This window comes from Squalius cephalus (genome assembly GCF_949319135.1).
Source record: "Squalius cephalus genome assembly, chromosome: 5".
NCBI classification, from domain to species: domain Eukaryota; kingdom Metazoa; phylum Chordata; class Actinopteri; order Cypriniformes; family Leuciscidae; genus Squalius; species Squalius cephalus.
This window is the reverse complement of record NC_137126.1, coordinates 44555582-44699760: the sequence shown is the minus strand read 5'-3', so window position 1 is coordinate 44699760 and position 144179 is coordinate 44555582. Positions and strand designations below refer to the sequence as shown.

Sequence of the window (144179 nt, the reverse complement as noted above, 5' to 3'; positions counted from 1 at the left end):
ACAAAATCAGAGAACACATTTTGTGTGACACACTGTAAAAATGTATTAAAAAACATGTTACCTTAGAATATAAAATCTAACATATATGATGAAATGTAATTTCTATTAAATTAAATTGTTTACAGTATATTTATAGTATATACACTGCATGGCCCCCAAAAAAGTGTCTGTTTGGATTTAAATAGGCAAATGCTTAAGAGTCTGTGATTGGATCATTATTGCAGTGATTGTTTGGTAACAGTTCTTCTAACCCTAATTAATGGAGTGTGTAGCTTTTCATTTCTGGAATATGATATACTGTATATATATATATATATATATATACACAGTGTCATTTAAATGATATGATATGATGCCTGAAACAAACAAGTTCTGGCTCAATTATTATTATTTTTGACCTTAAATATAAAAATAAGAGTGCAGTTTTTTTTTACAGAGTACCACATTTACTATTATTTTAATATTAGAAAAACTGACCTCATTTTGCATGACTATTATGATCTGGTCATTTCCCCTTATTTCATTTTTATCCAAATTAAGGTATGATGCATAACATTGACGAAACATGGTATTTCCTCTTAAAACTCACTCATGATGTAATCTTTTACAACGTTTTATTAAAAACACATTCTAAAAAGGTAATTCAGTTGTTACTTTAAGGAGCTAAAATATTTATGCCTGATCTGGACCCTTTAAATCACATTCAATAACCTAATGAAGCTAGAGTAGTTAAGTAATATTAATAATTTATAATTATTATTTTTTATATATAATAATTTGATGAAACACATCTGAATATGCTCATGAAATGAAAGTGAAGAACAACACAAAGCATTATTGTGATGATTGTAACTTTATTCAATATATGAACATTATGGTACCCATACATTTTCATCTTTATACTGCCCATAAATGATCTTATATTCATAGTGTACAATGATTATCTCTAAGACTTTAATAATAAACTCAAAATTGTAGAGTAGTTATAGCAAAGTATTTCTGTTCTAATATTTCAATCAAATCAGTTTTTTTTAAAGAGTCATATCAGCATAAGTGTTCATGCATTTAAACGTGCAATGTACAACACACGTGTGTCATATAAATCACATTTCTTGTTTGAGTATTGTACTTTCAGAGGTGGCACAGAGGAATAACTCTATTTTGAACCAAGTTTGTGAGACCACAGCTCATTAGAACTAATAATATTACAAGAAGACAATGAAAAAAAGTAAAGAATTGAAGATGCAAATGTCAGTTTATTTTCACAAGACAATAGGAAATAAATAAGTCAATAACAATAAATAAATATCATTAAATAAATATCTACAGCAAATAGTTCTTCATATAACATAAAATGATCAATGTGAGATTCAAGTATTTCTGCGAGCGGCAGCATTCAGCAACACAAATGTTCATCGTGACACTTTCATTAGTTTAAACATATAACAGGTCTACTTGTGAGGCTACAAGGTAAATCTATACACTTTCAAGTGAAACATTTTCAAGTAAATCTAAATGAGCCATTCAAGTTTCATTCCATTAAAAGTTTCAAGTCCATCGAATGTCTTCTCAGATTGTGTTTTTCATCACACTGTGAGGTCCAGCTGGACCAGATGAGTTCTCCAGGCACCACCAGGAACCACGGGAGCCTATTTCTCTTCTCCGAGAAGTTTCAAAGTCATTGACTTGTCTTGGTTAGTCCACAAACTTGATTCTGAGTTCATTCAGTTCTCTGTGCCGAGTCTATGATACACAGGGTAGAGAAGGGCCACCACGTATCCATTCCTCCGGCTCTGCTGGTAGAGAGTGGTGAAGTCTTCCTCCAAGCTTGAGCTTGGGCATGTAGTGTTCAGGAGCCAAGAGCTTTCCTTCTTCTCCTCTTCCTTGCTGCAGGACTGGCTGAAGTCCTCAGGAAACTTGCCCATCATCTGTCTGGCTTGCTCCTCAGCAGACTGGAAAGGGAGGACATTGTACGCTGTGGCATCGGTGAAGGTTGGTGCTTCACTCTGCATCGTCTCAACGGATCCCTCCTCCGTGTAGATCTGCAGGAACACCACCAGGCACAGGGCGATCAGCCAGCGCTTGGCTGGGCTCTTCTCGGCCGGTGGAAGATATTTGCGCACTTTGGAGGGATACATGACGCGGGTGTTTCTCTTGCGCGGGCGTTGCGGAGCTCCGCGGGGATTGAACGCGTGCCGCTGAGGCTCCGGGATCCGATCGAAAGTGAAGATCTCCGGCTCGGTGTTGCGCGGCTCCATCGGTCCGAAGCCGAACTGTTGCCGCGGCGGGAAGAAAGCGTTTGTCGGTAATGAGAGGACCATGCTGTCTGATCTGGAGAACATTGTTAGATCAGGTCAGTTCCAGTAGGCTATATTCGTTGCTTGCTCTGTGTCTCTGGTTCTCAAAAGTGACTTCTCTAACTTCAGCGTGAGGTTTTTATATATTTTGCTTTTAAGAGACGCCCATAGAAATGGCCACACCCTTCACTCGAGTCGGAAAATACATTTTGACTAAAAAATCCCACGTTTTACCTTAAGATGAGCTCAGCATATGACAGCAGCTAATATACTCGGGGGAGCCAAGTAGCCTATGCTTGACCTCAGATAGTTCAGTAAAAAAAAAAAAAAAAAAAAAAGATATAAAAAACAAACAAGATGCACTTTTCAAAGTGAATTTTAAATTTAAAACAAAAATCATAAAACAAAAAATATTTTATTTATTTATTTAGCTATTTAAAACCTTATTCTTTAAATGTGTGAGCCTATACGTCAATGAGTAGACTGTGGACTTTTAATATTTATTTATTAACGTCAGTTAAACTATGGAATGTTGAGGCGCGCTACATTTCTTTCATTACCATGCTCAGACAAGCCAGTTTTTTAAAGGATAGCCTATAAGTAGGATATCTAAATATAAGTGATTTAAAAATAATTACATGTTTGTAATGTTCTCTCGGTCAACACTTACTTGCTATCAACACTTTTACTTGCTCAACATTTTTTTTTTCTTTTTTTTTCAGGTCAACACTTTTACTTGCTATTAACCTATTTATTTATTGAGTGAAAATTCCATTTGCACTTCTAATCGAACCTTTAAAGTTTCTGAGATGTTTAAAACCCCCAGTTGAACTCTATACCTTCAAATGGCCTTGGTATTTTTTAATTTACCGGTAGGTTGATGCCTTACGTGGGTGGTGGGAGTGGGGTTTGGTATTAACCTATTACCATATATAATTATATGGGTACCTATGGCAGTGACACATTGTGGGATTTCTCAAGACTTAAAAAGAAATTTTTGGTCAAACACATATACTGGCAGCATAGTTTAGTTGGCAGCTTACGTGGGTGGTGGGAGTTTGGTGGGGGGTGGGGGGGCAATTTCTCTTCAAATGAAAAAATTGGTATAGGTGTATCCCATATATATAGGCCTACCCGCATATAATAGGTGAAAAACAGAATGAGACAGATTCTTTCTAATAGCTCTTGCCGTACTTTAATGTCATACACCGATCGGTCTGCACAGCACAGCTTCAAGTCAAACACACCTAAAGGCAGCACAACTAAAGCTGGTTGGTTTCATGACAGTGACAGCATGGCGAATAAGCAGCCGTGAAGTACCAAGAGGCTTTTCCGAGTAGCTAATTTCAGCCTTAATTTCCTCTTCTTTCATTTTTTTTCTGTACAGTTACAACACCCAGACTTTTAAGCCCCATAAAGAATATCAAAATGAGTTTTAATACGAAAACATGTTAATCATAGAAGAGGTGTATTAAATTAATTTGCTCAAATTGCATTTTTTTAATGACTTAATAGAGCATCACATCATTCAGCCTTATATTAACAGCTGACTTAATATGAACAATTGTGATGTCAAAATATTTCAAATGATTTATCTATTTAATTTTGCATTAATGTATTTAATTCAACATAAAATAAATGCAATTTTATTTAATCATTAAATTTACAGGATTAATTAGTGTTTTTGCAGTCGTAGATGATGGTTGTAATAATTTCTTGATGTAATTACCTTTCATTCAGTAAACTGATATAAAAGCAGCATGTCCAAAAGCATATCAACATATTCAGAAAAACACAGGCAGAAAGAAACAACTCGTATTGTATTAATAACAGCGGCTTTTCACATAAACCTTAAGTTCACATAAAAATTAAGTATGTTACCAGAAAATACAATTTTAGTCTTTCTGATTTAAAAGTTCACGTTTAAATTGATCACCCATCAATCTAAATTCTGTCATCATTTACTCACCGTTAAGTTATTCTAAAAATTCTTCAAAATATCTTCTTTTGTGTTCAACAGAACAAAGACATGTACACAGGTTTAAAATAACATGAGGGTGAGTAAACAATGCCAAAATGTTTATTTTTGATTGAACTATCCCTTAAAGTCAGTGTGTCACTTGCTGTTTCTTTGCAGTTATTTGAGGAATTCAGCAGTTTCTGAGTGAAAATTATTTAAAAGTAAATTGTACAACAGTTATTTTCAATGTAGAATCACATTTATTGACTCAAGAATGCTGAAGCATGTATTTACTCACTTCCTCTGAAAATTATAATTGGTGCATGGTGTTCTTGGAATATTTGCCTCAACTTGAAGTAGATGCATAATTTTACAGTAAGTTGTTTGATGTGATGAGTCAATACTTCAACACTCAAAACTAAGAGTTTAGCAAATCCAGTTTTTGATTAAACTTGGTTAGACTCATTTCTGATATACACTATTGAGTCTCATTTCCAATGTACCTATTACAGCAGTGACACATTGTGGCATTTCTCAAGACTTAAAAAGAAATCTTTAGTCAAGAACTTCCATTCGGGATCTCAGGAAAACCGAGCTAGCCCATAGTCCAGACATGCAGTTTTTTTTATTTGTTTTAACTTGCAGCTGATGGCTAGTTGGTTGGTGTACGGGTCACTTGAGATGCACTACAACATCTAAATGGCGTGAACTTTTAGGAGGAATCCTTGTGGAAGAGGTCGTTACCGCAAAAGGGCTAATTCTCCCGTGTGTCTGTCATCAGCTTCTTCGTGATATGAACGAGCGCTTCCGTCCAATCAAAGGGCAGCACCTTCATTTCTCACCCTCTGTGGTTTCTGGGTTTTCTCGGTGAGCACGAGCGGAGGAATGTCTGCTGCGGGTGAAGCCTCAGGTCTGGAATCCCTGCCTCAGGCCTGGCATGTTTACTTTAGGAAGGGCTGCATGGGCTTTGCGTCACCTTGCTAAAATTAACGCTCAAACACTCACAGGTATGAGAGTGAATGCTCTCGTGGGTGTGAATTTGGAGCAGTATGACTTATGGTTTCAGTGGTGTGGAGCAATGCAGCTTGGTATGTGGTGACATTAACATTGTACTTGCTTCTTCAAGCTAAACGTGTCTGATCTTAAAACATGCATTTCGTTATTAAAGTAGATTAGTGCAATTCTGTTATCGCTAAACAGGAGGTCAGCAGCATTACGGCTGCATCAGTCACTGTGAACCAATGCAGACTCATCTGGAGCTCTCATGGATGGAGTTTATAGAATCTACAGTATCATATATTTTTTTTTGTGCTGTCGTATTGATATAGTTTACTCTTTTTTAGCAAGTAAAAGGCCTAAAATGTCCCCCTTCAGGTCATCGTAAGAAAAGTAAACGTAAGAATATTTTTTATGGTTAGTAATATGAACACTTGCTGTAATGAAGCACTTAGATTTACTTGATTAGCCATGCTAAAATATGAGAAGCAAATACGATAGCCTACATGAGGAACATTTATTTCGTATACTCTCTCAATCATCATTGTTTTGCTTCACACAGTAAAAACTACAGCTTTGATCATAAAACTAAGCATTTAAATATCATATTAATAAGATATATATAGAGTGACAACTGATATTTATGTGCATTTTATGTAGCCTAAATAGTCTATACTGTTTTTGTAAGATTTTAACATTAGAGTACTGTGTTTTTTCCTCCTCGAGTCTGAGCTTCATAAATCTGAGCCACAAAAGCCTGATGTATCAAATATGATACTCAACAAAAACACATATGCAAACTTTCATATGTCAGGCTTTAAAAGGGTTAATCTGGTCTGACTGTAGAGTGTAGATTCTCAGTAATAGAAGGGAACAGTTCTCATGACCGTGTTTGACTGAGCTTGTGTTTTTGCAATGGCAACAGATGCAACTTGACAGGCAGAACAGCGTGCATCAGAGTTCTTGGTTTGTTAGCGAGATGTGGGTCATTGTTCTCGGATAATTCTCATTATAGTGTTTCATTCATGCCTAGTGTCTACGTGCTGATTATCATGACAGTTTACCGTCATTTAACAGCAGTGCCGCTCATTAAAGACAGGGGGTGCACTGTTTCACTTTCATCTACAGACAGTACTTGTATTTACAGTGTACCTCAACTATATTTGACATTTAGTCTGCAAGGCTTTTATTGATTTGGCAGAGGATTTTATGCAAGCAGACATAAAGGGATAGTTCACCCAAAAATGAAAATTACCTCATGATTTACTCACCCTCAAGTCATCCCAGGTGTATATGACATTCTTCTTTCAGACGAATACAATCAGAGTTATATAAAAAAAAATGTCCTGGCTCTTCCAAGCTTTATAATGGCAGTGAATGGGCTTTTCTGTTTTGAAGTCCATAAAAGTGCATCTATCCATCATAAAATTGCATTTATCCATCACAAAAAGTGCTCCAGGGGGGGGGGGGGGGGAGTGAAGCGTTTGTGTAAATATTCATATTTACAGTTTTTCTTGATTGCTTGCACTATAACCAGGCTTTTGAACTAAATTTTCAAAATTATCAAAAAGCACACCCATTTCCCTGAACTATAAACATGAGTCAGATTTGTTGAACTGTCACTGCAAAACTCTACACACAAATCCCTTCATTTCTCATTGCCTACACCATGTTGTCATTTAGAAAGCACTAGCATTCAATGTTGCTCACTCAAGTCAGCACAGCTTCAGCTCAGCTAGACACAATTACCCAAGTGGAAACACTACGTGTCAAAATTGATCACACACCAATCAGAACCTTCAATAGATAGATGAAAGGGCCAGAGTCAGTTCATTGGGTTTTAGAACAAAGGATTCAGAAAGACATGAAGGAGGAGTAGATGGGAGTGGAGGAAGAGGTGAAGGAAGAGGATGAGGAAGGTGGGAACAGGCATGCAAGAAGATTTTACCCCTGCTGTCTGGCTAGGGCCAATATAGCCTGTGATGCTGACAGGATTTTTTGTTTATTTGTTTGTTTGGTGTATTGTACTGTACTGTACATTAAGGAATAAAAAATGTGCCAATGTATCCATTGGTTGTGTCTTTTGTGTTCATCACGTGACAAGGTTTGTGAGGGGGGGAACCACAAGCAACATAACTTACCAGTTTTGGAAATGTTGTTTTGAATTTATTGCACCAGTTTGTGTTGTAGTGTGTGTGTTTGTGAGGACTGAGGGCAAAGTTTAGTTTTTTCAGCAAGAGTGAATGGTTTTGAGTGTTGAGCTTCATTCTGATCTGAAAATAGGATGTTTGAGGAATTGGGTGAGACGTTATGGATTTGTGTTTACTGTTTTGAGAATACATAGTTTCAAGAAATGTGTTTAAGCAATCGAGACAAAAACTGTAACACGTTACAAAGCAAAATTCTAGCTTCCGGCCAAGCGGCCATACCGAGTGCAACTTACGCAACTTGTGACGTCGGAAGTAACGTAGTGCGTCATGACATAGCATAAATATTAGCATTACTCGCATAAGTTGCGCTTAGACTTCGAATCCATATGTTCGTTTGGCTGGAAGCTAGTTATTTTACTTTATAAAGTTTTAAATATGGATATTATTCTTACACAAACGCCTCGCTTTGCTTCAGAAGGCCTTTATTAACCCCCCGGAGCCGTGTGGAACACTTTTATGATGGATAGATGCACTTTAGATGCACTTTTATGATGGATAGATGCACTTTTATGATGGATAGATGCACCTTTATGATGGATAGATGCACTTTTATGATGGATAGATGCACCTTTATGATGGATAGATGCACTTTAGATGCACTTTTATGATGGATAGTGAGTAAATCATGGGCTAATTAGAATTTTTGGGTGAACTATCCCTTTAAAGTGCATTCATTTTATTAGTGCGTTGCATGGAAATAGTTTAATTCCAGTCGAATAGTTTCAAGTTTAATCTCCCAAAAAACATTATATGAGAAAACTAAAATGCTAAACTTAGATTAAAAGTGCTAAAGAGCACACAATGAAATGTTTCGTAAGCCTTAATTAGAATCGCATGTATTTATAGTTTGGAATGCTTCCTCTTGTGTGGGAATAACAATGCCTGACCTTTTCTAAACAATTCAATTGTTAAAATAGGTGTGAGAGACTGACACACACAGCGTCATGTGGATTAAGGCAGTGCGTCTAATGTTTCTGAAGAATTGAAGCGGTCTAAATATTTAAAGGGTTAGTTTAAACCCTTGAAACGCTATGCAATTAACCATCAGCTCAAGTCTGCAATATAAGACGAGGGTGGATCAAGCACTTACGTATTTAGCAAACACTTCTATTCAAAGTTGCTCACAGTGCTTTCAAGGCATTCATTTGTGTGTTTTGTCTGGGAGTCAAACCTGCGATCTTCGTGTTGCAAATGTAAAACTCTACCAGTTGAGTTACAAAGTCACTTTCAACTCCATTCAAACTCTGTTTTCAAAAATACTGTCAGTTCATTTATAAACTTCTAAATAATAAAGTGTATACTATTGCGTAACCCTCTGCTCATGGTTGGTCTGTCTTGAAAGCTTTATCACTAAAAATCAATTTCTCTGTAAGGAAATGAATGATTATTTCTGGAAGACTGTTGCATTCTGTAGAAAACAACCATCTTTCATAGACCAAATGACTAACTGTGTAATTAGAAATTACTGCAATGACAGGCAATGGAATCATTGATGATGATGATGGTGGTGGTGGTGATGAAGTGAATATAAGACATATGCGGATGTAATGCATCACAACTGCTCTCTAAATGAGAGATGTGAAAACTTCATAAGAAAGCATGAAGTCATTGCAGGTCAGGGTATCTTCCTCTAGGCTATAATATAAAACACACGTACACATTTAAATCGTCACCCTCAGCAGGTGTTACTGTTTGTCGCTGTATTTTAGACAGGTGTTCTTGGTTCACGGTGTTTTCACAGTGATGTAATTCTGACTGATGGGTTTCAGGGAGTGAAATGTGGGACTAGAGAATGATTAGACTTTTTAATTTAATTTAATTAACATTATTTTAGTATTACTTATAGTATTACAGGTTTTATTTGATATTATTTGATATTTAGTCACATTTTAGTAAAACATTTTTTTTTACAAATTATTATTATATTTTTTTTTGTGTGTTTGTTTATTTATGTACAATTAATTTTAGTGCTTCTACTTAAACTTATTTCAGTTAGTTGCCAAGACATTAAGTTATTTATATTTTATTTCAGTTCATTTCAATTAACAAAAAGGTTAAATAGTTATAGTTTTAGTTAATAATAATAACACGGTAAAAAAAACAATATATATAAGTTATATATATATATATATATATATATATATATATATATAAATTAAAATGCATTTAAAGATTATTTAATATAAAAATGTAAATATATTTACATATTTTTCTATGTAAAATGATTTGTATTATTATTGTGCTTACTGCATATGTATACGACAGTAAGAGATTTCATGGAGAATTGTGTGAGACTTGTTCGAGCTGTGCAGATTCACACAGACAGACAGTGGTCTCATCATTATGACACAGTGACAGTCATCATCAACAGAGAAGTCATAATGAATTAGCTCAGATATAGGAGGGGCAGGTAGAACTAACGAGGAACTTGTCATTAAAATACAAATGTCTTTCATATCAGATGCCAAAGGGAGGTTAGATCATGCGTGTTTGTGGAAGATAGAGAGATTACGTTTTTCAGAATATGTGTATACGTGCGCGGGGGTGTCTGTTTATTTCTGATGAGATGATGAGTGACACAACTGTATGAATCTTTAGCTGCTAGCTATAGTGCAGTCGGTGTTGTGATAGCCTACTATAATAGCAATGCTGGTTGTGGGCTGGAGTCCAAAGCTCTTGGTTTTTTGAAAATGTAAAGGCCTTGATTTCAATTGGATGATTTGTATAAAAGTGTGGTAAAAATAAAACTGTCAATACCATTATGAACATGTCTTCTCAATATGTTCTTTTTGTAATAGCCTAGATGTTTTTGACTTTCTTTTATTTACTGTATGGCTTTGTGTGGATGGATGGATGGATGGATGGATGGATGACTGATAGATAGATAGATAGATAGACAGATAGATAGATAGATGGATGACTTATAGATGGATAAATAGATGGATGGATGGATGGATGACTGATAGATAGATAGATGGATGACTTATAGATGGATAAATAGATAGATGGATGGATGGATGACTGATAGATAGATAGATGGAGGACTTATAGATGGATAAATAGATGGACAGATGGATGGATGACTGATAGATAGATAGATGGATGACTTATAGATGGATAAATAGATGGATGGATGGATCGATGACTGATAGATAGATAGATGGATGACTTATAGATGATAAATAGATGGATGGATGGATGACTGATAGATAGATAGATGGATGACTTATAGATGGATAAATAGATAGATGGATGGATGGATGACTGATAGATAGATAGATAGATAGATAGATAGATAGATAGATAGATAGATAGATAGATAGATAGATAGATGGATGACTTATAGATGGATAAATAGATGGATGGATGGATGGATGGATGGATGGATGGATGACTGACTGATAGATAGATAGATAGATGGATGACTTATAGATGGATAAACAGATAAATGGATGGATGGATGACTGATAGATAGATAGATGGATGACTTATAGATGGATAAATAGATGGACGGATGGATCGATGACTGATAGATAGATAGATGGATGACTTATAGATGGATAAATAGATGGATGGATGGATGGATGGATGACTGATAGATAGATAGATGGATGACTTATAGATGGATAAATAGATAGATATATGGATGTATGGATGGTTAGATGTTAGATAGATAGATGGATAGATGGATGGATGACTGACAGATAGATTTTATAGACTTTCTTGTGGATCTCTTATATTATTCTACCTTTTTTCCTTCCAGAAATGCGCATCAGAATTTCTTGTTTAATTTGAAGATTAATTGTTAGAATTTCTTGTTTAATTTGAAGATTAACTGTTAATTGTTAGAATTTCTTGTTTAATTTGAAGATTGATTATTTTTGCTCTACATGAAAACTACATGATGTTACATGGAACAATAAGTTAATGAAAACTAAAATTTTAATTGAAACGGAACTGAAATCCATCTTTTTCATTCATCATTTTCTGTTTTACAAGCTCATTTAGTTCCAACTGCTTAATCAAATTAGATTATACACACATACAGCCTTTCATGGACTAATATTTCCATCCAGAAATGTGTTCACTTGAAAATTATTTAAGCACTCACAAAGAAAACATTCACAAAGAAATATATATTTTACATCTTTATTTGATTAATGAAGTATATTGATGTCTTTGGAGGGATTATACAGTAGTTTTAAACAAAGACTCAACACATCCAGACAGCGCACTGACATTTTACATCATCATACAGTACAATCATTTATTTCCCCTTTTTAAATGCGTATGAATATCCCCCGGAAACTTGATCAATCGCACACGTATAACACATAGTATATTTTACCGTCAATGACAGAAGCATTCCCAGACACACACACACACGGCTGAGTCTCAGGTCTGTAGAGCGTTTAGCGCAGTGTGTGAGGTTGTTTCTCACTCTGTGAATCATCACTTTCCCCTACGCTGAAGTGACGTAAGTGCATATCAGGTTTCATCAGGTCTCGACCCCAGTGCAGCGTTTGGATGGCCACGTTTCATAAGTGCGGGAAGTCCAGTCCAGCTTAGACGAGTAACGCTGCCTGTTCCTGCAGGCGGACCCCCTCTGTCCCCCAACCACAGATGGAAAAGCTCACTCAGCTTTAGAATAGACTAATCCCTGCAGCCCAGCGCACAGGAAGCACAGCTCAGCATGTGTGTTTGCATTCACGTTCGGCTGTTGCATTTGGCACCAGTCTCAGAAACAGCTCCTCATTTCCCAACACAAGTTGCATGACTGTTCAATGCCCCAACACTGAGCCACGTCTACCTCTGAAGTTCCCTCGTGCGAGAAGGGCTTCTCCTCAAGCGTGCAGGGATCATCCTGGGCCTGCGGTCGGTCTGGGACGCCCTGAGTGTCACTCAGCCCTTCCTCCATGTAGATCTGAAGGAAGAGCAGAGCAGAAAGCAAGATCAGCCAACGTCTGGCAGGGTCTGACTCCTCTTTTGGCATGATCTTCCTCAGTCCTGGAGGGTAGAGGACCCGTCGAGCACGGGGTCTTCGGGGTTTTGGGGAGATTGAAGGCGACGTTGATGCCTTTTCTCCATCTCCAAACCTTTCCACACCAGGATGTTTTGAGGACGCAGAGCACATCTTTGGAGTCAAAATGCGTTCTTGTTTTTTTGTCTTCTTGACTCTTCTCTCAGTCTCCTTTTGCTTTGAGGCTTTTTCAGTAAACCAGTGTTTTTTCCCCACTTGCTACTGTCTATTCTTTCTCCTACGCTTATTTCATTTCTCCTTTTATAGATGCACTTCGGATGGGTGTAACCTGCACACCTGAGATTCTGGGCCCGCCTTGTGTGCGGTTCATTAGTTTCTTGGGCTATTTTTAGAGGTGCACATGTCTGTTTACCCTCACGACCTCCCCTCCACCTTTGACAAGGGATGCCCTAATGCTCCATGACATGCCTAGCATACTTGCTTACTCATTTTTTGTTTAATCTATTGCAACATGCAGATGACTATTTAAACATGTTGGTTCACATGCTGATTAATATCACAATATCACAACATTTTTGTGGCTTTTCAAATTAGTGTGTTTTCAAGTTCGCCTTGGCTTGTTACCCTAGGGGGACAAACGCAGTCTATACACACTGTCTGTGCAAAATTCAAACTTTATAATGGAAGTTAGAGTCTTTGTCTTGCTTTTTGAATGATTATAAAGCAAGTTGAGTTCTGTGCTGGAACAAAATGTGCAAAAGCCAGGCGGGGTCCAGTACATCATGCTTAGGTGTTCATAAATGGGTTTGGTTTAATTAAAATTTCAAGCAGTGTCCTACAGTGTGGCATATGCTATAAACTATATAGCTGCATTTATTTGTTCAAAAATACATGCAGTAAAAAAAAAATAATAATAATAATAATAATAATATTGTGAAATATTATTACAATTTAAAATAACTGTTTTCTATGTGAACATATTTTAAAATGTAATTTATTCCTGTGATTACTCCATCATTACTCCAGTCTTCAGTGTCACATGATCCTTCAGAAATCATTCTAACATGCTGATTTAATGCTCATTTCTTTCTTACTATTATTCTATTATTTGAAATAGAAATCTTTTGTTACAATTTCAAAGTTTTACTGTCACTTTTGATGAATAAAAGTATTAATTTCTTTTTTTTTTATTAATTTGTTTAACAGTATTTTACTTTTATATTAAACTTTTGAACAGTAGTGCATTTAATTCCAATAATTCTGTTCAAAACACTATTTTTAACGTCTGGTGACGTTAAAATGATGCATGAGAAGAAATAGTATCCACATGTGCTGCTGTTGCTATTTTGAGTGATAAATATACATTTATCAGAAAATGCTACTTAAAGTTCTCAGTGATAATGTTACAAGCCTCTAAATGGTAGTGAGCAGCCTGAGGCACAACGAAAGCAGACAGAAAATCCTGGGCGTTTCTGAGATCTCATGGAGACACCTGAAGCAGAATGTCTTTTCTTTCCACACAGGTTTCTTTTGGATGCTCATTTGTTTCTCTGTTGCCAAGAAACTTTGACAATTCACTTATATCTTAATCGTTGCTAATATTACATTTACATTTAGTCATTTAGCAGACGCTTTTGTCCAAAGCGACTTACAATTTAGGACTAAATTAAGTCATCGTGAAGAGACAAAAAAATGCAAGAAGTGCTCAAAATACGAAGTTCGGGCATTGCTCAGAGAAGCATAAGCCCGATAGAGGAGGATTAAAGGAAAAGGAAAGATTTTTTATAAAAAAAAATTCATTCAACACAATTAAACACAATATTAAACACAATTTACCCTTCGCAGGGAGTTTGATTGACAGGCAATCTGACCAATCATCATCCGCCACACTGTAAACCCTAACGCTCAAAATAATTAATTGGTTTGAGTAGGACAAACTTAAATTAAACGAATTAGTTCAGTCAAATTAACTTTTATGAGTATTTAGCACTTTCTTTTTCTTTCAAGTTCACAGAACTGATATATTTTAAGTAAACTGAACTGTTTCATTGTTTTGAGTTTTATGAAATAATTTATTTTAATTTAGACGAACTTAAGTTTAACTGAAACGGCTGGGATGTCTATTTCCCAGCATGCTTTGCCGATGGCACTCGAAAGGGAGAGTAAATGCTAAAATTAAGTGTAATATAATGTTTTTTTGTTTTTTTTGTGTAAGATTAATGTTGAGAGATTTAGTAGTGATTAATGTTTTGTTATGCTAATATAGAAGAATTTCTGTTAATGTTGGCTTTAGGATAGTGACCATCATGGTGACAAGTGGTGCATGCAGCTTGATTTGAGAGCAAATAATCCCTTTATATTGTTGCGCTCATACAGCAAGTGCTTCTGTATAACATACTATTGCTAATATGTTAGCAAATTAGTATGTTAGCAGATTAGCTTTTTAAAGCTATAAGTTTATACTAATAAAAGTGTTCACATTGAGATTACATAAAAGTTTTAACTTAACTGTATGAATTAATGTGTTCTTAACTTGAAATGTTTAAGTACAAAATAAAAATCTGCTAGTTCTGCTTACTTAAACTTTGAATTTCAGAACGTAAAAAAATTGAGGCAATTGATTGCCTTAAATGTTTTGAGTTCTGCCAACTTATTCGGGTTTACAGTGCATCCGCAGAATCCGCCATTTTTGTCGGACAAAGCAGTCAGGAGAGTTAGTAGATTAACGTTGGTGGATTTGAAAAACGGAGTGTACTGACGTCTTTCTGCGGTTAAAACAACATTCCTTCTTATGTTCTTTCATGTTTATTTGATGCTATAAATTAACTAGAAGGAAGAGATGATCGGTTCACGAACAGTTTTAAAGGGGTGGTTGATTATGATTTCACTTTTTTGTGACATCACCAACCCTAAAATTTACATAAACCCCGCCCCCTGAACACGATTTATAGATTATCAAAACAGAATATGCTAATCAATGACTAGAAGAGAACTACACAAGCTAGATAAATTCATCAATTAACCATTCAGAAACGTTCTGTTGCTTCTACATGTCACTTCTTCTTGAGTATCGCCATCTTTCTGAATCCGGTTTGAACATAAAATTGAAATTTTCAGTGCATGTCTGTGTGAGTGCAAACTGTTGAAGCTCTGCCCTCTGTGCCGGGAGCAGCAGCTCATTTGCATTTAAAGGAACAGACACAAAACAGTGCGTTTTTGCTCACCCTCAAAAATTGACAATTTTAACATGCTATATAAAAATATCTGTGGGGTATTTTGAGCTAAAACTTCACATACACACTCTGGGGACATCAGAGACTTATTTTACATCTTGTGAAAAGGGCATTATACCACCCCTTTAAGTGATACTCTACACAGCGATCTGTCACGACACATTAAAGAGCCACAAAATGGTATTTATTGTTTCAATTTATTAAAAAAATTACCAAATTTGAAAGTTGAGACTTTGTTTGTCAGTGTCCTCTCTGCTCCGCGATGTATTTTTCACTGCGTGAGAACATGATGTGTGGCGTGAGAGCGGCGTGGCTTGTCGTACATAGCAACAGTAACTAAAGGGGGCGGGTCTTTGTGAACGGTCAATTAGAAAAATAAATAAATCACAGACTCCTACACAAAAGCTTGCAGATCACATTGTGTGGTAGAGTCACTGTCTGATAATAGACTCTTTGAACTTTACAACTGTCCTTACAATTATCACTCCCACACATACAAAACTATCCAAAATGTGCCATTAGTGTTTACCAGGATGTAATTTCTGGGTGAATGATGGGGTCACACTAGCTTTTAGATGATGTCGTAGTTGTGAATGATTTCCACTTCTTGACCGGCTGTTTGTGGAGGCGTGTTTATATAGCAGCGGCCGCATCACTCTCAAATGAACTTACACATAGGTCATGTACAAACTCTTAAGTCCCTTAGAGATGGATATACCAAACTACCCAACCTCAAAATCGATATTAAACAGTCTACAGTTATGAAATGGGTTCCCGTACTTGGCCTTCACATGTCACTCTCACACATGATTAATTTTTATGCACTAATTTAATGATCTTGGTCTAACAGAATGAAATTAAGGGTACACAAGATGTTCAATTCGTCTTTGAGAGATACAAGTCCTTCACAGTGGCCAGAGGTCAGGTCACTATGTGATGCTGGAGGAGGAAAACGTTTTCTGACTTTCTCCTCCAAAATACCCCAAAGTGGCTCAAAAATCTTTAGATCTGGTGACTGTGCAGGCCTTGGGAGATGTTCAACTTCACTTTCATGTTCATCAAACCATTCTGTCATAAGTGTTGCTGTGTGTATTGGTACATTATCATGCTGATACACGGCACCACCTTCAGGGTACAATGTTTAAAACATTAGGAGCACATGGTCCTTCAGAATGCTTCGGTAGTCCATCAAGCACAGTCGGGAATGTCATGATATTACAGCTCAAACATCACTGATCCACCGTCGTGTCTCACTCTGAGCATCAACAGTCCGGGAGTTCAGACTCTTTGGGGGATTCTCCACACCGTAACTTCCACAGATGTGGGAAAGACAGTGAACGTGGATACATCAGAGAACGATGCATGTTTAACATTGTCGACAGCCCAAGATTTATTGGCACCAATGAAACCAAAGGTTTGGCTATAGCATCCTGACCATGAATATGGACTCTGTGGAGTTGAGCAGCTGTGGTTTTTTGGATACAATCCGGGTTAGTACCTGGACATCCCTTTCAGACAGGACAGCTTCCTCATGCGTCGACAGTTACTTCTGTTGGATGCGGTTCGTCCTATGTGGAGATATGCCGACATTATGGATACCAGAGCTCTCGATACACCACAAAGACTTGCTGTTGTAAACTCGTGCTCGATCGGCCCAAAGTCCGGCATCCGACCAGCGCGGAAGGTCTCTACGTGTTACTGTCTTTTCTCGAGGCAAAGTATTTTTTGATTAAATGCATTACATTTGAATATGTATTCTCTCGTTATTTCATCTGACTCCATAAATGAAAAGGTTTTAAAGATATCTGCATCATTAAATGTGAGCGAATGTTTGACTATTCTTTTTAACTCTTTAATGAAAATAATGTCAAAGTCAGTTAGAATAATCAAATGTAACAATTTATTATGTCAGATAAATGTATCATGCCAATTTCATAATCAATTCAAAGATAATCGATACAAAACATCAAATGCTCTGGAATAAAGAGAAGAGATGCGAACCCAACATTATACATGAAGCTGAGAGTCTTACTCTCAGCCTCACGGGCTAATCTGAAATACAAAAAGGCCCAGAGCCCTTTGAGCCCATTCCATTATATAGACAGAACCTCTTTCACATGGAAACATGTGCTAGCATTTGCATTCAGAGGTTACACCTTTTGGGGGTATGAGACCATTTGTCAGGAGACCAGTTATCTCTAAACCTATTAAAAACCTTATTACCTTTTGTTTTACTTATTTGGAAATGAGACATTTGTACCAGTCGCACTGAGACATTTCAAATGATACTAAATATGTATAAAGTCATGAGATAATCATTCACATTAAACTATATATTTTCTTGGGTGAATTCAGGTGATCTGAGTATGAGAGAGAGGGGGTGAGGGATGAGGGAATGAAATGTAGATTAAGATGACTCGGAGGTGAGACTTTTGTCTCAAATGATGAGTTCAACTGGTAATTTCCAGCAAGATCCTGTCTTCTCAGGGTCTGGTCGCTCCTTAACCAGACTGTCCGGCATTTTCTAATTTCTCAAGTCTTACACTGTCCTGGTCACAGATGAGCCAGCGAGACGAGCACCAACAATTTGTCCTTTTCTGAACTGATATATCTCCCATTATGTTGTGTACAGCTGTGCTATTGCTCTGATGTTAATCTTCACACTCTACTCTTACTGATGGATTGTAAAATCAGTGATGACTGGCCACCAGGCCGCATATATACAGAAGTGAAACCTTCATACTACACTGGCCAGTGTTTCAGTTTCATCGTCCAATTAATTATATATATATACATATATATATTTAAAACACATATTCAGAATGTACTTCTTAAGCTCAAAGTGCAGTACCTGCTGCCGTGTCAAGAAGCTGGTTATGCTACATGGTCTTATAAACAGCCTGCTGTATATAAACAGAATGAGCTTGGTTCAAGATGATCAATCACAAAACATACTAGATGTTTACATATTCTTTGAACAAGTAAGTGGTGCTAGCCCAGGCAAAAATCCACTGCTGTGGGGTTGTTTGTGGTTGTCAAGACATTGCTTCACGGTTGCTAAGGTGTTCTTAGTGTTTTTTTGTGTGTTGCAAAGCGGTTCTCGGTGGTTGCTGCATGGCCCAACTTAAAAGAGCCCATCCCTGCGTCTCTATATGATATTCAGGTTGCTAAATATGGCTTAGTACACTCAAAATTTCCAAAAGGGGGTTTTCGCAGCGATGCTATAGAAGAAACATTTTTTGGTATTAAGAACCTTTTGTGGAATGGAAAGTTTCCATCGATGTTAAAGGTCCTTCATGGAACCATCAATGTTTTTAAGAGTGAATGTGTTTTTTTTTAAACCTGTTTTATAGTCTGGCAGATGAAAATCAAATCCAATTCACAAATCATTTATTTTCTTGCACATACAGTGCAGGATGAGTTACAAAATGAAAACTTTGTTGAAATCACTAACGGTTAGTGACTAACCCCATGTATAACCAATTATAATAGTGACGCTTGCCTTAGTAAAATGATAGAGTTCATTTTAAGTGTATGCCAGGAAACTGATTGAATTTCTACACCGGAGGTCAAATTTATGTTAGAAAGCCTGTGATTTATGTCACTCTGAGTGAAACTCTGGCTTCAAAAATCAGGAGTCCTATTTCATTTTTTTCTTTTTTTCGGAGGAGTGTGTTTTCGGTTCCTGATTTAATAGGAAGTTTTGTCAGTTTTTATCTGGGTTGCTTCACTCCGTTTTCCTGTTTCCAGTGATGCAATCTACAATTTTAAACAACTTTGTTTTTAAAATCAATTTAATAAAGCAGTAAATGTGCAAATCTGTTCTATAATGCACATAAAGGCCACCGTAGAGGAGCAGTGGAAAGTTCTGGTGCGTTGAAAGATCGTGTTGCAGTAAAACTGCTGCCAGCTATGCAAAGTTAGTCTGGCGTTGGGCTGAACCACAAAACGGAGGAATGTACTGACCTTGGTCTCCACCTTCCTTCGGAAATTAACTCTTTGTTCACAACAGCTGCAAGCAACACTGAGATCAGACACAAAATCAAACCTCCATGCTTGACACAAAGGACAAAAATGTTTTTTTTTTGTTGCATACTCTAAGTTCTCTAAATTGTTTGTGGCGCTGCTGTACCACATTACTGAATTGGTAGTTTGTGTGAGACATGTAAATTGGACTCCTCCAGCACCTCCAGTGCCCTTTTCCACCCTTGTAACTATTTTGAATTACACTGATTTACCAGAAAGTTCAAAGCACATAATTAAACTGTCTGTAAATGAAGCTGTCAAGGTTATGCATGTCTCAACTGATATTATCAAAGTTCCCCATGCCACGTGCGTTATTTTCAAAAAGAAAGTGTGGAGTGAAAAAATGTGAAAGTAATTGGAGCAGAATTAGAGCATTAAAATTGCTTAAAAGGGGAACCATAATTTCAATCAAACAGATTGAACAGATTCAAAATGATTAATGTAAAAACAAACGTACAGTAAAAATAAAATTTATAATTATCAAGGTATTTTTTAATACTGTTGAAAATATAAATAAAATATTGAATCATTTTTCAGATTTTTCAATACACCAGAATATTTAACTAAATATTTATAACAAAACATTTTAATACATAAAAAAAAAAAAAAAAAAAAAAAAAAACGCCACGTGGAGACTTGGCACAAATTAATCTTTCGAAGAGTTAGGAACCAATTTATTGAGTCACACAGACTGAACTGACAGAATCATGCTACGAACTGTAGATGTGTTTAAAACTGCTGTAGCACTTTAAAAAAAAACTCATGTTAGTTTTGCACAGATTTTAACCCTGGGTTAAGAAAAGTCTTCCTTTTCTAGAGCAAATATCTAAACATTTGAAATCAAGATACGTGTACTTGAGAAGCAAAATTAGGTCTTGTTTTCTACATAAAATGTATCAAAATGAAGTGAGTTTTTGCTTAAAGCAAGAAAAAATAACTGTCAGTGGGGTCAGCAAAATAATCTTGTTTTGCAGCGCAAAATCCTTGTTTCGCAAATCCTTTGCTACTACAGTCAACATATTTCATGGCATTTTCTCCAAATGGAAGGCATTTCACTTGGAAAGTGTGTGCATGTGTGGTGATCGCGTGACACTTTTCGGCCGTGTCTCAATGTGATTAAAAGTGAATTTTGTTATGTTCAGCATTCTCAGACAGAAGGCTGTAGGCAGGTATGGGGTGTGTAATTGGGATTCAAAATTATTTGTGGTGGTAACCAGGCTTCTGTCTCACACACATAAACACACAAGGGTGAAATCAAGATCAACCTGCCAATCACAGCAAAGGAAACAAACCCAAACATCAATCAAGTGAAAACAGCAGTGCAAACCATCAAACACAAATATCAAAATTTTGACCACAAGACAATTAACAGAGACAATTGATGCATTTATAGCATTTGTGTGTATATATATATATATATATATATATATATATATATATATATATATATTCAAACACAAAGAGATATATATATATATAGCCTATGAAGTATTTATGAGGTAAAACACTCCTCCCTTAAGGTTTTTAGCGAAGCATACAGACAGTAAGTCTGTTAAGTTTGTTGTCCTGTTGTCCTGTTGTCCTAAGACTTAACATAAGACATAGTGTGATAGAAACACTTACTTGTTCGATGTGAAGTTATATCCAATCTTTCAACTTGGCGACGTAATGCTACAGCTGCTAAATTGCTAAACTTTTAGCAAAAAAATATGCACAAGTTTACCTGAAAGCGATGTGACGTAATTATCCGTAAAGCACTGTTTACATTGAACAAACTGCACCCACAGGAATTACATCAGTAACATGTGACCAGAAGTTCATCCGCCGAGAAAAGTAGTGCCACCTCACAAGGATTTATACGAAAGCCCCAAAGGCCATGCACTATGATTTTTTTCTTAAAGAGGTAGTTGATGATGTATGGGGCTTGTAAAAAGCAATTGCTTTTTAAGGACTACAACAAACGGCTGGTAGAGACTACACGAGCTTCCTCCCGGGTTAGTGACATCACTAACCCTAAAATTTACATAAACCCCTCCCCCTGAACATGATTACTAGATTATCATGACAGAATATGCTAATCAATGACTAGAAGATAACTACACATCAGCTACATAAATTCATTAACTAACCATTCAGAAATGTCCTGTTGCTTCTACATGTTGTCACTTCTTTAGTCTCTCCATCATTGTCTGACTCCAGTTTGAACATAAAAGGCTAAAAGATTTTGAAATTTTCAGTGCATGACTGTGTGAGGTTAGCCTGGAAATCCAGACCTAAATCTGAAAGATTAATGGTCTGGCATCGACTAATGAAAATCTTCCAGCTCGAGGGGCGCCACCAAGCATGCAGTTGAAAATCTCACTGCACACAATTGGATAACACTACGACCAATCACAACAAGCCCCATACGCTTAGCTACCAGTGGAGCTAACTGGTAGATTAGACTCTTGCCGTATCCGGTCGGCAAAACAGCAAAAACGCCCTTCCTGCAAAGGAACGATTCGAGCGGCGTCTTCTGTTCCTCTTTTAGATAAAAAGCCAAGTCTAACTCGTTCATTGTAGCGGCCAAAGCCGTTTCAAACAACTGGTGTTCATCCATAGCCATCTTGCAATGTTTACTAATGACTTTGCCATCACAGCGCTGTCGTCATCTGTTTAGCTCGCCTCTGGCCCGCCTATATCAGATAACCCAATGTGATTGGTGCATCTCGGATACAAGGGCATATTTAATGAGCATCGTTACTCGACGCCAGAGTAAACTCGCTGAGCAAATTTAACTTGTGCTCTCGTGAGAACTCTGGATTTCCAGGGTAGTGTGAGGTAAAAGGACACAAGCTTTTGAAGCTCCGCCCTCTCTGCCGAGGAGCAGCAGCTCATTTGCATTTAAAGGGACAGACACAAAAATGTTTTTGCTCACCCTCAAAAAGGGACAATTTTAACATGCTATATAAAAATATCTGTGGGGTATTTTGAGCTAAAACTTCACATACACACTCTGGGGACAACAGAGACTTATTTTACATCTTGTGAAAAGGGCATTAGACCACCCATTTAATTTTGTCGTAATCTCAACGTCATCTCAATTTAATGTTTTCACAAGAAAAACAAACTATGTTGTTAATCATTTCTCTGTTCATATGATCTTGAGGGTCTATGGCAATCAACATTGTGACACAAATATATTATTGAACATTCTTTTAAGATACTTTTATTCAACCAAGCAGCCAGAAAAATTCCTTACATATTTATGTTACATTTTTTTGGAGAAATACTTCACAGAGACACATAATTTGAATAAAAAAAAAAAAGTTTTATTTGTCACTACAGCTTCCCCCCCCCCCAAATTCATTGAAGAACAGAAAGTCCAAAAGAACAGTATTTATTTGATATAGAAGTCTTTTGTAACATTAATATCTTTACTGTCACTTTTTTAATGCATCCTTGCTGAATAAAAAAATATTCATTTCTTTATTGTCCTTAAACTTTTGAATGCTAGTGTATTTGAAATGTAAGTTTGGCAAGTTGTTCTTTAGATTTCTTTGCGTAACTGAAAATAGCTGAATAGTGCACATTTTCAAACAGAACTCACACAGATCTCTCAAAGCAGGTTAACTTTTCCCACTACTTGTTTGCATCCAGTTTTTGCATACTGTCTTCCAGCCGCTCTGTGATAGGCCAGTTCATCCGCCAGCCTATCTACATGACTGAGTTCGGGGTAAAACCCTTCCAGGGTCATTTCCTCTAGAAAGCATTGTATGATGTGCTCCCGCTCCAGCAGGGAAAGAGGTATAAGCTCGACTACTGACTCCGTCCATAGAGGATGGACAAGAGACAAGGCCTGTCGGAGTGGTTTATGGGCTCCGGCGGTGGAGGCGTTTTGAAGAATGTGAGCTGAGATCTCTCTTTGCCCCAGACTGCTGAGGAAAATGTAAACCACGTTGAGAAACTCATTCGTCTGATCTGACTGAAGAAACGTCTGCAAGATGTCCAGCAGCAGAGGTGGCATTAGTTCTACCTCATCCAGAATGAAGAAGGGAATCTGCTCCTCTTCCTCGGCTCGAGTCACTACCTCAGTTATACGGCGAGCCAGTGCGGAGGCGCAGTTCTGCGCTGCTTCCTGTAGGGGGCAGTGGTGCTTGGATAAATAATGCACCACTAGATTGTCTTCAACCACGGAGCGGAAGTGCCGTACCAGTAGGCGGCCCAGGTGGCTCTTCCCGACGCCAGACGCCCCGTGCAAAGACAGGACGAGGGGTTGCTGGTGGGCATAAGTGGACAGGTAATCGTTCAGATGGTCCATTAGCTCCTCTAGCGCCTCCGACTGGCCAAACACCTCCCTGTGCAACGTCCTCTCCAAACCCTCAAGATCGTACTTCACAACATGGTCGTCCAGATTCTCAATGGCATTGTAGACCTGGGAGAACAGGAACTAATTTTAAAAAAAGAACTGGAAGGCACCTTTAATAAAGCTTTGGTTATACTTTATTTTGACGATCCACTTTAGAAATTCTACTGACTATGAGTAACTTTGCAACTACATGTCAACTGACTCTCATTAGAGTATCAGTACTCTCAGCACTCTCAGTGCTGGGCTCCATTTGGTGTAAAACCTGTGCCAAATCCAATGAGTGTGTGTTTTTCAATTCTGGCACAAAAGAAATGGCACCCAAGGGAAAGAACAGGAAGAATTACCTGGACGAAGACGATTACGCTAAAGAGCACTAGGAAAGGTTTAGCTCGGCTGCGCTCTTTCTTTGGCTTGAACATCAGAGTGTCATTAGGGAACATCACGCGGGACTTCCTTCGCTTGGACTTTCTGGTTTGGGGGCTCTTAGGATGCAAACTCCCATCAGAGACAACTGAGTTAGTTGACCTGACTGAATTAGATCTCTTGAGGTACTTTTTCTTGATTCGCATCATGGCTTTCAGCTGTGGGGAGATCATAGACGCGCATTGCCCACCTCCCTTCTCCTCATCTCCTCTCGCCTTTTCCACTTGAACATCCATGGAAACCCCTTCACAGTCCACCACCAGTCTGGAATACTGAGAGAAACAAACATAAAGACCATGTTACAGTTAAATATTTGTATTAATTCACTTGGTAAATGCTTTAATCCAAATCTTACAGTGCCTTTTTTGTTGATCCTGGAACAACATTCCAATCAACCAATCAGATTTGAGGGACACATTTACAGTTTATGCTAAGTTTAGGCTTTCAACCAGGGTTAGGTGCTGAGTTAGTGTTATTCACTTATCATTTCTCTTTGATTTTAGGGATAACTTATGGGTAGGGTTAGGTTTAGGGGTAGGGATAGGACTACATTTTCAGACAGGAGTGTTGTTTCAGGATCAATAAAATATGTTGAAGCAGGAACATGATTTACTTGGCAGAATCACAGAGACCGTGTTTCTTATAGCCACAAGTTCATGCAGTTCTGCTACAGGTCGAGGTAGTTAGCGTGACTGGTTTTGAACAGTCTTACATTTAGCTGTATCTTGGCAAACGCATGATAATTAGAGGTAATTAAGATTGAGAGGCTAAATAAGAGGCTGGAGTTGGCAGCAATAGAGATGTGTGTGTGTGTGTGTGTGTGTGTGCGTGTGTGTGTGTGTGTGTGTGTGTGTGTGTATAGAGTGGATGTAAATTGAAAAGCATAAATTGTAAAGACATATTGATTCTAAAGAGAATTCGACCCCAAATCAACCTACAGTAACTGCTTTTTTAAAAGTTTAAATAGCAGCTAAAAAATGGATTTCACAATTCAAGGCTTTTCAAAGTATATCAGAAAGTTCTGATATTAAATTATGTTCATTTTAAAAGCACATTTCTGATACAGGCTATAAGTAAGGGATAATCCACAACTGGCTATGCATTAAACGAATTTAATGCACGACATGGAGGCAAAGAACCGCTCAACATGAAGCCATGGTCATTTGCCAGCATTGAATTTGAAATACAGTCACAGAGATAAAGTGTGGTAAGATTACATTTATTAGAATGAATAAATTGCGGAATTTAAAACGGCTGAGATTTAAATTCTCGAAGAAAATAACCTTTTACAGGTGAGAATGTGTTGGTTTGTGTTTTTGTATCTATTAACTCAGTATTACACATTTTTCCATGGTACTTTTTATTGTTGTGTTAGCTGACACCTTCGTCTTGTTGTACTGTGTTAGTTTAGCAAAATCATCTGCTGAAGTCTATAGACCTTATGCGCCAGAGAAACGAGGGCGCCGCCATCTTTAGAATATTGTCTTTGAACTTCTGTTTTTGCGGTCGCTCTGTATATTTCTATGGCATTGCTGTCCAGGAGTAATTAGCTTTTGAAGTGGATTTACTTAATGTAAAGTTAACGAAAGTTATCATGAGGACTGTAATGTTTAAAGCAGATGACTAAACAAATGTCAGTCGACCGGGAAGATTTTAAAATGAGCCGTTCATTAATAAACACGCAAAATCGCTGTGAAAATACAGACCGGAAGTCAAAAGACAAGGCAGGGCTACATAAGGTCTATTTCATATAGCTATAGATATTCATACATGCGTCTAATTATGAATGTTCACAGATTGGCTTTGACAGTTCCAATATGGCGGACAGCTTACGTATAGCGGCCCACAGAAACAGCTGCTACTGAGGCATCTATGTGTATATACTGTATCTATCTATAACTATGACCTGATTGTACCTGCACAGTTTTGGCGCAGTGCCATCTAGTGGTCAGGAGATATGAAAAATGGTTATTTGTGCTCATAACTTCTGAACGGTTTAACCAAAAATCGCGAATCTGGTCTCTTAAGATTTGATTCCCAATTTTCCTATATCGGCCATTTTAGACAATGGCCATTTTGAATTTTGTTGTAAAATGCTATATTTTATAAACGCATTGGCGCATCGTTACAAAATTCGGTAAATGTCATCGGCACCATGCCCTGAAGGTACTTAAAAAGTACTGATGCACTGAAGAATTGTAATGAAATTTCAAAAAATGCTTGTTAACACACTAGGTAAGGAAGTGGGTGCCATCATTGTATCCTTCTTTCTTTGTCTTGTTGCGTTAGGTTGTTTATTGGGAATGATTTTCTTTGATTTCGCCCCGCTCAGGTTCCTACTACCTGTGATCGGCATTTGTTCTTTTTCAGCGTAGCAATGGCCTAAATCTACTCAGAACCTCTTGGCAATTGCATATCAAAGCACTGGAAATCACCTACAACACATAATGTAATGGTGGCATCTTTTGCATGAGCAACACCACTCACATTTTGAAAATGTAATCATGAAATAATCTACAGTACATAGTTTCTATTTACGCAAGATACATGCATTCAGGGGAAGTCCACATCCATTTATCTCTAAAGTTTTAATCATAGTGCTCTCATGTGTATTATCCTGGGGTCATCATCCTAAGCTCCACATGTCCGGGCAGAGAAAGAGAGAGTTTTACAAAAAACACACAAACAGGAAGTTGATGTATAACACACTAGCATCTACGCTCAGATGCATGTGCTATCCATACAGGCAAAAACATTGTTTTTTCATGCACTGCTCAATTAAAGTACCCCTATTATGCTATTTTAAAGGTTCCTAATTTTGTTTTGTAGGTCTCCTAAAATAGGTTTACATGCATCCAAGGTCAAAAAGCTTCAGCATCACCTTTTTATCACAGTGCCTAAAAAAGTTCGATAAAGGATTGCACTGATTGGTCAGATGTCCCAGTCTGTTGTGACTGGTCTACCGCTTACAACGTGTGTCGGAAACGAATCGCTCATTAGCATATCTAAATTTCATTTCCAGAGCTTCATCAGCCCTTGATACACAGTGAAACGAACAGTAAAGATGGCGTCGGTTTTATCAGATCAATTCGAGCGCAAGTCCTCATCCTTTGGAAGTGCAGCAAAGTGGATTAGCTTTTGTAGCGCAGAAAACAGCATTTTCTCAATGTCGACAACAAGAACCAAACTCTTCCAGGCCTCAGCTACATCCACAGTGATTGAGGGCGGGTCAAAGTAGACGTTGTACGCGGGCAGCCAATGAAGACCTTAGGCTGGAATTATGCTAATTTGTTACAAACCTACATAGATTTGTGCAGGAAGTAAGACTGGCATTACCAACGACTCGTTTTAGGCTGTTCAGAATCAGTTCTTTCTTTTGGGAGACAATAACTTTCCCCAAGTTTGGGTCCAAGACTAAAATGCATGTTTGAGCTGTTTTAACTAAAAGCAACTAAATTATGTCAGTGCCATTGTTTTGTCTCAATATTCACACCAGTAATGTTTTTTTTTCTAAGGCACGTTTATAAAAGCTAAATGTCCTAATTGAACCTAATGTGAAACCGGGCCTTTATTTATTGTAAACTTTGATTTTTCAAACTTTGCAGACATTTTACATTCACAAACAGCTATATTACACAATACATGAAAGGTAATATGCAAAAAAAGGCAAAATGACAGATTTACTCCTATCTATATTCTGAAGGTTTTTACCGAAGGGTTTGTTCATACATGTATATAATTTGCCTGGTTTTACACAACAGTTTATTCCTAAAAACATGGTGATATTTTTTTTCTTCCTGGTTGTTGACAGGGTTTTCTGATATGTGATAAAAAGAGAGACCAGTAATCCCTTCTACAATACAATATAATATGATACTACTTTATTAAACCCAAAAAGTAAATTATGGTGTTACAGAAGTAGAAACTCAAACACAAACAAACCGATAAAATAATATAAAAATCATCTACAAGCATAGCACATCTAAATCTACACTTCTGCAAAAGCCTTTGACTTAAGGAAGTTGGCACAATGAAACAGGTTTTTTTAACCTGGCTTCATTCAAGGTTTAGATTTCTTTTCTGGAAATGTATGCAAATTAGAGCATATTTGATTAGACACTGCCTCATTTGTATACTTCATACACTTTTTTTTTTTTTTTGGGAATTCTTAATGAAATCAATGAGGAAGTATGCTGTATATTTTGTTTTACCCTATTCACCTGGGATGTCTGCCATAAATATAAATGCCACCTGATATTTTGTTATCTAATGCAATGGCATTCAGACATTTAAAGGGATAGTTCTCCAAAAAATGAAAATTCTGTCATCATTTACTCATGTTGTTCCAAACCTGTATCTGTTTCTTTCTTCTGTTAAACACAAAAGAAGATATTCTGAAAAATGTTGGTAATCAAACAGTTGACGAAACCCATTGACTTCCATAGTATTTTTTCTGAATACCAAAATATCTTCTTTTGTGTTCAACAGAAGAAAGAAACTCATACAGGTTTGGTACAACATGAGGGTGAGTAAATGATGACAGAATTTTCACTTTTGGGTGAACTATCCCTTTAAGTGCAACTTGAGAGTTCAAATACTCTGAAGCCATTATAGATGCATATATGAAAACAAAACTGTATATTTCCATCTTTCAGGGGATGGCTGGAGAATGGTGTTTGTTTGCACACAGCTCTGTGAGGGCAGTTATGCAAACTTCACCATGCAAATGGTTCTGTTGCACAGAAGCACTAATGTAAAAAATGAATATGGAGACAGAAAATGATCTAGAAATGGAGGAGATTACAAAAACATGTTATGGTTCTCTTTTTTTAGTCAACAGCAGGGTCAGATGCCTAAACTTGCCTGATTGTTTGGATATGAAACACAATGTGGGCCTTTACCTTTCATGGATGAGTCTGATATCACCTGCAACGATACCACTGTGATAAAGAGAAAAACATAACAGTCTATGATTGACAGACCAAAAATAAATAAAAATCGTAGAAAACAGAAAACAGACCTTCAAAGCTGCATGAGGCGTCTGCTTGCTTCCTTCTCCTTGAGCGTTGGTTCTTGTCCTCAAAGATGACGATTTTGACGATGATGATTGATATGAAGTAGACGATGTTCGAAACACACATGCACACCTTTCGACTACCTGCTCAATCCTATTTCCATCACACCATCTCTGTGTTTGAGCTCCACCCTCTCGTCCCACTGTCACTTCACATCTCTCTTTACATTTTCCTTTCCTTGTCCCATAAACCACATACAATAGCCTATATCAGTGTGATTGTACAATTGCAGTGGCCAACTTTTCCTATTTAAAAGAGCAAAATAATTCAAATGGATAACCGCTCTCTGACCGCAGGCCCCCAAAATAAGACTTTTCTTTATTTAATTCCACTTATTATATAAGGAACGTTACACTGTATTCTTAAAAGTTGGTTTGCAGTCATTGATGCTATGCCATTTATGACTGTTAATCAAAATGTAAAGCCTGCCATATGAAATAATAGTCAGAAACTTTTAGACAAAATGTTGAGTACATTATATTTGATACATCAGGCTTTTATGGCTCATATAGTGAGAATATGGAGCTCATATTTGAGGAGGGGAAAAAAACTTGCAAAAATATGTAAAATGGTGCAGTTGCTGATATTTATATGAACAAAACCTATGATGAAATTCTCATAGCTTGTAATGTAAATCAATGAGATCTTTATTACATTATGGTGGATACCTACATAAAATGCATATAAACACCAGTTGTCTCTGTATCTCTAAATAATGTCTCAGTAAGATGATATTTAAATGCTTAGTTTTATGATCAAAACATATAATGCAATGATGATTGAGTGATGAACAAATAAACGTTCCTCAAAACCCTGATGGATTTGATACTCACGTTAACATTTTCAAAAAAAAGGATGTATAGATAATCATGTAATCATGTAAGTTGTTTCAATATAAAAGTTATTCTCAATTATACTAAAAGGCCTTTTACTTGATAAAAAGTATAAACAATCATACGACAGAAGGCCTGTAGTAGACATGTTAAACAGCAAAGTTTTGATCATGTTGATAATTTAGAGGCCTTAGAAATTTGTATATCAAATATGATACAGTAGGCTTTAGGGTTAAACCTGGAGATACAGTATTGTTACTGGTTTCCATTATATTGAATTCAGTGTAACACCACTGAAAAAAAGCATGCCAGCCAATAGTAAATAACCATTTTCTAATCCTAATGTTCAGCATCATTTTATATGAATTTATTCATAGAACATACAGTATATTAAGATCAAATCAAATCAAATCAATTTTATTTATAAAGCACATTTAAAATCAACCTTGGTTGGCCAAAGTACTGTACAGTAAAGTAAGAAAAACAAAACAAAACAAGGCAAAAAACATACTAGTTATGGTACATTGAACGCACTAGAGAAAAAAAAAAGTGTTTTCAGCAAATATTTGAGTTCAGCTAATGTGGAAGCTGATTGAACATGTAGTGGTAGGGTGTTCCACAGCTTAGGGCCGACTACTGCAAAAGCTTGATCACCTCTCGTAGAACAGCCAAGAGATGTTGATCTCTTGATCTGAGTGATCTGGATGGATTATGAGTGATAATTAAGTCTGAAAGGTATTTGGGGGCCTGATTGCTAAGCAAATATAAACAAATAATAACATTTTAAAATCAATTCTGTATCGGACTGGTATGCAGAGAACGTAGGATTGGGGTGATGTGATCTCATTTTCGGCTGCCAGTGAGCAGACGGGCAGCCGCGTTTTGGACCATCTGAAGACGAGAGATGGAAGAGAGAGGTAACCCGAGTTGCAATAGTCAAGTTGTGTTGAAATAAAAGCGTGAATAATTGTTTCAAAGCTATTTCTGTTTAAAAATGGCTTGACTTTGGCTAACCGGCGTAAGTGGTAAAAGCTGGCTCTAACTGTGGCATTCATTTGTTTAAGACTACTATCAAGATAAAATCCTAAGTTTTTAACTTTGGAAGTGAGGTGTGGTGTGAGGGTGCCAAGATCGGTACAATTTCTGTCAGAGAGCTCATTTGGACCAAATTTGATGATTTATCATCGTCATTAAGCAACATGAAGTTGTTTGTGAGCCACAGCTTGAGTTCTTGTAGTCTCTTACATGTAGTGTTTTCATTATGTTTTATGGGTATGTAGAGTTGGGTGTCGTCCGCATAACAATGGTACGACACACCAAATCTATAATTGATCCCAAAGGAAGCAGGTACAATGAGAATAGTAGGGGTGCCAGAATCGATCCCTGGGGTACCCCACAATTGAGGTGAGTCGCAGAAGATAGATGAGTACTTAATCTAACAGAAAAACTTCTGTTTGATAGGAAAGACTGGAACCATTTGAGTACCATACCTGAGATACCGATCGAACGTTCTAGCCGAGATAGGAGAATCTTATGATCTACAAAGTCAAAAGCTGAACTCAAGTCTAATAGCACTAAAGCCATGGTATCGCCAGCATCTGTCGTTATTAAAATGTCATTAAGAACTTTTAAAAGAGCAGACTCTGCGCTGTGAAGGGGTTTAAAACCAGACTGAAAAATATCTGAAATAGAATTAATGTGCAGATAGTGTTGCAGCTGTATGAAGAGATCAGTTCAAAGTGGCTCCATTGCGAGCAGGAGAAAGTAGGATCGGGAACATGCTCTCTTGAGGTAAAAACTTGTGCTCGAGTAATGTTAATTTTATCAGTGAAGAAATTAAGGAAGTTTTCACACTCAAGTCAAGTCAAGTCAAGTCAACTTTATTTATATAGCGCTTTTCACAATACAGATTGTATCAAAGCAGCTTCACAGTATTAAATAAAATAGTACATCAGTGTTTGTTTCTAGTGTAAAACGTCCACGTTTGGTAATGCTGATCAATAGTATTGTTGATTGATTAATTAAATTAAGTATCCCCAACTGAGCAAGCCAAAGGCAACAGTGGCAAGGAACCGAAAAACTCCATCAGGTGACCTAATGGAGGAAAAAAAACCTTGGGAGCACCCAGGCTCAGTCGGGGGCCAGTTCTCCTCTGGCGTTTATGAACTAGAGACCGGATTTAACTGTAAGATTAAAAGTATTATATGAATGCCTGGCTGAAGAGATGCGTCTTTAATTTAGTTTTAAACTGGGAGAGCGAGTCTGAGCAACGAACAGTATCAGGAAGGCTATTCCAGAGTTTTGGAGCTAAATGTGAAAATGATCTTCCTCCTTTGGTTGATCTGGATATCCTAGGTATGACCAAAAGTATGACTCAGTGGGAGAGATCATAGAAAAGGACTTAACAGAAGGTTTTAAGACAGAGTCGATAGTAGAAAAGAGCGTTTTGGAATGATGTCAGATAAGAATTTATTCTCAGCTGCTCTGGCTGTTTTTTTGGAAATTATTTAGTGAAACAGTCAGCATCTCGAAGGAAATTTCGCTCGAGCCGTCAACATTGTTGATGCAATAGACGAATATCGCTATTTATCCATGAGATGAGCTTCAATTTTGAATGGATGGATGGACAGATAAATAAATAAACGAGATGCCACCATGCTTGATGGAATGACCCATCTGGCATGTTTCTACATTGTTCACAAATTATCTACATAACATTTACATAACTGATCTGTGGGTGGAACAGAAAGCGGTATTATTTGTGATTATTTGAGGTCTGATTCACTAATTATTCAATTAGGTTTGCTGGAGGAGCAACTTTCCTAACAAAATAAATAATGAACAGTAATTATTCCAAATCAAAGCATCCAGACAGAAACAGACCACAAATTTAACCTCGATATTTCACCTGAGGGACCCTAGTGAAAAAAAGTATACTTTATTGTATCTGAAATATATTCCCTTTTCAATAGTACATTGCAAATATACTAACAAAAATTGTACTCTCTTTAAATATATTAAAATTAGCATCATGCTTTTACCTATTTTCACAATACAACATTTAAGACACTTTAAAATAATTGTACTTTAGTGTATTTTAGAAAAATACATTTTAGAAAAATATACTTGAAGTGAAAATTCAGTTTATTTTTTTAAAAGTGTATTTATTTGCCCTTTATTAAAAATATATTTTAGGTATATTTGAACGGTGTGCTGGAAATGATCATTGTAACAATGCATTGAAATTATACTTTCAAAATACATTATAGTATACAATATATTTTGAACAAAGTATAGCTAAGTTTTATTTGTCTAATAATGTACATTTGTTATTGAAGACATATTGAAGTATGCAATTTGTAGTATTTGGAATAAGCCAAAGGTATTAGTGAGCCTATACTTTTTACTCAAATACATCACACCATGATAACCTTCTGGGCAAGTACGCCGATATGTGCTTCAGGAGACCCGTGTTCGAGTCCCAGCTCATGGACCTTTCCTGGTCCCCTCCCTCCTATATAGGTATATTGCTTGTATGTTTCAAAGACACTCGTAATGAATTTTTAATGTAACACAAATAAAGTACACTTTAATATCACTAATCAAGCATGTAATTAGGCATATACTTAAAGTATACTAAGTATACTTGAAGTTGGTCCAATTTAGTACACTAAATACACTTAAAGAAATGCTTTACTACAATTTAATTACAACTACAAATATACTTTTTTTGTTTTTTTATACTTTTATTATTTGTTAAAAATAGCACACTTCAAGTTAACTAATCATTAACGCACTTGAAGTGTACTGATAATTAGTCTGGCTGCAAGTATACTTTTACTATTTTTTATAGTATACTATTTTTTTTCATCAGGGGATGTTTGTCACAAAGTTCGTCATCTGTGTGTCTGCTCGTACACAAAACTGAATGACCAATTGCGTCACAATCTTGAGTGGACGTTGAGTTTCTATTTCCATAGTAACATTAAAAACTTGCACTTTTGTGATTTGCAGTTCTGAATTAATTGCTAAACATATATATTTTAGGTCATAGTGTAGGGGCAAAACTTTAACCTAGAAACCAAATGCTAATGCTTTTTTATATAAATAATTATTAGACAACATTTAAAACATAACATGCACTATTCATGTTTATAAAATAATAACAACATTTAAACAATATATATTTAATTATAATTAAATTATTGTTAGTAGATTGATTTTATTATATAATTATAATTATCAATATTAACAATAAATTAAATTAATATATAATATAATATAATATTAAGCAGAAAAATATAAGCAAATATATCATTAAATCATAAGTTATTATTGGTCTAGTTATACTGTATGTTTACTAGAGAGTGTTTCCTGTTCGTATTTGATAAAAGAAAGGGACTGATTACTCACCCGTGTGGAGGAGCCATGAGGAAAGCTCACTGTATGTGGGAGGGCTGGTGAGTAACACTGCTTGTTTGTTAGTTTGGGGTTAATGGTATTGGCCTTGACCTCAAAGAGACAAGAGTGACTCTTTTATCTGCCTGAAAGAGTGGTGATATACTGTATATGAGGAAGCTTACTTCTATGACATTTCCATACACTTGAATATCTCTTTGTTCCTCCTCCTCTTCAATAGAGCACAATAACAGCCCACTTTTTCAGAAGATTCAGGGATTTAATTTCTTTTTTTAAAAGTCTTCAATAAAGTCTTAAAAAAAAAAAAATCAAACTAAGCAGTGCTGAGTTAAGTGGAGCACTGCAAACTTTGACTGACGACTGGAGTAATGGGAATAACAGCACATGAATAAATTATAGGCTTCACTTTATTTTGATGGTCCCTTTAACACTTTCTGTTGACTATAAGTAACATTGCACCTACATGTTTACTAACTCTCATTAGAGTGTTAGTAGAGTATTAGTAGACTGGTAGAGTTAGAATAAGTTGACATGTAGTTGCAAAGTTACTTATTGTCAGTAGAATGTCTGTTGGAGGACCATCAAAATAAAGAGTTATTAGATATTAAACAAACAGTCTACCAATACTCTACTGAGTCAGTTGACATGAAGTTGCAAAGTAACTTAGTCAACAGAATGTTCAAAAGGGACCATCAAAATAAAGTGTTACCAAACTATATTTAAAATTATATCCAAATGGAAAACAATTAGCTTAACTTGCAAATATGTCTCAATATTACTGTTTTTACTGTATTTTTGATGGCACCTGAGCATAATACACATACAAAAATCTTACTGATCTCACAGTGACTTTTGGCATGTATTATTGCAGTCTGAGAGCTCATTGTAGGTTTGTCTTTTATACATTTGTATGTTATCTGAAAGGTTTTATGTAACTTTTGGCCCTCTAATGGTAAAAACAAACAAAAACAAACCGAGGGATTCAAAATGTTGTAAAAGCAACACAGAGATGTGTTTTTATTACTCAACAGCTGAGTTAGGTATTTTATTGAACAGATACATTTCCACATGCATGCATTTGGCAGAAGAACATTGTTTTGGTTGTGCTTCGGCTCTGCATGACTGTGCAGATGAATATGATTATCATACTGCTCATAAAACATTCACTACTAGACTTATACTTAGATATGTAATCAGTTTAGATGGAAAGGATCTCAAACTGATTATCTGAAGACATTACTGTATCTTTACCTATTAATAGAAATGGTACTTCCTTGAAACTAAATTCCAGCACAGCTACAACAACCACAATGATCTTCACAATAGATAATGCTTTACAGTGAACTCTGTTAGAAAGCTACATGTGGAAATGTATCCGTTCAATAAAATACCATACTCACCTGTTGACTAATAAAAACACATATTTTTACTACGTTAAGTATAATGTCTTGTTTGTGTATGTATAGTGTATAGAGAATTGTGGTGTAGTGTGTAATCTTTGTCCTGTCTTTTATGTCTTTTATTTATTTTTTTTACTTTTTGGCCGCCTGTCTTGGCCAGGACTCCCTGGGAGAAGAGGTACTGTAACTCAATGGGACTTTTCCTGGTTAAACAAAGGTAAAAATAAATAAATAAAAATCTCTGTGTTGCTTTTACATTTCAAATCCCTCAGTTCTCGCCATCTCTGAAAAGCCAAGCCAATTTTGATTCTTGTTTTATTACGAGCTCAGTCGCGTTCTCTTTTTGCCAGAGACACTGGCTGAGTTTACACTTGGCATTAACATGCGACCTGTATCTGGATGTTGTCCACATACACATTGAAAAGGCAAGTGTAAATGCGCTTCTGATGGTAATGTTATCCGATCAGCGTGTCCAGGTTCGGAGGTAGTTGAGGACGCATGTAATCTCGGATCTCAGTGTAATGTAAACGCAATCCAGCCATCGTGTCTGCATTCAGAGGTGGACGTCACACAAAACCCCACTCACTGTCATCATTCCCCATCCTCTCTCCGGAACTGAGAGCGGTGTGGGTTTGCGATACAGTCGAGTGCGAAGTACATGTAGGCTACATCGCAAATATACTGAAATGTTTGCCTTCACAGTTCGCACCCGAAAGTTGCAGAACCATTCATTTTCTGTAAAGAACGTGCATTTTTCCCACCACAGCTGGCAACGTTCTCGGACCCATACGTTTCTCTGGACGGTTTCCATTACGGCATCTATCCACATTATTAGTAGCCTACTTGCAACTACTGAAAGATTAACGGTCTGGCTTCGACTAATGAAAATCTTCCAGCTCGAGAGGCGGCACCAAGCATGCATTTGAAAATCTCACTGCACGCAATTGGATAACACTACAACCAATCACAGCAAGCCCCATACGCTTAGCTACCAGCGGAGCTAACTGGTAGATTAGACTCTTGCCGTATCCGGTCGGCAAAACAGCAAAACGCCCTTCTTGCAAAGGAACGATTCGAGCGGCGTCTTCTGTTCCTCTTTTAGATAAAAAGCCAAGTCTAACTCGTTCATTGTAGCGGCCAAAGCCGTTTCAAACAACTGGTGTTCATCCATAGCCATCTTGCAGTGTTTATTAATGACTTCGACATCACAGCGCTGTCGTCATCTGATTAGCTCGCCTCTGGCCCGCCTATATCAGATAACCCAATGTGATTGGTGCAGCTCGGATACAAGGGCATGAGCATCGTTACTCAACGCCAGAGTAAACTCGCTGCACAAATTTAACTTGTGCTCTCGCGAGAACTCTGGATTTCCAGGGTATATTTAGCAGCTCCGTGTCTTTCTCACTCGTTGTGACAACTAACATACGCCAGTCCCACACCACACACGTCAAAGTAGCCCAATTTTCCAGCGAAAACCATACCGACAGGTCAAAAATATAAACTTACCATAGTGAATTATAAGACAAAAACACATTTTTGAAGAAGGATTGGTAATGTATTGACTGAATATTTAAATTGTATTAATGTTGAACAATAAAAGTTACATAGTGTACCTTTAATCAATAAAAATACATTTCTCAATAGAGAAAATAAAGGCTTTTTTTATTACACGGAAACCTCTCAGTTGTAATGTTGTTGTAAGGTAAATATAAAGGTACTGGCTGTGGGAAATATTATAGCACTTGGATATCAATAAACTCTTTATGTTTGGTGTGCCACAGATGATTACAGCGACTCTCATACTCACACAATACAGAAATTCACACGTGCACTCAACACGACCTTCACAAAAACAAAGATAAGGAACAGATAAAACTCTTGCCAGTTCCCACGAAGGATGAAGGACACACACACACACACACACACACACACACACACACACACACACACACACACACACACACACACACACACACACACACACACACACTCTTTTGTCAAAATCTCTTTCTTCACCAGTAACATGTTCAAAGCAAAAGCACAATTGTGCATTGTAGTTCACATGCTGTACAAAAGCACAAGAATAGTCTCACAAACATGACTGCTGTAATCCGGTCTGGGTGCAGTCTTTGTGCCAGTTTAAACATCATCTGGTGTATATATGTTAGCACTAGCTGCGACAATACATAGGCAGAGATGTGTCACATCAGCGTGACACTGCATTGTGACATCAATCGCCCAAACTGTCTGGAAGAATCAGTGGTGAATCAATCTAACCCAACATTTACCTTCATACGGTACATTAAAAATCATCTCACTGTACAATCAAACCGTCTCTAGAGCAGAACTGGTAATGTCTGATCCAAATCCACACAGAAACAACCGGCACACCTTGTAATCAGTCCAGGCTGTAACATTTATTTTAAGAACAGATTTGTCTGTAACACTTTACAATAAGGTAAAAATTTTTTAACAATAGTTAACTGCATTATTTAACATGAACAATGAACAATGCTTCTATAGCATGTAAAGCCCTATTATGTCTTATTGAAGCTTGTTTCCACCACAGAATAAACTATTTTTCCTACAATTGTGAGCTTATATCTTGCAATTGTGAGAAATAAAGTCAGAACTGCAAGATATAAACTTGCAAAGGAAAAGTCAGAATTGTGAGATAAAAAGTTTTATTCTGTGAAATCATTTTATTCTAAAATCAAACATAATGCACCATGTTATAGCCTTTTTTTTTTTTTTAAATTAACCAACTTTAACAAAGATGGCTAATAATAAACTCTGTAAATGTTACTCATTGTTAGTTTATGTAAGCAAATGCATTCACTAATGTTAACAAAAGAGACCTTATCAAGACTTTGTGATCATGCAGACTGCTATTTTTAGATCTTTGCATAGCATAGGCTACTGATGTATTGATTTCAAAATTCAGAAAAAGTCCGGATCTTTCAGTAGTGCAAAGTTTCACTTTACTTCCTTCTACAATTTTTCATCACATCCGTGAGCTGAAGTCACTAAAGTTACATAGAAATGTATTTCCCCATTTCTGAGGTTTCACGAGGTGGATGGCACAGTGCACTCATGTTTTCACTGGTTTGTTTGGTTTTGTCAGCCATACAAGGCTAGAGAGCCAGAGGGGGGCAGCTTGACGTGCTCTGGTACTTTTCCATTGCGTAAAACCATTCATTATGAAGCGCGGTGAAGTTCGGGCCAGATTAGTGAATGAACTCTGTCGAGAAGGCGCCATCTGGTGGACGTGCGGGGCAGTGGCGGCTCGATACCAGACTTTCAGTTTTCCATTTCTACATGACTCTGAAAAACTTTGATAATGCAATCTGACTGATAAATCTGATAAAACAATATGACTTTAATAGCTGTGTTGGTATGAGAAACAGAAATAATTAATGAACATTGTAAACACGCATAGCCTATGTAAAAAAAAAACAAAAAAAAACAACAACATTATGTAGGGTAGGCCTAATATGACAAAATGTGTCTCAAATTACGCAATATACGCTTATATACTCACTATGTATACTATGTGTATTAATTTTGTAAGCGCTGCATCCCAATTCCTAGCTTAGGCTACTTATACTGTAGGCTACTATACCTTAAAAGTGTGTAGCCTAGTTTGTGTGTGTGTGTGTGTGTGTGAAGAAAAATACAGTTTTGAGTGAGTAGCATAGAAAATACTGGCCTGTGGCCTAATTATGTCATACAGCCGCACTAGTGCATGTCACCGTTTAACTGCCCTGTCAATCATCTTGTCACAGAACAATCTCGAATCCTCCACATTTAATTTAATTTAATTTCCTACCGTTTCGGAGAGAAATATAGAAGCACGTTGATCTGCCAGCACTGGGTAGGAGAACTCTCTTCATGTGTTTTCATTTTGGATAATGATGCATTTACAAGTTACTGAACTAACGTATCTTTACAAAAGTTCACAATGCTGTTGCAGATGAAACATAATGTGGATAACATTGAATAAGTATCTTTTCGTCAGGTTAGACTGATTATTAATCACTCAAACACCTTTATCTAAAGTTTAAACCTTTGAACTTAACCGTCGGAAACGCACATCCGCCGTGTTTGTAGTTTTTAAACTCCTTGTAGTTCTAATCGAACCCTAGAATCGAATCGAACCCGTTCGAGTGTGCAAACCAGACTCAAACCAGAAAAAGTAGACCATCTGGGTATCTTTGGAATACTCATTTCAACATCCTACGATTTGGGACACACTAATTCTAATTTCGAATACTATTTAGGACGGATAGTAGCCTATGCGAATTGGGACGCAGCGCAGCAAAGGTTATTTTGTCATTCAACGTTGGAGTCTGATAGCTCCTCACCCTCATGTAATTAAAATGGCGACAGTTGAGTGCATGGCTGCATCCGAAATCACATAATTCCCTACTATATAGGTGAAAAACAGTATGTGGCAAAAGAAGTAGCCTATGTCAGAATTCACAAGCTATCCGGATGACCTACTACTTCCAGCATGTATCCCATGAGGCCACGGGAGAGGGATCACATGACAATGACAACATGGCGGATGTAGTACATCCAAATTACATTCATTCTACACACATTCATACTATATAGAACATACTTTTTTAGCCGTTGTGAAGTAATTACTTATTCAAAATAAGTACCTACTCAAGAGAGTATGCGATTTAAGACTTAAGACCAAATATATATATTTTTTTTCCTTAAGTCCAATTTTTATGCCCTCCCCTCGCTAACTTCCCTGTGTCTCATTCACTCAGATGTATGTCATTGCTTACATTGCACGAGTGCCTACTAGTGGCGAAACCCTTGAAATGTTTAAATGGAACGCACTAAGCCCTTGGAATCTGCAATGGATCTTTATTATTTACAGTTTTTTCCTTATTAAATTTATTTTACGCAGCATTCTATAGGTCTGTATGTATGCTTGGGCTGTTGGAGAAAATATACAAAAAAAACTACACAAATGAAAATAATAACAAAACAATAAACTATAACAGTCAGCTTAAGGTAGCCACAAGTATTAAATTTAGTTAAATAACTCCAATATCATTCACTAGAGTTGTGTGGGGTGTGGGTAAATTAAGCATGATCTGTCATGGTGCATTGTGGTCTATGGATCTGCCTGAAGTGTAGGCTACATGTTGAGTAGACTCACTCCCTCTGTCATAATCGAGGAGTCGAGGGTCTGTCCAAATAAACTTGCCTCATCCACTTGACGAAGTTGAATGAACTTCAAAATGGTGGTGGGGATTCCCATTCCCTGGAGGGTCAGTGCTTAGGGAAGTTCACAAGTGTAAGCCTATGTCTACAAGTGGAGTTAAACGCAGCCCACGAAGTTTCCAACAAGTGCGTCATCTGGGTATTTTTAAAATGTACTTTTTCTATTTGGGATTTTCAGTGTGAAAACCCTACTCACACTATAAAACAAAACGTCATTGGTGCAGAAGTATAGGCTACGAATTGGGACTCACCTATTGTGTACAGTTTTTGCCTTTTCTTTTTTCTTCTTCTTTTTTTATTGTGTGGAAATGTGTGTGGCTTTAATTTAATGTTACCAATACTTTGGCAATGCAAAGTCTTTCATCATGGCAATAAAGCTAAATCTAATTCAATACATAAGGAGTTCAGTTCAGTGAGCAGAAAAAAAGTCAATAAAGCAAGAAAAGACCTCTATACAGAGAACATTCAGAAATAACGTCTTCCTTAATGGGAACGTTAGAAAAACGTTATTAGAACATATTTTTTTGTTAGCTGGGATGATTGCCGATAAAAAGTATAGTTTTAAAACTTACACTACCAGTCAAAAGTTTTGGATCAGTAAGATTTTTAATGTTTTTTCAAATGTTTTTTCACAGTCTTTTCTGATCACCAAGGCTGCATTTATTTGATACAAAAAAATTGATTACAATTTAAAACAGGTGTTTTCTATGTGAATAGGCTATATAGTAAAGTGTAATTTTTCCTGTGATCAAAGCTGAATTTTCAGCATCATTACTCCAGTCTTCAGTGTCACATGATCCTTCAGAAATCATTCTAATATGATGATTTGATGCTCAAAAAACATTCATTATTATTAGTGTTGAAAACCGTTATTCACATTTTTATTTCAGGATTCTTTGATGAATATAAAGTTCAGAAGAACAGCATTTATCTGAAATCGAAAGCTTTTGTAACATTAAACACTACCATTCAAAAGTTTGGGGTCAGTGAGAGTTTTTATTTTATTTTTTGGAAGAAATCAATACTTTTATTCATCAAGGATGAATTCAATTGATCAAAATTTACAGCATTTATAATGTTACAAAAGATTCTGTTTCAAATAAATGCTGTTCTTTTGAATTTTCTATTCATCAAAGAATCCTGAAATAAAAATTTTTTTACACAACTGTTTTCAAGATTGATAATAATAATGAATGTTTTTTGAGCATCAAATCCGCATATTAGAATGATTTCTGAAGGATCATGTGACACTGAAGACTGGAGTAATGATGCTGAAAATTCAGCTTTGATCACAGGAATAAATTACATTTTAAAATATATTAAAATAGAAAACAGTTATTATAAATTGTCATAATATTTAACAGTATTACTGTTTTTTTTTTTTTTAACCAAATGGTAGTGCAAATAGCGGGAGAGAGAGAAATTAATGTGAATAAAAAAAAAAACAGTTATAATATAACATACATTTTAAAATATAATATGTATTTAAACCATACATTATCAAAAACCATGTAGTACCATAGTCATTACCATTATCAGTGTGCATGACCCTCCCATATGATATTTTGTAAGGTGCAGTTATGAGTGCCTTAAACATTTTTTTTGCACACACACACAAAAAAAAACCTACAAAAAGTATCATATGGTATACTGTAAAGTAGTCTACCACAGTATTTTTAAGGGACATGAATAAAAAGACACAAGGTGCCATAGTGTTTTGCACATGTACCATGGTAGTAGGGCCTACCATCTAAATACCATGGTAGCTTCACAGTACTTTTTTCACATCCACTGTCCTTCTCAGCTGTCAAATATAGCAGTAGACTTCCATGATGAGAGGGACAGTTTGATTTGCATATGGAAACATTCAAAAATATGCTCGTCATGTTGAACCAATTTTGAAGATGACGATCGCAATGATGATAATGACCATCATTATGGCCACCGCACTCATGAGAAAAGCTTTGCACAGTGGCGAGCGCAGTATGGTGATCAGCACAGACCTCTCTCTGGCCGAGGCGCGCTCCTCTCCTGCTGGGTTCACGACGTCCAGACTCTGGCTGATGGTGTGTGTTAGAACCGGGGCAGAGCTGGGCACTCTCTTCACCTGCAGTTTGCCTTTGTTGCGATTAAAACGGATGCTGTAGACGTGCTGCATGGCAGCCGGGAGGTAGGACAGCACCGTGGAGTCATTCGCAAGCTTGGGAAGACCCAAGTCTGGTAATGGGGTGTAGGCACGGCACAGCGGGCACTGGATGGTGTTGGGTTGGGCGGACTTCACGTTCATCCGCGCTAGGCACTCCAGGCAGAAGGTGTGCTTGCATTCCAGTACCTTAGGGGTGTTGAAGACGTTGTTGAACTGGCAGAAACAGATGGCGCACTCCAGATCGGGCAGCTCGCCCTCATCCGCGTCTGGTTTGTAGGGGTCACGGAGGTCGTTCGGGTCAGGCTCCATGACAGAGGGGGGAGGTGAGAGAGAGGGAAGTCAAAGGGCATCTTCAAGGTTCAAGTCTGGAGGAGAACAAGAAAAGTTTTGTTTCATGGATTTCTCTTGTATTTTCTACCACCACCCATAGAAGAAAACAAAAAAAAAACTGGCATTATACACTATGAATATTGTTGGCTCTGTGACTAATTGCTTATGTTCCTCTTTTGTCAGTGACTTTGGATAAAAGCGCCAGGCAAATGCATGAATGTAAAAAAAAAACTGGCATTGTACACTATGCATATTGTCTCCTATTTGACTATTGTCTTGCTTATGTTCTTCTATTGAAGTTGCTTTGGATAAAAGCTCCTGCAAAAAAAAAAACTGGCATATACACAACGGAAATATATCCTTTGCATTAAAGCGCCTGTCGAATGCATAAATGTAAAATAATAATAAAAACATAAATAAAACTCCCATTGTACACTATGAATATTGTCGACTTTGACACATCGCTTATGGCCTTCTATTGGAAGATGCTTTGGATAAAAACGTCTGTAAAAGTACACTATGAATACTGTTGACATATACTCTGACATATGCCTTCTATTGGAAGTTGCTTCGGAAAAAGTGTCTGCTAAAGAAAATTCATTAATTAATAAAAAAAAATAAAAAAAATAGTGGCATTGTACACAATGAATATTGTTGGCTCTTTGACACATTATTACTTATGTTCTTCTGTTTGAAGTTGCTTTGGATAAAAGCGTCTGCAAAATAAAAAATACAAATACAATCTGTTGTGAATTGCTTATGTTCCTCTGCTGTAAGTTGCTTTAGATAAAAACATCTGCTAAATGCATAAATGTAAATGTTAAAATAATCAAATAAAATGACATCTTTGAGATTTATGAGCCCTGCATATGGTCATCATGTGTTTTGTATGTCAGTGTATTCCACACCAGGCTTTTTAGGCCGGGCTAGCACGGCTTTCATACTCAACCAGTGGAAATAACATGTACTGGTTGACCAAGGTGCAGATTTGAGAACGTAGTACGATTGGTTGACAGACTTGTTTGTTGTTCTACCCACGCTGACCTGTTCTCAATAACAGATTTGCCTTGGAAATGATTATAGGTCTCCATCAAAGAACGGCTCAAAATATGCAAAGCGGCAGAAGGGTGTCCCATTACTGACACCCATAATGCAGATAGAAAGGATTGGGTTACTTCATTAGAGGTCCACTTAGCCTCAACTGATCATATAGTTTACATTTATGATGCCAGTATAGTCAAATATGGTGCGTTTAAATGTAGCTGAATGTTTCAGCGTTTACCTACAATTTGTGTCTTACTCTACAGACATATATAATTGAGTGGGTTTCTAATGGATTTGAGAGGATTGCTGCATAGTGTAAAATGCAAATAAAAAGCAGATAATCTATTGCCTTAGTTTGGCGTGCACATAGACTGGACAAATAGACTTAGGCCTGGTTCCATAGACAAGGCTTAGATTAATCCAGGATTAGGCCTTAATTCAAATAGGGCATTTAAGAAGCTTTTATAAACGGGCCTTAAAAAAACATCACTGGTGTTATTTGGTACTTCAGACAAAACAATGGCACTGACACATTTCGTGCTCAAACATGCATTTTAGTCTGAGACTAGGCTTAAGCCTTGAAACCAGGGGTAAGACAGTTTCCATTATCTACATCTTCAATCATCAAATGTTGAATATCTGATTTCAGATAACATACCTGAAAGTTATGACTGAAGGCATAAGATGCATAACATAACTATAGAACCAATTCTTAATGCGCATGTGACCGCCATCAGCGTTTATCACAGGTTCGCGTTTAAAGTCTGTGTAGAGAGAATGGTGTCGTCTTAGCGGCCCCTAATTTAATAACAAATGATCGTTGCGACGGAAGCGAATCAATCAAAACTGACTTTAACTGGAAAATAACTTTATTAAAGAGCCGCTGTGAAGCCAAAACAATCTCTGTTGCCTTAAATTATACGTTTATCTCTGTAAAGCTGCTTTGAAACAATCTACATTGTTAAAAGCGCTGTATAAATGAAGATGACTTGATGACTCAAACGTCCTTGTTGGTCTACAAGTTTGACGGCATGACCGTCAAAAAGTTTTAACCCCAACAACTCCGGTGTTTTTGCATTTCAATGGTTGATTAATAAACTACTGGCTTTGAGCCATATATTTTGCTTGACTATTATCAAGTCGAGGAAAACGTTAGAGCCACTCTTATGTGTTAATATCACCAGTTCTACTTGGTATAAAGACAGTAGACATAAAAAATACAATGAAACACTTTATTTTGATGGTCCCTTTAGAACACTCTGTAGAAGTAACTTTGCAACTACATGTCAACTGACTCTCATTAGAGTATTAGTAGACTGTCTGCTTAATATCTGAATGTCACTTTATTTTGATGGTCCTCCAACAGACATTCTACTGACAATAAGTAACTTTGCAAGTACATGTCAACTTATTCTAACCCTAACCCAACTAATACTCTACAAACGCTCTAATGAGAGTTAGTAAACATGTAGGTGCAACATCACTTATAGTCAACAGAAAGTGCTGAAGCGACCATCAAAATAAAGTGAAACCAAAAACACAAATATATTACACGAAATGTAGATTCACAACTACTCACTCATCTTCTGGAAAGATGTCTCTTCTTTTTTTTGTCTTGTTCTGGATGTCGAGGCTGTACTTTGTGTCTTTGTTGCCTTTCAGAGAGAATGAGATGTGTCGGTGTCTCTCTTTCTCTCTTTGGACATCTACCACAGTTCTCCTGACATGTTTTACATAGAAAAACAAAACACCAAGAGTCACTACCACTTTTTGTCTTCTCGCTCAGCTCTCTTTCTTAGTCTCTCTCTACCACTGTGCTGTAAAGAATGGCAGCATTTGAATACTGGAGCAGCAGCAGGAGGAAATACACAGTCAGTAGTCAAATACAGCCGTCAGAGTAAACTCTACAACCATGACCTGAAAGACAGAAACAAAGAGGGATTAGAGAATACATACCTGATCTGAAGAATGAAGTGAAGAAAAGCCTTCCATCTTTACTTCACGGAAGAGCATATTTTTTAAATTACCTTTAAAAAAAAAAAAAAAAAAAAAAAAGGACTGTGACAGTATGACTGGTGACAATGGTTTTTCAAAAGAACATGTTGGTACATGTTTAAAAGTACAGTGGTAGTAGCATGTTAGTATTTTAAAATAATAATTCATAATAAAAGTGTTTATAAAAGTATAAATGCACTGCCCAGCAAAAAAAAAAAAAAAAAAAAGTCACTGTTTGGATTTAAATAGGCAAAGGAGTCTATGATTGGATCATTATTGCAGTGATTATTATGTTTCAAGCATGTGATATGTTTGGAAAGAGTTCTTCTAACACTAATTGATGGAGTGTGTAGCTTTTCATTACTAATACAACCATGTATGAGAACACATCATGGCCATTTTCCAGGATGACAATGTAAATATTCACCAGGCTCACATTGTGAAAGAATGGGTGGGAGTCCAAAGCTTAAATTCATTGAAAGTGTATTGGGATGTGCTGGAGGAGACTTTACAGAGTGCTGGACTCTTGCATTGTCAATATAAGATCTTGAGCAAAAACGGATGCACCTCTTGATGGAAATAAATGTTGTGATGTTTTTCCATCAATAGGTGCATACATTTTTTGGCAGTACAGTAGCATGAATAGAGTACAGAGTACGCCGCGAGTAGCTCCTTTACTCTCAATCACAATACCATCCCCTATTACCAATTCACCTACTTATTGTGGACTGTTTCACAAGAGTTTAACTTGGATATTCTATAAGCTTTTCACTTTTATTTTGCCTCTGTCCGAACCTCTTTAGAGTGTGAAGCAGCCATCAAAATCAAAATGTGTTTACTTTTACAAAACACAATTAAGTTGTTCAGTGAAACCATTGGAAATCTTTTCTTTGTAATGTTGTCAGTTAAATTAAGTTGAAAGAGAATTAACAAATCACATGTTCTTAAATTTTATTGCATTTTACCAAATGTCCCAACGTTTCTGGATTTGGGGTTGTATATAACCGACTAATTATGATCAAATAAAATATATTATGAGCTGTTAATAAATATCATGGTACTATCTTTTGATATGGTTTTGTAAATGAAAAATGAAAAATGTTCGTATTACATATTTTATCAACAGCAAAGATCAAGCTACACGTATTCCATGTCCTGTTGTGTCTGTATGCAAACAAAGAGCCAAAAAAAGGACTCTTCTCATTGAACTGAAATAATTTATCACATAATGTGCAAATACATTAACATTTCCTTCAAATTGATATCTCGACACCACAGAATTTACATAATAGTCAAATAAACACATCAGTGTAACCTTCACATCCTTCTGTGTCATTAAAACAACATGACACAGTATGGACAGTCCTTTCCGCTGTTTGCTCATCTGCCGTTATATAGTGGTTGAAAAAAGTATTTGGACACTTTAAAATGCATGAATGTCTTGAAATTTCATCAGACAACAAACGATAATGTGATGAGCTACAACCTGTTATTTTACACTACTTAAAATGAGATAAAAACTAAATAAAATACCAGCTAAAAAAGCCTCAGAAATGCAGTTTGTTTTGAGAAAAGCGCTACTCTTAAAAATAAAGGGTTTTCACAGCAATGCCATAGAAGAACCATTCTGGGTTCCTCAAAGAACCTTTTAGCACTGAGAAAACAATGAGTAAAATTTACTTCATTTAAGATTTTGCACGGATATCTTTTAAGTAAATTTCACATATGGAATTAAGAAAAATCTACTGTACTTAACTAAGTTAAGTAAAATCAACAAAGAAAATAAGTTACTTTAACTTGGCCAGTTACATTTTGTTTTAATTGAGTAATTTCTACTTTGTTGAAGTTTAGTGCATTTTATTCAAGCATTATCACACTGAATTAAGACATGCTTTTGAAGTGTATTATTTACTTAGAACATCAAAGTAAACAATACAGTAGATATGACAACATATCTACAGATTAGAAGTAATGTGGTACCCACCCGAACACAGAGATCGCAACACAATAACGGTAACATTCGTTGGATAATTTTTGAGTATGAATATATGATTGAGTGGAAAATTAACTTCAGATGTCACAAAACAGCAAGTTGCCTAACAAAAGCAACGATAAAACAGTGTAAATACAGCTGGAAAACAGAGAAAAATGCAACATTATTATTCATGTCAGAAAGTTGAGTAGGTTTCACTTAGTTTTATAATATAATAATATAAGCATAAATTGAGAACTAATATAAAATTTAAATTTTTTGGGGGTAAATTCTTGCCTGAACTAACTTATTCACGCATATTAACTTATAACATTTGTTTTTTTCTGTAGTATTTACTTCACCACAGAATCTTTTTTTTTTTTTTTACAATAAAAGATATACAAACCATATTTTCATTTGAAAAATCTGAAAATTGTTCTGATAAAAATAACCTTTTTTGCAATTTTCATGGATGTCAAAGGTTCTTTATGGAACCATATTTGCCAATAAAGAACCTTTATTTTTAAGAGTGCAGCAACATTTATTTGATATTTTGCAACTAAGGCAATGACATTCAGGCAGTTTTAAGTGTGATTTAAGTGTAAAAATACTCTGGGACCACTGTGCATTATGTAGAAATAAAAGAATACATAAATCAAAAACTCTTTGGTTGACATGTTTGTAAAAAAAAACCTTCAAAACAAGGACATTTTTTAAATCCAGATGGAATCAACACTGCCGGTGTTGGCAAGACAGTATTCGCTGGAAGAAGCTGCAATATTATTTTTATTCTAGAAGTATAGTAGTAATATTAAAGGAGAAATATTAAAAACAACAACAACAACAACAACAACAACAACAAAAAAAAAAAAATTGCATCACTGATTTTCATTGACTTCACATTCTCCATTGTCTGGCCACTTGTCTCTGGAAGAATATTGAGATCTGCCGTTTTTGTATTTAATTCTCTAAATGGTCACATCATCTCATAACCGGCTTCAGGAAATACAAGAGCTGAATGTTTACAGAAATGTTTACAGTAAATGTGTGTGTCTGTAAACTCTAGTAGCTTCTCTGTGAAAAATGATTCAGTTTCTGGCTCATGCCAAACCCTGAGTCTGTGTATATGTAACTGTGAATATGTGTGTATGAGAAAGAGAGAGAGAGCATGAGATTTTAGATCCTTCTATGCATGACTTTAGCAGTGAACCATTTTGAGCCATTACCTAGTGCAAATAAAAGTTCTCCATCAGGGGTGTAAAAGTACAGAGAAATTGTACTCAGGGTCTGGCCCAGCGTCTATATAAGATCGTGGTTGCACAGTATGTGTACTTACAGTGTACTTACCTAAGAAAGTACTGGGTAATATAAGCTAACTACATGGGTTAAGGTTAGGTTTCGGGGTAAGTTCAGGATTAGTGCCCAGTTATTACCCAGTTATTGTAATTAATAAGTATAGAACAGTAATAGGCAACAGGACTGTAAAATAAAGTGCTACCAAGATGGTTTGCGATTGTGATATAAGCCAAACTCTAAATAATACTTTAGCATTTAATGAAGTACAATTACTCCGGTAATTTACACCCCAGGACTCCAATAACATATTCAAGCATATTCAGCAACCAAGCAGAAGTGGAGTGGCATTTCATTGCCTATATATGTTTACACAATCACTCACACACACACACACACACACACACCAAACAGACAAAACAGCACCTATCTTATCTCATAGTTGTATTTGGAAATGGAGAAAAATTCCCATACGGTAAATCATCCCTGCCGGTAGGGTGTTTTACAGCGACCCAGTCTCTTTCCTTTAGGGAAGTTGATTACTTTTTTATATCCTTTAATGGCTCATGCAGTCAAGTGATCATACACTACATGGCCAAAAACATGCGGACAATGTTGGAGCATGGATGCAGGGATTTGCTCCCATTTAGACACGAGCAGATTGCATGGATTCATGCTTGATTTTATGCTCCTGTTAGTAACAGATGTGGCTGAAATGTCCAAGCTGTTTAGAATAGGGTGTCCACATACTTTTGTCAACGCAGTGTACATTTTGATTTCCAGGAGTTCCAGTTATTAAAGTTGTTGGTTTTATCTTCCAGGAGGTCCAGATGGAAGTCAGAAGCGAGCCACTTCAGCGAGGCTGGGCACTGTTGCCTGATCCAGATGCAGCTGGTGCAGTCCTGTGTTAAAACTGGCACACAGGAGACTGCTGGAGTCACACGGAGCCAGAGACACCAACGGCCCTGAACCGTCCAGCGTTAATGTGTACAAACATGCTGAGGAGACAAGAATCAAACCATGTGGATCTGACTCAGTTTTTTGTGATTATTCCACCAGACATTTTTAGGAAAAAATATTTGTTGTCGAAAAAAGCATGAATACGCTAAATGTAATGTGTTTACTGTTGCCTTTGACAGTGGCTATGTTACCAACCACCTATTTTTGCGCACATTTGGGATATATATAAAAAAATGGCAATGCAAAGATGCGCATAAACTCTAAAAATGTACGTAAAAAAAACGTATGCACTCAAGTGAGGCGGATAAATGTTTTATTTTATAAGAATAAGAACACATTTACTGAAATCCCTCGAAGCTCAACAAAAGACAGCGGACTAACCAGTGGACCGATTTCACAAATTTCGTTTCATATGTGCTCTCTGTGAGACGCAAAAAAAGAGCCACAGTGGTTTCCCCGATTGCAGCAACTCACATTTTATTACAGATATTTTGCACCAGTTTCCCGGAAAGTGCTGATTTTGTTCTCTTGAACACATGGGATGGAAACGCTGCTTTATTCGCAAGTTCCAATTCTGTTCATAAGTTAAATTCGCAACTATGGATGGAAAAATAGCTAGTGTTGTTTAAAAATATATATATATTTGGGAAACAGGGAACCATTTGCATTTAAATTCCACAAGTCATGAAAAACCTGAAATTCAAAAAGTTCAAAACAGCATTTATTTTGAAATAGATAACATATTTGAAATATCTTTACTGTAACTTTTGATCAATTTAATGCATCCTTTCTGTTTCTTAAAAAATATATAAATTTAATTATTCTAAGACTTTATACTTAGAAAGAACTTTATTGCCAAGAATGCTTGTTTTGGTGACAGAAGAAGCTTCCTGTACACAGAGACAATAACAGTACACAAATAGTAAAATAAAAAAAATAACGATATATGTGAATTAGATAAACAAATGTGTGTGTGTGTATATATATATATATATATATATATATATATATATATCTCTCTCTATAAATTACAGAAACGTCTGTCTGTCTGTGTGTGTGTGTGTGTGTGTGTCTGTCTGTCTGTCTGTGTGTCTGTTAACCACATATCTCTCGAACCGTTAGTCCGATGGATTTCAAACTTGACAGGTGTCTCGCTACGGTCACGAGTAAGTGCAGTGCCAAGTTTGACGTTGTTTGGATGAGAAATGCTAAAGATATCGTTAAATATATCATTTTTATAAGGTTGTGGTTTAAAAATAAACATTCTGACATTAGAGAGTTGTTTCGGTCAAAGAAGCCCCAAGAAGGTTGTGGTTTAAAAATAAACATTCTGACAATCTGTCAGCTACACTGTTTACTTCTGAATATTATAGTTTGGTTCCAAAACGTGATAAATCCATTTTGATTAATTGGAGTAAAATTGTGTTTTCTTTACCAAGAAACCAACAATTACTAAACACACACAAAAACTGATTTTGCACGGGCACTTTGCACTGCTCCCTGAATCGACACGCTTATTCATTTGTGGATGTTTACTGAATCTGTAAGTCAGCTATGCTGTTTACTTCTGAATATTATATTTCATTCTGGTGCGCTTAACGTTATCGCTACTGTAAGTAGCCTATGCTATTCACCAACTAAACATATCCTATTCAATGCGTTCACAGTCTCTTTCACGGGCATCATTTGTAGTGGCCTATACACAAACTGTTTGCTCAAGCATAGCGTTTTCTCGGAGTTCACTGTGTGCTTTCTACCATGCACAAAAAAAAATGTCACTGAACTTTTGCTGTGTAATTGTAACAATGAGCACTCAAACACACCAAACCAACAATTACTAAAAACACACACAAAAACTGATTTTGCACGGGCATTTTTTGCACTAGTATATATAAAAACAAAAAAAGACTAATTTGTATGTACATGACGTGTACATTTACAAATAGAATAGAATTACCAGGGAACATCAATGCATTATGTATACTAAATCATTTTTATTTTGATTACTAAGTTAATTAATATGTGGCATTTTATAAAATATTTATATTAATTTAAATATATGCCAGCCAAAGGTGATGGGCTTCCCCAGCTGAGTTTGAGTCCTCTTACAGTTTCTTTTTCATCTACCTAAACATCTTGGACAGTTTTTTGACTTGACTTCCAAAAACAGGAAGCTGGCTTAACCCACTGGCTAATCCTCTTGTTTGTTTAAAAAACAGAACAGTGCATGTGTGTGTGTGTGTTACCTGCAGTGTTCTGATCCCATATTTTGACTGAGCTGTCATACGATGAGGACGCCACGAGGGCAGGACACCCGGGACGGGGAGGCACAAACACGCAGCACGCTGTGGTCTGCAGGTGTCCTCTGTATTCGGCCACCTTACAGCCGGGCTGTCTGAGGTCCCACAGCTACACACAAGCATAAACACAAAAACAGATAAACTTAAGAACACGTACAGCTGTGCCCTGGCAGTATCCACACACACACTCACCGTGGCCTCGCAACCCTGCCCACCGAAACCGTTGCTGGACGACAGCAGGTGGTAACAGTTGGAGCTGATGTCACAGTGTGTCTGAATGTACTGCTTTGCTGGAAACGTGTTAGTCACGTGCCAGGTACGACTATCCCACACCCTGAGACGGACAACACACATCAACACACATTTTAGTTATATAGCATATATTTTCACACACACATTTTTTCAAAGAAGCTTTACATCAAAATCATGATGTTTGTAATTACAGTCGTATTTATGAGATTTGAGCTGTGCAACAATATATGGTTACACTTTATTTTAATGGTCCACTTTAGACATTCTACTAACTATAAGTAACTTTGCGACTTCATGTCAACTAACTCTCATTAGAGTATAAGTAGACTGTTAGGTTAGAGTTAGGATTAGAAGGATAAGTTGACATGTAGTTGCAAAGTTATTTATAGTCTGTTAAGGGAGCATTAAAATAAAGTTAGCAGATATAAAGCAGACAGTCTACTAATACTCTAACAAGAGTCAGTTGATATATAGTTGAAAAAAGTTACTTATAGTTAGAAGAATGTCTAAAGTGGATCATTGAAATAATGTGTTACCCAATATAGTTTACATTTTGCGATGATACAATAAATCAAGCTGTTGAGATTTGCTATATAATAACTATATATCACTTTACATGAGTATAATAAAATAATTCTTATGCATTTATTAATATTAGTTAATGTTAATTTCAACATTTGCTAATACATGATTCATGTCAAATCAAAAGTTGTATCTGTTGATATTTAACGGACATGAACTAACGATGAACATTTGTATTTTACTAATTAACAAAGATTAAAAATACCGTCTCTAATAAATTACTCATTGTTAGTTAATTGTAGTTAATGCATTACCTAAAGTTAACTAATGGAACCTTATTGTAAATGAACAGATGTATTTTTGTAATGATCAGTTCAATTTTAATAATTAACATTAACTAAAGATTAAAAAAATGCTATAGCAAATTAATTGCTCATTATTAGATAATTTTGTGTTAACCAAAGGAAACTTTTTGTAAAGTGTTACTGATATACTATACGTCCAGCTTTATATTTAGAGCTTTGTGATTATATAGTTGTTACAGCTTGTTATTTGTTTTTGTAAATATTTCCAGAGAAAAACCTCTCTGCAAACAATGACTGTACACCGTTGTAATGGATCATATGACATATCACGATCTTCTGACCTGATAGTTTTGTCTTCTGAGGTTTGGACAATAGATGTGCTTCCTGGTACCCAGCACACATGTGTCACCTGAACAGAGTGTAACACACATTCATTTTCAGTGGCTAACAATTATTAGACAAACAATGCACATGTGGTAATGCGTTCGCGAAGTGGTTACCATGTCTCAAGACTTGTTCAGAAGTTTTAATTCAAGACATTTGACAGGGTTTTGTCCTAAAAATGCTCTTGTGTGCAGGACTAATTTCTTACACATCTCATCCCAAACTGCCGTTGCTAATACCAAAATGTAATTGTAGAGCTAGTAACAGAGGCTTGAGGCATTGATATGCAGACTAATGCAGTTATTGGAGAGAGTTTGATAGATGAATTACCTGCATCTATGTGTCTTTCAATGGTGTTCGGCAGCAGCGTCTCTACTAATAGCGAAGCTGTAAGTTTAACTGCTTCAAAAACAGCGACGTTACTACAGTACCTTGCTACTGAGAAATCTCATGTAGTTTTGCAGATGCTGAACTATTTTACTGATTAAGTTGCAGGGCAGCGCTAACAACAAGTTTTTGTGCGCCTGAATGTTTCCGTCTGTGCTGAATGTGTGCATTTGCATTGGAGAAAGCGGGAGAAAGAGAGCGTGTCCATAGATAATGAAACATAATTCTGTTGAAAAAAACATGAGAAATAATTTGTCATTTTTATATCCTATTGTTTGTTATATTTATTTGCTTGGTCAGTGGTCATTGTGGGTTTTGATTAATTTGCTTTTATAAAAGGACCTTTTAAAATGCTGAAATCATTTGGCGAAGTGATATGGAACTGTTATGTGATCAAACCTGCCTGGAACTACTTTAGCTGTGCATTTACTAGAAAATAACTGCACACCTTAGAACGTTCTTCAACCAATCAGAATTAAGCATTCAACAGCCCCATAGTATAACTAATATATAATACATGCACATGAATATTTAAAAAATAAATATTAGTCAATTTTTGAAGACTGGCTTTTCTAACCAAGTTGCGCGAGATGGTGTTTCTCTGCAGACATTCTCCCGACTCAATGTCCCAGAGGCACATGGAGTTATCACGAGAGCCCGTGCACAGCTTTGTGCCATCTACAAGACAAAAAAAAAAACACATTGCAGGATCGTGTTTAATTTGTGAACGTTGCGTGTTATCATTTGAGCATTTGTTCACCTGGGCTGACCGCTACACCGTTAACTACGAGTTCATGGCCACAAAACTCCTGGATGGGTTCTGTATCTCGACCCAAATCCCACATCAGCACCATCTTATCCCGGGACGCACTGAAGATTAAGGAACTTCCTTTGAGACAACACAACTAAAGGAAAACAGAGAGATGTATACTGTTAATATATACAAAAACACACTTATTCATTGCTTCATCTCTATGTGTGCAAAATATATAAAGGTGCAAAATATATAAAAGGTACACTATGTAACTTTTTTTGTTCAAAATTAACAAAATTTAAATCATACATTATTATTTAATAAAACATAATGAGTCAATACATCATCAATCCTTCTTCCAAAATGTGTTTTTGTCTTACCATTATTCACTTTGGTAAGCCAATTATAAGTGTTTATTTTAGACCTGTCGGATGGTTTTTGTGGGAAATTGCGTACGTACGTCACTCATGTGTGTCTCGTCATATCTGTAAATAAAGAAAAGTTACTCCTTCTTTGACGTGTGTATGGTGTGGTAGTGGCATAAGTTCGTTTTCACAACACACAAAAAAGGTTGCCGAAAAGTGCAGAACAGAGGAGAGTCTGCTGGCAAAAAGAGAACATGACAGAGCTCGTAATAAAACAAGAACCAACATTGGCTTGGCTTTTCCGAGATGCCATTTTTATTACTCAACAGGTAAGGTATTTACAGATAAATGGCCATATGTAGCTCTCTAACAGAGTGTATTGTAAAGCATTAGCCTATCTATTGTGAAGGTTAAAGGGATAGTTCACTTTGAAATTAAATTTTGGTATGTTTTAGCTTACCTCAAGGGCATCCAAGATGTAGGTGTCTTTGTTTCCGCAGTAGTTTCAATTTTGATATTTTTAGGTCAAACCGTTCTTGTCTGTCAGTCATATAATGCAGGTCTATGGTCACTATCTGAAAGAGCATGCACAGAGTCCAAATTAAACAATTCCCCATTGTAAGTACACATTGATGGCCTAAGACACGAAACGAGCGGTTTGTGTGAGAAAACGAACCGTATTTATATCGTTTTTACCTCTTGTACACAACCACGTCCAAGTGATCTGAGGGCGCGCGCGCTTCCGGCGCTTTCTTCTTCTTGTTTTTTTTTTTACGGCGGATCGCAAACAAATATGTGTATTACCGCCACCTATCTCAGAAATGGACCATTGACACTTTCCTATACTTCTTTACCCTATCAACCAACATAAATTCCCCTTATTTACCCGTAGAGAGGCTTCATAGAATTTCATCCGGCGCTGCGGAAAAATGTCCATTTCCCCCCCATGACAGGAAAAAAAACCCTCATTTAATTCCGCCGCTTTCCGGTGCTTGGGCAGCGCGCACACGTCACACACCAGGAAGCGCGCGCGCCCTCAGATCACTTGGACGTGGTTTTATACAAGAGGTAAAAACGATATAAATACTGTTCGTTTTCTCACACAAACCGCTCGTTTCGTGTCCTAGGCCATCAATGTGTACTTACGATGGGGAATTGTTTAACTTGGACTTCTCTGTACATGCTCTTTCAGATAGTGACCATAGACCTGCATTATATGACTGACAGACAAGAACGGTTTGACCTAAAAATATCAAAATTGAAACTACTGCGGAAACAAAGACACCTACATCTTGGATGCCCTTGAGGTAAGCTAAAACATACCAAAATTTAATTTCAAAGTGAACTATCCCTTTAATTTCATTATGGTTGTTGTAACGCTGTGCTGGAATTTATTCTCAAGAAAGTAACGTGTCTATTAACGGGTAAAGATACAGTAATGTCTTCTGCTAGTCAGCTTGAGATCATTTCCATCTAAACTGGTTAAATCTCTGAATGTTTTATGAGCAGTATGACCAAAACAGACTGAAGTTCTTCTGCCAAAAGCATGCGGTTTTCTTTTTTAACCACTAGAGGGCCAAAAGTTACATAGTGTACCTTTAAACAAAATCTGTTTTGTTTATTTTTATTCCACCATTGAAAATGGTTCCAAAACCAGCAAAAGCAGGACCCGGCATTGCTCGCTGAATCTAATTAGAAAGATTTACTGTAGTTTTATTACCTTTGTAATCTCTCTGCTATGGCCCGGGAATGATTTACACAGTTTTCCAGCCTTCCAGTCATAGACAACAACAGCCTGACCAAAAAACAACAACACAAATCATATTAATATGCATATTTCAATCAAACTTTGAACAAGATATTATGACGATTATTGCCAGTTTGTGTAAAGCCTTAAATGTGGAGCATGTAATTCCTAGTGGCACCAACCTGATCTAAAATGTAGCTAGATTTTTAAATTTTTACATGCTTAATGTTGTCTGACGTTGCTATGATGTTCAAAATTGGTTTAGGCATGTTGCTATGGTGTTCCAGGTGGTTGCTAGGTACTAAGACAGATCATGTATCAACCCAAAGAGGTGTAAATTTTGAAAATTTTATATGTTTTAAAATGTAGGCCTAATTTATTCCTGTGATGTAAAGCTGAATTTTCAGCATCTTTACTCCAGTCTTCAGTGTCACATGATCCTTCAGAAATCCTTCTAATATGATGATTTGCTTCTCGATAAACATTTCTGATTATTATCAATGTTTAAAACAGTGGTGCTGCTTCATTTTTTTTTCTGTGTGGATACAGTAGCAATTTTTTATGATTCTTTGATGAATAGAAAGTTCAAAAGAACAGCATTTTAAAAACAGAAATCTATTGTAACATTATAAATGCCTTTCCTGTCACTTTTGATCAATTTAATGTGTCCTTGCTGAATAAAAGTATTAATTTCTTTCAAAGAAAAGAAAATCTTACTGAACCCAACCCACCCTTTTTAATAGTAGTGTATTTCAATGAAAGATTGATTTGACACATTCTTTTATTATGTGAGAACAAAGAATGTGAGTCACGGGAGACATGACGCTATAGCACACTGTAGGAAACTTAAACGTCAGGAACAACAGTCAAAAATAGTTATGATGACAGTCACAATGTCAATATACAAATATATCTGACCACAGACCATGCATGCTGCCTTTGACCAATCAGAATCACGTATTCCACAGAGCTGTAATAATCAAGATTTAAAGGTTTGTTCAAGTTACTATGAGCAATAAAGCACCACTAATGATGCTTTACAAACATACATTGAGAACTTAACATTTTTTACGTCATTTAATTTATGTTTTGATAGTAACTAAAGAGTTTACAGTACATTAGTAAGGGTTAGTTCATTTACACCAGTGTTATTTTAGTATTAATTCATTCATTTTCAGTGTAAGTTTTAGTCATTTCACTATGCACTTTTGTAAATATTTAAATTATTCTCTTCAATTATAATTTTTATTTAAGTACTTCAACTTAGTAAATTGTCATCTAATATTTTATTTAAGCTAACAAATACTTTGTACAAATACATTTTTTTTTTAATAGATTAATTTTCAATAACACAGACTACACTAATGGTTCACTTTGCCGCAGAGTTTTATAACACTACGGTGTAATTTAGCAGGTCCTTTAAAGAAAAACAAAAGATAAAATGCTTTGAAATTCATTTCATTCAGTTGTAACCGCTTTACTATCAGTCAGCAACAGTAAAACCAACAAAGCAAAGCAGTGAAAGGTCAATTGTTTTTGCATTTCCAATGGGTGCTGATTCAATAACTTCACCTTTGACGTCCAACACCGCTACACTCGTTACTCTCAAAACCTCCCTCCTATTCAACGCTTCTCCAGCTCACCTGGTCATGCCCCCCTGACGCGCAGAGGTCAGAGGTCAGGCTGACGACACAGTTGATGGCATCTGTGTGAGCGGGTTCGTACTGCACTACCTGTGGGACAAGTGCAGTCTCCCCCTCTTTGACCCTGTCAAGGTGATAACAACAACAGAGCCTCAATGACCACAAACTCATCACAAGCATCCGTCAAATCATTATTGCTCGTCATATCTCACTTGTAAAGGTCTGAGCGCCGCCGGAACTTGCTCTGTAGTTTCCCCATGTTTGTATGGGTGTCCGATCGCCTGATATCAGGAGGACTCTCTCATCTCCCCACGTCGCAAGCCATCTACAGACTCTTTGGGGATCTGAGAGAATTGCAGTTTTTTACATGTTGATGAAGACATCAGTCCCTGGCAACCTCACAAGGGAGCTATTAGCTGCCAAGAACAGATGCTGATGTTGTCTCTAGCATAAGCTGGTAATCAGTTATGTATTGGACTCAGTTATGTATGGGCACAGCTTGCATGTGAGAGCTACAGGAAGACAGGGAGGGCGACCTGAATCCTATTAAGTGCATTAGTTCCTCATCGCATTAGGTAACAAGAAAGATGCAATATGGCAATATTTGGACAAACCAATATCCCCAGTAGACATCTTCTGCAATAAACCTTCATATGAAATGAAACAGCAATATGCAGATATTTACATATAGGTATATCTATCTATATATAGGTGCCAGTGCACAATGCATTGCTCATTTGAAGGCAAACCAGCAAGCACTGCATGACATACATGCAAGATCGCTGCCTTTTAACCCATGCATCTACTATGAAACTACATTAGACACACGGAGACGCGATTTAAATTCAGTGAAGTTCGCGAGGACAAAACTAAACTTACCGTCCCGTGCCGTAAGACGATTATCCGGGTTTCCCAATCAGTGTGCCGGTGTTATTGTGAATGCCTCGCATGTGCGTGTGTGTGTGTGATGTCGGAGATATTTGAAATTACGTGAACGAAGGATTTATCGCGCATCGTGATCCGTTTCGGCAGTAAATCTTCCGCGGCTCCTCGAGTTCAGCTTCTCAATCTCCATGGCGTGAGCGACGCTTTCGCTGTTACCAGGCGCACGAGATCACGTGAGCACACAGGGGACGGGGCTTCAGGTCACATGGACTGTCTGAATAAAAGAATTACTACTATTCATTTATATACAACAAAACAAGCAATAAAATAAACAGAAAACGAAAATAAACTAAAAAAACAAACAAACAAAAAAACATTATATTATTCCAAATTATTATTATTATTTTTTACATTTTATCAACACGGGAAACAGTTACAAAAACGCCTACATCCATACACAGTATATGCACAATAATGGAACAGAAATATCTCTTAGAAATATAATATTACATAAAAAAATTTCAACGACAAATATGTCTTCAAAACCTTACAGTTTTTTTTTTTTTTTTTATATAGAAATTAAAGAATCATAAAAAAATATTTAAGTCAGAGGAAAGCAATCTCATATTACAGTTTTTCTCGATTGCTTAAACACTATAACCAGGCTATTGAACTAAAATTTCAAAACCATAACGCCATTTATCAAAAAGCACACCCATTTCACTAAACTATAAACACTATTCCCTGTTTTGACACATGAGTCAGATTTGTTGAACTGTCACTGCAAAACTTTACACACAAATCCCTTCATTTCTCATTGACTAGACCATGATGTCATTTAGAAAGCACTAGCATTCAATATTGTTCACTCAAGTCAGCACAGCTTCAGTTCAGTTAGCACACAATTACCCAGGTGGAAACACTAAGAGTCAAAATTTAACACACATCAATCAGAACCTTCAATAGATATATAAAAGGGCCCAAATCAGTTTATTGGTATGGGGGAGGCTGGGCTACGAGTAAGGCCAAATTTGAGTCGCTTTACCGTCGCCTCGAGAGCCTTCAGGGAGGTGTGGTGGCAAACAAAATTACTGAATAAGAGACAAACATTTCCAATAGTCTTTGATGAGGTTTATTTTCTTGCAAGAAAAGGCCAGCAGTCGTACAGTCACACAGAGTGGCACAGAGTGTGACAGTGAAGGGAGGGCATCCTTTCTCCTTTATAGTCTTGACTCCCAGAATGTTATCTTTCTAGGCAAATGATGGTATTTCAAATGTGGAACATTCTTAGACGTGTCCATCATATTGTATCCTTGAGTGGAGGCCCTCCTGTTACATCCCAACATTCTTTACCATTCCAATACAATTCGAATTCCATATTAGAATAAGGTTTGTGTGTGCTCTTTTACTGTCATATGTTGGTCACACACATCTTACTGTAAGTAAATATACAAAAAAATTTAGAGGAGAGAGTAAAAAAAAAAAAAGAGTAAAAAAAAAAAAAAGAGTAAAACAGGAAAAAATTTTTTTGTGTGTGTGTGTTTTCTGTGTATGAATAAAAATGTGCCAATGTATCCACTGGTTGTGTCTTTTGTGTTCATCATGTGAAAAGGTTTGTGAGGGGGAACCACAAGCAACATAACTTACCAGTTTTGGAAATGTTGTTTTGAATTTATTGCCCCAGTGTCTTAGACTATGTTGTAGTGTGTGTGATTTTGAGGGCTTGTGTGTCCTGTCTGAGGGCAAAGTTTGGTTTTTCAGCAAGAGTGAATGGTTTTGAGTGTAGAGCTTCATTTTGACCTGAAAATAGGATGTTTGGGGAATTGGGTGAGACGTTATGGATTTGTGTTTATAGTTTTGAGAATACGAGGCATAGTTTCAAGAAATGTGTTTAAGCAATCGAGAAAAACTGTAATTAATCAAAATATTATGCTTTGAATGGGGAATTTTTTTAGGCACATAATATCTGTAAATGTCATGTAAAATGTAAATCAGACTAATTTTGCCTAATCATGTGCCCCCTATTCAGCAAGAATATATATTTTTAAAATGTAATATTCCATAACGGCAGTGTGCAATATTGATGTACACAGATCTTTTACTCAATTGTTTTTATGTCTAAACCAGTAGCCAATTGTATTTAACAGATTTTTAAGTTTTATTTTAAACTTTGAAGCAAGTAAATTAGATATGGCTACTTTCACTGAACAGTTTAGACTAGTGGCGAGCGGTTATGCATTAGGAGCTTGTACCGAAGATTTGAGTTTGGTGAGGCAACACAACACATCCTTCTGTCACAAGCATTTTAGATAATCATTTATAACAATGCCTTTTATATGAAATACAGGCCTAGACTTTAAACGTAAATGATGATACTGGTGTGGTCAGAGCCTTCCAAACCGCTTGAGTTTTATGAATCAGAAAGAGGCTTATGGGCTCTGCGGGTCACTTGACTGAAACAGCAACAATGTGCTCTTTGTGATCAATGGCCAAACAACACAATGCTTAATATAGTTCAATAAGTGTTTCTTCTCACATATAAGAGCCAGCTAGCATGAAGTATTTATCAGTCATCATTACATAACCATTAGAGGACAATCCAACTGTAATCTTAAATGCAGAGTTCAGAATTTGCTCCTCAGGTTGGTCCAGTGGTTGTCATCTGAGCTTATGATTACACTAATGACTGCACACAGACCTACCGCCCCTTCAAAGTTAATCTTTCCAGTGAGACCTATAAGGCATGATGGCATAAACTATTTTCTTTCGCATTCTAAAGTTGCTAAAAATGAATGAACTCAAAATGAACGAGCCGGAAGAGTCTTCGACTTTAAGAAGAAAGGTAAGCTTTCATTTGAATTTTGAATTCATGGTCCACCACAAGGCTCTCAGTGCATTATCCACAGGACTGAGTGTGGAAAAGCAATTGACATGCATGTGTTAAAGGACAAAAATATCCCAAAGACGTCCGACAGAGCTTCTCTGTGGCTCTAAAGGGAAATTCATCCTGAACCAACTCTGAACCAATGCATTTTTCACTGTTCATGCTCTGAACAACAGCATGATTGTATTTCTGCTAGTATATCTGTTATCCACCTCATCCAGAGCTCTAAGAGCAGTTCTGTCCTAGGATGAGTTCATATTTCAGAGACACTCTGAATCCGTGATTAAGAGACGTTTGGAATATTAAGTGAAATGTTAAAATATTTTGGACGAGTTTCAAAAATGGGCAAAGACAATGGAGAGCTAAAGGAATATCAGCCTTTACTTAAAGACTTCAAAGAACCCGTTCGACAAATAAAGGTATGCTTGAAATTATTCTAGTAATATTATTTTTGAAATACATATAACAAATGTATCACAATTAAAAATACTCAGTACTAGCAGGTTATACTCAGCAGTTATAATGAACAGTGATGGACAGGACGTGAAGTTGTAAAAACACTTGCTATGTTTATGTGTCTTGCATATTACCTACATTCATTCTTTTTAGATTATTGTATATTTGTTGTATTTTTGCATATATTTGGTAACACTTTGCAACTAGGTTCAATTTGTTAAGATTAACCATATTAGTCTACATGAACTAACAATAAACAATACTTCTAAAGCATTTATTAATCTTAATGTTCATTTCAACATTTACTAATTCATATACATTAACATCATGCACTGTGAACTAACATGACCAAACAATGGACAATTTTAACAAAGATTAATAAATGCTTTCAAAATATTGCTCTTTAGTTCATGTTTAATGTTAACAAATTAGACCTTATTGTAAAGTGTATATTTTGTTGCTCTTCAGCTGCTGTTGCATGCCATACTGCAGTTTCCTCACTCTACTCTACTCTACTCTACTCTACTCTACTCTACTCTACTCTACTCTACTCTACTCTACTCTACATTACTCTACTCTACTCCTAACCAGTATAAACATTAGCTGTTAACAGCAAGTTTAGATCAAAATCACGTCTGAACATGCCTTTTGTACTGTGTTAACTACAGGTTCCCAGTAAGTCTCTTCTTCTGGCTGTCTGGGCCGCTGGCATTGGTGGAACCTTTCAGTATGGGTACAATATTTCTATCATAAATGCACCGACCAAGGTAAGAAATGTGCATCATCAAGCCTTTACCCGATCACTTTACTTAAGCCTGTTTGTGTTTACATATAAAGTAGACTTTGTATGTGTGTGTGTGATGTATAAGTTATTATTGCAGTCGCTCATCAGATTACAAGTCACATGAAATCTGTAGTTAGTTAATATGTAATGAGAATTTTGGTTCCTGTCACATTTTTGCTAAAAATTGGACTAAATGTAGCCTACTGAATCCAAAACACCACATTTGGGCTTTTTGCACTTTAATTAATTGTTAACACAGGGTCAGTTTTAACCATGTTTCACAATGTCCACACATTACCCTAGATTAGCAATGGATATTTTAAGATGTTCTGTTTGACAAAATATTGTTCATGTTACTATTATTACAAGTTAAATGTGCAGTTGGTGATTTCTGAGAAAAGCGAATGAAAATTGAAATCAACACCCAAACAAACAGATTTGTGAATATTTGCTAGACATCTGTGTGCGCTGAAAAATATATGTTTGTTACATAGTCCTTGCATAGGAGAAAAAACAAAGCAGATCAGAGCGATCACCATACACTCATGATGATGGAGAGTGAGCGGCCGGGACATTTGAAAGACCGTAGAAAGAGAGATGGCTGAGATATTATCAAAGAGGAAAAGGTCAGATGAAGCAAGAACTATTTGCTTCACAGGCTAGCAATAGCAAGCTAGCTTTGAAACCTTCAGAGCGTCTCCAAAGCCACGCCTCCTTCAAAACACATGAACGCACAGCAGAGTCTGCAAAGAGTCTGCACGGGAGAAGGCATTAAATTATGTCTCAAAGCACATAACATTACAATAATAATAAACATAAACAATTTACAGAGCTCTAGTTGTACCACCTGACTGCTGCAGATTCATTTCGGTGTTGATGGTGTTGACGTAGAAACGCAGAAATTCAGGAACAGCTCAGGGTAGAAGGTAATTGCGATTACGAGGCAGGTGGGACATCGTATTATTGCATTCGAACTGCATGCAATGATTGGATGAACATTTTTTGGACTTCCACTGAAGATATATACCACTTCTATTATTGATTGCTTTCAGGATGTTAAGAGTTTCAAACAATACAACAAAAAGTGTTTATAAAACTATTGCCTACCCTATACCTTTAGTATTAGAAAAGCCTTCCAGCACTGGAGGGACGTTAGAGATGACGCTGAGGTTGCTTTGTTTTTTCTCGATATGTGAGTAACATTGGATTTGCTGTTTTGTGAAACGCTGCTGTGAGCTGTCTGAAATGGCAACTTGTTGCCTGAATGCATATCCTGTTTGTCATTTTGGGGGCGGAGCAACAAAGGGAGGAGCCTGTTTTGGTTGTCGATATAAAAAATCAACAGTACTTTTTAGGGAGTGAAGCAATATTGTAATGCATTATTACTAGATATATCTCAGAAATCGCTCACTGCAACTTTGAATGACCCATTTCCTTTGACAGTATTTATTCCATTTGCTTGTGTGTTTTCTATCAGTCTGTACAGAACTTCATCAATCAGACATGGACAGAGCGCTACAACACGGAAATCACCACACAGATGCTCACTCTCCTCTGGTCCACCATAGTGTCCATATTCACTCTTGGTGGACTTGTGGGAGCGTCCGTTGGGGGAACTCTGGCCATTAGATTTGGAAGGTGAACGGAAGACAAAATACTGTATAGAATGTGTTTGAAGAATGCATTCAATTAAGTTTTTAGGGATGTTACACAGTCTTGAGATTCATTTTCCCATCTTTTTTCCAGGAAAGGGACACTGTTGTTTAACAACACATTTGCTCTGTTGGCTGCTTTCTTCATGGGCTTGAGTTATCCTTCTGGCACTTTTGAGCTTTTAATTATTGGACGCTTCCTAACAGGAGTAAACGCAGGTACACATCTCAAGGTTTAAAGCACATAAAATTAGTGAAGGTTGATCTTTTTTTATTCAATCAACATTAACATTATACACTATAGTTCAAACTTTTTTTTTTTTAAGAAATATATAATAGAAATATATATACTACAAATATATACATATAGCATTAAATTGATCAAAATGGACAGTCATGACATTTATAATGTTACAAAATATTTCTATTTCAAATAAATGTTGTTCTTTTGATTTTTCTAGAATCCTGAAAAAAGATCAAAGAATCCTGAAAAAAAAAATGTAATGGTTTCCTCAAAAATGTTAAGCAGCACAACTGTTTTCAACACTGATAATAATTGGAATTGTGTCATAAGCAGCAAATCAGCATATTAGAATGATTTCTGAAGGATCATGTGACACTGAAGACTGGAGTAATGATGCTGAAAATTCAGCTTTGATCACAGGATCGAGAATAAACATTTTTAAAAATGACTGATCCTAAACTTCTGACTGGTAGTGTATTTTTTTTTAATGAATACAAATATTAAACGTTATACAGCAATCTATAAAAGTATAAGGGGAAGGTCAAAATATATAAAACAAAATAACATTATTTAAATTTAAATACATTCCTTTTAAGGTTCACAAATATTCAAAGTCTTAATAGATTTTTTATTCAGAGAGTTTCTAATATTATCAATGTACAGCGTTGCTTTACTCCATAAAATCATAAATAGTTTTTTAATTAGTACATTTGCATTCATGAATATGAAATTTTGTCAGAATATCTTCTTTTGAATAAAAAGTATATCCCACAACAGTGAAAAAGCTGTAGGCCTACCTGAGACAAAGCAATCCCAAAATAAATGCAAGTGGTTAAAATGCATTCACTGCATGTTTTGAAATTCTGTAAGTGATTTGCTGTTGTCTTTATGATAAATTGCATGTAGCCTATCTGTTAAATGACTAAACATGAATGAGAAGCTTATTGAATTAAATAAGTTGCACAACATTATGAGCATTTGTTTATGATCCCATACCTGACATCTCATTTGAATGACAGGTATCGCAATCTGTGCGCAGCCTCTGTATATTGGTGAGATTGCACCGAGAGCTCTGCGTGGAGCCATGTCCATGGGAACCTCCATCTTCATCACCGGGGGGATCTTAACAGGACAAGTGATTGGCCTCAAGTACGAAACAAAGGCATTAACACCACAGAAAGCATAAGTCTAAATTCAAAATTAGTCTTAAATATGTCTCCTGTTGATTTTACCTCCTGAAATCTACTAAATTTAAAAGGGGTAGTTCATTCAAAAATGAAAGTTCTGTCATTAATTACACAACCTTGTGTCGTTTCAAACCCGTAAGACTTTCGTTCATCTTCGGAACACAAATGAAGAAATTTTTGATGAAATCTGAGAGTTTTCTGTCCCTCCATTGACAGCTACGCAACTACCACTTTGACGCTTCAAAAAGTTCATAAAGAGATCGCAAAACTAATCCATATGAATTGAACGGTTTAGTCCAAAAGTTTCTGAAGAGACACGTTCGCTTTATATGATGTGAGTACTTAGTACTTTGTAAAAGTTTAATTTTTGGGTAAATAACCCTTTTAGCAATTTTTAAAATTTGCTGACCCATACAACAATCTTTGACTTTATACTGTCACAAGTCAAAGTGGATGCAGCATCAAATAAATAAAAAAAGTTTTCATTTACAGAAAATACCCTATTTATTAGAATATTTATTACCATTTTTTTTAATTCCTCAACTCAAAATGTCTGATAATGGCAGAGTTTCAGAAAAACAGCCTTATGTACACTGAAGACTGGAGGAAAATTCAGCTTTTCCAAAACAGTTACATAAATTGTTATAATATTACACAATATTGCTGCTTTTACGGCATTTTTGATTAAATTAACAAATCTTTAACCGGTAGTGTAGCATACAAAAGATTCCTCTTATTGTAACCAACCAACTAAATTAAATTTACAAAATCAACATGCCAGTAAAGGTCTCTCTCTCTCCAACACATTCTCATACCCAAGACGTCACTTTTTGTCACTTTCAACCATGCTTCAATATCTGACGCTCAAAGCACCCTTTAGCGTCCATATGTGACGCTTCGGTTATGGGTAGGTTTAGGCGTCATGTAACTGACGCTTTCGAAAGCGTCAATATCCGACGCACAAAGCACCCTTAGCATCAATATGAGACGCTTCGGTTGGGTAGGTTTAGGTCTGTGGTAGGGTTATGCGTCTCATATGGACGCTAAAGGGTGCTTTGAGCGCCAGATATTGAAGCATGGTTGAAAGTGACGTGTCTCTCTCTCTCTCTCTCTCTCTCTCTCTCTCTCTCTCTCTCTCTCTCTCTCTCTCTCTCTCTCTCTCTCTCTGTCAGAGAGTTGTTAGGTAAGGAGGAGTACTGGCCCATACTCTTGTCCACCACCTGTATTCCAGCCATACTGCAGCTGCTGATTCTGCCCTGGTTCCCCGAGAGCCCTCGCTACCTGCTCATCGACCGTGGAGACGATGTTGCCTGCACCAAAGGTACGGACTGGTTCAGTAACTGTGCACAATATTGTTTACAGTTTTTCTCAATTGCTAAAACTCAATTTCTCAATTAGTTGAACAAAGTTCTCAGTTGCCTGAACTCATTTAGCTAATTGTGCAGTCTGTTGTCAATACCTTAAACCATTTCACATGGTAAACCACAATTTGCAGATCTCACTTAGACTTTTCAGCAAAACTCTAAACACATTCTTATTCTCAAAACACATTCTGCACTCCAATGCACATGTCGTCCATACTGGTAAACACAAGAGGCAACAATCAAATACAAGAGAACACATGTCATTGATTGAACACAACCACTCAAAACTGATTTAACCTGTTTCAAAAGATGTGACACAACCAATATAAGCCAGTTCAGAGAGCAAACAGGTTGTTGAAGGTGGGAAGGAGAAAGTCTGAGAATGGATAGAAGAAACAATGTGAGAGGACGAGGACGAGTGCGTATGCTAGGTGGGCGACGAGGAGAAAGAGGAGGAGGAGGAGGAGGGCAAGAAAGAGGAAGAGGGGGAGGAGGGCAAGAAAGGAGAAGGGACAATATTGCTTGTGATGTCGACGAAGTGCTCTGGCCTGGCCTGACCCAGCCCAAAGACAAGAAGAAGCACATTGATCACATGTTTACTCCTTTGATTTTTGTCCCTTTTAGTATTGTAGACTGTAGTACAGTGCATTGTAGGCTGTATACTGTACAATGAACAAATTGTATGGCCCTGAACATTGTTATTAACCGTACCATTTGTTTACAGTACTGACTGCTCAATAGATTTTGAATGGTTGCAGGTTCATATCAACAAAGAACAAGAATTACAGTATCACAGAGACAAAGGATAAGTTTGTGAGATGCAGGGTACAGTACTGTAAAAATAGGGGTACAAGGAGGAGGAAGAACAAAAAATAAAATTGCAAAGAGCAAAGCAGAGTAGTAATTTCTGATCAATTTTGAGCTACTATAGAACATGTTTTCGTTCATCAAAAGACAATGACGGAAAAATATGAAATTTGTTTTGAGATTAAAAATGGTTTTGTAAATAGTGCTTGAAGATGAGGTTTTGTGTTTAATGTTTTCAGAAAATGGAGCAAGGTTTCAGAAATTGTGTTTTAGCAATTGAGAAAAACTGTAAATAAAGACAGCGCTAGTGCCAATGGGAAGTTGTTGGATACATACCCGTTAATATTACTTGTTGTTAAAGGTAGTGATAAAGCTCAGAGTATTTGTCCTCTACTATCCAAATTTTTATCATTTTTGTGGAATCAGTTGATGGATTGCTGAGTTGATGGAAAAGTCTGGGTTTTTTGTTCAAGTCTCTTGTTCTCACCAAGGCTGCATTTATTTAAAGTAAAGTAAAAGCAGTAATATTGTGAAACATTATTACAATTTAAAATAACTATTTTCTATTTGAATATATTGTAAAATGTAATTTATTCCTGTGATGATCATTAGTGTCACATGATCCTTCAGAAATCATTCTAATATGATGATTTGCTGCTCATGAAACATTTTTTTTATTATTATCAATGTTGAAATCGCCAGCTGAATATTTTTGTGGAACTTTCTCTTAATCAGATTTTGTGATGAATAGAAAGTTTAAAATAATAACATTTACTTGAATTTTTTGTAACTTTATTCGTGTCTTTACTGTCGCTATTGATAAATTAAATGAACAAATGTAGTTTCTTCTTCTTCTTCTTCAAAAAAAGCAAAATCTCACTAAATAAGGAGTGATATGGCAAATTAAGCAGTTTACAGAAAATATCAGAATGAAATATCAACTGTCCATGTAAAAGTTCTGCACATATTTCTACAATCTTTACCAATGTGCTTCATGTGATAATTCAAAAACACTGCCAGGTAAGATTAAGATTATTATTAGCAGTTAATCAATAACCAGGTAAACAAACCACAAAATCAGCATGTAAGTTTTCAAGTCAGGAAAAAAAAAAAAAAAGAGAGAGAGAGAAAAAAAGAACTCTATCTGGTTCCTGCTTGCTTTGATCTGTTTTTCATGTCTGGCAAGTAAGGTCATAAGACACGTTTAAACTCATGATTCCATTGAAGTGAAGATGATGTTCTCATCTCAGCTGTGTATAAGCAGAAAATCAAAACATTTAAATACTGAAGCGAAAAATCTCATTGCCATGATCCCTCTTGAACGGTTGTCGTGATGTGAACACTGTTGTAAGGAAGATAAATCAGTTTAGCCGTAACCAACAACTGAAGCGAGGAGAAGAGCATCTCGTGAGTAAAGGAATGTTATGCCCTTTGCCACTTTCTTTCAGCTCTAACGTGGTTCCATGGCCCGGATAAGTACCATGGAGAGAAGGAGGACATAGAGAGAGAGAGGGACTGTGCGATCGGCATTAAACCCAAGAAGCCCTGGGAGCTTTTTAAAGACAGAAATCTTCGCTGGCAGCTTCTGACCCTCTTCGTGATTCACATGTCCCAGCAACTCAACGGCATCAATGCGGTGTGTATCTCGCTCAGACACCCGGAGACAATAACTTCACATTAATGGCTTGGAATATAAAATGATTAGCCTTGACTGCTGACATGTGCACTATTAAAAAAAACAAAAAAACAACACACCCTCCCGACAAAATAGCATGTGACCGGCCTGCTGTGAATTAAACCCTGATCTTTTCTCAAGGCAAATGATTATAAAAGAGGGGAAAAAAAGTCTCTTTGTGACATTTATCTCAGTTCAAATAAAGAGTGAAGTGAAAAGTGAAAGTGAAGCAAAGCCAAAGCTGAGCCATGTACAGTAGGCCCAAACATTATACAATTAAAAAGTAAATATATGAATGTCATTGCATTGGATTAGACATCAAACCAAGAGAGAGCACAAATGCACATTTCAGACACGGTTTTGTTAGGTTTAACATTTTTATTGTCATTGTTCAAAGCGACGGTCACACAATTTTACATCTAATGTACATGTGTCTTTGTGACCCCAGTTGATAGAGATTTCTCTCCCTTCAGATTTATTTTTATGCAGACTACGTGTTCACCCAGGCTGGGATTCCAGCTGACAAGATTCCTTACGCTACAGTGGGAACCGGAGCTTGCGAGTGCATCACTGCACTGACGTGTGTAAGTCTGGGATTTGTGTACCAGCTCAAAGTCGTTAATCTCGGAAAGCATTTTTGGCATAAAATCGTTTGGCATATGCCTGTTGATCCAGAGACATGTCCCACAAATCTCACAGTGCTGATCTGACAAATTGTGCTTCAGCCTTTAGTAGTAGTTGCATGGAGATTTTAGAAAATTATACTTTATTAACCCGATGTTGAAAGGTTTTTCAAACACTGGAGTTGTGTGTGTGCGTGTGTGTGTGTGTGTTTCAGGGTCTTCTGATCGAGTCTTTGGGAAGAAGGGCTCTGATTATCGGTGGATACTCTCTCATGAGCCTGTGTTGTGTCTGTTTCACCGTCGCACTGACTTTTCAGGTTAACAGTGACCTATAAGAAATTCTATATGCTAATACTACACTATTGTATATTTGCTGTTTTTCTCAATATATTTATTTTGTGCACCGTGTCAATATGTTATTACACTCTTAAAAAGAAAGGCTCTAAAAGGGGATTTTTCTGCAATGCCATAGAAGAACAATTTTAGGTTCCCCAAAGAACCTTTCAGAGAAAAGTTCTAAAATACCTATTTTTTTTCCTCAGTGTAAAGAACATTTTAATAATCTAAATGTAACCCCTCTGGTTCTACTCGCACCACTACGAGTGGGATTCAGTGTTACCGGCAGAGGAGGCGGGAGCACTAACGAGGACACTACACTCATGTCAGAAAAAAACATGTCAGAAAAAAACATGCAAAATAGTTTCTCAATGGGGCAGAACCCATAAAAGGACAAATCTGTACCATATCTATCCCCAAGGGGTGCATATTAGTAATATGTACCCTTAAGGTACTACTATGAACATTTTAGGGGGTAAATAAGTACAAAGATTACCCTTTTAATGTACAATTTTTGTAGATTTATTTTGAGAGTGTAAAGATCGCAACCTTTAGCATCAGTGTGATACTCTTGAGGCCAGGGGAGTGAGGATTACTTGCACAGCTCTTACTATCTGGTCTCTGTTACATACAGAACCTTTTCCCATAAGGAACCGTTTGTGTAGTACAAAGGTTCCATGGATGTTAAAGGGTCAGTTCACCCAAAAATTCTGCCATCATTACTCACCTTTATGTCGTTCGAAACCTGCAAGACTTTTGTCCATCTTCAGAACACAAATGAATATATTTTTGATGAAATCTGAGAGCTTTCTGTCCCTCCATTGACAGCTACTCAACTAACACTTTGATGCCTCGAAAAAGTTTTTCAGATTGTAGATCTAATCCATATGAATTGAGCGGTTTAGTCCAAATATTCTGAAGAGACAAAATCACTTTATATGATGAACAGATTGAATTTAGTCTTTTATTCACATATAAACATTCATAAACTCACACATCAGTTGTGGTAAACAGAAGCTCAAGCATGTTTACTTGACGTGTGAGAACCAATGAGGTTCATTCTCGTGTTACGCATCACGTTTGAGCTTCAGCAAGAACCAATGAGGTTCATTCTCGTGTTACGCATCACGTTTGAGCTTCAGCAAGAACCAATGAGGTTCATTCTCGTGTAACGCAGCACGTTTGAGCTTCTGCAAGAACCAATGAGGTTCATTCTCGTGTAACGTGGCACGTTTGAGCTTCAGCAAGAACCAATGAGGTTCATTCTCGTGTTACGCAGCACGTTTGAGCTTCAGCAAGAACCAATGAGGTTCATTCTCGTGTTACGCAGCATGTTTGAGCTTGGTTTGTTGTCACGCGTCAAGCAGATTCGGTTGAGCTTCTGTTTATGTTCGCTGATCAATGTTTAAATGTGAATAAAAGCTTAAATTAAATCTGGTCATCATATAAAGCAATCGAGTCTCTTCAGTAAATTTGGACTAAACCACTCAATTCATATGGATTAGGACAAAAAGCTCTCAGATTATATAAAAAAGATCTAACATTTTTTTGGGTGAACTATCCATTTTAACTATATTTTTATTTGCTGCCCAATACAACAATCTATGACTTTATGTAGAACCAATTCCAATAGGAACCTTTATTTTTAAGAGTGTCAAATGTCTCAATAAACTGCAGTCATACTGTATGATACGTTGAAAAAATGGCATAACGTTTGTGATCTTAATATTTGTTTCAAACATTTATATGTATGCAGATTTAATTGAATGTTTTCAATTCAATTCAAGTTTATTTGTATAGAGTTATTGATTTCTTGCAATTTATTGATGTGTGTTTGTTGTTTCTCCCTCACAGGAGTCCAACACTTGGGTTCCTTACCTAAGTATGACCTGTGTTTTTGCCTTCATCCTCAGTTTTGGCCTTGGACCAGGTGAATGAATGAGCAAAAAAATTACATAACTCAGTAATCTTTTAACAATAATACAAACTGTATTCTGTCTAGACTATTGTTGTGTGCATTGGCACACACTAGTTTGATCAGTGATATTAATGTGCTTTGTGCTGTAGGTGGTGTGACCAACATTTTAACAACAGAGATGTTTACCCAAACCGATCGACCTGCTGCATACATGATTTCTGGCTCTATCAATTGGACCTCTTTCTTCCTCATCGGCATGATCTTCCCATTTATTGTGGTATATACAAATGCATTTTCCCCTCTTTTTAGATAACTGCATTTTGATGAGTGGTGCTGGTTTACACAAACATTTTCTACACTGTGTATTATGTACAGAATGGGTTATCCAACATTGTTATTATTAACAATTTCACAAAGCAACTGTGTTTGTCCAAGACACTTTACCATATTATTTACCATGCACATTTTGTACAATTATGAGAGTTAATGACTTTTTAATGATAGTTATTTAAAAACGTGAATTTAAAGGCTTTGTTTTTAACAATGTACATTTTTTTCTTCTCTCCCAGAATGGCCTAAAGCAATACTGCTTCCTTGTTTTCCTCGTTATCTGTTGCTTGGTGGCCACGTACATCTTCTTTGTGGTCCCAGAGACCAAGAACAAGACATTTCTGGAGATTCAGAGTGAGTTTCGCTCTAGAAAGAAGCTCACTGCTGCCAATGGTACTGAGGGCCCTCTACTGTCCACAAAAATGTAAAACACACAATACATTCGCAAAGTACTGTATTTTAATATTTGAAAGGGCATGCATAAAATATGCCAAAAATACATGGAAATGTGAGATCAGCAAATATCTGAATTAAAGATACTTAAGTTGAACAATAGTGTACTATATAGTGATTTGTAAGCATGTGATCAGTTATTCACATACAGACTGCGCAAAATCATGTGCCTTCAAAATGAATACTGTCTTTTATATCAAGAGAGTCACATAATGAGGGACTTTCAATAGTATTACATCTCAGATGTGTTTTAAAGAACTGAATATGGATAAAACTCTACAGAACAATACTATTTTGAATCAGTGTACTTAATACAGGTTTCTGCTCTAATTCTGTAAAATGGATTCATATGTGACCTTAAGCGAGAAGTCATGAAATCAGTGCATTAAACATGCTTGAAATTATTTGAATGTCAAACATTTTGAAAATAAAGGATTTTTTTTTCACAACACATAATGCTCTGTATTTTTTTTCACAGTGAGTTTATCTTTTATTCTCAACATTTCAGGTGTTTTACAGACTCACTGCATGAATCATACTTGAATTTACATAATTTTAATGTCAACAAAAAAAGTTTGATAGAAAACTGACATTAAACAAAATGTTTTCACGTGTGCAAAAAGGTTTGTATTTTTCAGAATCAGGGATGTTTTAGTCTTAAATTATGTACCATTTTTTATTTTTACAATAATAATTTCATTTAGTCTCGCAGTATCATACCACGTGGAAACACGTGGTATCTGTTACTTTTCTCAACACCGATAAGAATCGACCAATCACTGTCGTTAACAATTACTTGAGTTTTTAAAAAATATAATTGTATAGAGATTACAGGAGGAGAATGCCAATTTTAATCATTGAACTTAATATATTTAAAACAATAGACTATTTAATGTACAAATGTCTCAAATAAGAGAACGTTCTCTGTTTGTGAGCCACTATCAGCCCCCTGCAGGAAGACAGCATATTTGTTATAAGCAGTTTGTGATTGGACTATCGACCAGTGACGCTTGACAAAGCAGGAATACATGTTATTTATGTCAATACAGGGGGACACTTGCAGTTGACTATGGCTGGAAGACAGGCATTGAAAGTCTATTTAGATCTCATGTCGCAGCCATGCAGGGCTGTGCTAATATTCCTCAAAGACAACAAAATCCCACATACGGTGGAGCACATTGCGTTACGAAAAGGTGAGCAGCATTGTTGTGTTCAGTGGAGGCTGTGCAATGCATTTGTAAAGTCCAGCTGGCTTGAATCCAAGCCAGTACAAAGGTTATCCTGACGATTTTTATAGTCCTGTATTTATTTCAGAAGTTTGTATACTAAAACTTAATTTACTGAACTTTATTCTACGTTAACCATTCACAATTTTAATACCCTTAAACATGCAACTGTAGGGCAGCAGAAGACACCTGAGTTCACCAAACTCAACCCCATGCAGAAGGTTCCAGTGCTGGAGGACAATGGATTTGTTCTCACTGAGAGGTAAAGTGTAGTTAGAAAAAAAAGAGCATTTAGAAGTTTAAAATTGAAGTTATTATTAGTTGCAGTAGTTTGAATTATTGTTTCTATTGTTAACCTATTCTATTATTTACCGTCTTCTGTCAAAGTGACGCCATATTGAAGTATCTGACGACAACCTATAATGTCCCTGATCACTGGTACCCCAAACTGCCAGAGAAGAGAGCGCGAGTGGATGAATACACAGCCTGGCATCATGCAAACACACGTTTACATGCTGCCACAATCTTCTGGCTTGAGGTATAGGGTTGGATATATGGCTAGTTGACATGATATTTAAAGCAGTGACAGCAATGTGACATGCAATACGTCATCAAAAACAACATTATTATACATACAAGGTTCTGTCATGAAACTGTGGATTGCGCAGGTTGATCCTTAGGTCCTTAACTCAATCTATTTGTAATCACATCATTCTCTATAGGGCACAGCTGATTGGTTCCTGCTGTATCAGTAGCCAATGAGCTCACTGCTCAACTTTCAAATATTTTGTCAGCATTTGCTGTAGCAGTCGCAGCACACTTTCAGAAACCCTCCACCTTCCCCAGCTCCACCTGTATAGATCTGCTACGGGCAATTCATATACTCTATATTGTACAGTAGCAGCATGTCTTACTTGCTCACAGCAGCGTGTCATGAATGTTTCGGCAGTAGCAAGTACCGTACTTGCTTTGCAGCAGCAATAATCAATAGCAGCTGCGTAGCAGATCTATTCCACCTAGAGCAAACATATCAACACTGACATATCCATTACCATGCCAAACACCCCGAGAGTTGCCATGACAGAAATGCAGTTTTTATGACATCATTCTCCGTGAGAAAATACATTTCATATTTTTACATTTTAACCTTTAAAACATTTAATTCTGGCAGACTTCATAGGTTTTGTATTCCTGTACAGGTTTTAATGCCTCTCAGGACGGGACAGCCAACAAATCCTGCAAAGCTCGAAAAGGCGCTATCAGACCTGGACGGCACGCTAGACAAGCTGGAAAACATGTTTCTGAAGAGACAGCCCTTCCTGTGCGGTGATGACATCTCATTGGCTGACTTGTTAGCAGTTTGTGAGCTCATGCAGGTAAATACTTAAAGGGTTAGTTCACCCAAAAATGAAAATCTGTCAGTAATTACTCACCCTCATGTTGTTCCAACCCCGTAAGGCTTTTGTTCATCTTCGGAACATATATTAAGATATTTTTGATGAAATCTGAGAGCTGTCTCACTCCTCCATAGGCTTCTAAGGGATCGAAACTTGTCGGCCTAGAAAAGTTATTAAAGACATCGTTAAAATAGTCCAAGTGACTACAGTGGCTCAACCACAAGTTTATCAAGCGACGGAAATACTTTTTGTGTGCAAAAAACAACAAAAATAACGACTTTTATTCAAATAATAATTTTCGTCTGTGTGGGCCTGAGTGAATTCACGTAGTGTAACAGTGCAGCGCTTCTGGGTTGTACGTCACACGCATCACACACATGACCAGCGTCGGCCAATAGTGAGCCTACGTGGTGACGTACAACACAGAAGTGCTTACACTATGTGAATTCATTCAACTTGATTTTACCCATTGGGAATTGATTGGATTGTTTGATGGCTGTAGTTTACTATTGGTTGATCTCATGTGAGTGACCGGTTGTCATCAGAGAAGAGATGCAAGATGGAAAGTAAAATATTTTGATGACAGATTATGAAGGCACATGAATAAAAAGAAAAAGATGTGCACAGATAAATTATTTATAATAAATACTGCTATATTACATAAAAAAAAGCAAGAATTGCCAATTGCCATGGTGACTTTATGTATGGAGGACCACAAGTGTCTCTGAAATAGTAATAAAGCATTAGTTAATAAGTAATAAAGCATTAATTAATAACTAATTGTACAATATAGCCATAATAAATGTGTTCCAAATGAATGTATTAATTTATATATAAATAAATAAACTAAATTTCAATTTATTATTTGATATTTTAATGGGTTATAAAAAGAGTAATAAAAAATGTATACATCCATCAATAAACAGTTCAAATTAAAAACAAAAACAAAATAAAAGTCTCAATATTTACTATTTCCTTGTGGTCCTCCATAGTAATGTGGCATTCATTAAGGCGAAATTTAATATTCATCCACAATTGTACATGTAAAAACATAAATAGACCGTGTGCCTACAAAGCCTTTCATCTTTGATATCATTTGATTGTCTCTTTCAGCCCCTCGGTAGCGGGAGGGACGTCCTGAAGAACAGACCCAATCTGCTGAGCTGGAGGAGTCGAGTCCAGTCAGCGCTCTCTGACTCTTTTGATGAAGCTCATGCCATTGTCTACCGTTTAAGAGATAAGTTCACAGCTAAACTGTGAAAAACCAAGTCTTTCTATTCACATTAATTCATTCTATACAGTTGATATTTCACAAACTATTAATTCAGTATGACTAGCATGGCATGGTGTTTCAACTTTCTGCCATATGCTTAATGGGATTAAGGATGTATCTGTCTGACATGGATATGCAGTTTTCTCAATATTATGTTTGATTAATAAAGGGTTTGAAGTGAGGAATATATTATCCACAAGTTTGGATATAACAAAATGGTAGCCTGATTTGCTAAATTAATAAATGTAATGGTTTGTGATGATTTAAATAATTTTTAAGGAGAATCATCTAAGGAGAAGAAATTGTAAAAACATTTTATTGTTGACGGGAAACGGTACAAATATGTATTTACAAGAATGAATGTTTGTGAACATCAAGACCCAGGTTTGCTCTTGAATGATGAGTTGTCTTCTCACTCTTGTGCCTTGCCTTTCTGTAATGAAAATGTCTAATTAAAACTGTATCAGTTAATAAACTTGACGTTGCACATCGTATTGACACAAACTGTAGTAAAGGTGCGTTCACGCCGTGTCGTAATTTCTGTAACGATTCTGAACTGTAAAAAGCCTTCGTGTGCTTGTTGAACTTACGTGTAAACTTGTAATTTTCTGAGAGCTACGACTTGTACCACATGTCCGCTGTATCACCTGACCTCTGCAGATTTAAGGTGTGTTTGACTTGAAGCAACGCTGTGCAGAACGATCGTTGTATGGCATCAAAGTATAGCAAGAGCGATTAGAAAGCATACAGAGCTTTATTTGCGGCAATTACAACATGGAATGAAAGCAGCATCTACAAAAAAATAAAATGGATACTTTTGCCTTCAATAAAAATGGATGAACAACATCCCTCAAAAATCTTGAACCGATTTAGTATGTTTTAATTTTCTTTTTTAATAGGCTACAGTAGAATAGGTTTTTAATTTAAGACACTGATATGAAGACACAGTGTGCTTTGGCTTCACCATTCTGTGCAAGTTGGGACGATTCAGTGTGGATTTAAATTGTTTTAAAACTTTAAAAGTGGTCAAATATTATGGTTGTATCAGGTAGTATATCCTGGATATATATATATATATAGTGTTGGGGTAATGTAAAGTAATGTAATCAGATTACTTTTTTCAAGTAACTAGTGAAGTCTAGTTCTCTGGTGATAAAAAGCAACGCACAAGTAATGTAACATTACTTTCCATAAAAAATAACTAAGTAATGTACAGTAATACATTTAGGGGGTAATACAATATTGTACCGCATTACTTGTGTGTGTGTGTCTGTGTGTGTTTTAAATATGTTTTATGAGCAATTAAGTACTGTATGCCGATACAGTTTTGTCATGTTGATCATTTTAAAATAACGTTACAAAACTTTGGCAACTCTTAACATTAGACTTTTTTTGCTATTTATATCATATAAGGTATAAAGGTGAAACTAGTATAACTTGTCTAGTATACTATTCATAGGATATTGCAGACCAAAGAGGTTTAGGAGATTGGTGCCCTTACTAATATGAACATTGTTTGTGAACCTTGCCAATATACAGCAAATGAGATGCTATGCAAACTAATCTATATCATTTCAGTCACTGAAAGTTAATCCCACAACACTTGAGTCTGATTTTCATTTATGTTTATTTTTTGGAAAATCTTACAATGCATATTCATCCAGAATGTCTGACACTGTACCACTTTACTATATAAATATTTGTACAGTTTTTTTTTTGCCAACATTAGTATATTTACATGTTATACTTTGGTTTTGAGAGAAAATGTATCATTGCAAATCATAGCACTTATTCATTTAGAAAACCTTCCTAACAAAATGACTTGTGTAGCCTACATTTTTCAAAAGGCAAAAGTACATAATTGATCCCACAAGGTAAACACTTAGCCATGTTAATTATTAATAGTTGTGAAAAATATCTTTACAGACTGTATTATTTTGAATAGGGAGACAGTTTATGGGTGTTTAGATTCTCATACGGTAGACAATGTCGTGAGCTTCATCAAAGGAGTCAGAGAGAGAGGACTGGACTCGACTCCTCCAGCTCAGCAGTTTGGGTCTGGTCTTCAGAATGTCCCTCCCGCCGCAGAGGGGCTGAAAGAGACAAGTGAACGTATTTTAAAGATCTTTAGCCCTATAGCCAAACATTTCAACACCATGTGAACTAAGGCAGGTAGTAATTTATTAAAGAGTGCCTTTAAACTGCTCAAACATTCACATTATGTTTAGCAACGCTATTTACCTGCATGATCTCACAAACTGCTAACAAGTCAGCCAATGAGATGTCATCACCGCACAGGAAGGCCTGTCTCTTCAGAAACATGTTTTCCAGCTTGTCTAGCGTGCCGTCCAGGTCTGATAGCGCCTTTTCAAGCATCTCTGGATTTGGCAGCCCCATGCGTGGCAGTAAAACCTGTGAAGTAATTCAAAACCTATGAAGTCTGCCAGAATGAAACAGGTAAACGTTGTTTCAAATAGTTTTAGATGAAGAATAATGTCACCGCTTTAATATCATGTCAACTAGCTAGCCACATATCAAACCCTATACCTCATGCAAGAAGACTGAGGAAATGTGCGTGTGTGTGTTCGCATGATTCCAGGCTGTGTATTCATCCACTCGCGCTCTCTTCTGTGGCAGTTTGGGGTACCAGTGATCAGGGGCATTATAGGTTGTCGCCAGATACTTCAATATGGCGTCACTGTGACAGAAAACAAGAGCTTGGAGGAATATTTCACCAAATTATGACAATTTTGTCATCATTTATTGAGCCTTGTGTCATTCTGACTCTGAGTAAATGATGATTGTTTTTGTTAAACAGATCGAACAGAACAAATGCATATACAAATAAATAACATGCAAAACAGACTTCACCAGCTCTTACCACACTTCCCAGCAGTCCCAGTGACAGAAGGGAGAAATTAATAATAATTAGGGGGTGTAACAATATATTGTGTCACAATATCGCAATACAAAAATGCATCAATATGTATCGTGGATGACAGTGTATCATGGATAGTTCACCCAAAATAAAACTTATTGTGCGAAAAAAAATTCAAGTTTTCAGAGTTTTAGTGTCAGTATACATTAAACTACTATTTATAATGTTAAATATAATGTATAATAATGCAATGGGGGAATATTTGTGGGTCTTGATAATGCTAAATGTCTTATATTACCAGTAAAAAGTATTATTTTTAATATAGTCAGTGACAGAGTGCAAGCATATTCGTCTAAATAATTCTGTTTTCAGCTTCAGAATCATGAATATTTTTATTCTGGTGTCACCATTGTCCAGTGCATTGGATTACCAGCACCAAGTCCAAGCCTATTAATTTCCACCCCCTATGTAATACCAAATTTAGCATTTTAATTAACAGTAGGCTACATTCTTTTATTAACCTTTTACCATGTCTTGAAATATCGAATAACATCGTATCGTGATATATATCGAATCGTGACATGAGGGTATCGTTACACCCCTAATAATAATAATAAAAATTTGAATAAGAGTAAAGTAAAACACTACTAGTAATAATAGCTAATACCAATAATAAAACATTTAGGAAATGCTACTGATAATACAGCTGTACAGGAGTTCAATTGTCCTCGTTGTTTTAAATGCCTAATCTCTGCAGCTTTCTCTCCTGACTTTCATTTGCTCTTTTAACCAAAGGTTTCATCTGTTTTTCTAGCTTCACTCTCTCTTTACCTCTCAGTGAGAACAAATCCATTGTCCTCCAGCACTGGCAGTTTCTGCATGGGGTTGAGTTTGGTGAACTCAGGTGTCTTATGCTGTCCTAGAGGTTCAAGTTCAAGGACATCAAAGTTGTGAAGGTTAAACTTAATGAAATTAAGTTTGAATATAAATAGATTACTGTATATGCAGCAAAACATTTGTACAGGTTTGGATTCATTCCATCTGAAGTGGACAAATGCATCCAAGACAACTCTTTAACTCCTCTACTGAACAACACACTCACAATAATGCTGCTTACCTTTTTGTATCGCAATGCTTTCCACTGTATGTGGGATTTTGTTGTCTTTGAGGAATATTAGCACAGCCCTGCAGGCCTGAGACACGAGATCTAAGTACGCTTTCACTGCCTGTCTGCCAGCCATAGTCAACTGCAAGTGTGAGCTCTTCTGTATAGGAACAAGTTTTCCTGTTTGGGATCCCTCAGTCGCTTTGCCTCTTAAATATGGCGCTGGCTGTGGGTAAGGGGTGTGTTTGGTTGTGACGTGACTTAGATTTTGATACAGGACAAGGGTGTTCTTAAATTTAGCTAAATCACAGGACGTCCAAGCTAATACAGGACAGTTGGCACAGAGTGAAGCCTTGTTCACACCTGGTATTTCACCAGTTCACATTACATAAAAAAAAAAAAAAATCAGATATTTTAAGTTATGCTTATTTTGGCATTCTGTCCGGGGAAGGGTTTTGAGTTCATACATTTGGCCAGAACCCAGAGTACTCCCCTCCTTGACTGGGAAAGAAAACCAGTCCAGAGTGAGGCGGTGTGGTGGTGGAGGGAAGCTGTGAAACTGTCATGGGACAGAGGTGAGGGAAGGCTATATTTATACCGGCTTTCTCTTGTGCTGATTGGTTGATTACCTGAATGTGCTTCTCCCGAACTTTGTTACTTAAAACTTCATTAAGATGCATTTTGGTCAATCGGATCACAAGTAGACGAGGGAGACCTGTTTACACCTGGTGTTTTAATCCGTCTCTTTTGTCCACTTTCAACCACTTCTGTACTGATTTTTTCGAGGGGAGGGTAAATGTATGTTTTTTTTTTTTAGATCTTTCAATCTAATGGATGAAAGAGGCTTGCGCAAGTGACATGAACGCGAATGGAGACGACGAAGAGAGACATCTCGAAGAGAGAACAGCAGCTTTCGTTTCTGCTCTGACAGCCGGAGGAACCGCAGAACAAAGTGAGTGTGCTACAAATCAGAAATGGCGAGAGAACATTGTGCTTGGTACATTTTTCACCTTCAAACCAAACTTCTTCAGCAAACAAAGTTTAAATCGCGTCTGGCTAGCGGGCTTCCTATAATGTTTACGCATTATTAGGTCGGTAGGCGAAGAATAGGTGGTATTTTGTCACAAGACAATCTACACTATGAAAGCAATCCGGTCTAATGTGTTTTCGACTACCTCTGGAAGTGGTTGAAGGTTGACAAGCTCAAAACGTTTTAGACCCCGTTTACACCTGTATTCAGAATTGTCCACTTGTGATCGTATTGACGAAAATGCTCCTTAATACCAGGTGTAAACACGGCCCAAGAGAGAGAGAAAGGAATGGTCTGAGGTGCTGTATTCCCACTGGCTGCATATTCCTGTCATTCACAAAATCAACGTTCCACAACCGCACAAGAGCCACAATATTTATGTGTGAAACTGACACATGTAGTAGTGCATTATGGAGAGGATAAAATATAGAAATTGTCATAGTGGCACAGTACGTAGGCTCCTCTCCACCACTCCCCACCCCTCTCTCTCTCTCTCTCTCTCTCTCTGTATACATGGTCTACATGCCAACTGTCAGCTGGGACATACCGAAATTTAGTGGAATTTAAGATACGTCCGGCATGGTACATCGTGGTCCTGTATCAAACCCTTAGCCCTCCCCCTCCCTCCCCATCTTAAATCCTTTCACACGTTATAGTGTACACAGTGTACAAACAAACTCTTTATTTTAAAATCACTGGACTACATAAAAAGAAAGGACAAGACAGTGTTCATACAAACACCATCTTCAGTTGAAAAACTGTAAAAAAGTAGGAACTCTAGCAAATATGCAAATTATCTCACAAATGATCTTGTTTAAAAACAAGGTGGTAAATAATTATATAATTCAATATGAATATTTGTTATTTTATTTAATATTTAAACTATTGTACTAGTATCTGAAATGTGTACCTTGTTTTTTTTTCTCTTGTCTTGTATTAATAAATTCTAGTGAAAAAGTGACGCTCATTTGATTGATAAATATGTATAAAGGGTAGGCTTAATAAGCAAAGGCTTCAGCCTAAACCTTTTTCGGTTATTATGAATAACTTTATTTGTTATGAAAAATTGTGTGTGAGGACTTAAATAAAAATCTTGTCATGTTATGTTAAATAAATAATATGATCTGCAAACATGTAAGTCACATGACTACCAACAAAATTTGATTTAATTTGTTATTACATTGTTTAATTAAGGTTTATATGCTATCATTGGCAGAATTCAATATAAATCTTTTCATTACTACTGGATCTGCCAGTTTGCTGTTTCAAATTATATTATTAAACAATAAGCACAAAATATGCAAAAGCGGCAGCCCTTCCAAATTCACTCACTCGTTTTCATTCACTCCTTCAACTGGACTATATTAGTGGAGTAATGTAGGGAATAGTGAATGAGTGAATGAGGGTATAGGAGGTGATTTTGAACACAGCATTTGTGTAAACTTAGATAAATATTTTAGATCCAGGGGTGGACAGAACATTTAGCCTACGTACTGTGCCACTATGGCAGAAATTTCTATATTTTATCATTATCAAGAAGGAACATTATCAAGAAGGCTATTCCAGAGTTTAGGAGCCAAATATGAAAACGTTCTCTCTCCTTTAATGGACTTAGATATTCTAGATACAACCTAAAGACAAGTCCAGAGTTTTGTGACCTTAAAGAGCGTGATGGATGTAGGGCGATAGAAGATCGGTTAAATACTCAGGAGCTAAACCATTTAGGGCCTTATAGGTCAGTAGCGATACTTTGTAGTCAAGAGTTGCTGTCAAATATAACACCCAGGGGGCGTATTACAGAAACTTTCCTTCTTAAGTCTTCAGTTAAAAATTGCACCAAAATTAAAAACATTTTTTGGAAGTTATCTATAGACATTTATTAAACCATAGCAAAGGTAAGTTTCTTACTACATTGCTAATAAAGACTGAGAGTCAATGTTCAGAAATTACAAATTATTTATTTGTTTTGAACTATGTTGTATAGCTGTGTTTTCCTGTGTTCGTAGTCAAAACTCAAAAATGAGTTTATATTTAATTATTAAAAAATGCCATTATTTTATATTTAGAAAATATTTTAGTTTGTCTTGTATATATTTTTTATTAGACCAGATGTCATATGGTCATTTTACAATGTGCCCCTCACATGTTACAATGTACCCCACCTATGGGGCATGTTGTCACATTTCACTTCCATTCTTTCGGGGTATATCAAGAAAAAAGTATACACTGTATTAATAAAATAAAACCACATAATTGTACTAGACATGTGTGAAATTAATGTGGGGAAAAATAAATACTCTGAACCATAAGTAGATTTACACAAACTGAGAAAGTCAAAAAGTGTTACTTTGTGCCCCACTCTCCCCTATCTTATAAAATCTCATCTTATCTGTAGTTAGGAAATCTTAAACCCCTCCATCCAGTTTGGTAATCAACTCTCAGGTCAGTTACCGAGAAACCAACGACGCGCAAACAGCTGCTGTGAAGTAAAATGGAAAAGCTGGAGAATGGAGAAATAAAATTAGTGGTGCTTTACATTAAGTGAAGTTTTGATAAGCTTGGTAGAAAAGGCAAACCTTAATACTTTTATTTTATTTTATAGGAGTCTGTAATTATTTGTCAGAGTTTTTTTTTGTCAAATTGCAGCACATCACATAGGTGTTCACAAAGTCTTTCCACCAGCAAACATCGCTGCTCTTCATCTTGTATCATTAATAAATGTGACGCCATTCTCAGACAGGGCTATTATTATGTGATTTTTACAGTTGGCTTTCAAATAATTTTGAAGTTAGGACACTATTGGGATTGTCCTAAAGTTAAGACAGTTTTTAGGATTTTTTGTGGAGTTAGGATGCTTCTGTAATAGGCTACCCTTTTCCTATCCGTAGTTAAAATTATGCACTAAAGAAATGTCATTTTGTAATAGTTTTGTCCTAAATGAGGTCCTAATTGAAATTGCCATGGTTACCAAACAGATAAGACAGGATTCTAAAGATATTTCTGTAATGCGCCCCCAGGTCTTGTAACTATAGAGGATGAAGTAACAGTACATCCTTCTAAATGCAAATTGTATTCTAAGAGATTCTGTGTACAGGTTTTGGTCCAATAAGTAATGCCTCAGTCTTATCTGAATTTAATAGAAGAAAATTACAGGTTATCCAATATTTTATATCTTTAACACACTCTGTCAACTTGGATAATTTAGAGATTTCATCTAGTCGTGATGAAATATAACTGAGTATCATCGGCATACCAGTGGAAACTAATTCCATGTTTTCTTAAAATATTACCAAGTGGCAGCATATACAGTATATTGAAAATAACAGATGGCCTAACATAGATCCTTGTGGCACTCCATAATTTACTGACATTAGCTTAGATTTTTCCCCATTTAAATAGACAAAATAATAACAGCCTAATAGGTACGACCTAAACCACCTTAATGCCTGACCCTGAATACCAGTGTAATTTTATAGTTGAGTATTTTCTGATCTATAGTGTCGAATGCAGCACTAAGATCTAGCAAAACCAGTATTGAGATAAACATAAGGCATTTTTATTATTATTAATTTCTCCCTTCTGTCACTGGGACTGCTGGGAAGTGTGGTAAGAGCTGGTGAAGTCTGTTTTGCATGTATTTTATTTGTATGTGCATTTGTTCTATTCGGTCTGTTTAACAAAAACAATTTCTTTCAAAGACAAACCTGAAAAAATTGATCATTTCTCATTCATCGTTTACTCTGAATGACACAAGGCTGAATACATGACAGAATTGTCATAATTTGGTGAAATATTCCTCCAAGCTCTTGTTTTCTGTCAAAGTGACGCCATATTGAAGTATCTGGCGACAACTATGCCCCTGATCACTGGTACCCCAAACTGCCACAGAAGAGAGCACGAGTGGATGAATACACAGCCTGGCATCATGCGAACACACACACGCACATTTCCTCAGTCTTCTTGCATGAGGTATAGGGTTTGATATGTGGCTAGTTGACATGATATTAAAGCGGTGACATTATTCTTCATCTAAAACTATTTGAAACAACGTTTACCTGTTTCATTCTGGCAGACTTCATAGGTTTTGTATTACTTCACAGGTTTTACTGCCACGCATGGGGCTGCCAAATCCAGAGATGCTTGAAAAGGCGCTATCAGACCTGGATGGCACGCTAGACAAGCTGGAAAACATGTTTCTGAAGAGACAGGCCTTCCTGTGCGGTGATGACATCTCATTGGCTGACTTGTTAACAGTTTGTGAACTCATGCAGGTAAATAGCATTGCTAAACATACTTTGAATGTTTACACGGACCAGTTTAAAAGACCTCTTTAATAAATACAATTAAATAGTAAAATTAGTTAGTTCACATGGTGTTGAAATGTTTGGAGAAGTCTAAGCTATAGGGCTAAACACTATAGGATTCATTCAACCGATTTGTCCAAACCAGCTGATTCATTCACAAACGAAACACTGCTGTGTTTTGCTGGTAGACTCAACTGTTCTGCTTATATTTCGTTGGCAAAATAGAGCAAAAAAAGAGTCAATATTTACAATATTGTGTCTAAAATGGCCAAATAGTAACCCATTGTATAAAAGTAATTTACAATTGTGCTAATATTCGAGAAAACAGCACTTTTCTATATTATTTTATAAACGTAAATATCTTGAATTCTTGGGGAATTTGTATTCATTTTGGTGCCATTTCCAACCTTGCATGATGACGTTATTTTACGCCAACGCCAGGCTAGCTTACTTGGAGGGTTTTAATAGTGGTTTAATTTCACAACAGTGACAAACAATGTCGAAGTTTAGGGTAAATCCAGTACCTGGCTGTCACCAATGAAGGTCAGGAAGACGTGGATGCTGCCCAAGGCCCTAGATTTGCCTGCGGTAGTTATCCCACAAGGGGCAATTGCAGTAGAGCGTGGAATAGCACACAAGCAGCTCATTTCAGACTTAAAATATAACACATAGCCAGACTAACACACACATTAAAACAATGTCAGTCATAAATGGATCTCCAAAGGGTTGTGCAGTGTCATCGATTCTCTTCATACTTTATACAAATGAATGTCGAAGTTTCCATGTCATTAAATATGCGGATGAAATCAGAAATCAAACAGAAGTAGAAAATGTAAAACATTTTATTGTTGACAGGAAATGGTACAAATACTTATTTACAAGAGCAGAACAGTGTTGGACGATTAGGAATAACTGGTCACAGGAAAAAACTTTTAAAAGGCCACCAGGAAATAAAAGTGTGTGAACGTCAAGGCCCAGGTTTCCTCTTGGAGGACGGTTCACCCTCTCCCTCTTTTGCCTTGCGTTTCTGTGATGAAAATGTCGAATTAAAAATCACATTCAGTTTCTAATAACAAATGTAGCATTACAATGTGTTTTGATTTGAACTTCAGCTCCGAAAGATTAAAACAATTTTAACTTGCATCATGAAGTCCCCCTGCAGTCAATCATTTTATCCCTTAAAACTCATCTTTGATAATCACAATAACATTCTTCATGCCTTAAAATATCAAGAATGTAACTCTACACCCTTGCTTTATTTAGTATACATGGATACATTAATATGCAAATTAGTCCCCGCCTCCACTCAATCACAGCAGCTTGGATTACCTGATCCACTCTGTCAACTTTACTGTAGTAAACTCTGCACAATGGCAAGTGGAATATTGGTTTAATTTAGCCAAATGTTTGAACCAGAAACTGATTCAGAAGAAGAGGAAGAGTGAATTATACAGGCAGGCTCGTTCTACGGGGGTGCTAGAGGATGCGAAGCACCCTCAAACATAAGAAAGAGCACCCTGAGTTGATACTGTAATAATATTTCACAAAACAGACTAGGTAAAAAATCCAGTGCGTATTTGTGTTTGTGTTCTGGAAAACGTCAAATGTTTCTATATACAATGTGTTTTTGCTGTATTGAGCAATGTAGCAAAAACAGTCGTATTTGTTGACCAATCAGAGGTGTTTTACTTAGTCCGAATCCATTCATCAGTCAAAACGTGTTTTTGTTCAGCGCTGAGTTCTGTATGCTCGCGAAACATGTAGACAAGATATAAATAAAAGATCCATTGTGCAGTGTAGACATCTTATTGAAACATAACTTTTTGAGATCGCAAACTGAGATAAGTGACAGTTTTCTAGTGATTATAAAAGGGAGCTGTCTTTGCTTTCTAGGCTATATGTAATCCATTCAGAATTTGAATGAAAGTCGACACAAACCGGTAATTGATATGATTAGCCTTTTGCTTGACTACGTTATCAAAACAGCTAATAATGTGTTGCAAACAGCAAATTATAGTTTGTTCCACCCAGCGGCATTCAGTCCCCCCTGAGGTAGGTGGTACAGTACAGTCTCCTTTAGTGTATTAAGCACTAAGCAGTAAACAGAATGCCCTCTTGCATAGGTCATATTTTTTTGTAGGGCTGATAAAAACCAAAAGGTATTTGGTCACAATCAGCTACAAAACTGAAAAGTATCTCATGCAAATGATCTTGTATCATTTTAACAGCAGAAACAACTTAAAATAAAAAGTAATTTATGGTCATACAGATAAGAGTAAGACATTCGAAACTGTAAAGGGTCAAGGGTGAGTACACTCTTGTACTTGTACACAAAATTGTGCTTCTGTAAAATAAAGCAAACAGGATGCTGCTTTCTGCCGTCCCGGTTTCCTTTCTGTGAAGTTAGTGGAGCGCATCACAAAAATGAATCGAAACTCAGCGTATAGGCTACTAGCAAGCTCTTGCGAGCCATCTGAAACTCTTTGGGTCTTTTTCCTGTTGTGGCGGTTAGCAAACAGCGTTGCATTACCTTGCATGCCCCCTTTTGGATTGGAGTGTGGATTGCCTGTGACTGACTGTATGCACCGTAAAGTGATGGTTCGGGACGAATAGATACATGTACCGTTACACCCCTAGTGTTGACTGACTTGCGCATGGTTTGTCTTATTAAAGGGGTGGTTGATTATGATTTCACCTTTTTGACTTTAGTTGGTGTGTAATGTTGCTGTTTGAGCATAAACAACATCTGCAAAGTCATGACGCACAAAGTTTAAAGCAAAGGGAGATATTTTCTTTTAAAGGGGTGGTATAATGCCCTTTTCACAAGATGTAAAATAAGTCTCTGATGTCCCCAGAGTGTGTATGTGAAGTTTTAGCTCAAAATACCCCACAGATATTTTTATATAGCATGTTAAAATTGTCAATTTTTGACGGTGAGCAAAAAACGCACTGTTTTGTGTCCGTCCCTTTAAATGCAAATGAGCTGCTGCTCCCAGCACAGAGGGCGGAGCTTCAACAGCTTGCACTCACACAAGCCGCCCTTAACATTACCCTTAAAATTGCGCAAATTGAAATTGCGAATTGAAAATACGCTCAATGGAAACACGTCAATTTCGCAAAGACTCCCAATTATCGCAAAAAAGTTTTTACGTTTGCATGATGTGGTTTTTCAGGCAATTCAAAAAATGAATATTTTGCAAAACTGCAATGGAAACAGTTTTTGCGCATTTACAGTCACCTGACTTAGAATACGCGGTGTGTTTGGACAGAATACGAGTTCTTTATTAAATTCATAAAAGACAAAAGAATGACAGAAATACTGGATTCTAAACCTCAAAGAAATGCCACAATCAAGACCTCGGAGCAGAAATGAGTGAGAAAAACCCAGAAACACCTCATATGTGCCGCTCACAAATTTTCAGGACACAAGCTCTTGAAGCTCGGCCCTCTGTGCCGGGAGCAGCAGCTCATTTGAATTTAAAGGGACAGACACAAAAACGGTGTGTTTTTGCTCACCTTCAAAAAGTGACAACTTTAACATGCTATATACAAATATCTGTGAGGTATTTTGAGCTAAAACTTCACATACACACTCTGGGGACAACAGAGACTTATTTTACATTTGTGAAAAGGGCATTATACCACCCCTTTAAAAACAACACATAGCCATATAAACATGAAAATGAATGATTTTGAATAAATTATTTTGGTGTTGTACCTTGGATGTTTCACGGCGTGTCTGTCGGTTTCCAGGGTTCCTCGGCTGGTTTTCAGGGTTCCTCGGCTGGTTTTCAGGGTTCACTGGACGGTTTTCAGGGTTCCTCGGCTGGTTTTCAGGGTTCACTGGACGGTTTTCAGGGTTCATCAGTTGGTTTTCAGGGTTCATCAGTTGGTTTGCAGTGTTTCTCATCTCGTCATCCTGTTACACAGACATTAGAATGATTTATTGTATTTAAATCAACCACATTTTAAATATTTAAAGGTTGACAACTTTCAATACTAGTTAAATAATGATTTTCACTCAGAAATAGCTAGGAAATTTCACAAATAATTACAAAGAAACTGCAAGTAACACATGGAGCTAAACAACATTTTGAAGTAGAGAGGCTGAATTACTATTTTCTTGTAAAACATAGTTTGTTTTATTTATAACCTCAAAAAATCTTTTTTTATTTTACAGTAGTTGGTGGGTTTTTCAGCACATACGTTCAACCACGGATGCTCCAGTGCATCTTCAACACTCAGACGCTTTTGAGGATCCACAACCAGCAGCTTCTTGATCAAATCTTTGGCTGAAAATTAATATATAAATTATACTGTATGCTGTTAAGTTCAAATATTTCTGACATTATAAACTGATATAATATACACACTATTTAACTATAACTATCCAGTTATTAGTAGAGAGCAAAGACATTACCTTCGTTTGAAACTTTCTTCCACTGAGATGGGATGAAGCGATAAATGCCGTTAATGATCTGCTCACGCACAGACATGGTGGAGGACTCGGTATTAAAGGGAGGATAACCACCCAAACTATGACAATAGAGATACACACAGCTTTAGAAATAAATATCATATTCATACAAGTTTAGATTATGGGCACAAAATATACATATCTTTCAGGGTTTCTAAATGTATTGACCAATTAATTGACTTTCCCAATCATTTATGAATATTGTAAAAGTATTTATAGAGAATTCTGTAGATTTCTATTTGCATGCAAGTTACCATCATTTAAATAAAAGGATTTTTAACAATAATTTCATCATTTACTTTCTTGCATATGACAAAATAGGTGAATTCTGAGTATAACAAAGTGGTTGATTTTAATTATATCATTACTTTTTGAAAAAGTAACAATAAAATTATTTAAAAAAATAGTCCATACTACTAGTGGAGTATATTGCAAGTGATCTGAAGCTATACAAAAGTTTTTGTTGAGCCATTTTACTCACTGGAAAATCTTTACACATTCAAGAAAGAATCATTATTTTTTCCAATTAATAATTTGATTCAATTACAACAGCTGGTCTGAAATGAAAATATAGCAATTAATATACAATACCCTTGCATTTTTATTTATTTTTTGTCAAATAAGATGCTGCACAACGGAACTGTATAAATGTAAAACATGGATAAAAACAATATCTTGGTTGTACGATATTCCTTGCAAATAATAATATTATTAATACTTTGAGATGTACATTTTAGTATATACATAACTTAGACCGTTACCTCTGATAACAGATCACTCTAAATTATAATGTGGATTCATGCATTTTCTGTAAAGCTGCTTTGAAACGATGTGTATTGTGAAAAGCGCCGCTATACAAATAAATGTGAATTGAATTGAATATAGTATTGATATATTTCTCTCATCATTTCTCGAAGTAAATCCAAACTTTTATTTTGACGGTTTGTGGTAAAGATCTTTCAGTTTTAGTTTCAGTGTGTATTTGATGGTAGTTTTTCTCAAATTAAACAGTGAAAAGCTTGTGCAGTGCCTTTAAAAGCAGCTGTGGAGATGAAGTTCATGTCCTCATGTGTTGAGACAGCAGACGCTATAAACACAGTGAGCATCACGTGTGTGAGTTTGTGTATCAGACGAAACCGTGACGTTCATTCACACAGAGACACACAGAAATCACTTATTAGTGTCATGCACTGACTGGCTGTTTATATCTAGCGTGTGATAGGCTGTTAGATTGATCCAAATGTCCGGAGCTTATCATTTTTATCAACGTCAATTTTATTGCGATCTCGATATGATATATTTTATCGCTCAGCCCTACTAGAGATGAAGATTATCAGTCAATAACAACTTAAATTTCATTCGGTTCCTCGTACACAAGTCTTAGAATATAGTGTACCAGTCATATTGGCTATATTTATGATACTTTAACTTTTTCAACTTTTTTGAAACTTGACAGCCCCAGTCCTCATTCACTTTCATTATTTTTATTTCAAAAGAATGGACAGTATATCATCCACATATTTATATTTAACGTTTTGAGTCAAAAAAAAAAAAAAAAAAAAAAAAAAAATGTTTTAAAAAGACAAGTAAATGATGACAATTTTATTTCATTTTTAGATTAACTACTCCTTTAAGAACTTTTAAACTAATGCTGGATCCAACTGATTCATATTTAATCACCACTAACCAGATGAACAGTAGGACACCCAGGCTCCAATAATCTACTGCTTTTGTATATCCTACAGTCGCAGCATGTGTGAACACCTCCGGGGCGAGATATGTGGGCGTCCCACAGAGCGTCTTCATCAGGGAGGATTCCTCCAAAATCTTGGACTGATTAAAATCCGTAATCTGCAAAGCATTGAGAATTTGCATGTGTTGAGAAAGCCGGTTATCTCTGGTTCATGAGTATTTCTGGGCATCCTGTTTTAACTAGAAAGACAAAGGCTTGGCTGGATCTCTGAACACTGGAAGCGCCACAGTTAAAGGAGAAGCCATGTCAGGAGCTGGTAAACACACCTTAATCAAACAGATGTCGTCATGTGAGGCCAGCAGCACATTTTCAGGTTTGAGATCTCGATGAATGATCCCGTTATTGTGGAGATACTGGGAGAATGAAATGGAACATGTGTTATTTTTTATAAATTCTTCTTTCCATTTCACCTCTGCTCCAGCTTGTTTCCTAGTGTAGCTTTCTAATAAACCTGGCATTGTACACTATGAATATTGTTGGCTCTGTGACTAATTGCTTGTGTTTTTCTACTGTAAGTTGGTTTGGATAAAAGTGTCTGCTGAACGCATAAATGTTACGTAATGAGATGTAAAACATTTTTAAAAGCCACATAGCCTTTTAGACAATAATGATTTTGAGACAGAAAACTAAATTGAATCCACAGTGAAATGTACCGAACAAACAAATAATGCTCTACTGAGACATAGCATTTGGATCCTTTGGATGTTATTTTTAGTCCAGTGATCCTGTATCTTTCATCTCACTAACGCGTCAGTGGGCGGGGCCAAAGATGTGATGTAGAAGTGGGCGTTGATCTGATTTTGCATTTTCATCGAACTATTCATAATGTGAACTATAGTCATAATGTGAAAAAAAAAATCTCTTTTGAGTTCTGAAACTTACAGGATGTTTTTATAGTACAATGATCTCTTACATGTGTCAAAGATCAAGGAAAATTGTATTTCTCAATTCATTCATTTTCCTTAAAAAAAAATGTACAGACCCAAAACCTTTGAACGGTAGTGTAGTTACCATTTAAACATTTGATACTACAAAGTTATCTTTATACATTCGACATGTGTCAGTTGACTGATTTTAATCATTCAACCATCTATGGATATGTAGTGCAGGTTCATGCTTTGTTCATTTAAAAAAACACTTTTAGAGATTGATGCTGTTTGAAGCATTTCTCATAAAGACGTACCTCCACAGCCCTGAGCATCTGATAAAAATAGAGTTTAGCGATATCTTCCTCCAGTTGTTTCTTGGCCTTGATCCTGCCAAACAGCTCTCCTCCTTCAATACTATACACAGCACAGAGATAATGAAATTATTCATCAAAAAGAATGTGATTTTTTTTTTGCTGTCATGCTTGATTACAAATTGTGATGAATTTAGATAGGGTTATACTGCAACTATAAAAAGTACAGAGATATGTGATGTTTAAGAATAGACCATCTCTTAATAAATCATGTACTCATGTAAAGAGAAAACTAATAACGATTATTGAGCAAAATGATTAGCCTTAAGGTTTTTCTAAATAAAAAATAAAAAAGGTAATTGCGACTTTATATCTCACAATTCTGACTTTTTTCTCTCAGAATTGTTTATATCACAATTTGGATTTATAACTCGCAATTGTGTTTATATCTAAAAATTCGGAGAAAAAAAAATCTGTATAGCGAGATATAAACTAGCAATTTCTCACAATTCTGAGTTTATATCTCACAATTCTGAGGAAAAAAAAGTCAGAATTGTGAATTATAAACTCGCAATTGCAATAATAAAAAGTCAGAATTGTGAGATTTAAACTCAGAATTGCAAGTTTATATTTCGCAATTCAGATTTTCCAGATATAAACTCGGAATTGCGAGAAAACGTCATAATTTTGAGATATAAACTCACAATTACAAGAAAAAAGTCGGAATTGTGAGGTATAAACTCGGAACTGCAAGAGAAAAAGTCGGAATTGTGAGAAAACGTAAAAAAAATGGAAAATGAGAGATGTGAGATAAAAAAAGTCACAATTACTTTTTAATTTTTTTTATTCTGTGGCGGAAACAAGCTTCCATAAATGGGTAATACTATGCAGTGCTTTTAAAAAGTATTACTCTCTAGTAATTCACGACAAACTACTTTTAAAAGTATCTATGAATAAAATACTGGTAGAAATTCTTCCATGTTCCCAGTTCTTCCATAATAAAACACAACAAGTACTTACTACTCCAGAACAATGTAGTAGGAATCTTCTGTCTGATAGAAATCTTCAGTCTTGATCAGGCACGGCTGCAGGGTGCAGAAAAATAATGAGATATGTACAATAGCTCTGGAACATTTAAAAGACTCATTCATCATGACTTACATGATCAATTTTCTTTAAAATTTCAATTTCCCGTTCGGCATTCCGTGTGGCTGTCTGTGAAATGCAAACAGAATATTTGATCAATCAGGTATGGGCAAACTTAAACGTGTACAACCAAAATATTAAACCATCTTTTTAATCATGGATACACATCACCAAAGAGTTGAAATAGGATTCTCAAAATACCAAAATGTTATAAATTATAAACCAAAATCATATAGATTCCATAATCTTTAATATTACAGCAAAAACTAATTATTAACTTAACTATAAACAATTTTACTGTACGTGTACAACTGTTACCCGCTTGCATATACTCAGAGTCATATATATTTGGTGTCAGTAAATGTTTTTTTTTAAATTAATACATAATAAATTGATCAAAAGTGAAAGAGTAAAGCCAATTATAAATGTACAAAAAATCTATTTCAAATGAATGCTGTACTTTTAAACTTTATATTCATCAAATGAAAAATACTTCAACTTCTCGTCCAGGCCCTGGTCATTTCTAGGCTTGACTACTGTAATGCTCTTCTGGCCGGACTTCCAGCATGTGCAACTAAACCTCTACAGATGATCCAAAATGCTGCAGCCCGTCTTGTCTTCAACGAGCCAAAGAGGGCCCACGTCACTCCTCTGTTCAGCTCACTGCACTGGCTACCTCTCGCTGCTCGCATCAAGTTCAAGGCATTGACGCTTGCTTACAGATCTATCACAGGCTCAGCTCCCTCCTACTTTCACTCACTCCTACGAGTCTACATCCCTGCCAGAAGCCTACGATCGGCCAACGAGCGACGTCTCGTGGTTCCATCCCAGAAAGCCACAAAATCACTTTCCAGAACATTCTCATTCACAGTTCCATGCTGGTGGAACGCTCTCCCCACCCTCATCCGGAATGCAGAATCCCTGACAACCTTCAAAAAACATCTGAAAACCCATCTCTTCCGGGAGCACTTAACCTCATAAAAAAAAAAAATAAAAAAAAAAAAAAAAAAAAAAAAAACCTCCCCTTTCCCTCTAAACCTCACTTATCGGGCTTATGCTACTCTGAATAATGCCTGAACTTTGTATCTTGAGCACTTCTTGCGCTGCTTTTTGTTTTTTGCCTCTTCATGATGACTCGCTTAATCTAGTCCTACTTTGTAAGTCGCTTTGGATAAAAGCGTCTGCTAAATGACTAAATGTAAATGTAAATGTAAATGTAAATAAAAAATATATCACAGTTTACACAAAAATATTAAGCACAAACGTTTTCAACCTTGATAATGATAAGAAATGTTTCTTGAGCAGCAAATCAGCATATTAGAAAGATTTCTGAAGGATACATGGAAAACTGCTATTTAAAACTGTAATAATATTTTACAATATTCACTGCATTTTTGATCAAATAAATTCAGGCTTGGTAAGTGAAAAAAAGAAAAAAAGAAAAAAGAAACGTACCCCTATAAGGCATTCAATTTATTATAATTTCTGTACAATTGCTTTGAAACAATGTGTATTGTAAAAAGCGCTATACAAATAATGTTCATATGCCAACACAGTAAAGTGAATACAGACGTTTCTTACCCCTATTGATGGAAAGTCATTTTTGTTTATAGTTTTCAGCGCAACTTTTTTACAGGTTTCCTTCTCAATGGCGAGCTTCACTTCACCACAGACGCCTCTGTCAGAAAACACAAATCGACTACGTTTAGACTGATATTCTAAACCTGCCACATTAAAAAAAAATTATGTGAACAGCCAAACAAAACAAATCAGATCTGAGCAATAAATCAGAACTGAACTCCAAGGCTTGCAGAGGTTTTTTTTTATTTATTTATTTATTTTTTAAGCACAACAAACTGCACAAAAACAAAACAAATGTATGCAATAATCAAATAAAACAGTACCATGCTGCTGCTGTTTATTCATATCCTGGTATTAATCACAATGTCTGCTAAGAACATAAATGCAATATAATGAAGCTATGATATATAACTCGACAGCAATAAAACTTCACTTTCATCAGAAAAATCTGTACATGATATTTCAAAGGTTTCTGAAAATCAAGTTCACTTACGTTCCAATCTTTCGTGCAATATGGTATTTTCTGCTGAACTCTAAAGGAAGGTTTGGTTGATCGCCCCCCATCTTATCTATGAACATAAAAACTGTGGAAAGAAAAAAAAAAACAATCAATCAGAGTTCAGAGTCATATCTATAATTTTTTTTAGACCTTGAAAGTCACTATATGCTTTCATTTTGTACAAAAAATATCAGAATTATCTCATAGAGACATCTCATTTATCTCTCAGGAGTTTTCATTAACTCCTGAAAAGATTTCACCAAAATGACGAACCTTGATGTTTTTGTTCTGCAAGGGCAATAACTGAGTTATTGATAAGAATTCGTTGCTTCCCTTGTCCTATTTTCTCATCGTCCACCCACGTGCCGTTCCCGCTGAGGTCTTCGAGGTACACCAGATCCTCATCCTGAAACAGCAGAAAAGTGCACTGTTCACAGTCAGCCATGATTCATTTGTTCAGCAAGTGAAATTGTCCCATAACAGGGAGTTTACAGAGATAAAGTAAGTAATATTTGGCTCAATTGGTTGGCAGTGCTGGGTAGATTACTTACAAATTATAATCCATTACCGAATACAATTTACCCATTGAAACCTGCAGTTAATAAGATAATCTATTGCATTAATTTTTTTTTATCTCTTATGTTTGATTTGATGCATATGTTTTTATTGAATGTGATGTCCCTGTTTATATTTGACTATACAATTTTTATGTAAAGCACTTTGAACTCCATTTTATGCCTGAAAAGTGCTATATAAATAAAGTTTATTATTACACATTTTAGGCAATATAATTGGACTACTTTTTGATTACTTTTAGATTACTTTAGACCTAGCTTGTTCATTACATTTGAATAGGATAATCTTGGGTTACATTTTATTTTAAGGTGTCATTTTTACAGTGTAATTATATATGCAAGTACTGAGTAATATTAAGCAACTACATGTACTTACTATAGGGTTACGGTAGAATTAGGATTTGGTTGAGGGTTAGTTGCATGTAATTATGCATCATTTACTGTTATTACTATGGTAAGTACATGTAACATATGTAACAAGGACACTGTAAAATAAAGTGTTACCTAATCTTGTACCATACCGATATAAAAATACTAAAAATCATGTTGAAAATTTGTTAACTCCATGAAGTGCATTAAATATTACATTATATCAGGGTTTTGGTGAAACGATTTATTAAGTTGATGAAAAGGTAATAAGTAATAATTATTTATTATTAATAATTAAAACACTAATGTAAAATTAAATATAAATCAAAATAAAACAAAAAGTGCCCTCAGTTTTCTGAGTAATTATACCCTTTACGAACATATACAAGCAATATACCGTTTTAGAAAGGAACATTTAAAAGATAAAAACATGTTTTTAGGGAGAATCAATGAATCATGAATAATTTACTGCCATTTTGTGAATATTAAGTAATCATGTTATCAATAAAAATGTTACTTGTCTGATTATGAGCATATTAAAACATAATATAATCCAATTACAAGTGTATAATCTTTGGAATCTGATTGTGTAATCCAGATTACATGTAATCAGTTACAACCCAGCACTGTTGTCTTCTGTTTTTTTTAAACACTAATAATAAAAAATAAAAAAACTGGAATAATTTAAGAATATTGGATAAAAACAAGTTTAATGAATATCTTCTCAATGTTGGTCTTACCTTAAAAATCCTAAAGTGTTTCTTGCTGTATGTGTTGTAATGTGCTGATTTTCTTAAAATGGAGTTGACGAAAGTATAATCACATATTTTATCCCTTCCAAAGATATACTGGTTTTCTGTGCAATCTGGAAAATATAAAAAAGAAGCCATATTCAGTATTGTTATTGGTTAAATGGTTAAAACCCCTTTTTGTTAAAGCTGCACGGACTATTGCTTTAATTGAAATAAAGCTGAAATAAAATCTAAATAACTGATGAAAAACTTAAACTTACAAAACCTAAATGAAAATTAGAAATGTCGCCGTGGCAACTAACTGATACAAGTTAGTAAATAAACAGTCTGAGTTGAAGTACTTCGAGGGATGTTACTGGGATGCCACAGGCCTTCAATATAAATTTCAGATGATCTACATAACGTTTTTTTAGGGCGGTCACAGTATGCTTGTCCCTGCAGGAGCACAGCATACCGCAGCTGCAGTGGCATTGGGTCAGAGGACAATCTGATAACATGACCGACCCAGCGCAGCTGTCACTGGTAAAAGATGTAATCCAAAGAGGTGATGTTGGCTTTGCGCCGAAGTTCGTTATGGGTGACATGATGCCACCAGTGAATGCCAAGCAGGTTTTGAAGGCAATGGGTATGGAAGCCTTCTGCCAGGTTTCGCAACCGGATAGGAAAATTGCTTTGTACACTGTACGATCTTGGTTGACAAGGCCAAAAGCACATAAAACAATACTAAATGTTTTAAAGCTGCATTTTAGTAAAAAAATGATCCAAAATCAATTATTGAGCAAGTACATCACCAATCAGTGTTCAAAACGTTCCCCTTACCTTAGCCCGATTCACAATGGTAAGCTTGTATGTTTCTAATTTGATTGGTCGGGTCAGTTTTCGTGGGAAATATAAGTTTGCATTCATTTGAATGAATGATAACGGTAGCGCAGCTAAACGGATGCTACGTTAATTGCATTCAATATTTTTAAATAATATGTCATATTTGAAATATTTTTGTGAGAAAAAAAGTCAGAATTGCGAGATAAAAAGTCGCAATTACCTTTTTTTAGTGTTTGGGGTGGAAACAAGCTTCCATAGTTATTAATACCACTCCTGTTCTTCTCAAAAACACTTGTGACACTAAATAAAATACTACTCGCTCTATAGACCTTATGCGCCAGAGAAACGAGGGCGCCGCCATCTTTAGAATATTGTCTTTGAACTTCCGTTTTGCGGTCGCTCTGTATATTTCTATGGCATTGCTGTCCAGGAGTAATTACTGTAGCTTTTGAAGTGTATTTACTTAATGTAAAGTTAACGAAAGTTATCATGAGGACTGTAATGTTTAAAGCAGATGTCTTAACAAATGTCAGTCGACCGGGAAGATTTTAAAACGAGCCGTTCATTCATAAATACGCAAGATCGCTGTGAAAATACAGACCGGAAGTCAAAAGACAACGAGCCCAGCTCTAAGGTCTATAGCGCTCACATTATTCAGTTTCTTCAAGCGAGGAAGACAATACACTTAACTGAGCACATTGAATCCATGCATCAGGGGAATGATCCGGCCCCACACCTGAGGCTGGGCTTCTTCCTGGTCTTCAGGAATAGATTGGAGTTCTTGTACAGGTAATGTATCCACAGAACTTAGAGTTCCTGATCCTGACGAAGAGCCCTGGCTTGACGATGTCGGGCCAGATGAGGAGCTGGATCCAGGTTGGGATTGTGTTTGGGACTGGGACTGGGACTGGCTCTGGGATTGTGATTGACCACTGGGTCCAGGTTCATCAGACATTATGTTTTTAACTCTGGAAGAACAGACAGCAAAATGAACAAAATTTCAACAACAGTCTAAAACTCATATGTAGAGTATGATTAAAGCCCAAAACTTGTTGGGATTTAAAATTCACGCAAGTCTGTACAATAATCATTGTACATGATAAGCGTTTCAAACTGCATATGCATGTTACATTTTTGTTATCAACATGTTGCATGTGATTTCTAGTTGTTTGTGAACTGAAAAGTATGTTTAATAGAATGACATGAGCACAAACAATTTCTGACAATTTTAATATTTTTAAGAAATTGACATGATTTTTTCAGGCCTAGAATTGTTTTTTAAACATCCTGATATTTCCAGGTTTCTCACACAGATATGTGAACTGTATACAGTAAATAAATACAAAATTACTACTATACTAGTGTGCGATTTTGAACATATCCAAATCATTTTGCAGCGCTTCAATGGCTTGAGAAGGTTTGTTGTAGCCAATTTTGTTTTATATTCTAGTTGTAACAGATCATACAAAGAGCATCAAACAAACACTTTTTACTTAAAACTAATCCCATTTACTAGAGTACTTTTAAGGTGTTCAATGCATCATACCACACTTTTCAATTTCACATGTTTGCAACTAATGATCCTTCCACAAAACCCAAATGTGAAAGTGCATACATTTTACAAGCAACAATTTCACCGATAACTTAGAAATTGGCTCCAAATTAAATTTTAAGTATAACAATCATTTCCCCTTTAATGCAGGAGAGTACCTGGGATTTTATCAAGGTGAAATGATTGACACATTATTGAAAGATGTGCATTAATAATGTGCTGTAAAGGAAATTAACAGCTTTAACATCATGTGATCTTTAAGAGTTCAATTTCTGAAAGACTTTAGGTCGAACTAATTTCATGCACCACCGATTCTAATGCAATCAAATTAAACTTGGTAAGGAAACAGATTGATGAGCCAAAGAAAATAAACAATACTTATGTATTTACTGCGGATAAAGCCACTTTAGTTATTTTTGCTGGTTCAAATGTGCATTACTTTATGACAGCACGCGGATACAGTGCAAATAATAAGAGCTGCACTGTAAAGCACTTACGGAGGCACGAGGGATAGAGGAAACTGCTTCTTTTCAGAAGAAATATTCATTAATAGAGCATCCACATGTCCGTCAGATCATCTAATTTTGTTTTTTAATTTCTTATCGTAATGCATACCTTAATCAAGTCCTCTTTTTAAAAATATCAAAGTTGCAGAAGTGGGTTATGCAGGCCGCGTGAGCTGCTCATCAAATCTGCCGGGAAAACCGCTCACTTCCATCCATGAACTTCCCATAACATCATTCAGCCAATCAGAAACGAGAGTAAAGGCTCATGGGAAATGCGGTTTATAAAAACATTCCAGCGTTCGATTAAAATAAAGTACACAACACATACAAGGGTATTAGATTACATTTATTACAGAATAGATAACATTTAGAAATATAGATGAAAATATAACAAGAAAATAAACGCAACAGCGTTCATCGTAAAACAAATAAGTTAGGGTAAAAAAGGTTTACCACACCTTCTCAAAAAAATTGTCAGTGCAAGTTAAATATATTTGAATTTTACTTACTATATTTTAATGTGGAAGGGAAAATGAATCTGAGTTAAGGCTGAGTCAATACTGAGTTTTATTTTAAAGCATGTTTTTTAAAACCTTGTCATAAAATGACTCATCTCAGATACTGTCTCATCCTAGCAATTACAGTCATTACTCACAGATAACTACAAAAAAATAATATAATACATTAAAGTCACATAAATTCGACGAAGCGTTTTAAAAATACAAACTTTTATTTTGACACATTTTTGCTGTTCATGACAGGAAGTAGCGCAATCTTATATATTCGCCCGTTTACTCCTGTGGTTTAACCATGATAACTCTATACAGGCTCCGATTTCTGTCAACATCTTTCGGATTTAATCACGCACACAAATGTATATCAGACGCACAACGTCTTAACATTGTCTTACAGTCGTGTTTTGCTCCAGAAAGAGCGACCAGCTCTTACAGTAGAGACATTAAACACTGGAATGCAGTTAAAGGACACTTGAATCTGAAATCATTCAGCACTGTTACACTCAACAGACTCTGTTGGAACTGCGGATCTTCAGTTGCATTATTTTTCTGTTCCTCCTGTAATGCGATCCAACCTGCTGATGACAAGACTAATTATTTTGACATTTTAAATATGTGAGTTAACTTGTGATTTAGTTTATACATTTTTGTTATAGTAATGAATGCATCACTTATGGAGTCATTGTTGCTTATTCTCTGCCTTGGTTCTGAACTTCAAAAAAGTTGCTTTCTTTCTTTATTTTCATTCCTCAAAATCCATAACATATAGTAGTTGATAATTAATTACACTGATTCAGAACTGTACAGATACAGATTTTGGTTTCAGAGCTTTAGACTAGATTTCAAATGTCATTGTATTTCATCTTCATTATAGTTCACATCCTGACATATATGTAATTGAACATATTTGTCTTTTCTCAGTGAACAAACATTTTCTTTGGACACCCACAAACTTCAGAAAAGATACTTGGAGCTGCAAAGATCTCTCCATCCTGACAACTTCGGCCAGAAATCATTGGTAATGGACAATATTCAGGGCTTGACATTGACATGGCGTGTAACACAGTCACTCCGACTAGACACTTTGGCGGGTTGAATTTTATATATAATATATAGAGTTTTCAATTGTAGTCTTTTAAAAAGGCATCTGAAATAATAAACTAAGTGCAATAGTGTTGTCAAAAATATAGATTTTTCAATATCAATAGTTATATATCTGAAATGCTTCCAATACTCATTTTCCGCAGAACAGAAACATGATACCACCAGCTGGGCTTTCTTTCTCTCTCTTTCTCATCTCTCCGAGAGCGAGTTACACACAAACCTGCCTCCCTTCACTTATTCGTTTCATTTGCTCCGGATAATTATTGTTGGTGTTACAGGGCTCACTCCCAAAGTGCAGCACATAAAGCCGTCTCAGTACTTAAAGTAATTTTTCGCTTCTTATTGCGCTTAAACAGTCAAATACACACAAAATAATGTCTTGGCAAGTATGCCAAGTAAACAGACATTTACATCGATAGTCTGGCGTTATAATTTATTTGCTTTTGGTGTACTGTGGAGTGGGTAAAACTGTTTTTAATGGCAGGCTAGCAGATACCATTGACTCGCGCTAGCCTAGCACCGGCGAACTATGCAACTGGAAGTACTGGATGAAAAATGTTGAAAACTGTCTCCACTGATAAATAACACCCAGGCTAACTTGGAAATGAGGTCCGATGTCCAAAATCCTGAACCACCCCTTTAAAGTGACAGCAGCCTAATATACCTGCTGCCAAATTATGAGATAATATAAAAAATATCTATATGTCAGTTTTTTCCCATTGTATCGATGTCAGAATCGTGGCCAGTGAAAATGCTGAGTGTAACTTTGTAAAACCACCTATAGAAAAGATTGAACCTTTTAAGAGCAGTGTTTCTTTTTATTTTTCTGCTTTTAGGTACTTTTTTTCCTATTGAATATTTCAAACAAAAAAAATTTATTCATACTATTTATTTATACTATGTATTTATACACTGATGAGCCAAAACATTATGATCTCCTGCCTAATATGCTGTTGGTTCCTCTGCGTGCTGCCAAAACAGAGGTCTGGACTCTACAAGACCTCTGAAGGTGTCCTGTGGTTTCTGGGACCAAGATGTTTGCAGCAGATCCTTCAAGTCCTGTAGGTTTTAAAGTGAAGCAGCTGTGGATCGAGCTTGTTGGTCCAGCACATCCCGCAGATGCTCAATTGGATTGAGATCTGGGGAAATTAGGGCAACACCTTGAACTCTTCCTCAAACCATTCCTGAACAACGTGTGCAGTGTGGCAGAGTGCGTTATCCTGCTGAAAGAGCCCACTTCCATCAGGGAACACCATTGACATGAAGGGTGTACCTGGTCTGCAACAATGTTTAGGTAGGTGGCCTGTGTCACATTTCTATATGCATTGATGTTGTGATGCATCTTCCCATTAAAATTATGTGACTTCTGCCACAGTAAACCTTCTGTTGGCTCAGACCAAACGGGATAGTCTTCGTTGCACTCGTGCATCGATGACCCCTGGCCACCCAGCACCCTGTCGCCGGTTTGTGGTTTGTCCCTCTTCGACCACTGTTGGTATATTCTCACCACTGTGGACCAGAAGCAACACACAAGCCTTGCTGTTTCAGAGATACTCTGACCCAGTCGCCTTCACATAACAATTTGGCCCCTGTCAAAGTCGCTCAGATCTTTATTCCTGCATCTAACACGTTGTTTAAGAGAACGGATTGTTTGCTTACCATGTAATCTACCCAGACCTTAATATGTGGCATTATTAGGAGATGATCAACGTCACCTGTGGTGTTACATCCAGAGACGTATTATTATTACCATAATGTTTTGGCTCATCTATATGTGTGCATATGTATATATGTGTGTATATGTATATATATATATATATATATATATATATATATATATATATATATATATATATACACACACACACACACTCGTTCAAGTTTTTTCTTTCTTTCTTTCTTGAAAGAAATTAATACTTTTATTTAGGAAGACAAAAATTAAATTGATCAAAAATGACTGTAAAAATTTATGAAATGTTACAAAAGATTTCCATTTCAACTAGAAAAAACTTTCTTTTGAACCCTGAAAAAACATATCAGTTTCCACAAAAATATTAAGCAGCAACTGTTTTCAACATTGATAATAAGCATAATAAGATAATAAGCTCATTTCTTGAGCATCAAATCAGCATATTAGGATAAACACACACACACACACACACACATACAGTTGTACTGATACATCTTCTGATGCACCAGGGCACATCATCAGTGATGTATCCTGAGGTCATCGGGTGTTTCGGGTCTCTCGAACATCAGACACCCTCACTCAGGCGACCCAGCTGAGGTTGATCAAGCCTCAGCTTGTGCCCTGGCAGCTCAACCATGGTTCCGCTCTCTTAATCCAGAGCCACCTAGAGGCTTTCTCCGCTGCCTCTGTGCTGTTACAGATGGCTCTTCTCCTCCTTTCACCTGTGATGCCGAGTCCAGTATATGCCCTACAGAGGGACTGTCCAGCAAAGCCTCTGCACCCTACCTCTACAGGCAAGCACCTTGCCTTCCAGCCTTGTTCGTGGCAGTCGCTGACTAAGTCCTGATATTTCCCCTTTTTCCGCTCAAAGGCCTCCTCCATTCGCTCCTCCCATGGCACGGTGAGCTCCAGCATGACAACATTTTTTGTTGCCTCAGATACCAGGATGATGTCAGGTCTGAGTGAGGTCTTGACTACATGCTGGGGGAACTTGAGCTGCTTGCCCAGGTCTACTGACAGCTGCCAGTCCTGTGCAGTTTGGAGAAGCCCTGATGTTCCTTTCTTTGTACCTGGCTTTTCTCCGGCTCTAATGAGAAACATATTTACATATATCAGATATATATAAATGAGTTGTTGTTAATGGTGATTCTCAATTATTTTTTATTTAAATTAGCAGAAATTAATGATAACCACAATGATTCACCTTCTAACCCTTTTCTTTAGAAACTTAACTGTCACACTCTGTAACCAATGTCCAGGTCTATTTTGCTCAGATATAAGGTATTGTTCATATAAGGCAGCAGACAGTTTTTTAGTGATTGGTTCATGCTTTGCGTGTCCAGTTGGGTCTCCTGACAGCAACAGCAAGCTGGATGTGGATTCTCCAGGCTTTGGCAACTCTTGACAGCTGAAAATGTTTCTCATCTGCAAGTCATTTCGTTTCTCACCTCGTATTTCACCTGACGAATCCCATCACAGCTCAGACCCTCAGCATCTGCCCACACAGCGAGATCCTTCAGGGAAAAAAACCCACACAATTATCAGCATTGCTGGGGTTTCGCTTTTTGACAATTCTCCTCATTCCCAAGAGGAAATCCTTACCACAAACAAAAGAACATGTCATGATATCTTAAAATGAATGTGACGACAGCACATAATTATATAACGCTTGGAAAAGTTAGAAAACTTGGGTGACTATATGAGTATTTTTTATTGTACCACACTTCCTTTGTTACTCCATAAAATCTTAAGTTGCTTTATACTTCGGAGCTTTGTGTATTTGTGCGATTTGTGCCTTTAGGGGCTGTTGAAATTGTTTTTGTAGCTCGTAAGAAGAATGGAATACGACAATTTTCGACAAATACGACATTTCCAACATTTAATTTGGAATGACTTTGTGGTCTGATCCTATTTACAGAAAGAGCAGGAATATTCAGAAGAACAATCAGCACTGGTGAACAAAGCCTACAGAACGCTGCAGAAACCTCTGAGTCGGGCCGTCTACATGGTAATTATTTGTTTAGTAAATATTCGTTGTGTTTATGGCATCCGTAGGTCGTATACACTGGCCCAAAAAATATTTGGACACATAAGCTACACTTAAATTGAATCTAGTATGCACATTTTATAAGAAATACCCAAGCATACTTTTCAAATAAAGTATTTCACATAAAGATTTTTTTTTATTGATCAAACAGTGGATATACTGTTCAATATGAATATATTGTGACACTTAAATATTTGTGAATCATTTATATAATAAATTATCTATTTAATTTATGTATAATCTATTTATTTATTTATTTTTGCACAAATGATAAGGAAAAGTGTGGTAGAGAGAAAAGCTCCTGCAGTGCAAATTACATTTCCTACTTGTATTTGATATATTAGCATCAAATCCAATAACATAAAAATTTTTTTTTGGAATAGTTCACCCATAAGACTTTTATTCATCTTCGGAACACAAATGAATATATATTTTTAAAGAAATCTGAGAGATTTCTGCCCCTCCATCGAGAGTCGATTCACCCAAAACTATGACGGTTTAAAACGTTCATAAAGAGATCACAAAAGAAATCCATTTGAATCAAAACATTTAATCCAAGTCTTCTGAAAAGACATGATCACTTTATATGATGAACAGCACTCAAATATGGTAAACAGAAGCTCAAGCATGCTTGCTTGATGTGTGAGAACCAATGAGGTTTATTCTCACGTGTCACTCAGTAGGGCTGTACAATCAATTAATCGCTTCTAACATAAAAGTCAGTGTTTACATAATGTGTGTGTATATATTTCTGTGTGTATATACAGTATACACACACAAATATATAATATATATATAAATATAATAATATATATATATACACACACACATATATTATGTAAAACAGACATTTATGTTAGATGCGATTAATCGCGATTAATCGATTTTACAGCCCTATCACGCAGTACATTTGAGTCTCCAAAGTTTTGTTCTCATGTGTCAAGCAAGTACGGTTGAGCTTCTGTTTACCATATTTAAGTGCTTTATATCTGTATCCGAAATCCCACACTTCCCTACTGTATATAGTACACAGTATGTGACAAAAGTAGTATGTTCGAATTCACTGTACTCATTATTAAACAGCAAGCAAAAAGTACCCAGATGACCTACTTCTTCCATTGAGATTCTGAAGTATACGATGTATACGATACGTAAAGTGCATATGATGGACACTTTACTATCCCATGAGGCCACGGGAGAGGATTTGTGAATGTACGGTGAATCACAGTAAAGTGACGTAACTGATGCTGGTAGGTCACATGATAATGACAGCATGACGGATGTAGTACATCCAGATTATATTCATTCTACTCACATTTTAGCGGTCGTGAAGTAATTACTTATTCAGAATAAGCACCTACTCAAGAGAGTATGCTATTTTAGATGCAGCCTATGTATGTTTGCTAATCAATGTTTAAATGTGTATCAAAGCCTAAATTAAATCTGTTCATTACATAAAGCAATCATGTCTCTTCAGAAGACTTGGATTAAACCGCAATATGGATTCAATTTTTTGAATGCCATTAGAATTTTGGGTGAATAGAGTTTCAATGGAGGGATAGAAATCTCTCAGATTTCATTAAAAATACCTTAATTTGTGTTTCGAGATACGTGAAAGTCTCACGGGGTTCGGAACGACACGAGGGTGAGTGTCCCAACTAGCCCAAATACATTTTGTGACCACTTCATATATAAACAGTTGCCATTTTCTATATTTTTACACTTTGCCATGCACAGAAAAGTGAATTCAGTTTATCATGCTATGTGGAAAAACATGCGCCCTATGTATCTGGCAGTTTCTATGACTATTGAATCATATGTTGTAGTCTGTTATGACTGCTGCCAAGAGGCCGTAGTGCTGTTTGAGTAGCGCTCTACCCTCTGTAACCTGCATGTTCTGCTCCAGCTGGAGCTGCGAGGGGTTTTGCTGGAGGAGGGTACGGACGCCACCGCGGACCCCCAGTTTCTCCTGGAGGTCATGGAGATTAACGAGAGCCTTGCAGAGACGCGGAGCCAAGACGAGGTCCATGCTATCGGGCAGTCGGTGCGAGGTGTGTAGGCCAGAAAGAAAAGCTCCAACCGGAAATGACTGTTGAAATGTTGCTCTGCGCCCACTCGTGTCACTCGCAGCTTGTTTATGTGACTGTTTGCTGCCCTAGATTCATTCCATCAGGAAGTTCAAGGCTCTGTGGTTTTATGTTTGTGATTTCACTGCTTAAACATTGTGCTTATTTGTGAAAGGATGGGAGCACTTCTGCTGGTTTTATACTGTGTTTTACTTCTTTTCACCAGAGAAACTGAAAGGCTTGATTGAACAGATGAATTCATCCCTAAACAAAGGTATTTTTCACTCTTTCTCTTCATGACCTCCCAAATTTGACAGAAATACACTGTATTGGAAAATGGCTGTTTTTGTGTTTGCCTCACGAGCCTCTTTTTCTCAGGGGATCTGCTGACCGCCAAAGGGCTTTTAGCCCAAATGAAGTACTTCACAAATATAGAGGAAAAGGTAAAAGACAGAATTACTGAGGTTTTCTGAGGGACACATCACCGCTCATTGAGAGATTTCATGCTTTTACTCTGAAGTTTTTATAGTAGTATTTATTGTTATTAGTACAGATTGTTGGATTATTGTTGGTTACTGAATAAAGTACATTTATTTTAATCTTCTGTCAAAAGCTTTTTTGTGTTAGCAACAATAATAACCCTGGTCCGTAGCACATATTTTAATAGCTTACTTTGGGTAATCCCCAAAGCTATAAGTTTACACCTGGTATTAAGATTCATTTTGGTCGATCGGATCACAAGTGGCCGACGCTAAATACAGGTGTAAACTGGGTCTAAAGCGCTTTAAGCTTGTCCACTTTCAACCAATTCCAGAGGTAGTCGAAAATGCATTCGTCCGGATTGCTTTCGTAGTGTAAATGCTCATGTGGTCGAATGTGTTCGAACAGCCACAAAAGACCGTCTACTCTCCGCCAACTGACCTAATGCGTAAACATTATAGGAAGAGCGCTAGCCAGACGGGATTTAAACTTTGTCGGCTGGAGACCCAAGTCTTTTTTTGAAGACGAAAAACATACCCAGCACAATGTTCTCTCACCGTTCCTGATTTCTAACACGCACTCACAGCGTTCGGCATGATCTTGCAGCCATCAGAGCAGAAATGAAAGCTGATGCTCTCCGTATGTTTTTCCGTCATCTCCTGACATGTTCATATGTAAATTGCGCAAGCTTATTTTCCATTACATCTAAAGATCTGAAAAAACCCATACATTTCCCCGCCCATAGCCCCTCCCCTCAAAGAAATCAGGACAGAAGTGGTTGAAAGTGGACAAAAGAGACGGATTAAAACATCAGGTGTAAACGGGAATGTGTCTTCCTCATCTACTTGTGATCCTATCAACCAAAATGCACCTTAATACCAGGTGTAAACAGGGCCTAAGTGTGTGTAATAGTCATGGCGATGCTTGCATTACTTGCAAACATTCTCTTAGATGCCGTTCCATAAAGAAAGTGTAACTTTCCCCAGATAATACTTCTGCTTTCAGCGTCAAACTGCGATTGGCTGATGCCACTCTTATTTGGATCTGCCCATTTGGGAGAAGCGAGGAAACAGGAAACCCACAAAATGATGAAACCACTACAGTTATAAAACAAAACTGTGCAAGACAACAAGATTAATTAAGCTCAATCCCTGTTTGAATCTTTAATGCTACTTTCTAGACTTGCAATCTCTGCGGTGCGCTTTATGATAAATGCGTCTTATTTCTCTCTAATGTGGGCTGATTCATTAAATTGTAATTGGAGCTGGATTTGTGCTAGATGATGACATTACTCTGGACACAGTCTGACATCAGTCTCTTATTAGATAGCGCTTCGACAGAATTTCTTTATTGCGCCAGTTTGTACAGTCGCTTATGATGTGGAATGAATTAAATTACATCCTAACGCACTTATCGATCCAGGATTTATGAATGTGTGTGTTTATGTGAAAGGCAGCATCAGGGAGGGAGAATCAAGGTGTGATTTCTAGAACTGAAGATGCCTCTTTTGAGCTGCAGGGGGAAGCATGTCACCTCACTATGGAGAATGTAGGTAGGCAGAAAAACTCACAAAGGGTGTAAATTGTGTTTCTGAAATGCTTGTTCTTAAGCATGCATATTTCTCTTGTGATGAAGAGTATCGCTTGAGTAGATTTTTAATTAGTGTATTCCAACACTTTGAATTAAATATGTATAGAATGCATGGTTTTTAGTTCCCTTAAGATGGAAAATCAGTTACAAATCTTCCATTTTGTGCTTTTTTTCCCTTCACTGATCAATAATTGGACATTTCATTAGTTGTGTTCTCTAAGATACACACTGTCGCTCACACTTGGGGTTTTATGGTATGGACATGAATGATGCCTCAAATCATGTGGCTTGTTGAGAAATACATTTCTGAGTTTCTCAGTGATTGTACTTATAAACTTCAAAAAATGGCTGAAAGAAATCCCACAGACTTAAACTTAAAAAGGGGCTGAACCCATTTTTTTTTTTTTTTTTTTTTTTTTACATAAAAACACTAGAAATGCAGCATTACCGAAAACCTTACAGAAAAGTCACCTTACACCTTAACATTGCATTAAAGTATGTAGTTTTATGGAAAAATACTATCAAATGTATGGTTTTTGCAATTAAAAAACTAATGAATTACCATATAATTTACAGTGAAAAACCGTAAAGGAACATTCCCAGAAGTCCATTTCATTTTTGTATGGAAGGCCATTTCCGCCACATAAGAAAAAAATACAAATAAAATCATGCTCTGGTAAGTCACAATTATTACAATGAGATAAAAATAGAAAATTATGAGATAAAATCAAAATCGACTTTTTATCTCATAATTTAAACTTTTTAAGTCATAAATCCTATTTAGTATATCATAAATTTGTCTTTTTAATATCATAATTTTGATTTAAGTCATAATTTAGATTTTTTTAAAGTCATAATTTATACTTAGTATGTCATCATTTTATCTTTTTTTAATCTTGTCATAATAATGACTTACCAGAGCATGATTTTTTCCGTTATTATTTTTGTTTTGTGTTACATTTTCTTTTTTTTGTTTCTGTTAATTTAATGTTTATTGCATTATTTTAGCGTCATGAAAGTATCGGCCACGTTTTATGGCCTCTGATGAACTATGATTGATGTGGCTTTCTTATTATGGTGGTTGTCCGTACATTTTAAGTTAAAAAGTAGATTTTGGTAGATCAAGTACATTATATTAACATTTGATCGCTTAATAAAATATATGGTTATAAGTTTTAAAATATACAGGCACCAATATGCCATCTTGCAATACCTGAAGCATTGTCTCCATATATATATATATTTTTTTTTTTTACAGTGAATTTCCTTTTTTTTTTCTTCTTCTTTTAAAGTCTAGAGACAAAGGCTTAGGAATAAGCTATTATGACTTTAATATAGATGCCACCTAGCAACTAGTCAGAACTCCTTAGCAACTGCATAGAAATGCCTTGGCAACCACCAAAGTGACAGCATCATTTGCAAATGCAAGAACTAATCAGTGTTTTTTGGTGTTAAAAATGAAGGCCGTATAAACAAAGATCACAGTGACTTTGCGTTTTTTAAACCCAGATTGTCTAAGCTGGTACTGTAGACATGATCATAATTTAAAGTGAAAGTCCAACTGCATCATCAACTCACAGGCAAAAACAAGGACAGAAAATTCATTGGCGGTTAGAAAAACAGCTTAGACATGCCATTTTGCATTTAATCTTTAGTTTAAGCCCGTGTAACACCACTGGAGCATTGCCCTGTGGATGTCCCGCTGAAAGCAGGACTTGACTCACTTGTTTATTAAGTCAAAAACCACAGTGTCACGTTTCTAAGTCTTCCACGCAGGGGACGCTATTTCCTTAATACATGTGAATTAAACCACAGACAGAGAGAGAGAGAAGAGGGAGGAAATGTGGCAATCTGATTATTATTCATCCCGTAATCGGAAGGCATCTCCAGCCCTGACGAATTAATGGGAAAACATGATCGACCAGTTCTGAAGCCACTGCTGCCTTCACGTTGTCTTTGAAATTAGTTTGAAAAGAAAAATGGATGGTGGGGAGGGAAGAGAAAAACAAGTTACTTTTAAGTTTAAATGTTGTTAAAGGTGAAGTGTCTTTACTCCACTAGTATCAACAAATAAGATTAAAGGGACACCCAAAAATGAAAATTCTGTCAGTAATTACTCACCCTCATGTTGTTCCAACCCCGTAAGACTTTGGTTCATCTTCGGAACACAAATTAAGATATTTTTGATGAAATCTGAGAGCTGTCTCACTCCTCCATAGACTTCTAGGCAATTTCATTCTGCCGGTACAGAAAAGTTAGGAGAAACATCGTTAAAATAATCCAAGTGGCTACAGTGGCTCAACCTTAAGTTTATCAAGCGACGAGAATATTTTTTACTTCAATGGAAAACAGGTGTCTCACACAGAGCGCACAGAGTAACGTTTACAACTTTCAACACACTCAAACGTAATGTTTTGACTGAGTAAAACAGAGCTGCGTTACCCCACAATTTTAATTCGTCAGATAAAGTGACCTGTATCAGTAATTTAGCCTTTGTGGCTATAATATGAAATAGAATAATGTGAATTTAAGTGATCAAACATAACTGTAACAGATTTCAAGTTCAGGGATGAAGGAGGCAGACGTTAAACAACTGAATCGTAACTTTAATCATCAAATATGCATAAACACGGATGACCGCGGCATTTCAGCATAATGAAAACCAAAAATTTCCAGAGCTCTCGGCCCTGCCCTGCTTCATAACAGTAACATAAATAAAACTTTAAAGATCCCATATTGTCAAAACTGAAATTTACCTGGCTTTTTTCATGATAACAGAGGTCTAGGGGCTTTGAAGTTTCAAAACAGTCGATCCACAGACAAATGCACACAGCCTGTATAAAGTAGCTGTGCCTTTTCACGAGCTGTTGTGACTTCCGTATAAACGTGATGTCAGAACTACTCAGTCACCGCCTTCAGTCTCCACCCCCACCAATGGTGGATCACTCAGAGGCCAATCAGAAGAGAGGCTCATGAATATTAAGTAGACAGGCCAATCGACCTGTTCTTGGCAGAGCTCCTGAGAAAGGAGTTGTAAAATTATATTGAGATGGTTTTTGGTACTTATACCGCAAATATATATTCTTAAGGACATCAAAACCTAAAATAAAACTTCAGAAAGGTGTACAATATGGGACCTTTAATACATTACCTCATCCATGAATATGAAGTCCCGTCGAATTGCTTTCCATCAGCTGTGGAGGTGAAGACTACAACTCCCATGATTCCACGCTCATCCATGGAGTGGCTACGGCTTTGTTATTGTTTTGAAAAAGCAAACTCTAGCGGCGAAACTTACATACACTGATGGCAATTTTTTCCCGTTCATATCTACATATCTAAACGCCACTCTCAGTAGCGTGGCTGGCATCAGGATGTTCGCTAACAGTATATATCGCTGCTCACATATTTCGAACTTCTTTTTACCCCAAAGCGAAGAACGGAAAAGATCTTCGCCGTGAGTATATCGGGGCCTTTCAGAATGCAGCACAGTTGGACCAGTGCACTGCATTGATGTTTCTGACCTTAGAGAGTATTACTCTAAGGACTGTTTAACACATTTTACCATATCCAAATCCATTCCCCAGATTTTCTCCCTTAATCAGTGCAGAAAATGTGAAATATTGTGTGTATTCCCTCTGGGCATGCTCATATATCATTGTTAGCTTTCAGTGCCACTTTCGATCAAGTTCTTTTTTTGTGATTTGAGCCGTGTGTATGGCTCCATCATCACTGTGTTCTCTAAAGTGCATAACCCAAATATACCGGTTTCAGACAAGCAGATACGAGCTTAGATTATAAAGCATGATCATCATGGATTGTTTGTGTGTGTGCAGTGTTCAAATAGAGTATATGCACCGATTACTCATCTATAAAGGACCTTCCTTGTAACCTTACAAATGCTAATGAGATATTTACCCTCAGCAGTGTTTAACTCATGCTGTTTGATGCTCTTCATTAAGTCATTAATACTGCATGCAGATCTGCTATTTTAATCCTTCCCAGAACTGATTGAATCAAGATTAATGTATAGATAAACAACAACAACATATGACTCACTTGTGATCTATCACTTCGCATATTAGGGTAAATCCCACAATATCTGTTGAAAACATGTCCAGGTCTCATTGTGCTCCAGAAACGACATTTTGCATTAATAAATAATTGTGTGTGTGTTTTTGAAAGATTATTTTTTAAAACAGTTATGCATATGTATTTTTTCATTACTAAAATGTAAAAAAAAAATCCCAAATATATTGTTTAAATAGTAAAGTGGATTTCTTTTTTGTATTGCCATAATGCTTATTTAAAACAAGAATAATAATAAAAAAAAGATTTTACCTTAAAAATACTGTATTACATAAATGAGAATCTAATGACAATCCCTATTTTAAAAAAAGGAAATTCCAAAAGAAATAAAGTTGTTTTATTAAAATTAAATGAAACAGAATGTCTTACTCTAATGAGAATCTAATGATGATCCCTATTGAAAACAATATATATATATATATATATATATATATATATATAAAGAGAAAACATCCTTTTTTTTTTCTGTTTTTTTCATTCGGGCGAAAGTTTTGCACAATTGTCATGGAAATAATAGCGAATACATTTTCTTGAATTCAGATCAGTCTCTTCTTTTGTTTTCTTTGAAGAAAATGTTAACTGGACAACTGAGTTTAGCTGCAGAAACATGTGTGAGTGGAAACATAAGAGGTCAAGGTTAAAAGTTATGAGGAATAGGCCATTTGTATGTATATTCATAGAATAGAATACTAACAATACTGTTTTAAATAGTCTGAAAACTGTTGCACTCATTAGCTTCAAAATACTTCAGTTCCCACGTTCAGCGTCATCTCATGAGAGATTTCTTTTTTTGTCTTTAAAATTGAAATACAATCATAACCAGAATTGTTCAAGCTGAGAAATATAGGAAGCTCAGAGCTGCTCAGTCTTTGTGAATAATATTCCTGCTGCTCGCTCGCGTCACTGCGGCACATCTCTGAGCTTTTGAAATGAGGATTTCAGGGCAAATGTTGCTTAAGCAGCGTCTGGCTGAACACTGCAGCGGGGGTTAGAGAGCCGGTGGGTGGGAAGGTTAGTTCTTATAGACTCCGTGACTCAGGGAGCGTCGTTTCCTATTTGACATTCCAATTGAGTCCTCCAACAGTGTGTAATCTCTTCAAGAACATTATGAAGCCTGCCAATTACTTACCTGGACACAACATGTCTCATTTGTAAATGCAAAAATCATATCGGATTACTGCTTGCTTATGGAGCGCTACCAGGGAGGAAAAAAAGAATAAACGCAAGACATGCTTGCTTGTGAATAAGCCAGTCTACCAAATGTCATGCTTCATCTCAACAATGTGAAGATATATAGATCCTATAGGTGTTTCCTGCCATCTTATTGGCTGCGTTCGCACAGTCAGTGTTTGAGATTGACGACTGAATTCATTAAAGGGTTAGTTCACCTAAAATGGTTTAATTCAGGCCTACTCACTCTCATGCCGTTCCAAAACCACATGACTTCATTACTTCTTTGGATCAAAGAATTTGATATTTTAATGATACATTATAGTTAGACAAGTAGTTTTTTTTATTTATATATTGATATTTACACATTTCTTCAACAGGTGTGATTCTCAAGTTGCCTTTTACTTAAAACGGCAAACAGAAGTTGATCCACTAATGTCTCTCAATAACAGCTAACAAAAGTCAGTCCAATTCTCTAACCATATATTGTCAAATTATGATGGCAATTATGATCATGATTTATTTACAACAAAATAAGCCAATTCCCTTAACAAAATTTAATAGCATAGCAATATAACAATATAATAAGTAACAATGAAATTTACATTGGCTTCATAAATGAATTAAAAAGAGTGAAACACACACACACACACACACACACACACACACACACACACACACACACACACACACAAAAATCATTTGGCATTGTGCCGATTAGTGTCGTGGAAGTGTCACTACAGTCAGACTCCAGTGATGAAATATGTCCTGTAAATGGGAAGCTCCAGGTGCCACTTCACTTGAGAGAGAGAGAGAGAGAGAGAGAGAGAGAGAGAGAGAGAGAGATTGATTGATTGATTGATTGATTGATTGATTGATTGATTGATTTATGGGACTTTTTTAGATAGAGTTGATACACTTGTACACATTGTACATGATCTTAAGATAAACTGAGGTGTGAATATGGACATTTTCTAATGCGTTCATAGGAACATTTCAGAAACAATTGTACGTTCACATTTATGATCATTCTACGTCTTTTCAAATGAGGCCTGATGTTTAAACTTTGTGTTTTCACAAAATGGCCATCCAAAACAGTGTATGCCATTTCTCTCACACATTGGGATTTAAAAAAATAAGTTTTACTGGTGTAATATGGTGACTTTTTTCATTGTCATTTTATTTTTTTATATAACTGCCATTCAAATTCAAAATTGGAAATAATGTGTATTTGTTCAAGAAATTACTAATTTTAGACTTTTTAGATTTTTTTTTACTGAAATATTGCAAAAACATTTTTTTACCTCCTTCTCTTTGATTCCAGAAATAAATATTGGAAAATCCTTAAAACATTCACTTTTATTTCTAAGGTCAGTGAATGAAGTTTTATGATACATGGACATGGTTCAAGTTTCACTGAATATCTTATACCATGATGTTTTTCTTAGGTAAATCTATTTAAGGATGCTTTGATGTTTTGACTGAGAATCAAGACAAAGATACTGATTACACAACATATTATTCCTGAGTCCCCTGCAGTTTCTCATAATTGATTCCATGAGACAGAGCAGTTTCAAAGCAACTTATTTGCTTGTCCACCAAATCAGTCTCCAAAAAAAGGTTCACGATATCTGTAATATCTGTAATATTTCCAGGCTCAGTATCAGATGGCTGGAAGTGTGACAGAAAAGCTCTTCCTCTCAGCAGGGATCATGGCCCAAGGGGATTCTGCTCTAGATTTTAATTAAAGGTTGGCAGGGCTTTAAACCTCAAGGAGTATTGGAAGGATCAGAGAGAATAGCAATGATTGGTTATTCTTTTGAAAACATAGAATATATTGTACCGGGTTTTGAGGGGAAATCTTTGAAAGCCAGCAGACAGGTTTTGGAGGCACAAAATAAGATTCCCACGAGTCTCTGATGTTATCAAGCAGTAACTCATTGATAAGGCATATTCACGTTACGTTTGCTGAGTAAATGAAGTCCTCTAATTCTGTTTGCCCAGTGTAATAGATTGAATATCTTTTATAGAGATCTCATTGAGCATTCTGCTCAGACCGTGAGATCAGGCTTTGAGGAAATCCACCCGTAAACTCTGAGCACCGCTGAATATATTGCCCTGTGATGTTCTTATCAGTACACTAGAGTTTTCTTCAAGCTTTTCAAAACTTTGAGTAACTCAATAGCTGGCAACAACAAAGCATTATGGCCCTGGAAAAAGGAGGTTTCATTTTTGGCTCTATTACATAAAGCTTAAGTGGTTTCAGAGTGGTTTTTAATGGTTACATGCATTCATTTCAAGATGAGAGTCAAAGAAAAGTGCAACAGCTGCTTTTTAAAACAAACTCTTCTGCACTATTGCACTCATCTATAACCTTCATGTTTCGGTTAAATCTGAGTCTTAGGGTGTGTTCACACTTGTTTGTTTGGACCCCCCGCCCCCCCAAAACCCAAAACATTTAGTCCTGATCCGCTTAGCGTTCACATTGGCATTTTAAAACACAGAACCTAATGTTCACAACCTGATTGGTTGGCTTTTATTACGTATATTTTGCTACGGAACATTCCAAACATCCAAAACAATGCTGTGTTCATTTTAATCGAACCAAACAAACCCTTAATCTCTCCATTTGCACAACATAATTTGTTAAATGATCAACATTTGTTGGTCCTGGAACAACATCCAAATATCTACCATTGCATTGGATGTTGACATTTTAAAGGTGCAGTAAGCAATTTCTAAAAAAACGCTGTTGATATTTCAAATCACCAAAACAAACACGCCTCTACCCAAAAGGATCCACGCCGCTTTATTGAAAGCTCCGCCCCTAAATTCACAAATATGCTATGCAACTCAAGAGTGGACACGCCCCTTCCTGCTGATTGGCTACAAGTGTATTTTGGTGCTTGGTCCACTTTCAACAGTGTTTCTCAGAATTCACTTACTGGACCTTTAACTAACTTGCTGTTTAAGATTATATTTACGTTTTTGCTCCAAAAAGAAGAAAGTTTACATTCCGCTACGGTGTGTAGGACTACTTTCTGCACCTCTATAGGGCACAAAGAAAGGCTAGAATGAATTGTGACTTTGCAAAGCATTTTATCTACCATATTTGTTTAAAGAAATGTCCAAATCATGCAGTAAAACCTGAATCTAGTAAGAGGGGAAAAAGACAAATGCCATTTCTAAGTGATCACATTAGTTAACAGAACTGTTTTGAATGTTTCTACAACACTGATTATGTTACTCACTGTAAAAAAAATCCCGTAGTTTTTACGGAAAAAAACTGGCAGCTGGGGTTACCAGAACAATTCCGTAAAATATACAACAAAACAGTAATTGCTTTTACCGAATAACATGTACATTTTACAGTTTAAACCAGCATATAACACACTGGAGTTCTGTTATATTTACTGGTTTAAACTGTAAAATGTACGTGCTATTCTGAACAACATGTCAATTTTACAGTATAATCCAGTAAATATAACAGTAAATTTCAGTAATATGATATAATGTTAATATACCATCCTATTGAAGTATTAATATCTGTTTTGTACACTGATAACCACCAATCACAGCAGTGATGAGAGTCACATGATCAATCAAAGCTCAACACAAGCAGTTCTTCCACAAGAAAGTTAATACTAATATATATAGAAGCTGCACAGTGTCATTCACACAAACATTAAACACCATCATGGTAACACATGAAATTTTAAAAATGCAATAAACATTAATTTAACAACATTAAATGTAACATAAACCCCTAATGTACATAACTGATTAGAAAAAACGAAGAAAACTATGAAGAAACAAACAGTTATTTCAACAAAAATACATCAAATTTGAAGTGTCACAGGGAATTGTGGGAATGTCAATTTACGGTTTTTCACTGTAAATTATACAATGAGTTGTTTTTCACTTTCAAAAACTGTAAATTTAACGGTATGTTACAGTAAAATTACATTAAATGTACCGTTAGATCTATCACAGTTATTTACCGTATATAGTACGGAAACTTTCTGTTAACCAATTAACAGTTTTTCACTGTAGCATTTTTACAGTCTTTTACCGTTAAAATTACGATCATTTTTTACAGTGCTGTTGGCATCTTTACTTAGCACTATAATTTGGCACTATAATAACCTGAATCAATGCATATAGTAGGATAAATCATTTTAATCTAGTAATATGAATTTACCTTATAACAAATGTAGGTCTTTTATCAAGAGTTTTACCATGTTTTTATATCACTTCAGTAAAACTGTTTAAAACTATAGAAACACACAGATCCTCAGACTTGCATTAGACAAGAGAAAAAGCTCTGTAACAAATGGCAACAATTGCTAATAGGGCTGCAAGATTTTGCGATATGGCTTAGTGCAGTTAAATAGGGCTATTACAATAGTATTTTTTCTTTTTTTGGGTTTTTATTTAGTAATATGTATATATTTATTATTATATTATTTTTCTTCATTTTATTTTACAGTTAAATATTACAATAGTAATTTTTATTATTTTGTTTTTATTTAGTAATCATTTATTTTTTCTGTAATAATTATATGTATTTTTATTTATTATTATATTATTTTTCTTTACTTTACAGTTAAATATTACAGTAGTATTTTTTCTCATTTTGTTTTTATTTGGTAGTAATTATAATATTTATTATTTATTATTATAATGTTTTTCTTAACTCTATTTTACAGTTAAATATTACAATAGTCATTTTCTTTTCTTGTTTTTAATTTAATATTTATATATTTATTTAGTAGTAATAATAATAAAAATAATAATTAATATTATGATATAGCCATATTGAAATATAATCACAACATTTTGGACAAATTGTGCAGCACTATAAACAAGCACAGCAAACCTGGATTTGATTTTACTTGCATTTTAAATCGCAACTGTAATTTTTATCATAAAAAAATTGCAAATATATTTTCACCCAAATTGTGTAGGATTAATAAGTAATGTTTATTAAGGGTGGAAACTGAAATTAGAATTTTGAATTCCTTTGATTGAATTTTGAAATGAGTATTCTCATTATTTTTTTATGAAATGTTACTTTGTGCCAAGTCTGGCATACAGCATTAGTGCACTACTGAGCTTGTAATGACATGCAGATGCTTATGCCAAACTTCCTGTATCCCGGCCGGCCACTGCATCTCATCTTCGAGCATCTCTTCAAACACTGAAATCAACCAAATGACTCTGGGGGGGTCCAGGCTTCAACCGTGAGTGTTAGCCTTTGAATAAACAATTACCGAAGTGCGGCCTCCGCGGTCTTTCCGGACGATGATGGCGCGGTAATGATGCCCCGAGCTTTTGTGCCATTTTCTTGTAGTTCAACAGCATCGCAACCTCTCTGGCAATCCCTGTTTCCATGCCAACCACATCCTCCGTTTGCCTGCCTGCAACTCCACAGAACAATAAACACAAAAAAGGCTGATTATGGATTTCATAGTCATCACACCTGTATTGATTCTGTTTGTCCTTTGATGTGATGGAAGATGATAATGTATGGCGTATTGGACAGGCTGTCCTCAGTCTGTGTCTAGTGAGTCCTATTGAAGCTTTGATACAGGATCCTGACAGCTGCTGTAGTGACCGGCGCATTGATCGACTCATTAGCAGGAGGTAATACATTTGCTTTCCTTTGTGAAGCCCTTTTTCTTTATCTCTCCACTCTCTCAATTTTCCTTGTTCACACTCACACACACACACACACACACACACAGACCTGGAGAATATGATCATATCAGACCTGCCTATTGTGTCAGGGCCTCTGGTTAGTATTGAGCGGAAGCATTACACGGTTGAGAGAAGTCGGCATAGTACGAGAAAAAAAATAAAACCTTCGGCTTTCCTTCAGCCCTATTGCAGTTATTGCGTTTGACAGGACATTGACCACATAACTCAATCTTGTCAACACTAAAATTGAAGGCCCTGAAGGAATATGTGTTGCTATTGACCTGTGTTGTCCATGGCTTCTGACTTATGAAATGGTACAAGTCCAACCTGAAGGCATGGACTGCATGCTCCAAAAGTTTATTTCTTTTTCTCAACTGCCGCTCGATTCAATTGGTAGATGGATGCAGACCTTTAGAATATACAATCTTAAGTCTATAATCATTACTGATGTGCAAATTTGATCTCTCATTATGTGCGTGTCAGAAAAGGCCCATTCATCTTAGATCGTCTCCATATAGGTGGAGTGTGTGTTACGCTGGGCAAGGCTTAGCCTTCCCCTGGCAAAAGACTGTTAAAAAAAAAATTCAGCCTTCAATTTTGAAGGACAGTCATATTGGATGTTTAAGTCATTTCAACATAAGTTACATTAAACTGACTTAAAAATGAGTTGAATCTTGTGTAAAAAAAAAGTTGAAAATTGCTTAACTTATTTTGATGAGTTAAAATAATGTAAAAACATCTTGTCATAACTTATTGATCATATCATCTTTACAGTGTAGCCACTGCCTGCTGCTTTTAGAGAGAAAAGCTGCCCATAACTGCTGATCTAGGATTAGTTTTCTCCATAATAATAGCCTATTGGAGAAACAGATTTGACAAATGATCCAGTGCGTATCTGTATTTGCGCTTTAAAGAGCGTCAAAGGTTTCTATGTACAATATCTTTTGCAACGTTAAGCAATGTAATCAATCACAAACATATCTGTTGATTTTTTTTTTAATGCAGTAGCCAATCAGAGGTTTTAGTTCGTCACATCCTCACACAGATATCAATTAAGATGACTGCACAATACATAACGTCTACACTTTGTTTGTTATATTGAGAGGATAAGCTAGCGTGCAGAGTTCAGAATCCACTCACCGCTCAAAGCGCTGGAGTTTTTTTCCAGTTCTAACTAGAAAAACTACATGAGGATGAGTAATGACATAATTTTCATTTTTGGGTGAACTATCCCTTTAAAAATGCATTACATTTCCTGTTTTTCTTGCTGTCTAGTGGGTTTTAATGTTTGCTTTTTATTTTTTATTTCAGCTAACAAAAAGCTTTTCATTAAGCACTGTTTGGAAGTATGAATCACCAGCATGTTTCGTTGTATTAAAATAGCTGCTTAATAGTCTGCCTAATTTTGAGGAGACAAAATAACAAAAAACAGGCTCATTAGAAAAATGTACTGCAGTTTCCAACAGAAATGAACACTAGAGGCAGTAAAACATCAAGCACTTTTAATCGTTTTCACACACAATTATGATTACGGGGGCAGATTGTGAATTAGTAAAGACTTGTTTTCACGCGGCTCCTTGCACAATTATGTTATGACCTCAAAACTCTTTTAACCATAGTGCATGATTTGTAAACGAATATATTTTGGAGTTTGACTTAAAGGTGCTCTAAGCGATGTCAAACATCTCCTCACTATCCGCTAGCTGCCTGTCCCCTGAACACACTGTAAAAAAACGCGGTCTCTGTAGACAGCCCAGGCTCCACAAACGGCAACAACAACAAACTGGGCCAGCCTGGACCACGAACCATAACAAACATTTTTCCAGCCAATAACCGACAAGAATGATTTGGGGGTGGGGGATGGGGGGTTAGTGTGCATGCACATGAAGGGGGGTGTGGGGAGTGGAGGAGAGAGAAGCATAAAGAGGGGAGTTAGCTAGAGGAGAGATGTCCTAGACAACAACAACGACTAACGTTCTAATTATATTCTCTTGAATTTTAATATGGCCGACACACGACCAAAGACACGACGTTCCGATGAACAAATAGCAAAGAAGAGGGAAAAGGAGAAGGAACGCGCGAAGTCCCGAATTTATATTGGAAAAGTTTCTGTTTCTGTTTCAGGAAGCATGGAAGGGAGGGGTAGGGGATGGGATGAGTAGGAGGGAGGGTCGAGCTAGCCTCCATTTTGTTTGACAATACTTGACGTCACCCAACAACGCTTAGAGCACCTTTAAGCAGCTCTATTTGTTCGCTTTTACTGGCATACTAAGCTCAGGAGCTCAGCTGGTATAGAATTGCACTTGTGATGCAGAGAGTTCAGGTATGAATCCCGTGAAAGATGAGTCACAACAAATGAGCTCAAAAACAAGCTAAAATGGCATGGTTACGATTGCGTTTTCATGTCACATTTGCTTTTGTTAACACTATCGGGTAGGTTTAGGGTTTAGTGTAGGTGTACGTTGTTTTAAAATGGAGCATTGAGCTTTTAGCGCCACTCACGGGACAACTCAGAACTGCGGTGATTCGTACAGAGTGTCTAGTTGTGTCAGGGCCTCTGGTTAGTATTGAGCGGAGGCATTACACGGTTGAGAGGAAGCGGCATAGTACGAAAAATAAAATAATTTAACTGAAATAAAACTTAAACAAAAATAAAAGTTAAATAAAACGTACTCGTACAAACTCCAACATAATAAAACGTTGCCATATTCCATATTCACGTTCATCTGTTCCCGAAAAAACTAAACACGCGTTTAGCACCACTCACTGGACATTTCACTTTGAAACTGTCGCAAAATGTGCACGACTCAATGTATTTAGAAAAAATTTAGCCACATGTACGTTTTTCCAATGAGCTACTTTAGGATGAGTAAATGATGACAAAATGTTCATTTTCGGGTGAACTATTCCTTTCACGCTTTTAACTTTGCAATAATTGAATTGCTTAGAGGAATTACCTCAAACATTGTTCACTAAACGTGGTGCTAAAGGGATGTTAGAGTTTTTCAATCCAGGCTTCATATGCTGCTTCCACATGCTGTCAGAACACCTGGTAGCTGCAGATGCTAGACTAAATAGATGTGTCGCAGTAACCCCTCAGAGAGAGAGAGCTGCTTCACAGAACACTGTGTCCCTGATGAACATCTTGCTTTCCGAGCTTCTGAGACAAACTCTTGAGAATGAAATTAGCCTTCGGAGACAAAGGCTCTCCCAGATTAGTATTTTCAAGTTCTTTAACAATGTCTACCACAACGGATCAGAGTAACCCATTCAATTCGCCTTATTCACCTGGCGGCCATTTTGAAAACTCGAACGCCGTTGAGGGGTACACAAACCCGGAAGTTTGACTCCGACGCATACGATCTTCTATGGAAGATACAGCAGCTCCAGACATATAATAAAACTAACCTTAAAATTACGACCAGGATGCCTTCTGATGTGTATTATCCATTGTCGAGGCTATAGCACGTTAGTTGGCTAGAAAAAAAGAGCTATAGAGAGTATTTTGCTAAATATGTGTAGGCCTACTATATTACATATTTATTATATTTGTACTTATGTCATTAAATAAAGTTGTTATTATAATAAAAAAACGCATTATATTTAACTTGAGTTATTTTAACCTTAAATAATACTGCCAGCTGATATGGCTCTCTGTATGTTTACAGCATTAGGGGAGTTGTCTTTTTCTTTAGAAAATGTAATGCCTATCTTGAGTACCTAATATTTATCCAAATGAGTCAATATTAAATCAAATCACAATAATTGAATTGAATTGAAATAATAAAAAAGCGTAGCTTACCAGAAATTGTAGGCTACCATGTAAACATTGTAACATGTTGTCACTAAACCTAATAAAATTCAGTTTAGTTACTAAAAATGTTTTGACAATCCCAACACACTTATTGTAATGCAATATTTTTTTTTTACATCGGGGAACACAGCCGTGAGGCGCCATTGCACTGAGATAAATCGCGTTGTGAGAACTCCCGGAAGTGGTCAGTGTACCCCTCAGGCTCGGTGGAACGTTCGAGGTGAATAAGGCGAATAAGAGGTTCTTTCTTCATTCAGAGATGAAGTACTGCCAAAATGGGTCAGGAAGGTTCAGTCAATTGTAGGACCACAAAGCGTGGGATGCAGTGATGTAAAGTCCACTGGACTCCAGAGCAGTGGAGACGTGTTCTCTGGAGTGACGAATCACGCTTCCCTGTCTGGCAATCCGATGGACAAGTCTGGGTTTGCCGGTTTCCAGGAGAACGGTACTTGCCTGACTGCCAGTGGCGGTCTTAACATAGAGGCATAGGTAGGCGGCTGCTTGGGGCCCCCTACCAGCGGTCGTAGCAGCAGCAGCTAGCTGTGAAGTGGCGCTAGGTGAGGATAACGTTAACACACACTCACATGGATATACGTGGATTTGCTAGGAGCCATATGCAACATCACCTCTCCCCATTTCGCCCCTCTTACCCCGTACTATAAATACCGTTTTGGCGCTTGTAAATGTGACGTGACAGATCACTAGCGGCACGTGAACCGATCATCTCTACTAGCTAATAGTGAATAAACACAAATGAACAATGTTGAAAGATACAGTACAACTTACCGAAATCTATATTCCTCATACATAATATCGATCAATCAATGTTTTTCAACCGCGAAAAGAGGTCAATAAAACAGTTGGAGAACAATTATGTCACATAACATTTACCTCAGGAAAGCCGTTTAATGACCTTAATATATGTAGCATGTTAGTTGGCTAGAAAAAAAGAGCTATAGAGAGTATTTTGCTAAATATGTGTACTATATTACATATTTAGTATATTTTTTACTTATATTATTAAAGTTGTTATTATAATAAAAACGCATTATGTTTAATTTGAGCTATTTTTAACCTTAAATAATAGGACTACTACCAGCTGATAGGGCTGTATGTATGTTTACATGTGAGTTTTTTTTTTCTTGAGAAAAATTAATGCCTATCTTGTGTACCTAATATTTATCCAAATGAGTCAATATTGAATCAAATCACAAGAATTTAATTGAAATTGTGAAATTTGTGTCAAACAATAATAAAAAAAACATAGCTTGCCAGAAATTGTACCATGTAAATATTGTAACATGTTTCTGGTTAGTTACTAAAATGTTTTCACAATAACAATACACTTATTGTGATGCTAGATTTTTCAGGTGTTATCTGAAACCTTATTCTCTGTTGGGTTCGATCGTTAGTTTGTGTAGTCCTACACTTTGTGTGTTCTCTGCTTTCCATCTTCATTTTAAAGTAAAGAAATGTGTGCAGGGTTTAAAGGGGAAGGTTTTTTTTTCTCCTCTCCAACCTTTACTTCCCCGTAGATTAGCTTTACCTGCCTATCCACCATTCAGTCGGTAAAACTTTTTTTCCGTTATCTTTTAAAGATCGAATGGGGGGGCCCCCATACATACTTTCGCCTTGGGCCCCCAATTTGCTAAATCCGCCACTGCTGACTGCATTGTGCCAAGTGTAAAGTTTGGTGGAGGGGGGATTATGGTGTAGGGTTGTTTTTCAGGGGTTGGGGTTGGCGCCTTAGTTCCAGTGAAAGGAACACTTAATGCTTCAGCATACCAAGACATTTTGGACAATTTCATGCTCCCAACTTTGTGGGAACAGTTTGGGGATGGCCCCTTCCTGACTGTGTACCAGTGCACAAAGCAAGGTCCATAAAGACATGGATGAGCGAGTTTGGTGTGGAGGAACTTGACTGGCCTGCACAGAGTCCTGATCTTAACCTGATTGAACACCTTTGGGATGAATTAGAGCGGAGACTGCGAGCCAGGCCTTCTCGTCCAACATCAGTGCCTGACCTCACAAATGCACTTCTAGAAGAATGGTCAAATTCCCATAAACACACTCCTAAACCTTGTGGAAAGCCTTCTCAGAAGAGTTGAAGCTGTTATAGCTGCAAAGGGTGGACCAACTCCATATTAAACTCTACGGATTAAGAATGGGATGTCATTAAAGTTCATGTGCATGTAAAGGTAGACGTCCCAAAAGTTTTGGCAATATAGTGTTATGTATGTTAATGACATTAATTAGGCGGCGTTTACAAAGCGGAGATGGGAAGCCATTCAGATGCGCATAATTTCAAGATCATTTGCGATTTATAAATTTCACTTGGAAGAGAGGCGTTTTTTGTGCATACGTTCATTCTCTGAATCACACATACGCACATTTGAGAAATGATCGTAATATCAAATGTTGGGCGGTTTCTACATTATAAATGAGGCCCCAGACCTTTAGGAAACCAAGGCCTAATTTCACATGGACAAGTTATATTGATGTTATATTTGAGTTTGCACTGAGGATATGCTGTCCTGGTGAGACTTTAAAGCTTAAAGATGATTTCTGAGCAGCACAGCAGGAGACTTCCTTAAAGCCAAAAGGGGCAAAGTAATTCAAAACTTTCAACAGCTTTTTTTCCTTTTTATTTATTTATTTATTTATTTTTGCAAAAGAAACGAGAACTGTCTTGAAATTTTTGCACCATCAAAAAGAAAGCTTTGAGGGTAATACCACATTTAAATGCTCTCAACACTTTAGTTTGCTTTGCTACATTGTTCAGAGGGTTTTCATGGTGCACATCACTTGTTGAGATGCAGATAAGATTTCTGTAGATGCAGTTTTTCGATACAATTACAAGATATTAACCTTATAAAGACTGATAAATGAAAAAAAAAAAAAAAAAATGGAACAGTTTATTAAACCTTTAGACAAAATAAAAAAAGTTTAAATATGTGTTTTTTGTTGAGTATCATATTGTGGCAAGCAGGGCGGGCCGAGAGCCGTGGGTACGGAGCGCGCCACACCGGGCTCGAATCTTGCACTGTCGTCACTGCTCCTTTCATCCTCCCGGAGCTTCTCCATGAGAGTCAAGCCAGTGTGGCGCTCGCTCCGTTCCCACGCCTCTCGCCCTGCTTGCCACACATATTTTATACATCAGGATTTTTATGGCTCATTTAGTTTGATGTACAATAGGAAAATGTGGAGCTTACTCAAAGAAGGAAAAACACCTCGAATTAAATTCGAAGAAAAAACTGAGCAAAAATATGCAATTCGCAGATATTCATATGGCCAATGGAGTGACATTCTGAAAGCCTGTAATGTAAATCAACGAGTATAACAGACCACTCACAGAAAAAGCATATAAATAGCCTATCAGCTGTCAGGCTATATCTCTTAAAAACATGTAGTAATAATACATTTAAATGCTTAGTTTAATGATCAAAGCTCTGTAGTATTTATTTCGGGGGGCATACAAAACATAATGCAATGCAATACTATGATGATTGAGAGAGGAACAAATTAAATAATCAAGTTAACCTATAAGTGTCTTCAGTCCAGCAAGTGTTCATCTTGAAATACTACTAACAATATAAGTTATTCTCATGTTTACTTAAAAAAAAAAATCAGTAAAGATTTCACAGCAGTCAGACACATGGACCAGAAGAACCCGAAGGGGGACGTTTGTACAATTACACTAAAAGGTCTTTTACTTGCTAAATAAGTAACTATCAATCAGACTCCAGAAGGCATGTGATTTTTCAGCAAAGTTTGAGTTATGTTGATAATTTACAGGTCTTAGAAATTTGCATATCAAATATGATAGGATTTATAGGGTTAATGACATCATAGTGCCTTCTTTCATTCAGTCGCTCAAGAAATTGATTTCTAGGACCAATCTCTCCTGTTAAAGTGGCATTATTCGCTTTGGGTTGGCCATATGAAAAGCCGTCCCCACCAAACAAATGAATGGGAATGGTTGATTTTGCGGACTCAGCTCTCGCAAGTGAATTGGTCTGTGCGGGTTGTCCTGTGAGAGTATGTGAGCAGAATCTCGAGGAAGAGGCGTTCTGGGGATGTAATTTTCTCCACCAGATGGTCCAGTTTGTTGTGAGAGGAACCTCTGCGTTGTTTACTCCCATTAGTCTTTCTGGCGTCACGTCTTGGAATACCATCATTTTTTTATTCAATTGCATGCAGTGGGTTCAAATCTGGACATATAGGCCATGATGTCTAAGAGTCCAGTTCTGAGTTCTGTAATTTGAGATTTTTTTTTAAGTAATGATATTTTTGGGAAAGAAGGTCTAATTGTTTTTTTCGGGTTAAATACAAGTGAAGTCCTGTTGACAGCATCTTGACTGTTGTTGTTTACCACAAACTCATTTATCAGCTGTAAAAACATTTACACACTTTACACTCAGGGTTAAAAATTAAAACCATAACTTGAAATAAAAATACAATAAACATTAGCTGAAATAAGATAATAATAATAATAAAAAATAAAAATTCAGTTAGTTACCAAGGCAGCATTTTTATTTTGATGTACTAAAAGAACTAAAACTAAAACTGAAATAAAAATTAATAAAGGATATATGGGCATTAAAAAAAATACAAACACAAAACAAAAATACTGAAGCTTTTATTAAAATAAAAATGAAAACGGAAAATATAAACTAATTCAAATCTCAATTATACTAAAATAACACTGCTTACATTGGAAGTCTATGCAGTGAACAATTTGAGCTTCGCATGTCTGAGGGGAAACCCAAAAGGTTTACCAAAAATAAATTATTCTTATCATTAGAAATAATTATTTACAAAATAAATATCCTGTCCCATAGACTTCAGTGTCTGGATTATACAGTGATTTTTCAGGGCTTGCATATACAGTACTTTTTGAATGGATTTTTTGCAGGTTTTTCTCAATTCAAATAATCTTTTGGCACCACTTAACTTGCTTAAATACTGAGCAATCCAAATAGACCCTATTTATTTTCTTACTGCTGTTCTTGCTCTTATTGTGCACGATTCATTAGTGCACGTTATTTAAAAAAAATGTCTTTGTCGTTTATCAGAAGTCGTTTAACTTTCTCTGCTTTTGAAATAACTGTTGCTTTTTCATATGACATCCCAAATCACTATTTTCTATTATTGGTAACAAACACTACAGAAATATATAAGATTACAAAATTTTAATTTCAGAAAAAAATAACAGCATTGTTTCCTTGACTTCTGTTTGCGGTCGTCTATTTAATATGCTTTAGCTTTTCTTCTTTCATTTGAGGTAGCTAAAATGTTTTTTGAAAACAATAATAAAATGTTCTGGTTTCATTTTATTTTGATGGTCCCTTTAACACATTCTGTTGACTATAAGTAACGTTGCACCTATATGTCTACTAACTCTCATTAGAGTGTTAGCAGAGTATTAGTAGGGTTAAGGTTAGAATAAATTGACATGTACTTGCAAAGTAAGAATGTCTGTTAAAGGACCATCAAAATAAAGAGTTATTAGATATTAAGCAGACAGTCTAAAACTCTACTGAAAGTTAGCTGACATGTATATGCAAAGGTACGGCTAGTAGAATTCCTAAAGTGGACCATCAAAATAAAGGGTTACCAATGTTCCTTATTTAATATTTTAAATTACAGTAGTTCTTTTTAAGACCCTAAACACTTCCCTATAAGCCTCCCAAACTGAGGGACAAGGAACAGGAACAGAAATGTGCATATACTGTACATTAATATTCAGGGCCTGACACTAGAACTTTTTACATATAAATTAAGGCGCAAGAAATCTGAGAACTCATTGGACAAAAAGTGGCATGTCTGAAACAGAACATTTTGTGCCGTGAAAGGACCAGTTGAGCCCAATATGGAACGACAGCATGTCTGTGTCGCTTGAAGCCCATGAGGGTAATGTTGTGGAAAATGTCCTCTCTTTTATCAAGCATTGCAAACATTTGGGGGATTAAAAAAAAAAAAAACCCACCCGTACACTTTTTTTTTTTTTCATGTTTGTCAGCGAAATCCTGAACACCTCCTTCCATCAATACCTGCCAGTATAGCAGAGAGTTGCTGGAGTTGAGCTCTACCTGCGGGCAGCTGGCGGAATAATTACAACATGTCCGCTCCTCTTCATTTCTCCCTCCACTTCCTGTGTGAGCCAGGGATTTGCAAACTGCTAGCAGAAGCAGCTGTGGAGCGCAGACGCTGACAACATGGCAGTCTGATAGAGGTGGAATAATTTTACTTGGTTAACTGGAGGCTTGAAGTTGTCAAGGGTCTCATTAGAGGACGGCTATGGCTTCTTGGCCAAACGCATTTTCTGCACGCTGCACTTCTGAGCGGGAGTGGAAAGTCGAGGTGCCGTTGAAGATGCGGCTGGTTTTGCTCTGATTTTTACTGGATTCTGAATTTCAGTTTACTTAGGAGTACATGCGAGGATTAGACTAGATTACATGAGTTAGTTAAATAGCAGTGTGAGAGAAAAACACACAGTTTCTTTGTAATTATTTGTGAAATTTACTAGCAATTTCTGAGTGAAAATTGTTTCAAAGTAAATCCTGCACCTATGCTAGTCAGTCAATGAAAAATGTTAATTGATCTACCAGGGATTAACAAATTCAAATTAATTGCATATATCAATATTTGCTGAGAAAAGCCCAAAACAGTATATTATTGTGGCAGTGCAATTATTTGTTGAAAATTGTTTTCGTTAATCAAAATAAAAGTCGAATAAAATATAATATAAATTTTAGATGAAAAACATCACTAAGATACTATTAAGGTTTTATTAATATTTTGAATCAGTTTTTATTTTTTTATTTTTCATTTTAATTTTAGTTAAAGTTTTAGTTATTTTTTTTTTTTTATATATGTCTATTGAGTTTTTGGTTAACTTTTATTTTAGTTTTAGTTATTTTAGTAGATCAAGTTAAACTAAATGAAAATTAAAATTAAATAAATTAAAGTTTGTTTTTATATTTTATTTTGCTTCAGTTAACATTTATTTTATTTTATGGTTTTAGTCTAGTTTCAGTTAACTATAATAACCCTGCTAAATGTTGCCTTAAGTTTGAAGTTAAAGTCTGAAAAGAACAAAATTACTAAAACTTAAATGAAAATGAAAACCGAAAATGTAAAAATAAAAGCTAAATTCAAAATATGAATAAATACTTTAATAAACAATACTATACTATAAAAAAGAATAAAATAAAAACATTTTTACATGCAGACTGAGGTCTTTGGCTGTTGATCCATTTAAAGTAAACAGCCAGTAGAATTACAGAAATCTAATTGCAGAAAAATATTAACTTACATGAGGCTTGTAATGCATGCTGGGTCTTCCTAAAAAAAAAAAAAGTTTTATATATATATATATATATATATATATATATATATATATATATATACATACTGAGATTTGATGGAAGTATCTGTGCATTCCTTCAGTAAGTGATATTTGTCATGAATGTATAGTCTGTTTACTGTATATGCCGGTCTTGAGCTAGACTGTGCAATTAATTTTTTTGTAGCTCAGTTTTGTACAGAACGTGTTCCTGTTACAAATTTGCTCTAGATTTAAAATAATATTTCTGTGTATCTCACAGACCTCAGCTCACAATGACAAATTGAAATATTCCATCAGCTTGAAATTGCCTTGTGAAATATTAAGGTGCATCTGGAATCTCTTGTTTTTTAATTAGGGGGAACAACGTCTTGGCCTGTTGTTTTTGATCCTGTTAAGTTTAAAATCATTTGGATTTAAATTGTTTAAAGGTATACTTCACCCAAAGTTTTTTGAGATCATTTACTAACACTTTATGCCATTAAAAAATTGTAAGACTTTCTTTCACAGAAGTAAATACTCAGAATGAACTCCTTTTATGGTATTTTTCTCTATTTTTTTCATTATCTATAATTGATAACAAATTAATTATTCCTTTAAATATTCATAGATAATACCCCAAAACATTTGAATAATAAGTTTCACTTAAAATAACCTTGAACAATTAGTTTGATCTATTTATGCTTAAATTTAAATTTTTTGAAAGTTAAGTTTTTAATAGATGTTGGATGAATTCGATTTTCATTTCATTTGAATTTTTGTTTTTCATGTGTTAACAAATCCTAATTATCGCCACAGGGGCTGATGACTTATATGCGGCTTTTCTTCAATATCACAAAGAAACAGAACATTTTGTTTGGTCTTGAGTGCAACTTTAATTATAATTACTGTTTAAACAGGGAAAGATAAAAGCTGTTGGATGAAACTTTGGTTACACTATTTCAATACACCACTTTAGACGTACTATAAGTTACTTTGCAACTAGTCAACTAACTCCGTTGATTAACAACTACTGTACAACTACTGTACAACAACTACTGTACATGCCAACTACATGTTAGACTTGTAGGAGTTTATGGGTTTAGGTTAGTAGGATAAGTTGACATGTTGCAAATGTAAAAGTGTTAGCTATTAAGCAGACAGTCTACTAATAGCCTACTATAATGACTGGTAGTTGACATGCAGTTGCAAATTTACTTTTAGCTTTAGAATGTCTAAAGTGGACCATCGAAATAAAGTGTTACTGAAACGTTTTAACAGTTAGGGCCCTATTTTTACGATCTAAGCGCATGGTCTAAAGTGCACGGCGCAATTGCACTTAGGGCGTGTCCGAATCCACTTTTGCTAGTCGGCGCGCGTGGCGCATGGTCTAAAAGGGTTGTCCCTATTCTCTTAATGAGTAATGGGTGTGTTTTGGGATTTACGTGCGTTAAACCAATCAGAGTCTCATCTCCCATTCCCTTTAAAAGCCAGTTGCACAATTCGCTATTGACATGGTGGAATTTGCAAGCAGAAAAACGTAATGCGTTTCCAGAGAGGAAACGGATCTGCTCGTGCGCGAGGTTAAAGCGCGCAAGCAGACCATCTTCGGGACAAGCCGGATTCCACCATATTGTTATGTACACAATAATAATCTTTTACATTGTAATCCTTTTATTTTTAATATTTGGCATGTCTATGTGCTGCTGCGCGTGTGTGTAAATTGTAGACCCGCCTATAGGCGCATATTACTAATGCGCCCTTTAAATAACAAAAAAAATACTGCACCATTGACTTTAGACCAGGTTTTGTTGGTCAATGGCGCAGTCTATTTCAGTTGCCTCAAAATAGCAACACTCCAACAATGCGCCTGAACACACCTGGTTTTCAGACCAGCAACCCATGGGCGAACAGATGGGCGCTGGTAAGTAAAACAACGTGGCGCAGGACGTGAAAATGATAACTGCGTCAGGCTGAAACTAGCAAAACACACTTGCGTCGCGCCTGGTGCTGCATTGCGCCAAATGTATGATAGGGCCCTTAGTGTCAAACACACACAGGATCATCAAAGTTTGTGCGAGAAATGTCACTTGGAATGATCCGAATTGAAAAATCTGCTTTCCTCTGGAAAGTCTTTTAATCACAGCAAATGCACACATGCACACGCAACCCATCTGTCTCCAAATATATCTTGTGCACTCCATTCACGTAAATCTTTCATCAGCCAGAAGAGAAAACCAAAAAAGAGGTGAGAAAATCCAAATCTAATATTAATTCCCATGTTCTCTTGTTAGCGCCTGTGTGTGATTACGGAGCGCTCCTGTGCCCTCTTGACCTTCGGCGTTGTTTGAGGAATTAATGGCGGCACGCCTCTGTACCTTCAACTTCCTCTAAATACTCGAATTAAAAGTAGCCGCTGCTCACCGCTCTCCCAGTCTGTCATATGGTAGCGTAATAAAGATTTACATGAGTTATCAGGATATGAGGATTAAATGACACAGAGAGTTTTAATGGCAAGGAGATAAAATCAGTGAGGATCATGTTTGGACAAGAAATTAGCCATGTTAAAATTAGCCACGACAGAGTTGATTGTCAAGCATAATTGATTTCCACAGAAAGAAGCGTGTATTTTTATTAATGTACTTGCATGAATTCTTGCTTTAAAATGTATTTGAGATTTGTGTTGTAGATCTAACTTGTCATTTTCTGGTGTGAATGCTTATCTCTAGGTGGATGAACTTCTAGATCACCAACGTAACTCCTTTGAGTTTGCTGTAGACATACAAAAGTAACCAAGTAGCTTTACATGGTCATTATAGCAGGAGTTGAAACTTGAAAGATGAAAGTTAGCTAGATGAAATAGTTAGATGAAATATATATATATATATATATATATATATATATATATATGTGTGTGTGTGTGTGTGTGTGTGTGTGTACAATTTTTAAATGTTTTTAAAAGAAGTCTCTTCTGCCCTCCAAGACTGCATTTACAGCAAAAACAGTAATAACGTGAAATATTTTTTACAATTTAAAGTAACTGTTTTCTGTTTTCAATTTGAATATATTTTAAAATGCAATTTATTCCAGTGATCAAAGCTCAATTTTGAACTTGTGTGTGTGTGTGTTTATGTCTTGTGGTTATACTTTTGAAAGTGCTGTATGTTTTTTAACTAAACATGATCTCCCATTACGTATCATAAAAATATCATAAACTCATTGACTTACGACCAACACAGCTGCATAGCGGTGTGCTAAAAAACATTTTGTATTGTTTTTTTATATACAGACAAACACCCCTCACATTTTGTTTGGAATATAGTTCATTGTACAGATAGTTCAATCTATCTGCTTGCAGTAGCACACAACCAAAACGGCACAAACACACTTTCTCCTGGTTTCCACTTGGTCTCAAGAGCATAATTGATTTCCTTGTTCATGTTTTCTCAGCCAATGGTCTTTTTAGTGGGGTAGTCACTCTTTTTTTTTTTTTTTTACTAAGACTCATAAAGACTGCTTCATTTCACTTCATATTTCAATGTCACAGATGGCTAGTTTTACCAACAGAAGCTTTAACGGCTCATGTTAGGCTCATGTAGCGTTTTACAGCAGGCTGTATAACCGTGCAGCATTTGAAACACTAAGCGGCCTATAACGCTCTGAACTCTCCTCAAATGTTCTGCGCTTGTACAACTGAACACTTGAGAGGCTCTTTTTGAACTGGCGGTGTTGAAACCATGCTCTTCTGTTTCTCTGTGCCTTCTCATTTTTGTTTTTATGGCTCTTCATTTCTTTTGCCGTTTGTTGCTGCATCACAGAGCTGCTGATTTATTCATATCCAAAAAATTTCGAAAAAAATAAAATAAAAACTTAGCCTGAGCTGCTGGCTGGCAAATGGTACAAACTAATAACTGTTTTCTCTGGAATATGAAGTGGTCTTGCTGCTTCTCTCACAAACCCAGCCTTTTGACTATATCGGCATAAAGTTGTTCAAATCACAGCTTATTCTCTCAGGAAGAGACCCCATGACCAACTTGTACTGTCTAGAAGTTGGTTTATCTGTACAGTTGTGCTTGAGGATATTGTTTAATTGTTACTAAGTGCCTCTTAAAGATTTGCTGCTAATTACAGTGATTAGTTCTTCCTCAGGAGCATTTATTGTAGCTTGTTAACACAAGCTTGTTTCCAGGTGTACTGATTCTAAGATAAAGGAAGTCAATCAGATTGTTTTTGTGTGCAGTATTCATCAGACGGACAGTGATCTGACTGTGGGCGGTCCATGGTTGAGCCTGTAACTCAAAATTCATGTAGCTGTATTTGTGTATGGTAATTCTGGGTGTTATTAGAAAATAAATAAAGTCATGACAGCATATGGTTTTACATCACTTGAACTCATCATAATCATTTAAGCAATTTTAGCTTTTTGTTATACAAGATTCATTTTTATATAATTTAAGTTGCAATTACTTTAATTTGATTATATTTAAAAAATGTAGGCAGCAACTGAACTTAAGCTTTTTTGTCGAAAAAGGTGGAATTTTTTAGTGTACAGACAGTGTTATTAAAAAGTGTTTATTATAAATGATTTATTCATGCACATTATTCTTTTTTAATACGTGACCTCACATTCTTTAATCAAAATATCTTCCCCTCCCTCTTGCAGCGACATCTCTTCTCTTCACTGATGACATGTTAACTGGTGCAGGGGCGTGGCAACCTGTCACTCACATGATGAGACAATCAAGTCCCGCCCTATATTTTTTCTCGATTAAGAAGCTGTTTCACTCTTCAGTTTCACACCAGCTTTAACATGTTGCAACTGCTAACCGTATAGAAGCATGTTATAGAAGGAACCATGGACTGTAAAAAAAAAAAGATAGACAGCATGTCTCCATTTTCTTTGCCGATTACGTCGTTCGGAGCCCGAGTCTGCGCAATAGCCTAGTGGAGCCGCGGTATCCCGCCCACTCAAGCACAGCTGTCAATCATGATGTTACACCCTCTTTTTATAGCAAATAACTAACTAAAACCAAACTTACTTTAAAATTGAATTCTTGAACAAATGCCTGTGTGATAAGAACTACCTTAAATGACAGAAACGATCTTTGGAAAAAATTATTTAAAATTGTAATTGGTTTATGACCTATACTGCAGCCAGCCACCAAGGGGCGATTGAAATGCTTTGGCTTCACTTTTCAGGACTTGTAGGGCACACTTGGTAGGAACATAGACTGTAAAAAAATATGGGCGTAGTGTCCGTTACGCATTTTTAATGCCCAAAGTGGGCAGAGCCAGTCGTCGCCAACTTAGCAGTGCGTCAACGCACTCCCGTATAATGGAAAATGGGCAAAAAGTCGAGATTAGCTGAGGTGACGTGACGGCTAACAGACAGCAGACAAACGGCTAGTAGTGATAGCAGCGGCAATCCACCTGTCTCTCAAGAGGCCACGTCCTGAATTATGCATATAATGAACATATAATACATATAAAAGAACAATTCACCACCATCACAGTTGTCATGAAGGACAAAATTAGCTATGTAGACCAAAACCACTTTTTGTACCAGGCTGTAAACATGTGTTTTTCTGCTGTAAAGTTGGGCATTTTAACATGGGGGGTCTATGGGATTGACTCTCTTTTGGAGACTGTCTCTAGAGGCCAGTTGATGAATTGCAGTTTAAGTCACTAACGCGTTGGATTCAAGAGAGAGACCGGAATGTTGCCGCTTGGGTAGGAACCACTCAGAGAGCGCATTAATGTTTATTAATGTGCTAAGAACTAATTAGCAACTGCATAGCAACACTCTGGCAAACACAGTAGCATTGTGGTGGAGGGTTTTGCATTCACATTTAGATAAAATATAGTTAGACATTATATGTGCCACAGATATGTAGATAGGTGTAGCCTATACATGTAAATGAGCACACAGTGATTCTGGTAAACAAAGCTATAAGTAGAGTTTAACTTAATGCAACATAATCCAAACCCCTTTGACCAAAAATATTTAGGGCCAGATACTAAACAGGGCAAATTTGCATGCGACCACAATCTAATAAATGCTCCGACGGGAGTGGAAAGTTCTTCGGGTGATCTACTGACAATGCGCAAATTCATTGTCATGTCAGTCACAAAATCAGGTGAGACATGCGTTTTTGGGTGGTAAATCATGGCGCAAATACCAGTGAATTGACGAGTGCAAACCTTAGTAAATCACATTGCATGATTAATTTAAATAATCTCCTCCCATAAATTTAGTGGTCTGACAGGGAAACTCCTACAAATGCATATGCAATAAGATCAGGCGCAAAAATGCCTTTTCAGCGCTAATTTCTCACTGCGTGTCTTTAGTAAATCCTGACAGTAGTTTTGTTTTGTTAATGCCAATTGAGGGTTTGCGCTAGCGCAAGCTAAATCTGTCCCTAACTGTTTAAATCTCATAAAAAACTATGCACTGACATATAAATATTCAGTTACATTCTCGCCCATGAACCGCCCACATTCTGATAAACAGCTACAAAGAAATTTGGCTGATTGGCTGGCTTTATACAACTTAGTGGAAAGAAACAAAGTTGTGAAAAAGTTCAAAAGTTGTGTTAACAAGGTATAATTAATTCTTCTGAGGAATAACTAATTACTGTAATCAGCATCAAATCTTTAAGATGCACTTAGTAACAATTAAACCAAATTAAACTAAATATTCCTGAGATTTTGAGTTAATATGTCAATAATTTAACAACACATTCACATGTTTGAATTTATTTGAAGTTGGTTAATAGTCACACGGCATGCAGATAAAAAATATCTCATCTTTAAATGTATTTTTTATTGTTTTTACTTATTTTAATTTTACATTTTCATGACTGAATTAATTAATAGCTTTTCTTCAGTTCCCTCATGAACCCTGCGATTGTAAACAGACGTATATTTGTGTTTTGGTTGGCTGCCATATGGGTTGCTATACAGTTGCTAAGGGTTAATAGGGTGTTCTGAAATGATTAATATTCAGACCCTGACCAATTAGAAGCATTGTTTGGGGTGCTAAGCCCCTCCCATTTGAAAGTACAAATGTCATGCTAATTGCCATTCTGCTCGCTTATTCCATTTCCGTGGCTAATTCTCAGAGGAGATAAAATTAAATAAAATCTCTGTCTTGCTTCCTGAAGCGATAGAGTGGCAAAGCAAAGACAGAGGTGAAAGACATAGAACATTTTTTTCAAATAAGACTCAGTATAGCAACGGTAAGAGTCATGACCCTTTCTTCCAAAGAGTGGGTCGACATGCCAGAAAGTCTCATTTGAATTTAATGCGTTTGGTTGACTTTAAGAGGTATCTCGCTCACTTTTCCATCACTGAAATCTCATAAATGCACACAGAGAAACTAGACTGATAGATTCATTCGCTGTCTCTCCCACACACTGTGTTTCCGTGTTTGCTGAATTAAGGGTTCAAATAAAAGCGAGGCAGAGAGACAGATGCCGAGGAGCAACACGACTGAATGTCTGATCTGAAAGGGAAGCTCAAGCAACAGTCAGAATGCTTTGAAAAGTGAACGAGTGTGACTGATTCCATCATCTTGGACCTCTCACATTCAAATTACCCGAGCAGCACTGTAATCTAAGAAGTCAGTACATAAAAAAAGAGTGAGACAGCAAAAAGTATAAGGGATGAAAGACAGAAAATATCTGAAAATTAGACAAGCCTAACTGTAGTCAAATGACATAGACATTCCTTTCATAATTTTATATCATTGTTTGTTGACTTGATCCTTGTTTCTTTAAGAAGCCGGGGATTGAAATCAATTCTCTTTTAGTGAAGTGATTGTACTTTTGCTGTGGTATATCATTGGGGCTGTTAAATATAAGGTGGGTGTTTTCTAATGTCTTGGTGATTTGTGTAACGATAACTATTAACACAGCCTGTCATTAGCAGTGTTGGCTATAGGGCTCATCTTTAGGGTTGATTTCTAAACTCCTAATCCTAAGGATTAAACTTTGGCGAATATCTTGTCCTGCATTGTTTGTGTTACAGTCAACATTATTTTAGTATCATTGATATACTGTTATATTTTTTAAATATTATTAATATTTTTTTTGTGAAAGCTTTAGTAATTCTGTTGTTTTTGTCATTTTCATTAGTTATAAATATTTCTATATAGATTTCATAGTTTTTTATTTATTTTGTTTAAAGCTATAATATGTAAAAAAAAAAAAAAAAAAAATTGCTGCTAGGGGTCACTAACCTCTCACAATAACAAAGGCTTAGGTTGATGACAAATAAAGCGGAATTATGGAACTTGTCGTTATGCTGATGGATCTAATAATGTTTATGGATGAGTTAATACATTGATGTTTTTAACATGACTGTGGTATGAAGCAGGTCACGATTGCTAATGAGAGACAGATATCAGCGCCACACGAGTCCCGCGGATATAAAGGAATAAGGACATTTCATTCTACCGAAATCCCCGCAAGTGGTCTACACTATCACACTAAACTGCATTTGAGTGTGTTGAAAGTTATAATGTTATTCTATGTGTTCGTTTGTTGGCTGCATGAGACTAGCAGTAAGCTAGATCAACATTAGAATAACATACTGATCATATTCTAACATTTCATCATGTTGAGCTATGTAACATTGATTTGTTTTATGTACATTTGCTCACCTGTCTAATAAAGTACATGCAAGAGCGGCATCTCTGTCAAGTCAAAGTTAGTCACGGA

At 36.3% G+C, this 144179-nt stretch overlaps 9 protein-coding genes and 1 long non-coding RNA gene across 14 annotated transcripts; 4 read left to right on the top strand and 6 right to left on the bottom strand.

Annotated features, from left to right (window-relative positions):
* Nucleotides 1–845: 845 nt before the first annotated feature.
* On the bottom strand, nucleotides 846–2495 carry ier3 (immediate early response 3). The gene has a single exon (XM_079872518.1). The coding sequence runs from the start codon at nucleotides 2340–2342 to the stop codon at nucleotides 1725–1727; it is 618 nt and encodes a 205-aa protein (XP_079728644.1). The 5' UTR covers nucleotides 2343–2495; the 3' UTR covers nucleotides 846–1724.
* Nucleotides 2496–22890: 20395 nt separating this feature from the next.
* Nucleotides 22891–29650, bottom strand: tor4ab (torsin family 4, member Ab). Of its 2 annotated transcripts, XM_079872507.1 has the most exons (4): nucleotides 29495–29650; nucleotides 29376–29414; nucleotides 24396–24746; nucleotides 22891–24117 (listed from the first exon to the last, which is right to left on the bottom strand). In XM_079872507.1, the coding sequence occupies exons 3-4, from the start codon at nucleotides 24708–24710 to the stop codon at nucleotides 23302–23304; spliced, it is 1131 nt and encodes a 376-aa protein (XP_079728633.1). In that variant the 5' UTR covers nucleotides 24711–24746; nucleotides 29376–29414; nucleotides 29495–29650; the 3' UTR covers nucleotides 22891–23301. The 2 variants fall into 2 exon arrangements, with proteins under 2 accessions (XP_079728633.1, XP_079728634.1); XM_079872508.1 differs by lacking the exon at nucleotides 29495–29650 and having other exon boundaries at nucleotides 29376–29433.
* Nucleotides 29651–42036: 12386 nt separating this feature from the next.
* Nucleotides 42037–46796, bottom strand: LOC307159256 (RING finger protein 225). Its single transcript, XM_079872517.1, has 2 exons — nucleotides 46545–46796; nucleotides 42037–43956 (listed from the first exon to the last, which is right to left on the bottom strand). The coding sequence occupies exon 2, from the start codon at nucleotides 43898–43900 to the stop codon at nucleotides 43328–43330; it is 573 nt and encodes a 190-aa protein (XP_079728643.1). The 5' UTR covers nucleotides 43901–43956; nucleotides 46545–46796; the 3' UTR covers nucleotides 42037–43327.
* Nucleotides 46555–60988, bottom strand: wdr31 (WD repeat domain 31). Of its 2 annotated transcripts, XM_079872510.1 has the most exons (11): nucleotides 60724–60988; nucleotides 60057–60188; nucleotides 59845–59968; nucleotides 58175–58249; nucleotides 56550–56574; nucleotides 56096–56240; nucleotides 55913–56013; nucleotides 54906–54973; nucleotides 53678–53819; nucleotides 53432–53594; nucleotides 46555–51223 (listed from the first exon to the last, which is right to left on the bottom strand). In XM_079872510.1, exons 3-11 carry the CDS (start codon nucleotides 59850–59852, stop codon nucleotides 51063–51065), a joined length of 888 nt encoding a protein of 295 aa, XP_079728636.1. In that variant the 5' UTR covers nucleotides 59853–59968; nucleotides 60057–60188; nucleotides 60724–60988; the 3' UTR covers nucleotides 46555–51062. The 2 variants fall into 2 exon arrangements, with proteins under 2 accessions (XP_079728636.1, XP_079728635.1); XM_079872509.1 differs by lacking the exon at nucleotides 56550–56574 and having other exon boundaries at nucleotides 46556–51223.
* A 1977-nt stretch (nucleotides 60989–62965) lies between these two features.
* slc2a11b (solute carrier family 2 member 11b) lies at nucleotides 62966–75889 on the top strand. Of its 2 annotated transcripts, XM_079872501.1 has the most exons (13): nucleotides 62966–62997; nucleotides 63509–63571; nucleotides 64738–64836; nucleotides 66331–66491; nucleotides 66600–66724; nucleotides 67769–67898; nucleotides 69109–69257; nucleotides 71556–71743; nucleotides 72256–72366; nucleotides 72621–72722; nucleotides 74596–74671; nucleotides 74809–74936; nucleotides 75229–75889. In XM_079872501.1, exons 2-13 carry the CDS (start codon nucleotides 63518–63520, stop codon nucleotides 75415–75417), a joined length of 1512 nt encoding a protein of 503 aa, XP_079728627.1. In that variant the 5' UTR covers nucleotides 62966–62997; nucleotides 63509–63517; the 3' UTR covers nucleotides 75418–75889. The 2 variants fall into 2 exon arrangements, with proteins under 2 accessions (XP_079728627.1, XP_079728626.1); XM_079872500.1 differs by lacking the exon at nucleotides 62966–62997 and having other exon boundaries at nucleotides 63264–64032.
* A 540-nt stretch (nucleotides 75890–76429) lies between these two features.
* On the top strand, nucleotides 76430–80584 carry LOC307159252 (glutathione S-transferase theta-1-like). The gene is made up of 5 exons (XM_079872513.1): nucleotides 76430–76635; nucleotides 76843–76930; nucleotides 77056–77206; nucleotides 77868–78044; nucleotides 79179–80584. Exons 1-5 carry the CDS (start codon nucleotides 76512–76514, stop codon nucleotides 79323–79325), a joined length of 687 nt encoding a protein of 228 aa, XP_079728639.1. The 5' UTR covers nucleotides 76430–76511; the 3' UTR covers nucleotides 79326–80584.
* A 362-nt stretch (nucleotides 80585–80946) lies between these two features.
* On the bottom strand, nucleotides 80947–83519 carry LOC307159253 (glutathione S-transferase theta-1-like). The gene is made up of 5 exons (XM_079872514.1): nucleotides 83334–83519; nucleotides 83048–83135; nucleotides 81886–82036; nucleotides 81580–81750; nucleotides 80947–81431 (listed from the first exon to the last, which is right to left on the bottom strand). Exons 1-5 carry the CDS (start codon nucleotides 83455–83457, stop codon nucleotides 81303–81305), a joined length of 663 nt encoding a protein of 220 aa, XP_079728640.1. The 5' UTR covers nucleotides 83458–83519; the 3' UTR covers nucleotides 80947–81302.
* Nucleotides 83520–83651: 132 nt separating this feature from the next.
* On the top strand, nucleotides 83652–88247 carry LOC307159259. Its single transcript, XR_013821345.1, has 3 exons — nucleotides 83652–83896; nucleotides 84139–84273; nucleotides 88174–88247. It is a non-coding gene; the product is annotated as an uncharacterized lncRNA (long non-coding RNA).
* Nucleotides 88248–89480: 1233 nt separating this feature from the next.
* On the bottom strand, nucleotides 89481–104106 carry chek2 (checkpoint kinase 2). Of its 2 annotated transcripts, XM_079872487.1 has the most exons (16): nucleotides 103977–104106; nucleotides 103859–103884; nucleotides 102500–102777; nucleotides 100976–101100; nucleotides 99565–99697; nucleotides 99286–99376; nucleotides 98793–98889; nucleotides 97227–97280; nucleotides 97086–97150; nucleotides 96069–96168; nucleotides 95152–95238; nucleotides 94820–94983; nucleotides 93076–93191; nucleotides 92862–92947; nucleotides 92374–92574; nucleotides 89481–89682 (listed from the first exon to the last, which is right to left on the bottom strand). In XM_079872487.1, exons 3-16 carry the CDS (start codon nucleotides 102762–102764, stop codon nucleotides 89623–89625), a joined length of 1644 nt encoding a protein of 547 aa, XP_079728613.1. In that variant the 5' UTR covers nucleotides 102765–102777; nucleotides 103859–103884; nucleotides 103977–104106; the 3' UTR covers nucleotides 89481–89622. The 2 variants fall into 2 exon arrangements, with proteins under 2 accessions (XP_079728613.1, XP_079728612.1); XM_079872486.1 differs by lacking the exon at nucleotides 103859–103884.
* A 511-nt stretch (nucleotides 104107–104617) lies between these two features.
* hscb (HscB mitochondrial iron-sulfur cluster cochaperone) lies at nucleotides 104618–111886 on the top strand. The gene is made up of 6 exons (XM_079872512.1): nucleotides 104618–104997; nucleotides 105304–105400; nucleotides 109095–109184; nucleotides 111130–111274; nucleotides 111516–111563; nucleotides 111668–111886. Exons 1-6 carry the CDS (start codon nucleotides 104678–104680, stop codon nucleotides 111760–111762), a joined length of 795 nt encoding a protein of 264 aa, XP_079728638.1. The 5' UTR covers nucleotides 104618–104677; the 3' UTR covers nucleotides 111763–111886.
* Nucleotides 111887–144179: the final 32293 nt, after the last annotated feature.

Coding starts and splice junctions, on each gene's coding strand:
- LOC307159253 (XM_079872514.1), bottom strand. CDS start 83,457: ATGGCTGGCAGACAGGCAGTGAAAGCGTACTTAGATCTCGTGTCTCAG. Junction 83,136..83,333: donor AAGCATTGCGATACAAAAAG/GTAAGCAGCATT, acceptor TTGAACCTCTAG/GACAGCATAAGACACCTGAG. Junction 82,037..83,047: donor GGATTTGTTCTCACTGAGAG/GTAAAGAGAGAG, acceptor TTTCTGTCACAG/TGACGCCATATTGAAGTATC.
- LOC307159252 (XM_079872513.1), top strand. CDS start 76,512: ATGGCTGGAAGACAGGCATTGAAAGTCTATTTAGATCTCATGTCGCAG. Junction 76,636..76,842: donor GCACATTGCGTTACGAAAAG/GTGAGCAGCATT, acceptor ATGCAACTGTAG/GGCAGCAGAAGACACCTGAG. Junction 77,207..77,867: donor CCACAATCTTCTGGCTTGAG/GTATAGGGTTGG, acceptor ATTCCTGTACAG/GTTTTAATGCCTCTCAGGAC.
- hscb (XM_079872512.1), top strand. CDS start 104,678: ATGATAACTCTATACAGGCTCCGATTTCTGTCAACATCTTTCGGATTT. Junction 104,998..105,303: donor TATTTTGACATTTTAAATAT/GTGAGTTAACTT, acceptor GTCTTTTCTCAG/TGAACAAACATTTTCTTTGG. Junction 105,401..109,094: donor ACTTCGGCCAGAAATCATTG/GTAATGGACAAT, acceptor TCCTATTTACAG/AAAGAGCAGGAATATTCAGA.
- wdr31 (XM_079872509.1), bottom strand. CDS start 60,103: ATGGGGAAACTACAGAGCAAGTTCCGGCGGCGCTCAGACCTTTACAA. Junction 58,250..59,844: donor CGTCAGGGGGGCATGACCAG/GTGAGCTGGAGA, acceptor TTTTTTGGTCAG/GCTGTTGTTGTCTATGACTG. Junction 53,595..53,677: donor GGCAGGGTTGCGAGGCCACG/GTGAGTGTGTGT, acceptor GCTTGTGTGTAG/CTGTGGGACCTCAGACAGCC.
- ier3 (XM_079872518.1), bottom strand. CDS start 2,342: ATGTTCTCCAGATCAGACAGCATGGTCCTCTCATTACCGACAAACGCT.
- chek2 (XM_079872487.1), bottom strand. CDS start 102,764: ATGTCTGATGAACCTGGACCCAGTGGTCAATCACAATCCCAGAGCCAG. Junction 101,101..102,499: donor GCATGGATTCAATGTGCTCA/GTTAAGTGTATT, acceptor TATATTTTCCAG/ATTGCACAGAAAACCAGTAT. Junction 96,169..97,085: donor TACTACATTGTTCTGGAGTA/GTAAGTACTTGT, acceptor TGCTGTGTATAG/TATTGAAGGAGGAGAGCTGT.
- LOC307159256 (XM_079872517.1), bottom strand. CDS start 43,900: ATGGAGCCTGACCCGAACGACCTCCGTGACCCCTACAAACCAGACGCG.
- tor4ab (XM_079872507.1), bottom strand. CDS start 24,710: ATGGATGTTCAAGTGGAAAAGGCGAGAGGAGATGAGGAGAAGGGAGGT. Junction 24,118..24,395: donor GCGTAATCGTCTTCGTCCAG/GTAATTCTTCCT, acceptor CTGTTCTCCCAG/GTCTACAATGCCATTGAGAA.
- slc2a11b (XM_079872500.1), top strand. CDS start 63,925: ATGTTAAAATATTTTGGACGAGTTTCAAAAATGGGCAAAGACAATGGA. Junction 64,837..66,330: donor TCATAAATGCACCGACCAAG/GTAAGAAATGTG, acceptor GTTTTCTATCAG/TCTGTACAGAACTTCATCAA. Junction 67,899..69,108: donor GGACAAGTGATTGGCCTCAA/GTACGAAACAAA, acceptor TCTCTCTGTCAG/AGAGTTGTTAGGTAAGGAGG.